Genomic DNA, 144179 nt, shown 5'->3' on the forward strand with positions numbered 1-144179 from the left:
CAAGTACACCAGTACAGTTACAATAGAGTGAACTATATAAAATATCCATATGTCAGACACAACAGTAAGAATAAATAAAATGTATCCTTCAAAAAACATCCGTAACCCCATACTGTTGAAAATCTCCCACAAGTGAAGATGTATAGATGCAAAAACCTACCCCTGGGAAATGACATACAGGCTGATAAATATTCACTATGGAGTGAAGTGAAGAAGAGCTGAGACGTTATTTACTAAGCCTTTTTATGTCATCTAATTTGATATTGAATTTCTATGTTGCTGCACCATTTCACCTATTACATGATTTTATGATTTTTGCATTATATTGCACAAGCTATTTAAGCATTATCACATACTTTCTAAATGTTAATCCACATTTAATATAAAGAAGCATTATATAAGTAATCACTAATGAAAAAAGAAGTGAAGAATTTATGAAATATATGATTGGTTAGTTTTTGGAAATCTAAAAAAGGATTAAAGACCTCACAGGTTTCTTCCACATATCCATGAGAAACAGCGGCACAGGAAAATGAATGGATTGTTACATAATCAAAATATCAAACAGTTCTGCTTCGCAAAGGTTTGATATCACATTTTTAAAAAAAACAAAAAGTTTTTCTATGATCCTAAACTTTACTGTGAAAATGCAAATAAAACTGTGGATAAATCTCAGATGTATGAATTGATTTCAGACCACTTGGCTCCTTTCATAAGCATGGGACTGTGAGGGAAATCCCAGCTTTGCACTTGTGTAAAGTTGTATTTCTCTAACTGCTGTTTTGGGGAATGCTGATTCTTCAGAATTGATTTTAAAATTAAAATCAAATCATTTATGATTGGATTCTGCCTACATCTGCACTGTGGTTGTGTATTGGACTTGGTCATCATAGTAAACGTTGTAGGGTGATTGGGGCAGTGCTATTTCTGTGTGAGGTAAAAATGTCCCTGCAGTAAAATAAGTTGTTGGGGTCTGTGTTTTCATCAGCTGCGTGCTGAGTCATCTTCCAGATGAAATTCTAGAGGTTGAAAAGCCTTAAAAGAAAATGTGTTACCTATCTGGTGTGTGTACGTCAGCCATGTACAAGCCATAACAAACTTTTCATAATTGTTGCCAGACCAGGAATTACGATGGCTGAATATGTAAAGAAATAAGTGTGTGTTTGTGTATGTGCGCGTGTGTGCACGCGTGTGTGGGTTACCTTTACTGTATCTATCACTATCAAACATACTCAATGTTTTTTCTAAAGATTTGCCTTTACACATTTGGCAGGGCTAAAACAACACAATTACCACTTGAGTAACATATTTCTAAATTGTTATATATCACCTAGCGCTTCAGCGAAATAATGTAAGCAAATACTGCTCCCTTGTGAAATACTTAAAGAACTGCAATCCAAATCAACCAAACAAGAAATGGTTTATTTTAATGTATTTGCTTTCAAAATTGTAACTCAGTTTTGCTCTTATTTTTTTACTTTTTCGTAGAGGCTATCAAAAAAATGTCCTGAGTTGCTGTCATTACTCAGAATGTAGGCCACCTGACTGCAGGGAAATCAACTCCTGACTTTATTCGGAAACCAATGGCCATGGCTTCTCAAGGGGGACAATAATTAAGCTCATGGTAAAATAAAATACTAATTTAATAAAAATTAGACTGTTCAGTTATTTGTTTTCTGGTAAAATCTTTCAGGTAAAAAAGCTTTTTTACAGCTATGGTTAGTGGAGAGCCAGCACCAGTTGTAACATGGGAGCGCAGTAATGGCAAACTTGATGACCCTGATAAATACATCACCAAATATGACAAAAGGGCTCAAGAGCACATTCTTGAGGTGGGGGAAGCATTTTAAAATCTTCTGAAAAAAAATATTGTAAATTATTTTCTGTGTTAACTATACAAAGCTTCTTTAAAATAATAATTGTTGATATTATTGATAAGAATCAAAGGTAAACTACAAAAACATATGAAATCAGCTAAGTATGTTTGACCGTAGTGGATTAATGCTCATACAACCTGATAAAAAACTAATGTTTAGACATGACTTTCTGACAATAATCACCTGGTAGATATGGAGTGTAAAGCTCGATCAAGCTGGTATATACAAATGTTTTGCCACTGAAGAGAATTGTCCTTATTTTATTAGCATGTGTTGTACCATATGTTTCTGTTTTCTGTTATAAGCACTTTAGAAGTTAGGAATAGTAGAATGTTTAATCAGTGGAATAAAGATAAGCAGTCAGTTGACCCTTCCTTGACATGAATGTTGTTTAGACAGTTGGAGCCAGGAGGAGACAGTCAGAAGGAAAGTGGTAGACCCCATCGTAAAACGTGACAGAATAGTTTACTGGTGTTGATAAGTTCCTCGGCAGGAATGACCTCTGACCTGGCTATCTGGGAAGATAATGGAGAAGAAGGACTGCACCAACACCAAATGAGGCGGGAAGAAGAAGATGAGGTCATCCAAGAAGAAGGACTGGATTGGACTGAATTAGCATCAATAATTTACATATATTGTTCTATAAAAGACTGGGCCAAGGGATAGTTAGGCGGTCAGACTTCATGCCCTGACAATTGACTCTGTTGTTTGTAGGGTTATGAACTGGCCCAGAGCTCTGTAATATTTGTATCTTGAAATAATTCTATTGTAAATACATTTTGAAATTGGCATTTGTTTACTTGAAGTCTTCATTTAAAGAACACGCGGATTGGCAGTGACACACAAGAGGTATTGCAATCCAACACCACCAATGAATATGGAAATGCTGTCTGCAATGTAACACTCACAGTTAAAAAAGGTAAATGGAACATAAAACAATAAAATAATATTTTTACCATGCACTGTTTATGATTGTTTTTAATGTATTTATTTTGCGCTATATTGCAGCTGATGTGCAGAAGGACCTTGGAGGTATGAAATAAAATCTCAAGTTCTTTTTTCACAATTAAATTTGCTCTACAACAGAACATGAAGCAATCTGAAATTTTGCCCTTTTAAAATCTTATTTTCTTGTCAGCAAACAGCAGGATTTTAGATCCATGCTGAAGAAAGCGTAAGCTCAAATCACAGATACATGTATTGGTTTACTTGAAGACAGAACCTTAAACTTGTCAATATATTTGTGTAGATTCTCAATCATCCAGGTCATTGTTATCCAAGGTAGTTTTCTCTGTCAACTGGACTGTGTTTCTGCTCTTTGAAGACGTTTCGCCTTCTTCAGAAGGCTTCTTCAGTTCTGAACTCGCTGGGGACCGAGCTTGAAACTATAGCCCCTGTGGACCATTGGCATGTTAATGATCTGAGTGGTCACCTGAGAGTCGTTGGCAGGGTCGTTGGTAGGGTTGTTCACCTAGTTTCGGTTGAGGTGTCTCCCCTTTTGTCTGCTGGCTCACTTGATGGTGAGTCACCAGGTCTCCTGGAATGGTGTGAACGTTTGGTTTGTTGTTGGAAGGAGTGGAGGGCTGCATTGTACGTGGGTGATAGGAAGTGCCTCAGCCCACCACCTCTGTTTAAGGATGGTTTTTCCAATTTGACATGGATAGCTTCCTTGACACCCCTCTGAAACCAGCGGTCTTCTCTGACCAGTATCCGTACTTGGCTGTCCTCGAAGGAGTGCCCACTCTCCTTTAGGTGTAAGTGGACTGCTGAGTCCTGACCTGAAGAGGTGGCACGTCTGTGTTGTGCCATTCTTCTGTGGATAAGGTTGTTTGCTTCCCCCAATGTACAGTTCCTTGCATTCCTCATGGCACTGTAAACATTACATTGTTTGTGTCTTGGTGTCTGGTCCTTCGGGTGTACCAGTCTCTGTCTGAGAGTGTTGCTTGGTTTAAACTAAACCAGTATGTCGTGTTTCTGGAGGATCCTCCTAAACTTCTCAGAGACCCTGGACAGATAGGGGATCGAAACGCTGTGGCGTTTGTTGCTCTCCTCTTCTTCTTTGCTGGGGTCTCGTTTTTTTGAAGTCTTGGTGAAGGCCCAGTCTGGGTACCCACATGTTTTGAGAGCTGTCTTAATGTGGTCCTGTTTGGGATGTGGTGGGTATTTCTTTGGCCCGATGTTGGAGGGTTTTGATCACTCCCAACTTGTGTTCCAGTGGGTGGTGAGAGTCAAACTGGGGGTACTGGTCGGTATGTGTAGGTTTTCTGTAGACTTCAATGGTGAGGTTTCTGTCCTCAATGATCTTGACTGCACAGTCCAGAAAGGCCAGACTGTTTCCTCTTACATATTCCCGGGTGAATTTTACATGCTCGTCTGTTTTGTTGAGGTGATTCGAGAACACTTTCAATTCTTGTGTTTGAATTTTGACCCAGGTGTCATCCACATATCTGAAACAGTGGCTTGGTGCAGTTCCTGTGAAGGATGTCAGGGCCTGGGATTCCATCTTCTACATGTATAGATGGGCAACTGTGGGGGATACTGGTGAGCCCATGGCACAGCCATGGTTCTGTCTGTAGAAGCCTTCTCTGTACTGGAAATAGGTGGTGTTCAAACACAGGTCCAGCATGGTGCAGATTTTGGGCTGGTGTTAAGGTTGTTCTTGCTGGAAGATTCTTGTCCAATAGAAGGTGCTTGTGGATGGTGTCTATACTTGTTACTGACTTTCGCTGGATGCTGAGATGTAAATGTTCTAACAACTGACTTTCGGGGTGAGGTGCAGAAAAATGGCTGCACTGGTGTTTGCTGAGACATTTTAAAATCATATAAAAATGCCTTTCAGTGCCTTCTGTGGATTTCGCTGTCAAGATTAAGGATTAAGTGGCTGTTGAAAATGAAGATGCGATCTTTCATTGCACCCTTTCAAAACCCCTCAACACAATTCCCTGGTCAAAAAAAGCTTGCCACTGGAATATGGGGACAAATATGAGCTCACTGTCTCAGAGAATGAACTTATTCGCACATTAAGAATTAAGGACTGTAACCATGCGGATGAAGGGCAATATTATGCCATTGGCCCATACAGTCAGTCGTGGACTTCCATTGGGTAATGTATTGCGTCACTTCCTGTCTTCTCAATAGTTGGTGCACTGTGCACGGTGTGTGTTGGATTCACTTTAATTAAAATTGAATACTCAGGAAATTCTAGTCACCCGATAACAACAGTGAGAAATAACCCATATTAAACAAATACAGGACTCCGCTGATTATTAGCAATAGCATGGCCTCACCGTCTGTTTCACCCGGTGTCTGCATCTGTTCAGAGTGTGAAATGTTTAGCTACTCCTCTGCCTCCTTTAGTGAAGGGAATAGGTGCAGAAAGTGTAGTTTATTAATGGCTCTGGAAGCGAGACTTCGTGAGCTTGAGACACGGTTCTGCAGATTGGAATTGTCTGGAGTTGCGTCAGGCAGCCAGGAGAAGGTAGCTGCTGCGGCGTCGCCTCGCGTAGCTACAGCTAGTGGTCCCCCGCAGTAGCCGGCTAGCCAGGGTGGCTGGGTGACGGTTCGCAGGAAGCGTAGCCCAAACCAAAGGCGCACAGTGCACCACCAACCGCTTCCCGTGGCTAACCGTTTTTCCCCACTTGGCGACACACCCGCTGAGAAACCGACTCTGGTAATTGGTGACTCTGTTTTGCGCTACGTGAAGCCGACTCCAGCAACCATAGTTAAGTGCATTTCGGGGGCCAGAGTGGGCAACATAGAAGCCAATCTAAAGCTCCGGGCGAGAAGTAAACGTAAATTTAGTAAAATTATTATTCACGTTGGAGCAAACAACACCCGGCTTCATCAGTCGGTCACCAAAATTAACATAGAGTCGGTGTGCAACTATGCAAAAATGATGTCGGACTCCCTGCGGGACACTAGTGCTGCAGAGAAGCCGATCTGACTCGGAGCCCTTCACCCTCACAAACTGTGGTCTTTGTGTGAGGTAGTCCAGAATCCATGTTGTGAGGTGGTGATCCACCCCAGCTACCTGCAGCTTGTCGCCCAGCAGCCTGGGCTGGAATGCACTGGAGAAATAAAAAAAACATGATCCTCACATTGCTTCCAGCCTTCTCCAGGTGAGTGAGGGAGGTGTGAAGGAGGTAGATGATGGTGTCGTCCACCCCGATGCTCGGCTTGTAGGCGAACTGCAACGGGTCCATGAAGGAGCTCGCCAGTGGGCGCAGGTGAGCGAGGATGAGTCTGTCCAGCGTCTTCATCAAATGAGATGTCAGAGCTACCAGCCTGTAGCTGTTGAGCTCCTTGAGGTGCGGTGTCTTTGGCACTGGGATGATGCAGGACGTCTTCCACAGCTGTGGCACTCTCCCTAGCTCCAGGCTCAGGTTGAACATGTGACTGAAGATCTCACACAGCTGGTCTGCGCAGGACTTCAGGATCTACTCCTCCTACCCATCTTAATTATCATATTCCTCATATTACCGGCCGAGGAGGGGGAGTGGCAGCAATCTATCATTCCAAGTAATTAATTAATCCTAGACCAAAACATGGCTCCAGTTCATTTGAAAGCCTGACTCTTGGCATCACTCATCTGAACCGTAAGACAGAAAAGCCACTTTTTGGTCCTTAGAACAGACAAAGTCATTATTATTAGAGATTTTAATATACATATAGAAGTTGTAAATGACAGCTTTAGAAATGGCTTCATTTCATGACTGGAGTCAGTAGGTTTCCTCCAGTAGATAAACCAACCACCTCATAGCTTCAACCACCCCCTAGATCTAGTCCTGACTTATGGTGTTGAGGTAGAACATGTGTCAGTGTTCCCTCAGAACCCACTCCTGTCAGATCATTCTTTGATTACTTTTACATTTATGATTAAGGATTATTCTATGTTCAGAGCACAGTCTTACGATAGCAGATGTCTTTCAGATAATGCTGTAGCTAAGTTTAAGGAAGTAATCCCTGTGCGGACCACCAGGACCACCGTGTGCATCTCCAGGGATAAATCATTTCCAAACCATCCCGGCTATCATGTAGCCTGGAAAGACAGTCTATTAGTTACTTTACTACCTTACTTTACTTATTATAATGTATTTCTGTATGTATTGTATGTATGTATGTATGTATGTATGTATGTATGTATGTATGTATGTATGTATGTACTGTATGTATGTATGTATTGTATTGTATTGTATTGTATGATCTATGCCTATTCTCTCCTCTACCTCTCCTCCCTCTCCTCTCCTCTCCTCTCCTCTCCTCTCCTCTCCTCTCCTCTCCTCTCCTCTCCTACCTATTTGATCCTTTACCTGTCCTCCCCCTTCTCCTCTCTCTTTACCCAGCCAGCCATCAGCAAGAGGGTCCCCCTACATGAGCCTGGTCCTGCTCAAGGTTTCTTCCTGTTAAAGTGGAGTTTTTCCTTGACACTGTTGCTTGTTTGGGGTCAGGCCCTGGGATTCTGTAAAGCGCCTAGAAAAAAGTTTGATTGTAAAAGACGCTATATAAATAAAGACTGATTGATTGATTGATTGATTGATTGATTGCCGGCATTACATCATGCTGTGCCTCTCTAACAGTGAAATGTATGGTTTTAGATAAGTTAATCTTTGTGAGTTAGAGTTAATCTATGCGATCTTGAATGACATCACTTGTGTTGAAGTTCAAAGTAAATACAAAACAAAAAAGAGTAAGCTAACTCCTCCCCCAGTGTTTCTATAGCTCATAAATCCATCCATCCATACATCCATCCTCTACCGCTTATCCGTGGTCGGATCGCGGGGGCAGCAGCCTAAGAAGACAAGCTCAGACTTCCCTCTCCCCCGCTACTTCTTCCAGCTCATCCGGGGATATCCCCAGGCATTCCCAGAACAGTTGAGAGACATAGTTTCTCCAACGTGTCCTGGGTCTTTCCAGGGGTCTCCTACCGGAGGGACATGCCCTGAACACCTCACCAGAGAGGCGTCCTGGGGGAATCCTAACTAGGTGCCCAAGCCACCGCATCTGGCTCCTCTCAACGCGGAGGAGCAGTGGCTCTACCCCAAGCTCCTCCTGGATGGCAGAGCTTCTCAACCTATCTATAAAGGAGAGCCCAGCCACCCTACGGAGGAAGCTCATTTCGGCCGCTTGTACCTGTGATCTTGTTCTTTCCATCATTACCCAAAGCTCATGACCATAGGTGAGGGTAGGAACGAAGATCGACCAGTAAATCGAGAACTTCGCCTTTTGGCTCAGCTCTCTCTTCACCACTACGGACTGGTGCAGAGTCTGCATTACTGCGGACGCCGCACCGATCCGCCTGTCGATCTCCTGCTCCATTCTTCCCTCACTCGTGAACAAGACCCCGAGGTACTTGAACTCCTCCACTTGGGGCAGGATCTTCTCCTTGACCCGGAGAAGGCACTCCACCTTTTTCCGGTTGAGAACCATGGCCTTGGATTTGGAGGTGCTGATTTTCATGCCAGCCGCTTCACATGCGGCTGCAAACCGATCCAGTGATCGTTGGAGGCTGATGACGCCAACAGGACCACATCATCTGCAAAGAGCAGAGAACCGATCCTGATTTCACCAAACCGGACCCTCTCAACACCATGACTGCACCTAGAAATTCTGTCCATAAAAGTTATGAACAGAATCAGTGAAAAAGGGCAGCCCTGGCGGAGACCAACCCTCACTGGAAATGAGTTCGACTTAATGCCAGCAATGCGGACCAAACTCTGACACCAATCGTACAGGGAGCAGACAGCCCGTATCAGCGGGCCCGACACCCCATACTCTCAGAGGACCCCCCCCGAGGTCGAATGCCAAACCAGTCCACAAAACACATGTGGACTGGTTGGGCAAACTCCCATGCACCCTCGAACACTGTTCCACGCCCAGGACAAAAACCACAATGCTCCTCCTGAATCCGAGGTTCGACAATCCGGCGGACCCTCCTCTTCAGTACCCCTGAATAGACCTTACCAGGGAGGCTGAGGAGTGTGATCCCATATAGTTGGAACACACCCTCCGGTCCCCCTTCTTAAAAAGAGGGACAACCATCCCGGTCTGCCAATTCAGCGTCACCGTCCCTGATGCCCAAGCGATGTTGCAGAGTCGAGTCAACCACGACAGCCCTACAACATCCAGAGCCTTAAGGAACTCTGGGCGGATCTCATCCACCCCTGGGGGCTTGCCACCGAGGAGTTTTTTGACTACCTCGGCAACTTCAGCCCCGGAGATATGAGAGCCTATCCCCAGGTCCCCAGGCCCTGCTTCCTGAATGGAAGGCGTGTTGGTGGGATTGAGGTCCTCGAAGTATTCCTTCCACCGATCCACAACATCTCGCGTTAAGGTCAGCAGCACACCATCACCACTATACGCAGCGTTGACAGTGCACTGCTTCCCCTTCCTCAGACGCCGGATGGTGGTCCAGAACCTTTTCGAGGCCGTCCGAAAGTCGTTCTCCATGGCCTCACCGATCTCTTCCCATGCCCAGGTCTTTGTCTCGGCAACAGCCGTAGCTGCACTCCACTTGACCTGCCGGTACCTATCTGCTGCCTACCTATCAGGAGTCCCACAGGCCAGTAGGGCCCGATACGACTCCCTCTTCAGCCTGGTGGCATCCCTCACCACTGGTGTCCACCAGCGGGTTTGGGTATTGTTGCCACGACAGGCACCAACCACCTTGCAGCCACAGCACCGGTCAGCCGCCTCAACAATGGAGGCACGGAACATGGTCCACTCGGACTCAATGTCCCCCGCCTCACCCGGGACATGGTCAAAGCTCTCCCGGATGTGTGAGTTGAAGCTCCTTCTGACGGAAGTCTCTGCCAGGCATTCCCAGCAGACCCTCACAATACGTTTGGGTCGGCCGGGTGTGTCCGGCATCCTTCCCCACCATCGGAGCCAACTCACCACCAGGTGGTGATCAGTTGACAGCTCCGCCCCTCTCTTCACCTGAGTGTCCAGAACATACGGCCGCAAATCCAACGGCACGACCACAAAGTCGATCATCGATCTGCCTAAGGCATCCTGGTGCCAAGTGCACATGTGGACACCTTTATGCCTGAACAAGGTGTTTGTTATGGACAATCTGAGACGAACACAGAAGTCCAATAACAAAACACCATTCGGGTTCAGATCAGGGGGGCCGTTCTTCCCAATCACACCTTTTCAGGTCACACTGTCGTTGCCAACGTAAACATTGAAATCACCCAGGAGGACGAGGGAGCCCCCAGAAGGAGCACTCTCCAGCACTCCCTCTAAGGACTCCAAAAAGGGTGGATACGCTGAACTGCTGTTTGGGCCATAGGCACAAACAACAGTCAGGATCCGTCCCCCCACCCGAAGGCGAAGGGAGGCTACCCTCTCAACCGGGGTAAACTCCAATATACAGCCAGTGAGCTTGGAAGCAACGGGAATTGCCACCCCTGCCCATCACCTCTCACCATCTGCAACTCCAGAGTGGTAGAGAGTCCAACCCCTCTCGAGAAGACTGGTTCCAGAGCCCTTGCTGGGCGTCGAGGTGAGGCCAACTATGTCTAGTCGGAACTTCTCAACCTCACGCACCAGCTCAGGCTCCTTTCTCACCAGAGAGGTGACATTCCATGTCCCTAGAGCCAGTTTATGCAGCCGGGGATCAGACCGCCAAGGTCCCTGCCTTCGGTCGCTACCCAACACACAATGCACCTGACCCCCTTGGCCCCTCCTGCAGGTGGTGAGCCTACGGGAAGGGGGTCCCATGTTGCCTCTTCGGGCTGTGCCCGGCCTGACTCCATGGGGAGAGGTCTGGCCACCAGGCGCTCGCCAACGTGCCCCACCCCCAGGCCTGGCTCCAGGAGGGGGCCCCGGTGACCCGCATTCGGGCAAGGGAAACTTGAGACCGATATTATTATTCATCATTAGGGGGTCCTCGGCTACGCTTTGTCTGATCCCTCACCTAAGACCTGTTTGGCATGGGTGGCCCTATCAGGGGCATAATGCCCCAGACAACAGAGCTCCTAGGATCATTGGGACATGCAAACCCCTCCACCACAATAAGGTGGTAGCCCAGGAGGGGTAGCTCATAAATGCACAACTAAATCAAAAGTAGATCTGTGTTGTCCTACCATGGCTAAGATGGTTGAGCTAACTCCAGCTGTTTAGTAAATTTATATTTCTTTTAAAATTATTTTATATCTGCACGCATACCAGCCCCACCCTACCACTGACAACCATCTTGTCAGTGGTAGGGTGGAACCTGGTTTGTTATGTTTTGGTGAACCACCTGCCCCTAGTGCTTTGTTTTGTTTTTTGATGTTTACAACTCCTGTGTTTACCCTTGCTGGGGTGTTTGAGGGGAGTTGGGAGTTTGCCCAACCAGTCCACATGTGCCCTTTGTGAGAAGAATTATTGTTGTTATTACTATTATCGTTTCAATGCTATAGTAAGTATAGTAAGTAGATTTAGAATGTTTAATCAAAAAGAATGTATGAGTGTTTGACTCAAGTATTGTAGCTGTTATGTTCCCAGCACTGGGAGGTATCATGTTCAAGGACACGAGGAAGTCGTAGAGATAGGAGGAGAAGGAATCATGAAGTTGTTTTGATACCAATGTTGTGTGAACCAAATAAAAGAGGAGAGCGAGCAGCAGACTGACGGAGTTGAGAGAGGAAGCTTGAACTGCTCGTCAGCTCTCCCTTGCAAGGCCTCCGGTTGTCTGTGTGGTTGATCTGAGTCTAGTGAACGAACAGCGCGGGTGACCAAACATCACCCTCACAAAAATTGGTCCTTCGAGCCGGATCCCAAGACCTGGAGAGGAGCGCCGTGGGACGACCGAACGCCGAAATCTGTGCACAGCCGGAGTCAAAAGGACGTCCGAAGTGAAAGACCTTTCATCACGAGTTGACGGAAGGCCGGTCTTCGTCCCTCCCAGGGCGACCATCTCCAGTGACGGGAAGAAGGCACTAAAACAACTCAGAGAGAAACCATAGCGACAACGGAGTGAGTATAAGACACAAAAAGCGCTACACAGAAAATACCGTGGTATTGCCTGCCTGGTCATCGGGAGAGAAGCAGAGGCAAGATACACCCGCCTCCTCGGAGGTAGAAGCCTGGTGTATACTCTCCTGATCGAGAACGATTGACTATAAGGCCACGGCAGGGGGGCTGAACTAGATATCCTGTAGGGATTGAGGGTTGTTCAGTCGGGAGATCAGGCGTCTCCATTCAAATACATAAAAACTGATGAAATAAAGTGCAAACATGGGCAACCAACATTCCACAAAAGGTGCTGAATTCAAAAACCCAGCATCATGTAAACACATGGAAGACAAATATCCAGGTTCATGCTCATATGTTCAGCTGTGGATGACTAAGTTCGATTGGGATGGTAACTTAGACAGGCCAGGCAATATTACAAAATTAAAAGAAGTTACTATATTAACGGTACTGAAACCCAGCAAGTCCTCATGTGCGTTAATGGCAAAAAATGGGGCACTGTTAGAGGAGATTGGGTCCCAGTGGATCCAGCCACTCAACGACCATGGCAGCCTGGCAGCCAAGAACTAAATGACAGACTTGACAGACTGTACGAGCGCATGCGAACTACTTTTACCAGACGAGCTGACTACAGCGCCATTACGGCCACGAGACAAAAGACTGACGAAAGTTTTGAAGACTATAGCATGAGAATGAAAGATGTGTTCCGAAAAAATAGTGGAATTCCGTATGCGGAAGAACCAGAAGGTCCCTACCAACAGCAGTTAAAGCAAGCTATACATGGGGGATCAAAATCAGAGATAAAAACCTGGGTAGAGAGACAATTAGTTGATTTCGGAACTTGTAACCTAAACCGCTATGAACAACATGCTATGCATGCTGAAAGACAATGCCAAAAAAGTAAGAACCAATCAACAGGCATGTTTTTCAATGCCAACCCTCTCCCAAGCCGAGGCCGCGGACGTGGGCGAGGCCGAGGCGGAAGGGGAGGAGGAGGCAACTCCCGTGAAAATGATCAGTGTCATTATTGTAAAAATTATGGACACTGGGAACGTGATTGCAAAAAGAAACAACGTGACCAGGGATACAATAGAGGACAGCAGCAAGGTTCTAATCCACCTCGACAATGACTAGAACCGGAAAAAGATGTCACAAAAATTAAAACAAATCAGGGCACAAAATTTGATCAATTTGAAAAAGATGACTTAGAAGATGTTTTAGACTTAGAAACCATCTTCCTGTTTGCTGAAGGCAAACCAGAAATACAACTGACCGTGTTAGGTAATTCTTTAACATTCTTAGTAGACACGGGTGCAGGTAAATCAGTAATTAGAGATCCAATAGCCCTGGCACCAACTTCTACACAGATTTTTGTGAGATCAGCAAATGGTCTCATAACCAAAGAAAGAATGTCAGTTCCTGTAGATGTTTGTGACCCTGTAAGTGGAATCACACTTAAAGCTCCTTTCGTGATCTCCACCACATGTCCCGTAAATCTGTTAGGAAGAGATCTTATCTCTCAGCTTCAGTTGATGATTCGTACCACAGCCGAAGGAATGTGGTCTGTAGATAGAATGGTAAATCTGTGGGTAAGAGAAGGAGAGATGTGCAGTAAATTTTGGTCACTTGACATTCCTGAAAAGCAGCCCCCTCCATTTCTGACCCAATCACTATGTTATATGGTAAAGCTCTGTCATACTTACAGCCTGAAGCCCAGCTCCACAATCAAGCTGACCTGCATGTAACCATGCACGTGGAGCGCATTGGTGAGATCTGTAAATCAGACTCACACGGCACATCAAGCTATGCAGAGAAGTTTGCTAAACTCAAAGATCCACAAATGATTGTAATTATGCACCTATATGTGTGTGGTCAAACGGCTGTCTGCTCGGCAGGAAGCCTTTCCACCGAAGCAGCAGCACTATTCAAAGTGTCAGGTTCTGTACCACATGTTTCTATTGCTAAACCGCTTAAGAAAAGATGGCAAGACTTGGGATGTGACGTAAAACACTGGAGCAGCCTGCCCTATAGGCCTAAGGGTGAGGTTGATTTTAATGATCAGTTCCAGGTGTGGCGCATTCCCCTTAAAACATGGTTGCTGACACATCCAGCAACGCACCTCACAGACCAGAGTTCATGAAAAGAAAACATCTTCCTCACGCAGGAGGAAGAGGAGAAGCTGAAAGAGCTTCCCCCTGAATTATGGTCGGAAGGACCTGCGGATGTAGGTCTTATAAAAGGAGCAGAACCTGTAAAAATTATTCCTAAATCAGATTATAGACCATTTCAGAGACAATATCCCCTTAAGACTGATGCACAGGAGGGGATTGTTCCGATATTTAACTCACTGCTTAAAGCAGGAGTCATCAGAGAGTGTCCTGAATCCCCTGTAAATACACCCCTATTTCCAGTAACGAAGTCACCACCATCTACTGGCTGGCGGATGGTGCAGGACCTGCAAGCTGTAAACGCTGCAGTGGTCCCTAGGTCTCCCTTAGTCGCAGATCCATACACCCTGCTGAATGACTTAAACCCTGAACATCAGTGGTACACGGTGATAGATGTATCCAATGCATTTTTCTCTGTACCAGTACATCCAGACAGCCAGTTTTGGTTTGCGTTTACGTTTCAAGGACGGAGGTACACCTGGACAAGGTTACCTCAGGGCTACTGTGAGAGTCCCACAATCTTTTCTCAGGTAATGATGTCATCGTTAGCTAAGTTTAAACCTCCGTGTGGAAGTCAGATCCTCGTCTACGTGGATGACATCCTCATGGCCTCAAAAACAGAGGCACATTGTTGGTCAGACACGCTAGCATTGCTACACTGGCTAGCAGCTCAAGGCCATAGATTAAGCAAAAGTAAACTGCAGCTGGTGAAGCAGAAAGTGATTTATCTGGGCCATGTTTTGACACATAATGGCAAAGCTATTCTCGAGTCGAGGAAAACAGCAGTGCTTGAAGCCCCAAAACCAAAAACAAAGAAGCAGATGATGTCATTCTTAGGACTTGTGAATTTTTGCAGATCATGGATCTTAGATTATGCGAAAATAACTGCCCCTTTACAAGCATTGATGTATGATAATCCCTTAGCAATGACTGATGTGTTAACTTGGACCCCTGAAGCTGAAGAAGCATTTATGTACATAAAGCAGGCCCTTGTAGGTGCTGGAGTGTTAAAGCTGCCAGACTATCAGAAGCCTTTTGAGCAGGTCGTAGATTGCAAAGGTAATTTTATGACTTCAGTTTTGTTGCAGAAGCACGGAGATAAGAGGCAGCCAGTGGCCTACTACTCCCACAAGCTAGATCCCGTAGTTTGTGCACTCCCACCATGCGTTAAAGCAGTGGTGGCAGCATCTGAGGCAGTAAAAGCCTCCGCAGGAGTGGTGCTATATCATGAGCTAACTTTGCTAGTTCCACATGCAGTGTCAATACTGCTGCTACAAAGTAAGATAGCATTCCTGTCGCCAGCACGTCATCTTTCCTGTATGGCAGTGTTGCTGTCTCAGCCGAATCTGACGATTCGTCGCTGCACGACCTTAAACCCAGCAACGCTGCTACCCACCGCAGAAGAGGGACACCAGCACAACTGCCTGGATGAGGTCTCCACCAAGGTCCTGCCGCGACCAGATCTCAGTGATGTTGCGTTGACTACAGGACAGACACTCTTTGTGGATGGATCGTCGAGAAAGGATGACTGTGGACGCACTAGAACTGCCTATGCAGTAGTTACAGCAACTGAGGTGGTGGAGGCGAAACCACTTCCCTCCTCCTATTCTGCTCAAGCTGCAGAACTCGTCGCACTCACACGTGCCTGTGAACTAAGCAAAGGACAAGATGTTACCATTTATACAGATAGTCAATATGCTTTTTCCACGCTGTTTGTGTTTGCTCAACAATGGAATTTAAGAGGGATGAAAACGTCGACCGGCAAACCGGTCATGCATGCAGAACTGTTAAAAAAGTTATTAGCTGCAGTACAGCAGCCACGCAAAATAGCTGTATGTAAATGCACTGCACACACTAACAACACAGACGCAGTCTCACAAGGCAATGCCTTTGCTGACAGAGCCGCAAAGGCTGCAGCAAATAACAACACACTTCTTGATAATGAGGAATCATTTACCTTAGAACCTGCAGATAATGATATTCTAAAAGAAATGCAACAAAGTGCTCCAGAAAAAGAAAAGGCCACGTGGAAGAAGCGAGGAGCCAAACTGGATGACAAAGGACTGTTAACCATAGGCAATAAACCAATCCTTCCCCGGAATATGCATAAATGGGCAGCATTAGTGAGCCATGGGCCATGCCATGTCTCAACAGGAGGGATGGTACAGATGGTTAATGAACATTATTACACTATAGGATTTCATACCTACTCAAAAAATTTTTGTTCACAATGTGCTATTTGTGTAAAACACAGCCCACAGGGAGCCCTTAAGGCCCCTGCAGGCACTACACCATTGCCAAATCATCCATTTCACACAGTTTTTCTAGATTTTATTCAGCTAACACCATGTGAAGGTAAACAATATTGTCTAGTAGTGTTAGATGGATTTACTAGGTGGGTAGAAATTTTCCCCACAGCAAAAGCAGATGCACTGACAGTAGCAAAAGTTTTATGTAGAGAGATCATTCCCAGGTTTGGCATCCCGAAGGTCATCTGGAGCGACAATGGAAGCCATTTTGTAAATGAGATAGTGAAAACTGTAGGAGTAACTTTGGACATTGATTTGAAGAATCACTGCGCATACCACCCTCAGAGTGCAGGGTTGGTTGAAAGAGTCAATGGTACTATTAAAAACAGACTAAAGAAATGTATGGACGAGACAGGAAAGAACTGGATGTTTTGTCTCGACCTGGTGAAATTATGGATGCACATAACACCACACAAGAAAACAGGCATCACACCCTTTGAAGCATTATATGGGCGGCCTTATTGCCTACCATACTTTGCAACAACAAATGAGCTAAAACATGTTGAAGAAACAATAGCAGATTATCTGAAAAAAGTGTTACTTAACCGATGTGTGAATACAGTAAATGTTCTGCCTAGTCCTGTGTCTTCCACAGATTCCACCCCCCAGGAACCCATTCGACCGGGCGACTACGTGTGGGTGAAGAAGTTTGTGCGGAAGAGGTGGAACACGCCTAGATGGGAAGGTCCTTATCAAGTACAGCTGACCACAAAGACTGCAGTTCGAGTGGACGGGAAACTGTCGTGGATACACCTTTCCCATTGTAAGAAACAGAAAATTCTTCCAGGTGAAGGCGAGGGAGCAGTGGCGGACTCTCCGTAAACGGCTGACGGCCTGTATAGGTCCAGCAACGGCTGAACCCCGTCGGAACCTGTGAAGAGGATCTAAAAGGAAATGAAGTTGTTCTTCCTAATTGTGGTGAGTGCTGTGACGGCAGGACTCGTGAGTTTTGGTCTTTGGAATTTCCGACAGGAGGGAGGTAATCAGGGACAGAAAGATGCTCTGAGACAGGATGAGAGCTACGCGCGCGCTAAATGCACCGTAGTTAGCCACTTAGAACATTCATGGTTAGAACAAGATCCAGAGTCCTCACACACTTACAGTTTGAATACATGGTGGCGCTATGCTAATTTCACAGCTCGGACACAGAATCATTCTCGTTGTTATGTTTGTTCTATGCTACCAGTTTCCGTGCATACACCGCGAATAACTGCTGAACCGATGACAGGGAGTGTAGGACAGTGCTTTGTCCACATAGGGCTAAGCCGTGACACGAACTTCACACTCAAGTTGTTGGACGGAACGTGGTTCACTCGCAGCAACTGCACCCAAGAGCCACTACGGACAATGACAGGGAAAGCCAACAGATTCAGATTCCCTGTGCTAGGTGCAATAAATCACACATACTGTTATGCACGGAGTGGTGGTAGAGACTTAGGGTCATTACACAAGGATGTCTGTAAAGTTGTTTATACGTCATGCGCACTGGGAGTCAATCGTGATGTGAGGTTTAACACTCCAACTGGTCGGCCTTATCGGAGAACGTGTCTACAGCAAAATAAAAGTTCCGAACAGTGTGAACAGGAGTGTATTGATGATCCCCGGCACTTATGTGGTGCATATACCTTAGATGAAGCAACACAGAGGTGTCCAGAAGGTTATAACTGTACATGTAACTATCCCGCTTTCGCGCCAGGAGACAAAGGCACGCAATTAGTGAATAAGGGATGGTGGTTATGTGGACACAATGCGTATGCAGACCTACCAGCAAACTGGTCAGGAGTGTGTGCTCCAGTACATCTCAAGGATCACACAGTCATAATTTATGCTGCTAATGCTAGATCTGCACCACAGTTGCGTTCCAGGAGAGATTTGAATGACGAGTTCAAACCACATGACTCAGTGTGGGGCACAGATGTACCACGAGAGTTTAAGCATTGGCCAACCGGAAATAAAGTGATCATGACACTCTTTCCGTGGCTAGGAATAGGAAAGAACATATTGAGATTGGAAACAGTTGATTACAGGTTGAAAGTATTTACTAATTTGACAAAAGTTGCTCTCACAGGAGTCAAGGAAGAAATGACAGCGCTAAGACTGATGACCATGCAGAATAGGATGGCCTTAGATCTCATAACGGCCCCCCAGGGAGGAGTTTGTGCAATGGTAGGAGATTACTGTTGTACGTTCATCCCAGAGAATGATGCGGACGGTCACCTGATAGATAGCGCATTGAAAAATTTAACTAAACTACAGAGAGCTATGATTGATGATGGTAGTCCCCCACCAGACTGGCTTACAGGGATGTTGTCAAGGTGGAGGGAACTGTTGTTCAAGATAGGAATGATGATAGGGATAGTGCTGCTAGTATTAGCCATACTAGCTTGCTGTGTAGTACCTCTTGTTCGGGGTTGCATTGGCCGGCTCGTGGGATCGGCTGTTACTAGTACTTTGCTGCAGGTGGAAGAACGATCTCTACTGGACAACGATGAAGAGGAATCAGAAGAAGAATGGACAAATGTGATGCAAGATGTAAATGAAATGTTTAAGATGTCTTAAGCTGTACACATGTTGAACTCTGAGTGTAAGAAATGTGTTTCTAGGAAAATGACGTAATGCATTTAAATTTCATGAAATGAAATGATGTAATACTGACAATGAGAATCTAGACGCATTTAACGATAAACAGGAGGGAAATGTGAGAAGAATTATTGTTGTTATTACTATTATCGTTTCAATGCTATAGTAAGTATAGTAAGTAGATTTAGAATGTTTAATCAAAAAGAATGTATGAGTGTTTGACTCAAGTATTGTAGCTGTTATGTTCCCAGCACTGGGAGGTATCATGTTCAAGGACACGAGGAAGTCGTAGAGATAGGAGGAGAAGGAATCATGAAGTTGTTTTGATACCAATGTTGTGTGAACCAAATAAAAGAGGAGAGCGAGCAGCAGACTGACGGAGTTGAGAGAGGAAGCTTGAACTGCTCGTCAGCTCTCCCTTGCAAGGCCTCCGGTTGTCTGTGTGGTTGATCTGAGTCTAGTGAACGAACAGCGCGGGTGACCAAACATCACCCTCACACCTTGATAAGGGCCGTTCAGTCCCTGTACCAAAGGAGCAGGAGCATGGTCCGGATAGCCGGTTGTAAGTCGGACTCGTTCCCAGTAAGGGTTGGACTCCGCCAGGGCTGCCCTTTGTCACCGGTTCTGTTCATAACTTTTATGGACAGAATTTCTATGTGCAGCTGGGGATTGGAGGGTGTCGAGGATCTCGTCTCTTACGTACTTCTTCTGGCGCCATTGAACAGGGACCTCCAACAAATGCTGGGATGGTTCGCAACAGAGTGTGAAGCGGCAGGGATGAGGATCAGCAACTCCAAGTCAGAGTCCATGGCCCGGAAAAAGGTAGAGTGCCTTCTCCGGGTTGGAGAGGAGGTCCTGCCCCAGGTGGAGGAGCTCAAGTATCTCAGGATCTTGTTCACGAGTGAGGGTAGGATGGAACGTGAGATCGACAGGCGGATCGGAGCAGCGTCAGCAGTGATGCGGGCGCTTAACCGATCTGTCGTGGTGAAGAAGGAGCTGAGCCAGAAGGCAAAGCTCTCGATTTACAGGTCAATCTACGTCCCAATCCTCACCTATGGCCATCAACGTTGGGTGATGACCGAAAGAACAAGAACTGCTGCTTCTCCACATCGAGAGGAGTCAGTTGGGGTGGCTCGGGCATTTGGCTAGGATGCCTTCCGGACGCCTCCCTTTAGAGGTGTTCCGGACATGTCCCACCGGGAGGCGGCCTTGTGGCCGGCCCAGGACTAGGTGGAGAAATTACATCTCTTGCCTGGCTTGGGAGCGGCTGGGGGTCCCCCCGGAAGAGCTGATGGAAGTGGCCAGGGAGAGTGCTGTCTGGGCATCCCTCCTGAAGCTGCTGCCCCTGCGACCCGGATCCAGATAAGCGGGAGAAAATGAAACAAAACTCCTGCTAGCTATCAATAGGGGAGGCTAACAGTTTGAGACAAAAATGAAATTGCCTGAAACCATGGAAGATTGCACAGTGTACCTTTATTGCTTTTTTTTGGTAACAGTTTATAGATTTCCAATTTAGTTTTTTTGTTTTTGGTCTTTAAATTTGTAGACCCACCAAAAATTGGCTCGGACACACTAGTTAAATTTTCTGAGCCAATGATAGCAGGTCAAAGCAGGTGAAAATGCCAAATGGAATTTGGTGTTCTCAGGCAGTGCACCCACGAATGGCACAAGGATGATGGAAAAACTTTTGCCTGCCCTCAGTGTAAAGATCAAAACATCAGACATTATGAACGGTCTTCATTTAGCTAAGTGCCACAGGAAAGACAGCGGATAAATCAAAATTAAGCTCAAAAATGAATATGGCACGACATAAATGAGAGAGGCACCCTCCCAAGTGGGAGAGATACAGTCTCTCCTAATCAGACTAGGTTTTCCCCAAAACTCGTCCAATTGTCTACATTGGACACCTGGTTTTCGGGGCACCACCGCCGAAACATTTTATGTTTTTTATGTTGTATGGCTTGCTTTTTTTTCTGCGTGACAGCCCTTGTATTGGCCAACGGGGAGGTCACGCTGACTTTTGAGGACAGAACAGCTGATGTCCTACCTTGGATTGGAGAAACTACCCCGACCTGGGGATCATTTCAGAAATTGCCTCACCTTCAAGGTGGCCCTGGACACTACCTTTGTGCTCCCCTAAACGTTCCAACCCTCAAATCATTAGCCTACATTACCCATACAAACTTGAAATGGACATATATGACATAGGAGAAGAGACTGATGGTACTAATGTTTTTGGACAATTTACAATCCATGTGAGTGACTCGCAACATGATGAATTAAGCGACAGGACAAGGAAGGTTTTGACGACTGATGTTGACAGTACTGAAGATACTGAAAGTATTGTGTTGCTAAAAGAGCCATGTTACCTCCACCCTCCCAACATCTGAGTGACAACTACAGCTGCTACACATGTGCTTGTGAATATATTTTGAACTCTTAGACCAGCCACACTATTGGCCCAACACAGGGCCAATAGTGTGGCTCCTCTCCTCTCTCCTCTCCTCTCCTCTCCTCTCCTCTCCTCTCCTCTCCTCCTCTCCTCTCCTCTCCTCTCCTCTCCTCTCTCGCTCTACCCAGCCGGCCATCAGCAGGAGGGTCCCCCTACATGAGCCTGATCCTGCTCAAGGTTTCTTCCTGTTAAAAGGGAGTTTTTCCTTGGCGCTGTTGCTTGTCTGGGTTTAGGCCCTGGGATTCTGAAAAGCGCCTAGAAACAATTTTGATTGTAAAAGACGCTATATAAATAAAGATTGATTTGATTTGATTTGATAACAAAAGGGACATACATCATAAAAGTTATCATTACATGTTAAAAATAATGTATTGTTTTATTAGTATCATATGAAGCTATCTCTGTGGTGTTCCCTGTAAACCTGAGGAACAAATCTGGAAGTTCATTTTACTGTACTGTATCTTCACTTACCCCTGTAAAAAGTATATTAGATAGAAAATCGTATTGCATTTCTATTGCAGTATATATAGTGTGTGTGTGTGTGTGTGTATACATACATACATACATACACACACACACACACACACACATACGTACATACATACATACATACATACATACATACATACATACATACATACATACATACATACATGGCCATTAAATGTGTTAATTGTTTATTCTTCTATCTGAACTATAGCCATATTGATGTCTGCGTATGGTTTTAATGGACAAAATTTCCAGTAGAAAATGCAATATATTTTATTACCATATTTAGACCTTGAAAAATGTGAGTCTGAGCTATTGGCTGATTAGCTTATTTAAGTGTGTAGTGCTGATGTTGTATAGTATATAGTATTGATATAGTATATAGTATTTTTATTAGCGAACCATTTGACAGGAACAAAGTTAAGTGATTGTAAATTGATTATAGTTCCAATTTCTCAAAGTACGTATCTATACCAAGTCCATGTCGCCACCTGTTGCCAACTGTAAAACCATCTTGGACCTGTATATTGCGATCCAAAATACACATTTCACTGGCAATGCACGGACTTTGATCACTTTTGACCAGCCTTTATAATTTCAAAGGAGGGACAAGGGATGGGAAGTGTATTACCGGTATACTATATGTGTGTACTGATAGAAGCTCCACTTTGAACCAAATACTGTGTGAGGCATTATACAGGCATAAGATTATTCACACTTAAACTAGATTGAGTGATTTTAACATAACACTCAATTAACAGTCTGTGGATTCTTCATTATTTTGGTCTTCTTTTTATTATCAAAAATGACATAACACAAATACACACACATGGTTCCTATCTAAAACATGCTATGTACATCATCTTTCAAATACATGCACAAAGCATAATGTCAATAATAAGATATATTTTGAATGGAGCAATTGGTGTGCTGCTGCTCTTTAGACTTTTGCATATTTATTTTTAGTCGGACACATGGTGTACAATAATTCAAATTAACTCTGAATGCATAAAATGTAAACATTATTTCAATCTCTCTCATCCTTTTTTATTCATACATATATTCTTTTATACATTCTCTTTTCCGGCCTTCATCTTTCGACAAATTCAGACACAGATGCAATATGCAGTATGTTCATATGATAATTTTAACATTTTAAGCTTACTAATTTATTAATGTACAAATAATGTTAGGATTTTACTGCATAATGTGGAAATACCAAAGGAATACTTTGAGTGAATACAGCAATTTTAATTACAGTATTCCTGGATGCATGCACTCTGCTTCGGTCAGTCAGTCAGTCAGTCTCTCTTTCTAATATATTTTTTGATTGGTTGAAGCTATTTAAAAGTAGCATGGTCAGAGCTGTCTAACACATCATTGTTACACTTTGTAGTATTCTTATTTTGTCCACAGACAAGTAAGGTTTACATCCAAGTGGTCAGCACAGCTGTAGATATGGCACATTCAAAGTGTCCCTGACTTTTATTTTATAATATTATTTACTGTGTATACAATTCCTATCAGGAAAGGCACCCTTGTACTGCTCTCCTGCATTAGCTCTGCTTGTAGAACATACATATGTTTAAATTAATTTACAGTCTTTACTGTCAACACAAAGCAAGCAACTCAACAGCAGTCACTTTGCTGTATTATTATACTTTTTTGCATTGCAATGGACTAAAAAAGACTTCAACAGACAGTATGCAGGAAGTAAACCAGTGATATACACCCTATTGCAATTTTAAGCACACTTATAAGCAAGACATGATCGTGAACATGGGATACGCTGACCAGTGAGGATGTAAATAAAGCATGCTCTTTAAATCTAATGCAAACTTGTAATCAACACAACCATTCAGCACCCTAATGATCAGTTTCTACATTTTTAAATGACATTAAGACCCAACGTCATTTACAAAATCATCACCAAACCATTAAGTGCAAATCCTCTCAATGATATAGGCTAAAATAAATTTATTTCACCGAAACATGAATTAGCAGATTTTCTAAAATATCTGCTTTTTGCTCAGTTAATTTCACAATCAGCAGACATGAGTTAAATCCTGAAATTCATGCAATGTGGAAGGTGATCGTTGGGCTGGATTTCTGAGTGAGTACATAAACTGGGGGGTGGGACATGTTATTTTTTTGCAGCCAAGGATGCCAGCTGTCCATCGATGTCCTCCTCTGGCTGCAATGGATGCCACTGGGCAATGGGGCGACGTGGGTTAGCCAGCATGTCAGACCAGTGCTTCAGACCTAGTCCTGTCGCCTTACTGCCTACAAAGATCTTCCCAATGGCGTCATTCTTACCGATCTTGTCATAATCAAACACTGTGACCACGACAATGATTTTCTGTAATGGCAAAAGCAGAACATGATTTATATTATTTGCTGTCACAATAAATATGGATGTAAACCATATATAGCGACAAAAGCAGTAAAAACTCAACTTCAATCAAATAGAGAACAATAAATACACAATCTGCTCTAATTTACCTGTTTTGAGTTGTAATTCTGTTTGTAGCTACAGCAAAATGAGGCGATTTAACATTATAGCTAATGGCTCAGAACCAACATGAAAGAGGAGGTTAATCTCAAAAACACATGACTGTGATGCAAAGAAGAGTGATACATTTTTATGCTTCAGCACGAAAAAATTTTTTTCTGTGAAGTATTTCACTTCATTGGGGTGTTATATGATGGTGGAAGGATCTGTAACAGAAAAATGGGATGATAAGCTTGAAGAGCATCAGATACCTCTGAAGCTGATGTGTCTGTCCCTTACCTGCATTTGTTCCAGTGGGATTTCAAAGCTAAATGACTCATTATAGTAAGGGTTTAGGGTGTTCTTCTTCACGGTGGTCTTCTTTTTCTTCAGCCGTTTACCTCCCTGCAGCAACTGGATCTTTACATATGGATCTGCAACATTTTTGTGCCAGAATGTTTTCGTTGTGAAATACATTCATAGAAACTGTATGGATTTTTGATTAAAAATCTTGTCAAAATAGCAAATATAATTTAAGGTTAAGTATATTTGAAGATTATATCCTGAATTTAGAGATTAAAATGTAAAATTCTCAGAAAAAGCACCATACCAGATAATCCACAGGCATCCATCTTCTTCAGGTTCTTAGCTTCCAGGATGCAAACGGTGAGTTTCCCAGCAGTGGGGACATAACGGAGTGAGATACATATGTCTCCAAGTTTCTCTGGCTGTCAAGACAGAGAGAAGAGACAAATTTGTGTTTTGGGTTGTGGTGATTAGCTGTAGTGAGCTAAATGCTCACAGTAAATAACATCATAAGGAAAACATGTAAAGTTAAATTTAACTTTACAAATGTAACATATCTTGTCAAATAAAAAGCAAAAAATAAATCAAAATTATGAAAATAAATGTCTAAAAGCTGTGAAACTTGGTAGACGTAAAAACAGAAATTGAAAAGGGAAGAGCACCTCCTCCTGATCTGCACTCTCCAGATCCCGCCACTCTTCTATTGGCCGACCCAGGTCTATGGTGTTCATGGGAATCTTCACCTCGCCAATGACATCATGTTTTGAGAATCGGTCATAGTCATAAACAGACATCACCAGAGTCTTCCCTCCAAGCTCCTCGTACGGCACCTGAACAACAGATATTATGCTTTTCCTTCTGAAGTTAAAGCACCTTCAAATTATTAAAATAAAAGCAAATAATTCAATGATCTGGGCAAATGTATTGTAAAGACAAGGAAACAAATGTCAGAATATAAAATTTAGAGGTCATTTATATAAGGTTTAGCAAGGATACGGAAGGAAAAAAAAGTACAATATTGGGTTTCCTTTTCTTAACTGCACCAAATTTTCAGACAACCTGAGGATACCATCAGGACCAAAGAAATATGAATTGTCTCTGTGGACTTTATTATGCAGGAAAGAATGAGCATCATGTACTTGTACAGAGCAGCAGAATGCACATACAGACACCAAGTTAGCAATTCAGCATATCATCTCATATACAAAGCTAACAAGCTAGTAAAACATGGAACACCGTTTAGTTGTTTCTCTTGTTGATGACCAACGTGTGAATTAAGCAGTTGCATAAAAGAATCTGATCCACATCTATAACAAATGATCCGACTTATCAGCACACATACACAGTAAGACTAACCTTGAACACAAATGTCTCGTTGAACACTGGGTTCAGTGTTTTCTTGTGGACTTTAGTATCATACTTCTTTTTCTTGTCAGGCAGGAGCAAGACTTTAACGTAAGGATCCGAGGTACCGCCAGAGTCCATTGAAATAAGGTCTGCAGCTTGAAGGATGCCAACCGTGAGCTGTGAATGCATGAGGGAGTGAAAAGATGCTTTTATTATGTTTTTAATTACTAAATTTAAAAAAAAAGTTTTTCTTTTTGTGTGTGTTTTTCATTGTTGTAGAGAGCTAGGAGTTTTCTTAAATCATGAATTAAGCTAAATATTCTTTTTTATTTTTATTAAGCTTCTTCATGCATTGAATCCATAATTGACAGTACAAAGTATACTTTGCTGTCAAGCACGTTCTGGTGTATTAAAAAAATAGCATTTATTGTAGTAATGTGTACAAAAAAATTATTAATTTAATTTATAATAACTCAAATTCCTGTCTCATCTATATTACAGATCTGTGAGCATCCAGATGTATTTCCAGTTTTCCAATATTCTGCAATTTAGTCCTTCAACACGTAACAAGTGTACAAGCTTGTTTGAAGGGGGTCACATAACAGCTTTTGGTTTCACTCCTATTGCTTTTCCTTTTTCCTTTATTTTTGGAAATTAAATTTTAAATTATGTAAACATGAACAGAAACTCCAGCAGGACACTGACAGTTTATGCGAGTCTTACATGTTTTAATATTGTATAGTATAGTATAGAATAGTAAGAAATGTACAAGTATGATCAAAATGCTCATTTTACACTGGGAAATGTAATATATTTCAGAAAACTGCCAATAACATCAGGTGTCAATGTTGTGAAAGCAACAAAAATGCATAATAGCACCAACCTTTGTATTCTCAAAGTCATAATCTATAGAATACTGCAGCTTCCCCAGTTTCTCCTTCTCTTTATCCTCTTCCTCTTTCTCCTCCTCAGTCAGTCCAGTTTCTCCCTCTTCATCATCATCATCCTGAAGTTTCTAAACATCACAAGACAAAACACAACGTTAAAGGTTAGGGCATTACAGTTCAGAATGTGTGGCTCCCTACAACACCAAGCATGCCACAGACACTGGAGTTCTAGGGCTTTCATGTTTTGATACCTACCTGCACAGTGTGAAATGCATGTTTAGACTTTTTGCACATTTTGACTTCTGAAGAGTTTCAGGTCATTGGGCAATTCCTTTGACATGCTTGATCAGTACACTGACAGCCAGTCATTGGAGGCCTTGCATGCTTGTTCCAAAAAGATGGCAAATAATGCAATTTCCAATATATTTATAGACTGTGTAAAGACAGATTTCTTTGTATATATTCTTTGTTTGTTCAACTTAACCTAATTTTTTTCTCTCAATATTTTTGATAAAACACAGAACTATGCTAACCCTTTAGCCTCGATGCAAAGATTTTATTTGATGCAAAAAAGCCTAGATTACCCCGTCTCCAAGATTATTGCATCAAATCTTGCACAGCAAAGGGCACAGCCAGGTATTTGAAAGTGAGTTCAATACTATTGTGATTATTGGAGCTATTATAAAGATTTTGTTTTGGCCTTGAAATTTAGCATCGATTCCTATCCAGTATCGCAACATCCCACCACTATGTTACAAGAAAACAGTCAGTGTTTGGCCTTTCATGCAAATTTATCTCTGAACAACCAACCATGCCCTTTGTCACATGCATTTATCACCTGTGGTAATTTAAAACTACCATATCAGTTCTTAGGCCAGCATGTTCCATAATGGTGATTATTACATTGTCCAGTGTATTCGTCGGAACAATGTATTTGACTCTCCTCTCTGGGGGTTTATGGAGCAGATCATAACTTTCCAATGTAACCTTCTCAAACTGTCATCAGAGAATTTTAAAAAATGCTTTTGTGGGAGCTAAAAATAAAAAAAGGCAAGGAAGGCTACAAGTTTCATTCCATGAACCCCCCCCTCTCTCTCTCTCTCTCTCTCTCTTGGGGGTTGGAGAGCATCGACACAAACTATTCACCTACCGTATAGCAGGAGTCCACCACAGTCAAGAAACATGGGGCAAAGACAAGATAGACACAAAGCAGGGAAAAGAAAAGGAGAACAGAGAGGAAGAGGTTCAACTCACAACACAACTGAACACTTTACAAAAAGAGAGGCGGTCAACACTACCAGAATGGTGAGTATGATGAAGAATGACACATTTTGTCTTAGTTAGAGGTAAATTGTCATAGAAGAAAGTAAATGACTGTCACTAAGGCTTGTAGTGATCTATAATGATAGTTGATCAGCTGTCAAATGGCTAGCCATCTGATTTCAAAATATGTCAAGATCTTTCAAAAATACAATTTTGATTCTCAAAATGTGTCATTTATCAACAAATGACCACAATGGAACACGTCACACATCTTAACAACCAACACAACAACATTAATAAATGTAGGGGAAGAGAGCTCTCCTTGTGTCCTCTATAGCTTGGGCTAAAAAAATCTGCTGGTGAAAGATCAAATTCGGTTAGCTTTAGGCAGTCAAATAAAAACTGCAATGTGTGTAATAAATACTTGAAATAATGAACAATTGTAGAAGTGGCAGAGTGTTTTGTTAGTGTACGTTTCAGCATGCAGGAATGAGGCGATATACCTCGCCACCCTGCATGTCTTTCATATTGAAGCCATCTTTGCCCTTTTTTCCTTTCTTGTTTTTCTTCTTCTTGCAGCAGCATTTTTTGATTATACAGAAGCAGCAGGTGACCATGAGCAGTGCAGCCACAACAGCAATGGCAATCAGAGCCCACGGTGGCACTGCCAGGACAGGGAAATAAGGGTGAATTAATGTTAATCAGATCACAGCAATGCGTCACATAAGCAGAAAGTCATTTACTGTTACTCACATGGGATTTTATCAATTTCATTTAAAAATTTGCTCTTGATTTCCTCAAACATGTCATTCTTGCTGATTTCTGTGTTATTTGGGCCTGGGATCTCTGCTGCAGTGGTGGGAATGACACCTGCAGTTGGTGCTGTTGTCACACTGGTGGCACTGATGGGCTCAGTGGCCACCGTGGCCTGTGAGTTTTTGAAAAAGTTGAACTTCATAGTCAAACAGTAGAAGCTGCGTCCCTGCAAGGAGGAGCAAGAATTAGATTGATTTTTTTTTTAAACTGTAGAAAATTAGGATACAAACAAGATATTTGTAGAATGTTGAACAAATGATTACAGGCATTGGTCATTTTAATGAAGTAAAAATAGCAATAAAATCCCCAAATCTAATTCAATTCAATTCAATTCAATCTTTATTTATATGGCACTTTTCATACACTAGGTAGCGCAAAGTGCCTCACAAAGGATAAAAACAGCAAAGAGAACAAGAGAATCAAGAAAAGGACACACACACACACATGCATACAACACACTTACACACACACCCACACACATAAACAAGCTGAGGCAAGTTGAGACATGGCTGGGCACCGAGACCTGAGGCGAAGGAGACGCCACCTTTGGAGGCCCACCAGGCCGAGGGAGGTCACAGTCCGTGACCACAGGTGGTACCGCCACAAAGACCACCCCGACCCGGACAGACCGGAGGCTCCACACCAAAGCACAGAGCCCCCTAACCACCCAGGCCAGAGTCGACAATGGGACAGCACCCCCAGCGGTAGACCGGAAACATCTCCCAGCCTGGCAGGCCCCCATGAGGAAACACCATGAGGAAACACTGGAGCTAAAAACTGAAGGACTAAAACAGTAAATGGGATAAAAGGTGTAAAGACTAAAAACTGAGAAACTAAGAACTGAGGGAGTAAAACAGTAAAAGTATCAAGTAAAATAGACATAAAGACATAAAAAAGCATGAGGACATAAAAGAAATTAAAAATAATCAGAAAATCAGTTAAAGGCCTGATTAAAAAGGTGTGTCTTGAGCCTCTTTTTAAAAATCTCAACAGTCTCTGCGGCCCTGAGGTTCTCCGGCAGGCTGTTCCACAGTCGGGGACCATAATAACTGAAGGCCGCTTCCCCGTGCGTTTTAGAGCTTACTTGTGGAATGGTTAAAAGGCCGGTGCCGGAGGACCTCAGAGTCCGCGAGGGTTGATAGAATAAAAGCATGTCTGATAAATAAGTCGGGCCAAGATCATTAAGACATTTAAAAACCAATAAAAGAACCTTAAAATCGATCCTGAAACGCACGGGCAGCCAATGAAGCAACGCCAGTACAGGAGTAATGTGATCTCTTTTGTCAATACCTGTCAGAACTCTGGCTGCAGCATTTTGGATCAACTGGAGGCTTCTTAAAGAGTTGTTTGGACACCCTGATAATAAAGAGTTACAGTAGTCCAGCCTGGAAGTAACAAATGCATGGACTAACTTTTCAGCATCATGCCGCGTCAGCAGTTTCCTGATCTTTGTGATGTTCCTCAAGTGAAAAAAGGCACTTCTAGAGACTAATTTAATGTGTGAGTTGAAGGAGAGATTTTGATCAAAAGTTACTCCTAGATTCCTCACAGAGAGACTAGATGTTAATGAGATACCATCTAGAGTGATCATGTGATCTAATCTATCCCTGAGAGGTTCAGGACCAAACACCATGACCTCAGTTTTTCCTGGGTTAAGGAGGAGGAAATTTGAAGACATCCAGGACTTTATGTCTTTAAGACAGGTCTGGAGCTTCACTAACTTCTCTGTCTCCTCGAGTTTCATGGATAAATAGAGCTGAGTGTCATCAGCATAACAATGAAAATGTATCCCATGCTGCCGAATAATGTTCCCTAAGGGAAGCATGTACAATGTGAAGAGGATTGGTCCAACTACAGAACCTTGAGGAACCCCATGGCTAACCCTACTGTATGAGGAGGGAACACCATGGACATGGGCAAACTGGTATCTATCAGATAAGTATGATCTAAACCAGTCTAGTGCTGTCCCTTTAATCCCAATCACATGTTCCAGTCTCTGTAACAGGATGCTGTGATCAACTGTATCAAAAGCAGCACTGAGGTCCAGCAGAACCAGCATAGAGACCAGTCCATGATCGGAAGCTATGAGAAGATCATTAGTGACTTTAAGAAGTGCTGTTTCTGTGCTGTGGTGAGCTCTAAAGCCTGACTGAAACATCTCAAACAGGCTGTTCCTCTGCAGGTGCTCCAGTAACTGAGTCACCACCACCTTCTCTAGAACTTTAGAGATAAAAGGAAGGTTGGATATTGGCCTATAATTTCCTAAGACATCAAGATCCAGTGATGGTTTTTAAAGCAACGGCTTAATCACTGCCACCTTGTAGGACCGGGGTACATAACCTGACACTAAAGAACCATTGATCTGGTCCAGGATAGAACTGCCTATCAATGGTAAAACATCCTTCAACAGGTGTGTTGGGATGGGATCTAAAAGACACATGGTGGTCTTGGATTTCTGAATTAGCGATGACGCCTCAGAAAAATATATAGGGCTGAAGGAGCTTAAGGGCTCATTGGAGACCCTGTATGTTCCCACAGTCGGCACATCTGGTGATGGTCCAGTTGTTGGGATGACCTGGTTAGCTTTCTCTCTGATAGCTAGAACTTTATCAGTGAAGAAGCTCATGAAATCTTCACCACTCAGGGAAGAAGGGATACGTGGATCTAAAACACTGTGGCTCTTAGTTAATTTGGCCACAGTGCTGAAAAGAAACCTGGGGTTGCTCTTATTTTCCTCAATCAAAGAAGAAAAATAAGCTGTTCTAGCCTTGCGAAGGGCCTTTTTGTAAACTAATAGACAGTCTTTCCAGGCTACATGGTAGCTGTCTATTTTACAAGAATGCCACTTCCTTTCCAGTCTTCGCACTTTCTGCTTGAGGGTCCTGATATGTGAATTATACCAGGGGGCACACCTCCTCTGATTTACTATTTTCTTTTTCAGGGGGGCAACAGAATCAAGCGTGATTCTCAGTGAGGTTGCTGCACCTTCAGCAATAGAGTCAACCTCAGCAGGGCTAAGATTATAATGACTGATCCCTGGGGAAACACACGGTGGTCCTGGGATCAGCACAGGGATCACTTCTGTTGAGAATTGTCTTTATCTTGTTGTTATGTGTTTCACCATATGTTCCTGTCTTCTCTTAGAAGTTAGGCAAGGTAGACTCATTAGCAAATGTAATAAAGAACAGAGACATTCCATTCACAGGATTGTTGTTTGTTCCACTGTAATCTCAGGACCAGTCAGGCAGGGGGTGTTAAACAATCATTGTAAACAGGACATCAGGCTGGGGTTGATGATCGTATTTGCATGAAGAACGGGAACTTTGATCTGGCCACCTGGGAAAATAATGGAAAGAAGGACTGTACCAACACCAAATGGGACTGGAAGAAGAGGACGAGGCCATACCAGTAGGGGATCTGGATTGGATTGCATGAACATTGTGAATTTGCATGTGTGTTACTATAAAAGACTGGGCCAAGGGATAGTTAGGTTGTCAGACTTCGTGCCCTGACAATTAACTCTGTTGTTGCTAGGGTTATGAACTGGCCCGGAGCTCTGTAATATTTGTATCTCGAATTGGTTCTATTGTTAAATACATTTTGAAATTGGTACCTTTCTTCTCGAAGTCTTCATTCAAAGAACACGCGAATTAGCAGCTACACTTGAAAGGTATTGCGATCCAACACTTCCTTAAACTTAGCTACAGCATTATCTGAAAGACATCTGCTATAGTAAGACTTTGTTCTGAGCATAGAAGAATCCTTAATCATAAATGTAAAAGTGATCAAAGAATGGTCTGACAGGACTGGGTTCTGAGGGAACACTGACACATGTTCTACCTCCACCATAAGTCAGGACTAGATCTAGGGTGTGGTTAAAGCTATGAGTTGGTTGGTTTATCTGCTGGAGGAAACCAACTGACTCAAGTAATGAAATGAAGCCATTTCTAAAGCTGTCATTTATAACGTCCATATGGATATTAAAGTCTCCAATGATAATGACTTTTTCCGTTCTAAGGACCAAGTCAGATAAGAAATCAGAGAACTCAGACAGGAACTCTGAATGTGGCCCAGCAGGGGGCCGATATACAACTACAAACAGAAGTGGCTTTTCTGTCCTCCAGTTCAGATGAGTGATGCCAAGAGTCAGGCTTTCAAATGAACTGAAGCTATGTTTTGGTCAGGGATTAATTAATAACTTGGAGTGATAGATTGCTGCCCCTCTCCCTCCTCGACCAGGAACACAAGGAATATGATAATTAAGATGGGTAGGAGGAGTAGATTCATTTAAGCTCACATACTCCTCCTCCTGAAGCCAGGTCTCAGTAAGACAAAATAAATCAATGTGATGATCCGCTATCAGGTCGTGCACTAACAGGATTTACACAAAAGAGATCTAATATTTAACAGTCCACACTTAATTGTGATATTAGTTTCTCCAACTTGTTCTTCAGTATTAATTTTAATAAGATTTTGGTGATTGACCGCTCCCCTGCTCTGTGCTTGGTGAACTTTTAACCGTGGAACAGAGACTACCTCTATAGTGTTAAATATGTTATTGTTTGTGGATGAGGGTTCTAAGGAAGCAGCAGAGAGGTGTGTAAGACTACAACTCTGCATCCTGGTCTGGACCCTGGATTGTCAGGTCACTTTGGGTCTAATAAAATTAGCCAGAGTACTAGAAGTGAGAGAAGCACCATCTCGTGTGGGATAGACACCGTCTCTCCTAATCAGACCAGGTTTTCCCCAAAAGGTGCTCCAATTGTCTATAAAGGCCACCTGGTTTTCGGGGCACCACCGTGACAGCCAGCGATGAAGCGATGACGCTGGCCAGATTGGGGAGGGGACCAGAGAATGCTACGGAGACTGACATCGTTTTTGCGTAGTTACACACCGACTCCAAGTTAATTTTAGTGACCTCCGACTGACGAAGCCGGGTGTCGTTGGCTCCGACGTGAATAATAACTTTACCAAATTTACGATTACGTCTCGCCAGCAGCCATAAATTTGCTTCTATGTCGCCCGCTCTGGCTCCCGGAATGCACCTAACTATGGTCGCTGGAGTCGGCTTCACGTTGCGCAAAACAGAGTCGCCAATTACCAGGGTCGGTTTCTCAGCGGGTGTGTCGCCGATTGATTGATGATTAATAAATGAAATATGAGTATCAGTAGTCTCTGAAGGTCCTCACATGTTAGGAAAGCTGTACCTTAAATGTACACATATCACATGCATTACAGTGATGAGTTCAAAGTCCCCTCCAAAAAACAGAATAAACTTATAACATGTGCAGACAGTGTAAACAAATGACGACAGCCCAGATTGTTTTTGTACAGACAAACTATTTCTTCTTGCATTGTGTCAGATTTTGTCCAAATCCATTATGACCATTATGACCTTGTAATCAGAAAATTAAAGAAAAAAAACAAAAACAACTCAAAGGCAAACTCTTTTTTTCAGAGAGAATAACAAATTAGGGTCTTCAGTACTACACTGTATGAAGGTGGAATTGTCAGAGTGAAATAGCTGCCTCCCCTTCTTTGCATTTTTTTGAACTAAACAATTTTGGTCAGGAGCAAGATAATTTCAACAATATGGCAAAATAAATATTATTGGGAGTTCTTTATTTTTACATGGGAAGATGGGTGGCTCTTAAAAAATCTTGCACATATGCCTTTGCTAAACGGAAACTAATGGAGACAAATCATGGAAAAAGTAACACACAAAATAAAGATGAAACAAAGAAACAGGATTACATATATATAAAAATCTCTTCCTCGCCCTCCTGGGCGATGCCTCCTTCCTTCAGACTCGGGTCCTTTACCAGAGGCCTGGGAGTCTGAGGGTTCTGCGCAGGATCTTAGCTGTTCCTAGGACTGCGCTCTTCTGGACAGAGATCTCTGATGTGGTTCCTGGCATCTGTTGGAGCCATCTACTCAGCTTGCGTGTTACTGCCCCTAGTGTCCCAATCAATACTGGGACCTCTGTTGCCTTCATGCCCCACATTCTCTCCATCTCCTCCTTCAGCCCTTGGTACTTCTCCAGCTTCTTGTGTTCCTTCTTCCTTCTTGTGTTCCTTCTTCCTGATGAGGATCTTGGCCTGCTTGTTCTCCAGCACTTTCGGGGGTGTCTCCCACCTGGACCCTAGGACCTCCACTCCATACAGTGCAGATGTTCCTGTACACTATGCCAGCCACCTGGTTATGCCGCTCCATGCCGCTCCGGATCTTCCGGGTGAGTATTGTGTCACTTCCGGTCTCAATCGTTCGTTGGTTGCATTGTGCACGGGGTGCTGTATTCACTTAATATTGAACACTTGGTGTGTTGTATTCACTTTACTTAAAATTTTGAACACTTGGGACATTCTAGTCACCTGATATCAACAGTGAGAAACAACCCATATTAAACAAATACAGGGCTTCGCTGATTACTAGCGTTAGCATGGCCTCACCGTCTGTTTCACCCGGTGTCTTTGTCTGTTCAGCGTGTGAAATGTTTAGTTACTCCCCTGCCTCCCTTAGTGAAGGGAATAGGTGCAGAAAGTGTAGTTTATTTATGGCTATGGAGGCTAGACTTAGCGAGCTTGAGACGCGGTTCCGCAGCTTGGAGTTAGCTGGAGTTCCGTCAAGTAGCCAGGATAAGCTAGCTGCTGTGGAGCCGCCTAGCATAGCTACAGCTAGCGGTCCCCCGGCAGCAGCCGGCTAGCCAGGGCGGCTGGGTGACAGTTCGTAGGAAGTGTAGCCCAAAACAAAGTCCCACGGTGCACCACCAACCACTTCCCGTTGCTAACCGCTTTTCCCCACTCGGCGACACACCCGCTGAGAAACCGACCCTGGTAATTGGCGACTCTGTTTTGCGCAACGTGAAGCCGACTCCAGCGGCCATAGTCAAGTGCATTCCGGGGGCCAGAGCGGGTGACATAGAAGCAAATTTATGGCTGCTGGCGAGACTTAATCGTAAATTTGGTAAAGTTATTATTCACGTCGGAGCCAACGACACCTGGCTTCGTCAGTCAGAGGTCACCAAAATTAACTTGGAGTCGGTGTGTAACTACGCAAAAACGATGTCGGACTCCGTAGCATTCTCTGGTCCCCTCCCCAATCTGGCCAGCGATGAGATGTTTAGCCGCATGTCATCGCTTCGTCGCTAGCTGTCACGGTGGTGCCCTGAAAACCAGGTAGCCTTTATAGACAATTGGAGCACTTTTTGGGGAAAACCTGGTCTGATTAGGAGAGACGGTGTCCATCCCACACGAGATGGTGCTTCTCTTATTTGTAGTAATTTGGCTAATTTTATTAGACCCAAAGTGACCTGACAATCCAGGATCCAGACCAGGATGCAGAGTTGTAGTCTTACACACCTCTCTGCTGCTTCCTTAGAACCCTCATCCACCAACAATAACATATTTAACACTATAGAGGTAGTCTCTGTTCCACGGTTAAAAATGTTGGAGAATATCACAATTAAGTGTGGACTGTTAAATATTAGATCTCTTTTGTGTAAATCCCTGTTAGTACATGACCTGATAGCGGATCATCACATTGATTTATTTTGTCTTACTGAGACCTGGCTTCAGGAGGAGGAGTATTTTAGCTTCAATGAATCTACTCCTCCTACCCATCTTAATTATCATATTCCTTGTGTTACTGGTCGAGGAGGGGGAGTGGCAGCAATCTATCACTCCAAGTTATTAATTAATCCCAGACCAAAACATGGCTTCAGTTCATTTGAAAGCCTGACTCTTGGCATCACTCATCTGAAGTGGAAGGCAGAAAAGCCACTTTTGTTTGTAGTTGTATATCGGCCCCCTGCTGGTCCACATTCAGAGTTCCTGTCTGAGTTCTCTGATTTCTTATCTGATTTGGTCCTTAGAACAGACAGTCATTATCATTGGAGACTTTAATATCCATATAGACATTATAAATGACAGCTTTAGAAATCGCTTCATTTCATTACTTGAGTCAGTTGGTTTCCTCCAGCAGATAAACCAACCAACTCATAGCTTCAACCACACCCTAGATCTAGTTCTGACTTATGGTGTTGAGGTAGAACATGTGTCAGTGTTCCCTCAGAACCCAGTCCTGTCAGACCATTCTTTGATCACTTTTACATTTATGATTAAGGATTCTTCTATGCTCAGAGCTCAGTCTTACTATAGCAGATGTCTTTCAAATAATGCTGTAGCTAAGTTTAAGCAAGTGATCCCTGTGCTGATCCCGGGACCGCCGTGTGTTTCCCCAGGGATCAATCATTATAATCTTAGCCCTGCAGAGGTTGACTCTATTGCTGAAGGTGCAGCAACCTCACTGAGAATCACGCTTGATTCTGTTGCCCCCCTGAAAAAGAAAATAGTAAATCAGAGGAGGTGTGCCCCCTGGTATAATTCACATATCAGGACCCTCATGCAGAAAGTGCGAAGACTGGAAAGGAAGTGGCATTCTTGTAAAATAGACAGCTATCATGTAGCCTGGAAAGAATGTCTATTAGTTTACAAAAAGGCCCTTCGCAAGGCTAGAACAGCTTATTTTTCTTCTTTAATTGAGTAAAATAAGAGCAACCCCAGGTTTCTTTTCAGCACTGTGGCCAAATTAACTAAGAGTCACAGTGTTTTAGATCCACGTATCCCTTCTTCCCTTAGTGGTGAAGACTTCATGAGCTTCTTCACTGATAAAGTTCTAGCTATCAGAGAGAAAGCCAACCAGGCCATCCCAAAAACTGGATCATCACCAGATGTGCTGACTGTGGGAACATACAGGGTCTCCAACGAGCCCTTAAACTCCTTCAGCCCTATATATTTTTCTGAAGCGTCATTGCTAATTCAGAAATCCAAGACCACCACGTGTCTTTTAGATCCCATCCCAACACACCTGTTGAAGGATGTTTTACCACTGATAGGCAGTTCTATCCTGGACCAGATCAATGGTTCTTTAGTGTCAGGTTATGTACCCCGGTCCTACAAGGTGGCAGTGATTAAGCCGTTGCTTAAAAAACCATCACTGGATCCTGATGTCTTAGGAAATTATAGGCCAATATCCAACCTTCCTTTTATCTCTAAAGTTCTAGAGAAGGTGGTGGTGACTCAGTTACTGGAGCACCTGCAGAGGAACAGCCTGTTTGAGATGTTTCAGTCAGGCTTTAGAGCTCACCACAGCACAGAAACAGCACTTCTTAAAGTCACTAATGATCTTCTCATAGCTTCCGATCATGGACTGGTCTCTATGCTGGTTCTGCTGGACCTCAGTGCTGCTTTTGATACAGTTGGTCACAGCATCCTGTTACAGAGACTGGAACATGTGATTGGGATTAAAGGGACAGCACTAGACTGGTTTAGATCATACTTATCTGATAGATACCAGTTTGCTCATGTCCATGGTGTTCCCTCCTCATACAGTAGGGTTAGCCATGGAGTTCCTCAAGGTTCTGTACTTGGACCAATCCTCTTCACCTTGTACATGCTTCCCTTAGGGAACATTATTCGGCAGCATGGGATACATTTTCATTGTTATGCTGATGACACTCAGCTCTATTTATCCATGAAACCAGAGGAGACAGAGAAGTTAGTGAAGCTCCAGACCTGTCTTAAAGACATAAAGTCCTGGATGTCTTCAAATTTCCTCCTCCTTAACCCAGGAAAAACTGAGGTCATGGTGTTTGGTCCTGAACCTCTTAGTAGATTAGATCATATGATCACTCGAGATGGTATCTCATTAACATCTAGTCTCTCTGTGAGGAATCTAGGAGTAACTTTTGATCAAAATCTCTCCTTCAACTCACACATTACATTAGTCTCTAGAAGTGCCTTTTTTCACTTGAGGAACATCACAAAGATCAGGAAGCTGCTGACGCGGCATGATGCTGAAAAGTTAGTCAATGCATTAGTTACTTCCTGGCTGGACTACTGTAATTCTTTATTATCAGGGTGTCCAAACAACTCTTTAAGAAGCCTCCAGTTGATCCAAAATGCTGCAGCCAGAGTTCTGACAGGTATTGACAAAAGAGATCACATTACTCCTGTACTGGTGTCTCTTCATTGGCTGCCCATTAAATTTAGAATAACTGTTAAAATCCTTCTTCTGACCTACAAGGTCCTCAGAGGCCTAGTTCCATCCTACCTGGAGGAGCTAGTGATACCTTATCAGCCCAATAGACCGCTCCGTTCTCAGAATGCTGGTCTACTTGTGGTTCCCAGAGTTTCTAGGAGTAGAATGGGGGGCCGAGCATTTAGCTACCAGGCCCCCCTGCTATGGAACCAGCTCCCTGTCCAGGTACGGGAGGTTGACTCCATCGCCACTTTTAAGATCAGACTTAAAACCTACCTCTTTGAAAAAGCTTATTGCTGCAGAATTAGTTCTGTAGTTCCAGTTACTATCATAGACAGACAAATTATCATACTTAGGGGGTCGTCTAATCATTAGGTCACATCTTAGCTATGCTGTTATAGGCCAAGGCTGCCGGGGTCCGGAAACATGATCACCTGACAGGCCTCTGTCACCCCACTGGGTCATGGTTTTCTCTCCTCTCCTCTTCTTTCCTCTCCTTTCCTCCTCCTAATCAAGCAGACTAGTTATGCTGATTCTTGTGTAGTTTTTCTGCTTCCCCTCCACCCCCTCTCTATTTATTTACAGGTATCGCCGCCTTCGGAGCTGCATAATGACCTCCGGCCCCGCTGAAGGGATTGTATATCGTATTTTTGTGTGTTTCTGTGCTCTGTGCCTCTCCTCTCCTCTCCTTCTCCTCTCCTCTACCTCCCCTTCACTCTACTTCTCCTCTCCTCTAGCCCTCTCCTCTCCTCTCCTCTCCTTCTCCTCTCCTCTACCTCCCCTTCACTCTACTTCTCCTCTCCTCTAGCCCTCTCCTCTCCTCTCCTCTCCTCTCCTACCTATTCTATCCTCTACCTATTCTATCCCCCCTTCTCCTCTCTCTTTACCCAGCCAGCCATCAGCAGGAGGGTCTCCCTACATGAGCCTGGTCCTGCTCAAGGTTTCTTCCTGTTAAAGGGGAGTTTTTCCCTGCCACTGTTGCTTGTCTGGGGTCAGGCCCTGGGATTCTGGAAAGCGCCTTGAAACAATTTTGATTGTATAAGACGCTATACAAATAAAGATTGATTTGATGTATGCCTTGCCTGCTAGCATCTTGCATCCTGCTGTGATGTGCAGCAGTCTCAGGGGCATCTCCACACAGTCTGCACCTGGGGTCTTGTCTGGCATGGTAGACCCTGCTCTGGTGCTCAGGGCCTGTTCTTGTGCAGCCATGAGTAGTATCTCTATGCTGTCCTTCAGTCCGGCCTTTGTCAGCCACTGGTATATTTTCTCAATATCAGCCACTTCCTCAATTTGTCGGTGGAACATTCCATGCATGGGCTTGTCCTTCCATGATAGCCCCTCAGGTTCCTCCTCCTTGTTGTACTTTTGTTGCCTGAGGCATTCACTCAGCAGTGGGTCAGTGGGGGCCATCTTCTTCATGTACTCTCGGAGGCTTGTTGTTTCCTCCTGGACAGTAGTTCGGACAGTTACTAGCCCTCGGCCCCCTTCCTTTCGCTTTGTGTACAGCCTCTGGACACTGGACTTAGGGTGAAACCCTCCGTGCATGGTGAGGAGCTTCCTTGTCTTGATGTCAGTGGCTTGTATCTCTTCCAGTCGCCAGGGTATTATGCCAACAGGGTATCTGATTACTGGCAGGGCATAGGTGTTTATGGCCTGGATCTTATGCTTACCATTCAGCTGACTTTTCAGGACCTGTCTTAACCTCTGTAGGTATTTGGCTGTGGCTGACCTCCTAGCTGCCTCCTCATGGTTACCATTAGCCTGCGGGATCCCTAGGCATTTGTAACTGTCCTGCACATCTGTGATGTTCCCTTCACGTAGTTCAACCCCATCAGTTGTGATCACCTTTCCTCTTCTAGATATCATCCACCCAAATTTGTCTAGACATCCCAATGTCCTTGCTGTAGATCCTAGTGAGGTGAATCAGAGAGTCGATGTCACACTCGTTCTTGGCATACAGCTTGATGTCATCCATGTAGAGGAGGTGGCTGATGGTTGTTCTACTTCGGAACTGGTACCCATAGCCACTCTTGCCACATCTGATGCTCACCCACACAATTGGCTTTGAGTTGGCCTCCAGAGTCGTGTTCCACAGCTTCATGGAGTTCTGGATGAACTCTCTTAGTGTCCTGTTGATGTTATACAGCTTTAGGCACTCCAGTATCCATGTGTCCGGCATTGAGTCATAGGCTTTCTTGTAAACAATCCAGGCAGTGCACAGGTTTGTGTGCCGTGTCCTACAGTCCTGGGCGATTGCCCTGTCGACCAGTAGCTGGTGTTTGGCACCTCTGGTGTTGTTCCCTATGCCTTCTGAGCTTCCATGTGGTGCTGAGGCAGGTTATGGGCCGGTAGTTGGACGGTATTGTGCCCTTCTGGGGGTCCTTCATTATGAGGACTGTCCGGCCTTGGGTTAGCCACTCTGGGTGGTCCCCTGATGTTAGCAGCTGTTTTATCTGTGCTGCCAGGCGTTCATGGAGTGCAGTCCGCTTCTTAAGCCAGTAGGCATGGATCTTGTCAGGCCCTGGTGCTGTCCAGCTCTTCATTTTGGACACTCTTGTTTGGATGTCTGCTAAGGTGATGACTACTGGGTCTTGTTCTGGGAGTTGGCTGTGCTCAGCTTGTAGGTCTTGCAGCCATTGGGCAGTAGTGTTGTGCGTTGCCTCTTTCTCCCAGATACTCTTCCAGTATTGTTCTGTCTCAGCCCTGGGGTGGGTCTGTTGTCATCTTGTTTGGTTTGGTGGTGGGTCAGTGATGTTCTGGGGAGGCATATCCCTGGAAGGACTCACAGACCTCTACAGGTTAGATAATGGCACCCTGACTGCTATTAGGTATCGGGATGAAATCCTTGGACCCATTGTCAGAACCTACACTGATGCAGTGGGACCTGGGTTCCTCCTGGTCCACGACAATGCCCGACCTCATGTCACTAGAGTATGCAGGCAGTTCCTGGAGGATAAAGGAATTGATATCATTGACTTGCCCCCACGTTCACCTGACCTAAACCCAATAGAACACCTCTGGGACATTATGTTTAGGTCCATCCGGTGTGCCCAGGTTGAGCCTCAGACTGTCCAGGGGCTCAGTGATGCCCTGGTCCAGATCTGGGAGGAGATCAATCAATCTTTATTTATATAGCGTCTTTTACAATAAAAATTGTTTCTAGGCGCTTTACAGAATCCCAGGGCCTGACCCCAAACAAGCAACAGTGGCAAGGAAAAACTCCCCTTTAACAGGAAGAAACCTTGAGCAGGACCGGGCTCATGTAGGAGGACCCTCCTGCTGATGGCCGACTGGGTAGAGAGAGAGGAGAAGGGGGAGGACAGGTAGAGGAGAGTAGGGGAGAGGAGAGGAGACGAGGGGAGATGAGAGCAGAGGTAGAGGAGAGAATTGGCACACATAGTCCACAGAGTAAATACAGAAATGTATAATATTTAGTAAAGCAGGCAGCCGGTATGGTCAAGTTGAGTGGGTCAGCGGGGCCCGAGGTCATCATGCAGTTCTAAAGGCAGCGATATCTGTAGATGAATACAGAAGGGGGGGAGAAGCAGAAAAACTACACAAGAAATAACATCACTAGTCTACTTGGTGAGGAGGAGAGGAGAGGAGAGGAGACAATGACCCAGTGGGCTGACAGAGGCCTGTCAGGTGATCATGTTTCTGGACCCCGACTGCCTCAGCCTATAGCAGCATAACTAAGATGTTAACCTAATAATTAGATGACCCCCTAAGTATGATAATTTGTCTGTCTATGATAGTAACTGGAACTACTACTACTACTACTCAAAGAGGTAGGTTTTAAGTCTGATCTTAAAAGTAGAGATGGAGTCAGCCATGTACCTGGACAGGGAGCTGGTTCCACAGCAGGGGGGCCTGGTAGCTAAATGCTCGGCCCCCCATTCTACATCTAGAGGCTCTGGGGACCATGAGTAAACCAGCATTCTGAGAGTGGAGCGATCTTTTGGGCTGGTAAGGTGTCACTAGCTCCTCCAGGTAGGATGGAGCTAGGCCTCTGAGGACCTTGTAGGTCAGAAGAAGGATTTTAACAGTTATTCTAAATTTAATGGGCAGCCAATGAAGAGACACCAGTACAGGAGTAATGTGATCTCTTTTGTCAATACCTGTCAGAACTCTGGCTGCAGCATTCTGGATCAGCTGAAGGCTTTTTAAAGAGGTGTTTGGACACCCTGATAATAAAGAATTACAATACTCTAGCCTGGAAGTAACAAATGCATGGACTAACTTTTCAGCATCATGCCGCGTTAGTAGCTTCCTGATCTTTGTGATGTTTCTCAGGTGAAAAAAGACACTTCTAGAGACTATTTTAATGTGTGAGTTGAAGGAGAGATTTTGATGCCCCGACATTGTGAGGCATGCATACAAGCACGTGGGGGCCACACAAACTACTGAGAATCATTTTGAGTTGCTACAATGACTTTTTTCACTTTCATTTTTGGGGTGTCTTTGATTTTCCTCCTCTATAGAGTGATCATTTTCATTTCTATCAAATTATGTGGTATCATTTTGTTACTAATACATCACCTATTTTTTATCAGGAAAGATACTCAAGATAATTTTCCCCCATTTAGATCTGAGGTGTTTTCGAAGTGTTTCTCTCATTTCTTTAGCAGTGTACTGTATATATATGTGTGTGTGTGTGTTGTGTGTGTGTGTGTTTGTAAGATTTTTTTTTGTCTCTGAAAGCCCAAGATATAAAGTAGTGGACTCAAACTCAATTCACCTGGGGGCTGCTGGAGGCAGAGTCTGGGTGAGATTGGGCAACAAGAAAAGCTCTGATAAAAACATTCCAATGTTCTCAAATATCTTTATTTTTATTTTATTAACAAAAAATAAGATGAAAAAATAAAGAAAGAAAATAAGAATGAATAAGAAAATAAATCACTTGATCAGTAAATAATAATAATACAGCAGATATAGAAGACTGAAGAAACCACACATAGTTGCTGAGTAGAGAAATCTAATTATTTTTCAGTTTCAAATGTCTGTATTAACAGTTCTTTAACCTTTCTGAACATGAATGGAACATTGAACATGAACTGTTCTGAACCTGGCTTCTCTTGCCTACTTCTTGCTGCTAGAGACCTGGCAGCGCTTTCTCTGGCATAGCCAAGCCACATTTGGCTTGAGGGAGGAAGCAGTTGAGACCCTCAGTAGGGCTTGAAGATGCTCATAAGTAAATCTGGACCTGTATTTGAACTTATTAAAGTTCAAGGTGGAGAAGAGCTTTTCGTACAAGTATGTGCTCCCAAAAAGGCAAATGGTTCGCTTGAACATTCGGGAAAGCTCAGGGAAGCTGGGGGTCAATTCTCTCAAAAATTGCCCAAGCTTGTCTCCTTTTCCAGTCACCTCCCTGAACTTTGATTTGAGTTCAGAGTTGCACTGCAGGTCAATCAGCTCCATTTAAGGCACAGGAGGGGCTTGCACATGAAAGGAGAAGGGGTCCACAAAAAACTGAAATGTGGCTCTGTGTGTCTTGAAGTCTGCAAATCTGTGGTCAAATTCCTCCTGTAGCTTCAAAATGACATCAACATACTTCTCACCACTGAATGGTGTGCCTGCATCCATGAGTGCCTTGCATGCTGGGAAATAGCAAAGGTTTGCCTGAGAGAGCTGGGCTTTCCATAACAAAAGTTTTGTGGAGAATGCTCTCACGTTGTCATAGGCAGTACTGACAAATTGCCCCTGACCTTGTAACTGCTTGTCCAGTACATTAAGCTCATGTGTGATATCTGCTCTCAACTCTAAAAATCTCTTCGTCCATTCGTCCAAAATCCTCGCTGTCACTGATGGCGCATCATCGGTTGTTATTCCATCAAACCTCTGTCATGGCAAAGTGGCATTCTCAATGGCATCACACAGCTGGTGAAATATCTCCTGAGCGGTGGTCTGGCCATGCAATGGAATTACTACGAGCAACTTCTCCATCACTTCAAAACTGTCACCAACACCACAGACATAAATTACTAGCTGGGCAGTGTCGGTGATGTCTGTGGTCTCATCAAGAGCGACTGAGTACACATTGAAACATTTTGCTTTCTCACACAGTTGATCATAAACGTCACTTGACAGTGCAGAAATGTGCACTGCCATGGTGTTGGCAGAAAGTCTGATGTTGCTAAACTGACCTTTCTTTTCTTTTTTTTACTTGCAGCCTGTATTATGCACTTTTTGACAAATTCACCTTCTGTGAATGGCTTTCCTGCTTTAGCAGTCATCTCACTAACCATGTAGCTAGCTTTGACTGCTGCATCATTCTCTTTGGTTGCTTTCTTAAAGGAATCTTGTTGCCTCAGAAGACATGTTTTAAGATTGGCAACCGCGTTGGCTCTCTCATCTCCTTGGTATTTTGCGTACTCAACATGTCTAGTTGTGTAATGACATTTCAAATTGTATTCCTTGTGTACTGCAACTTTCTCTGTGCAAATAAGACACGTCGGGGTGCCCCGACGACGGAAATATTGCATTTCCCACTTTTCCTGAAATTGTCTGTGCTCATCACTGACCTTTCTCTTCATTGCAGGCTTTGAAAAAGACATGTTTGGAGCTGTGTAATATATATAATTATATATTTATATATATCACAATCGATGTTTGGGGAATACAAAATAGTCACTACCGATATTTACCAATATTTTTTTTAATATAGAGAAAATTTAAATTTATTAATATAAATATTTCAATATACTACGCATGTGATATACATTTTTTATTTTTTTTAAAACTATTTTAAAGTACTTCACGTTTTGTTTATGAGAGTTTCCAACTCCGAGATGTATTCGGAGCTATGATGACTCGCCCATGCGCCGCTTTTTCATTGGCTGCAACAGAGTGATGGACATTAGTGGTGCCACCAGTCAGGTAGCCTCACCCACGCGAAAGCAGAGGTCCATCATAGTCCCTAACAACACACACACATGCATCAACACTAAAATGTGACAATTGCACAAGCTGCTGATTTGGAGAATTTGCTGTGAACTGACTTTAATACAAGACAAAGTTCCGTGTTTAGAAAACACGGCAGCTCTGCAAAGCGTCTCCTCTCCACCTTGGAATGCCCCCTCTCTTTAAGAACCAATCACAGCCCTCGCGGCATCCGAGGCACGGAGCCGGATTGACGCTCAATAAGAGATTCCATAGCTTCCATCGAGGTGGCCCGACCCCTCCCTGCATCAACGCCGTGGGTGCTCCGCAGCCACGCAAGGCACGAAACGGAGAGGTATAAACAAGGTTTTATCGGGCATCCGTGTCTCGGATACCGCAAGGGCTGTGACTGGTCCTCGAAGAGAGGAGGCGTAATGTCATGAGTTCGCGCAAGCTCAGCCAATGTCCCGCCCCCGAGAGCCATATACCACACCGTGATTGGTGGGTTCGTTCAGCTCCGCACAAAATGCTGTAAAGTGCCATTCATATCAAACTCGCGGGCCGCACTAACATTAAACTTTCATATCATCCCGCGGGCTGCAGTTGGCCTGTGGGCCGTGAGCTTTAGACCCCTGATACAAAGGATCTAACACAGTTTAAAAGGCAAATGATTTCCATTCACTGCTAAAATTACTGAGGACAAGTGAGGGTCAGATTTTATTTCTGCCTCTTATGAAATGCTAGGATCTGTTATACATTATGTGCTTTTCAACATTATGGCAAGACACAAGAGCGTTGGCAATTTCAAGAATGTTGTTGCTAAGCACTCTCCACTGTATCTACTGTATATACGCTATCTGGGATTACCCACGACCTGTTTGTATCTGAGGTGACAAGAAAATCAAATATCCATTTGGCTCACAGCCAGTGTCGTCATTGCAATGGTACAAAATGAATCTTGACAGCTTCCCTTTGTCACAACGTGTAATAACTAGGAATAAAGTTTCGGCTTCAACAGGACGCCCTCCCAAGGCAAGGCTTCCTGTATGTGCACATGAAAAATCAGCACCTTCTGACAAAACACCAAACTGTGGATAGTCATCAAACTCCCCTGTTTACTATTTACCTCTGTGACATAAGCAATCAGTGTTTGATTTCACCAGCCAGTGTCACCCAATCACCAACATGTTAGTTTTCAAGTGCAGGGCCATAGTATTATTTCATTTCATTATAGAGTAACAGAATGAATTTAAAAATGTCTAAGTGATGCTCTTAGCTCTGGTGGTGCATAATTTCACTCAGCCAACCAATTGCTAAAACATAACTCACCGGTCAGATGCAATATTCCCCGTTGTGAGCTGGCCCATCCAATATCAGTAACTGCCTCACTGTGCCTCAGAGCTGTGGCAACAGTCTGATCTCTCCTCTTAGCATAGACCGCAGTCTTCTTTCACTTCTCTTCACTGCAGCACTACACTCCTCCTTCTCCTCCTCCTCCCTCTCCTCCTCCAACACCACCCTCCCCAACTCACACCTCCCTCCCCTGTCAATGCACTTGTGCAAACAGCCTCTTTACCTCTCTCTCCTCTCCACCCCAAGAAACTCATTTACGATGCTGATCACACAGCCGATTGCAGTATGTCTCTCTTTTGTCTTGTAAAAAGGAAGCAGGTGTCCTGAAAAACTCTTAATATTCTGAGTTTGCTGTATTAGATGCAGTTAACACTGATCTCAAAACCGTACTATAACCGTACTTCAGAGCAAACAGCTAATTATGAGGATAAATGAGTTCACCTGCATGCTTTTCACTTGTCTTTGGGACTTGTCATTGATAACTGGGTTTACTGCAAAAACAGATTTTTTAGATGAGACAACAATGTTTGAATATGACGCTGCTTATGCAGGTCCGACTTGACAGTATCTGTTTGCATTCATTCAAGCAAATGTAGAAAACTATCATTCCAGTTGAGGAGAGCTTCAATGACAGCACATTGTTTTTGCTTCCAGTAGAGGGCAGGCATCTTGGACAGCAGTGCTGCATCAATATTGGCTTTCCCTGTATAAAAAAGTCAGTCCAGCATTAAATCCATTGACCCATTAAACACAAATACATATGTGACTGACTTAGTAAGTTGAGGACTCCCACTTTTAAACCTGTCCTCAATTTCTCAGTTAAATATATGGTTTTAATGCCTTTGATAGTGTAGAATTATGCGTCAAAAGAATTCGGATAGAGAGTAGGGTGTCTGGTTGGTTGAGGGGATTAAAATGGTCAACGGGTAAAGGTATTAAACCATTAAAATCTCAAATTAATTATTACTTAATAGAGTGTCCTTCAGCTTTGACAGTATTTAATATTTTCCCTGCAGTTATACAAAATACCATAAACAGTGATACTGCTTCATAGAGAGGTCTTTGAATACAATTAACAAAAATATGCTCTTTTTTTCTTGCTCACAACATGATATATTTGTCCAATTGACATTAAGTGGCCCAAAGAAGGTTTGTTTTTTTCTTCTTTTTCTTTACCACAATATCCCTTTCAGGGTCATGGGGAAGGTACTGGAGCTCATCCTAATGGGATAAATGGGAAGGCAAGGTACACTCCTGAATGAGGAGTCACAGGGCCCTAACACCGACACACACAGACGCACGTGTGTACTTTATCAAATTCAGATATAGGAAATGAAAAAATATACAGTGGGACCTCTACTTACGAACATCTCTACATGCGAAATTTTCAGGTTACAAAGCGTCTCAATGGGAAAATATTTCCTCTTGATATGAAAGAAATTTCAGGATACGAAGGTCAAAAATACGCTACCGCTGCTACTTGCAGCTTGCGGAGTTTAGCGAACACAAACTTGCTTGTAGCTGCTCTGTTATTGGCTATCGCCTAGCATTTTCCTGTCATCCCATTGGCTAGGAGGGACGTCAATATGTACAAGTTTGTGTGTATCCCAGCGTCGCCTTCGTTTCGCTTTTATTTATTGTGGGTGTTTGTATGTTTGTCCATTAGATGGCAGTGTTACCACACGTGTTAACTTTCGTTGCTAGTAATGACGGCTAATGTAAGATTAGCCTGTAATAAAGTTATTTTTTGTTCCTGGAGAAGCCTTGCAGTGAATTCCTACATTTATTGTGCGGTAATCTAATTGTAACATGTAATTGTTACATGTTTTGATGCATTTTTATGATTTATAAAAAAAATTATGTCCAAATTTTTGAGGGCTTGGAACGAATTAGGGCATTAACATGGAAAAGCATCTCTACTTATGTCATTTTCAGGTTACGAAACCACTTCTGGAATGAATTAAATTCATAAGTAGAGGTCCCACTGTACAAAGTTAGAGTAGGAACTTTGAATGTATGTGTGTAAAGAGCTTATGAAATGTAATAAATCTCTGTGAAATTAGTGATGTGTCATCATTTTAAGATGTGGAGACCAGATGCAATTATCTAATTTTCTTGATTGGATTAAATAAATCACTCCTGCTTCTTGACTCAGCTGATCTTGTGGTCATTGGAATTACCATACTGTCACAGTTCAGCTGCATTCCACCACAAAGTAATAAGGGTGTAGTTCAATCTAGTGCGTCTGTGCATTTTGAGATACTCCATCCCTTTCCATCGTCTCTCAGTTCCACTGAATTTTCTCACATGAGTGCATCTCTTCCACACTCTCTACGATCAGCTCCACTGTAAAAGACAAGGTAAGTTTGAGGACAGCACTACACTAGGACAGCAGCCCCAGCAAAAGTTAATACAGATAGTAAAAGAATACAATTTGAAGAAAACAATGCAGGAAATTGGATGATACATGAGCTTTGTGTGAGATGATTTGTCTCCTCTGAGACAGCAAAGAGGCTGTAGAAGAGTTTACACCATTTCAGGTCCAGCAGGGCGTGCTGCAATGCAGGGGTGTACCAGAGAAGCAGGAAGGTGGAAGGGAATTTGTCTGACTCAGCTGCCTCCACTCTCTCCTCGATTCTTCCTGTTCCTCACTTCTTCCTCTCATAACTCTAATCTTGTACTTCAATCATTATGTTCATTTCAATGACCCTTCCACCACAATTTTACAAAACATGTTACTTGCACATACTTTAAAGAAAGGGCCTAGTGTATAGTTGTTTACATCTACATCAGCAAGTCTTGGACAAGCATTGTGTTATCCAAAGAAGTGTCCTTTCAAAAACTATCTTAAACCATTCTTAAATTCTAATCTGTTTTAGGTATTCAGTATGGATTTATCTGCATTTTCATTTTTATAAAAAGAATGTCCAAAATGTCCATATCATTGCAAATTTTGAACACGATTGAGGGAACATTTCTGTGTACACAAGGAGAAAATCATACTGCACACAATCCTTACCTTCATCCAGCAAAATTCAATGTGTAAAACAACTAAGAGAGGAGTCAGTTTCAATTTCAACAACGCATGTAAATGCTGCTCCTGTAACAAACAGAGGCAAGTGGGCTACGGGTGACAGTTTTTACAAAACTCTCATAGCTGTAAGGAATTCTGACAGGAGTGATATGTTTTTAATGCAAAGAGAAACAACAGAAGTGTATAGACCTGTGCTTATGGAGGAGAAAAAGATCTTGTCAATGGAAAAGGGAGGAACTCAGCTTACATTTTCCTCAGTAGTACTAAAATAATTAATTTGGATTAATAATATTGTTTAGTTGCTCAGTATTTTAACCAATTAAGTGCTTTGGTGAATTTAAGCAATATTGTAAAACAGCAGCAGCATTTTAGGATATTTACAAGAAAATTTGATATAGAAATATATCACATATTAAACATACATTTTGATTTGTATACATAAATGATACATCTAATATTTTGATTACTGAATATTGCTAAATGTGAAATATAAATATAAAACTCCTGAGTGAAACTAATATTTTGCTATTATGCAACCGTACACTGCTGGTAACAGGAAATACCAAATTAAAAGCCCAGGAGCTGTGATTGTCTTTATAGAATCAAATAACGAATTAGCAATTTCAAACAAAAAGAGTTACATTTAGCCCTGTGTTGGGCTAGTATGCCTGCTTTAGCAAGAACCCCTCCCAATTACTCCTAGTGATTACCACTGTATGGTTGCCACCCGTTCATGGAAAACGGTAATGGTTTAGAAACAAAGGTAAGCGTCCCATATATGGCGTCACATACACTCCGTAAAGGATGCATTACTGAATGGTGCGATGCTTAACATTTACGGCAAATTTATTTTTAATCCTCCCCTGCTCTTCGGTCAACGAGCTGACAGGAGTATGACGATGCAGAATCTGGCTCATCTCATTGGCTGACGAAATGTGTTCGCAGATTAGACCAGGTTGCGAAATATGCGGACTCGTAACCACAAGATGCGTCCCTTTTTGAACTAATCGGGGAAAATACACTGGGCGATTTTTGCTATATTAAAACGGGTCAGTTCTGACTTTCGCTGCTCTGTATGTCATTGACAAATGACAACAACAAAACCCCGTGTCACTGTTGCTACGAGAATGCGGATGTCTTGACCAATAGAAAGCGCTGTAAGTGTTGCTATGATACGCCTGCGACTCTGTCATGGCAAAAAAAAAGATAGCAAAAAAGAAAAAGCGATCGCCAAAGTGTAGAAATTTCAATAAATTGGTTAAAATTGATAATTCGCTGAATCAATAACAAAAATAAAACAAACGAAATTAAATATACAATAGCGGACATGGGCTTCAATCTTAATTTGCTCAGACAGAAACGTTAAAAAAAAGCATTTCTACAAATTTCGTAGCGCAAAAAGGTTGTGAATGTGCATCCTTTACATTTTCTATGGAGGTCAAAGCTTTAACAAATACATTTCAAGCAAAGAAATGTGGCAAAGAAATGCTGTACTGATGGCCTCAGACAAAAACTACAGTGCAGCAGTAGCAGCAGTAGTAAAGACATGTCAGCCACTTTAACAGCAAAATGGTTAATGTTATAAAACATCTTCTCAAAAAGACAAAATGTCTTAGCACATTTTTTTTTCTTAAATGATGTAGTAGTATAAAAGCTGTACAGTTAAGTGCATACTATTAATCTACAATACATTTAAAACTTGGGTACAGTTACAGTAGGTTAAAGGTTGGGGTTTCTGTCACTGTTATCTGCTTTATAATGATATGAACATATGAAATATACCTATTTACATATGAAATATGCCACATTATGTCTGTGAATATTCTCAGTATTCAAGGTTTGAAGAGCATTACTAAAGAACCTTCTTGGATAGGAGATAAACGTCTTTGGAAAAAGTAACAGAAGTCCAGAATTCAAGAATTCTTTTAAACCAAGATGCCATGTTATGTAACTACACACACACACACACCACACACACACACACACGCACACACACACACACACACACTGTCAACCATCCCTACCGCTACCATCACTGAGACCAATCAGCTGATGTATGCAGCGGCAACGGTAATCCTACAGATGCTTGGCTATAAGATGAAGAGCATGAATAGCCATAAGGAGCAAATGGCCCCAAGAAGGAGAAGGCTAGAGGCAAAAATTAGGGCAACACAGAGAGAAATCAGCCTCTTAACAGAGCTGAGTAGAGGCGTGAATCCAAGGACAGAGCAGCCCAAGAAGTATAAGAAACTGTCCATACCTGAGGCACTGGAGACAGCTAAGCAAAGGCTGAAAGCCCTGGCTACCCGACTAAAGCGGTACACAAGAGAAGTAGAGGAAAAGAGAATAAACAGGGTGTTCTCCACCAACCTGGAAAAGGTCTACTCTCAATGGCAGGGCAACAAGATGACAACAGACCCCCCCCAGGGCTGAGACAGAACAATACTGGAAGAGTATCTGGGAGAAAGAGGCAGCGCTCAACACTACTGCCCAATGGCTGCAAGACCTACAAGCTGAGCACAGCCAACTCCCAGAAAAACACCCAGTAGTTATCACATTAGCAGACATCCAAACAAGAGTGTCCAAAATGAAGAGCTGGACAGCACCAGGGCCTGACAAGATCCACGCCTACTGGCTTAAGAATCTGACTGCACTCCATGAACGCCTGGCAGCACAGATAAAACAGCTGCTAACATCGGGGGGCCACCCAGAGTGGCCGGACAGTCCTCATAATGAAGGACCCCCAGAAGGGCACAATACCGTCAATACCAGAGGTGCCAAACATCAGCTACTGGTCGACAGGGCAATCGCCCAGGACTGTAGGACACGGCACACAAACCTGTGTACTGCCTGGATTGATTACAAGAAAGCCTATGACTCAATGCCGGACACATGGATACTGGAGTGCCTAAAGCTGTATAACATCAACAGGACACTAAGAGAGTTCATCCAGAACTCCATGAATCTGTGGAACACGACTCTGGAGGCCAACTCAAAGCCAATTGTGCAGGTGAGCATCAGATGTGGCAAGAGTGGCTATGGGTACCAGTTCCGAAGTGGAACAACCATCAGCCACCTCCTCTACATGGATGACATCAAGCTGTATGCCAAGAACGAGTGTGACATCGACTCTCTGATTCACCTCACTAGAATCTACAGCAAGGACATCGGGATGTCTAGACAAATTTGGGCGGATGATATCTAGAAGAGGAAAGGTGATCACAACTGATGGGGTTGAACTACGTGAAGGGAACATCACAGATGTGCAGGACAGTTATAAATACCTAGGGATCCCACAGGCTAATGGTAACCATGAGGAGGCAGCTAGGAGGTCAGCCACAGCCAAATACCTACAGAGGTTAAGACAGGTCCTGAAAAGTCAGCTGAATGGTAAGCATAAGATCCAGGCCATAAACACCTATGCCCTGCCAGTAATCAGATACCCTGTTGGCATAATACCCTGGCGACTGGAAGAGATACAAGCCACTGAAATCAAGACAAGGAAGCTCCTCACCATGCACGGAGGGTTTCACCCTAAGTCCAGTGTCCAGAGGCTGTACACAAAGCGAAAGGAAGGGGGCCGAGGACTAGTAAGTACTAGTAAGTGAACTACTGTCCAGGAGGAAACAACAAGCCTCCGAGAGTACATGAAGAAGATGGCCCCCACTGACCCACTGCTGAGTGAATGCCTCAGGCAACAAAAGTCCAACAAGGAGGAGGAACCTGAGGGGCTATCATGGAAGGACAAGCCCATGCATGGAATGTACCACCGACAAATTGAGGAAGTGGCTGATATTGAGAAAATATACCAGTGGCTGACAAAGGCCGGACTGAAGGACAGCATAGAGATACTACTCATGGCTGCACAAGAACAGGCCCTGAGCACCAGAGCAGGGTCTACCATACCAGACAAGACCCCAGGTGCAGACTGTGTGGAGATGCCCCTGAGACTGCTGTACATCACAGCAGGATGCAAGATGCTAGCAGGTAAGGCATACATGGAGCGGCATAACCAGGTGGCTGGCATAGTGTACAGGAATATCTGCACTGAGTATGGACTGGAGGTCTCAGGGTCCAGGTGGGAGACACCCCCGAAAGTGCTGGAGAACAAGCAGGCCAAGATCCTCATCAGGAAGAAGGAACACGAGAAGGAAGAAGGAACACAAGAAGCTGGAGACGTACCAAGGGCTGAAGGAGGAGATGGAGAGAATGTGGGGCATGAAGGCAACAGTGGTCCCAGTAGTGATTGGGACACTAGGGGCAGTAACACCCAAGCTGAGTAGATGGCTCCAACAGATACCAGGAACCACATCAGAGATCTCTGTCCAGAAGAGCGCAGTCCTAGGAACAGCAGATCCTGCACAGAACCCTCAGACTCCCAGGCCTCTGGTAGAGGACCCAAGTCTGAAAGAAAGAGGCACTGCCCAGGAGGGTGAGGAATTATATATACATATAATGTGTATATATAATACATATACATATGTGACGTCTATATATATGTATGTGTGTGTGTGTATGTGTATATATATGTATGTGTGTGTACGCACGCGCACGCACACACACCACACACACACACACACACACATACATACATACACACACACATATATACAGTATGCATATATATACTGTATATATCCCCACTGCAGCTGAACAGAACACATCACCCTATCTAAGATGCTTTTCAAATTTTGCTTAATACAACATGCTTCAGAGATTTAAATCACAGTGTGAACATTGAAAGAATATGTATGAGCCATGTCTAGTGCAAATGTGTTAGTAGTTGTGAAGAGAGTATCATGACACTGTCAAAGAAGAGGATTTAATGGTTTTACGGAACGTGCACTGCAGAAATGTGTTGTCCTTTAACTAACGCTAGCTCAGCAGATTTGACTTTGGACATATTCCTTCAGTGCCTTTTATTATGGAGCAGTAAGCTGACTCCTATCATCCATCCAAAGACTGTGTCATTGTTAAAACAATACATTAAAGGTATCTAAATAGTTGCTTATTTTAATTTTCTATCAAAGAACTGTACTCCACTGTACACTTCTCTGTATACTAAAATTAAACATCACATATGGTGCGATTATTTGTATTATTAACATTGTGATTTATGTTTGATGTGAAACACCATATTGCAGCCTTGCATACGCACAAATCTTCAATGAAGACTGTCCATGTTCAGGAATCTCAGATGGCTCTAATTAAAGTGAGAGATATCTGGCTAACAGCATCTGCTCTAATAACCATTGAGAAATACAAATTGAGCTTTTTTTTTTTACCTACCAACATTCAGCCAAGATGTGTGTAATTAGGATATGTAGAATTGTGGCACCCTAGCACAGCCTCAGTAACAGATAATGCTGCCCCGGACAGAGAGGAAGAGATGATGCTTACCTTGAAGGAAGATGTGCTTCTTGCAGTGTTGAGCGTTGTACAAAAGAGCAAGCTCGAATTCACTTGCAACCAGAAGGTAAATTAATTTTGGAAAAAAAGTCAGTAATTTCCACTTTAGCTCCTCATCAACTGTCAAAAGTCATTAATAAAATACAATTGCGCCTGGCTGATATTTTCCCAAGCAAGAGTTTTTCGAGTCAGATCATCAACATGGTTTTAACACGCTGAAATCCAGCATTGAAGCAGGTGCACTCACACTGCAATGCTCTCTCATTGGGTGAGGGGCAGCTCAATAAAAAAAAAGTCCTCAACATCAATTGGCTTGAGTGTGTGTATGTGTAGTTCTGTTGTGAAAATGGGCTCCTCCTCTTTTTGTTATTGTTGCTGTTAGTGCTAAGCTTTCAGAGGTGCCAAAGGAAGAGTGGCGGGAGAGGCAATAGAAGATAAAAAGAAAGGTAAAGACTACACATCAGGTTGCAGTAGCCCTCGCTGTGCTTGATCCTTGTGTGTATTTCTCCTGCAGAAATCTGCAAGAATGTGAGTGCAGTGAGGTGGGAGGAGCAATGAGTAAGAGGAGGAGGTGGAAGATTTATGCATGGGGTTATGGGTGTTTGTTTTTTACTGCAGTGTGGAATCAGGGAAGATTTCCAACAGATGGAGAAGCAAGAAATTGTAATAGGCAGACAGACTTATTTCTAGTATGCAAGTTGAGGTTCGGAGTGCTACAGCAGTTACTGCGATCACAACTGCCTCATTAAGGTGACAAAGACTAAAGTGACTTCTGCTGAAACAAAAGAGGAATTCAATCAAGAGTCATTTAGAATAAGCAGAAAGCAATACTTACTGTAAACATTCAGTTAAAGCTATTCTCTTTAGTTCAGTGGATTCTGGCTGGTTTAACCTTTTTTCCTGCTTTTAGCTCAGATCTTGAAATGTAATTGAATTAGCTTTCTTATCAACAAAATCAATAAGACAGCTGATTGTTCACGAGACAGCTGCAGCATACTGTCGCTTCAGGTTTCTTTCAGTCAAACCTATTTTTGTGTCTGCTCTGACAAATTAACATCTGCCAACAAAAAGATTCAATCCCAAACAGTTACACAATAATAGGAAAGATTACTAATTAAAAAAAAAAAAAATCCCCCCACAAATATGTTGGCTGGTCATAGTAAATAGCAAAGTCCATTTAATTTAGCAGTCTAAAATTCTGTAAATAAGAAGCAACAACAGGTCTGTGGTATAGCTTCCAGTTTCCCTACTACAGTTATTAAGAGAGCAGTGCCAAAACCTCCATGCAAGAAAAATACGTCCGTTTATTTAAGCTTGGCTTGTCCACTTCGAAGCAGCTATCTGGAACCTCCAAGGTGATTCAGAGATGCTCCACAGCTAGTGTCCTGTTTCTTCACCCTTGGTTCTTAAATTGGGAAGTGATGGAGGAAAATGAAAAGCTCAAACTATTTAAGACAATTTATACTTTTCTTGTTGATGGTGGATGAATGAGTAATCTTAAGAATCATTAAAGATAAGACTGTGGCAGATCTCTTCTGGTGTATTTAGCATGAAAATGAACATAACATAAACTAAAGATTTATTCATCTATTTTTTTACACTGGTGCTTTATTTACGGTTTAATAGTGTCAGTCCTTAAATTAGGCCAGATGTCAGTGTCCAGGGACACTGCAGAAATAGGTCTGAGACCTCATTAAGGCTACCAGCTCAAAGGTTCAAGCCGCAGACCAGCAGTATCTGAGCAGGCTCCTTAAAATAGCAGCGATAGCTCAGCCTGGTGTGATAGATTTACAAATATAGACTTACTACTAATATTGGAAATCTCCTTTTAGCCAGGTTTAGATGTCAGTGCATGGTTTTAACACTAGAGGACAGTACACCCAAAGAGTCAATCCATTTGGCGCATACGTCATTTAGCTGTGTTCAGGCATACAAAGGGAAGATTTAAACAGGTTTATAAAATCAATCTGCTCTTATTTCTTCTCTCAAGAAGAAACACCAAACATTTTTCCTGTTTAAGTGCTTGATCAGGGGCACTCAGGTCAATTTTTGCAGCCTCTGTGTGAACCCATGTGTTGGTGTACCCTGCATCTTTTCAGTCATCCGACTGTCACAATTCCAGTAACCCCTGAGAACAAATAGTTACATAATTCAGCAAAATACAATGGAACTCTTTGCATACAATGTTGTACCGGTATTGTGGGTTTTTACAAGCCAAACAGAATGGAGCTGCTCTCTTCATGCAGTCTGATATTTATTTATTGACATAAACACAGAGATGTATGTGATTTGCCTACAGTACATCTTTGGTGAACAACTACTGTAGTTGGCTTGAAAAGAGGCAGTTTGAAAAACAATTTAACAGAGACAGTATCAGGGAACAAGCTGATCACAGACATGGATGTGAACTTAATAAGCTCCAGTGAATAAACAATTAGTTCATCCAACACTGATTGCTCATCATAACACAGAGCAACTTTGCAAAAGGCCACACCCTTTGTGGTCAACAGCCATATATACATGTTCTTCCAGCACCTTCCTGTCAAGACAAAGGGGAAATACTGAATACAAAATCACTTTACCTTATAGGTAGAAGCTTCTATAGTACTAAGTGACTCACTCACTTCATGCTGCAAAGGCCACATTCCTCTGATCCTAATTTGGGATTCCAACAAAACAATAGGTGTTGAATGAAAATCATTGGTCTAAAGGAGGCTGTCAAGTCAAGGAAATTTGATTACGTCGAATAACTAAGACCATAAGGAACCGCCACAGATTTAATTCATAGTTTCTACAGCTTGAACCTTTTCAGTGGCAGAGGCCCCCATTTCCAAGTGTGCACTCCTCCATGTAAGTCACTCAGATAGCAGATTTCACCTCTGTACTTACCGGTAGATCAATATCTTCTTTAGTGATTTTATTCATGAATTTCATAAGCATTGAACTGGGCTAAAGCAGGAATGATTGAATAGCTATTTCAGCAGAATATTCGAATATGGCTCAAAGTTTCTGACCTGTGAGAATTTGAAGGATGACCTATTTCTTCTCTGCATCTGCAACAACTGGCTCTGTGAAACACAGTCAGTTTACAGGTTTTCATGCTGGAACATACAACTAACAAGGAAATACCTGTATACAGTTAAATTACACATACGTTTGACTTCCAGTTTGCAAGTAATGATTGCCTCTCCGTGATCATTTATGGCCTTGCAGGTATATACGCCACCATCAAAGGTACTGGGTTTACGGATCTCCAAAGAACAGATGCCCTGCACACAGATTTGCCTGAACTTGGGGTCGTCACCAATGATCATCTGGTTCTTCATCCACTGAACCTTCGGCTGAGGAAAAATATCTTTTTAATGGAGGTATGCAATGTACTTAGAGTATAATGAGAAATTATATATATATATATATATGTGTGTGTGTGTGTGTGTGTGTGTGTGTGTGTGTGTGTGTGTGTGTCAACCATCCCTACCACTACCATCACTGAGACCAATCAGCTGATGTATGCCCACGGCAACGGTAATCCTACAGATGCTTGGCTATAAGATGAAGAGCATGAATAGCCATAAGGAGCAAATGGCCCCATGGAGGAGAAGGCTAGAGGCAAAAATCATGGCAACACGGAGAGAAGTCAGCCTCCTAACAGAGCTGAGTAGAGGCGTGAATCTAAGGACAGAGTGGCCCAAGAAGTACAACAAACTGTCCATACCTGAGGCACTGGAAACTGCTAAGCAAAGGCTCACAGCCCTACTGCCTGATGGCTGCAAGACCTACAGACTGAACACAGCCAACTCCCAGAACAAGACCCAGTAGTCATCACCTTAGCAGACATCCAAACAGGAGTGTCCAAAATGAAGAGATGGACAGCACCAGGGCCCGATAAGATCCACGCCTACTGGCTTAAGAAACTGACTGCACTCCATGAATGCCTGGCAGCACAAATGAACCAGCTGCTAACATCAGGGGACCACCCAGAGTGGCTAACCCAAGGCCGGACAGTCCTCATAATGAAGGACCCCCAGAAGGGCACAATACCGTCCAACTACCGGCCCATAACCTGCCTCAGCACCACATGGAAGCTCCTATCAGGCATCATAGCGGCTAAGATCAGCAGGCATGGATCAATACATGAGCAGAGCACAGAAAGGCATAGGGAACAACACCAGAGGTGCCAAGCACCAGCTACTGGTCGACAGGGCAATCGCCCAGGACTGTAGGATGCGGCACACCAACCTGTGCACTGCCTGGATAGATTACAAGAAAGCCTATGACTCAATGCTGCACACATGGATACTGGAGTGCCTAAAGCTGTATAACATTAACAGGACACTAAGAGAGTTCATCCAGAACTCCATGAAGCTGTGGAACACGACTCTGGAGGCCAACTCAAAGCCAACTGCGCAGGTGAGCATCAGATGTGGCATATATCAAGGAGATGCTCTGTCCCCCCTGCTGTTCTGCATAGGCCTAAACATATATAAATAAAATCCTGCCTATATATTATCCTGCCTAGTTTTTGCCTTCTGGTCCTGATAGAAAGAATGTCAGGTCTTTTAATCCTCTAAGCTGCACAGCACTTCATGCTACATTCCTTGTATGAAAGGTGTTGTATAAATAAAGTTTAATAAGTTTCCTTGAGTCTTTCATTTAACTGGATACACTACCTGTAGAACCTGTAAAATACAATACCTGTAGAACTAATGCAATATATTAATATCAAAATGTGACTGTACTTTGGGGCTTCCCCTGACGGAGCAGAGAAGCTTGGTGCTGTAGCCAACAGTGGTGGATCTGTCGGTCATAGGAGTGGTGAACTTGGGTGCCTCGCTGAAGTCGTGTTCCTTGTATTCAGGTGGCCTGTATTCAATACCTAGATAGTAAAGGGGAAACACCTTAAGGGTATAAAATTTGTCATTACCATTACCCCTGGTATTACCGCATTTTTGCGACCATAAGGCGCACTTAAAAGTCTTAAATTTTCTCCAAAATGGACGGGGCGCCTTATAATTAGGTGTGCCTTATGTGTGCACTAAGTTCCAAAATCTGTAAATGCTTTTCAGCTTTTGCAAAAGCTATTTCGGATTCATTTCGTTCATTTCGGACACAGAAGATGATGTATGTGAGTACATTGCTAAATACATGCTAGCATGCATGTTTTAAGCTAGCGTACCAGTAGGTTTTACCATGCCTGCGTCCTATAATCATGTGTTAAATACAGAAATAGCACCCGTAACTGAGACTGCGCCTTTTAATACGGTGTGCCTTATGGTCGTGAAAATATGGTACATGAAATGATAGATAACTATACAGTGGCACTTCTCCGTAGAAGTCAGGGACTCAGTTGTTGAGAAGTAGAAGTCAGGGTTAGGATACAAAACTACACATCTCAACTCCACATTTTTCATTATGCCTGGAGCACTGTGAGATCGAGTATCATACTATATTGTATGAAAACAATATACCACAACAAACCTGCCAGGAGTGTGCTACCCACCACAATTCATGGGGGAGGAAAGTAGGACAATATTCACAGTGACGCACAGACACATGAAGAGACCTTGAAGTAGCTGCAAAGTTTTGGTCTTTGGCATGTTATGTACATATTGAAGAACTGACTATGTATCTGTTCCTATGGATTGCAAAATTGTGCGCACAGCTCATTTATTTTCTCACACCTAAGGGGGCTAAGTACTTGCTACTCCACAGTGAGGACTACAAAATTAGTCAAATTTGATGGAAAGATGGGTGGTGCCAAGAGGAGGAAAAATCAGTCACACCAGGTTCAGTCAGCCAGTGAATTTGAGACTGGGACGATGGTTCACATTCCTGCTGGACAATGTCTCTAAGCATACTGCTCGTGTCTTGATCTAAGATTTGGCAGAAAACTATTTGCACTTTTTAAGAAAGAAACCTACAAATTTAAATGTTTTAATGATGTAAAAGCGTATTCAACAAACGCTAGATTAGATGAGACATTATTTTCAGATTACCATACCTGTCTTCACAATCTTTGCTTCCTCCTTGGTAACAGTGGCTTCCTCACTCATTCCACACTTGTTTTCAGAAAACACTCTAAACTTGTAGGTGTTACCCATGATGAGGTCAGAGATGGTGGCATTCAGTCTATGGTAATGGTCCAACACAGTAAACCAGTCCTGAGACAGAAAAAGAGATAAGGTCCGGATTTTGGGCTATCTCCATCAGTTAAAGATTACTAGTATTATTTTTAATATAAACTCACTCCGGTCTTTTTGTCTGCCTTCTGAACTGTGTAACCTGTGATCTCTGTATTTCCATTGTCACTTGGAGGGGTCCACTCAAGTGCAACATTAAAACCCCAGGTATCCACAATCTTCACACTGGCAGGAGGCCCTGGTAGTTCTATAAAGAATATAGCCATTTAGCATTGCACCATAAGTTTTTGTTTGGAGACTGTAATGCTTCCCATTTTTGATTTGATCAAGAGTTTGCTCACCAACAATCTGAAGGATGAGCACTGCTTTGTCCTCAAAGTCCTCCACTTTCACACACATCTCATATGCCCCAGAGTCTTCTCTCTCTGATGAACGGATGAACAAGATGCTGTCTCTATCAGTGCTGCGGATGTTAACCCGCTTTTTGTCCAGTGCTTCCCCATTCTTTGTCCAGCTCACCACAGGTTTGGGTTTTCCCTGAGTTAAATGAAAACCAAAGATAAGCAGTGAAAACCAGGCTCTGGCACAGAAATGTGGTCACTTTTGACTTACCGTGAAGGGGATGGTCAGATTGATCTTATCACCAACATTTGCAACATATCTTTGTCTGAGGAATCGAGGTAGGCGGACTTTGGGACGGTCTATAGTAAACAACAAGAGGTTTTGCTCAGTTCTTTAGCTGGCTGGAACATTTTGACCTTTGTTGCCATAGAATAATTTTTATCAAATGTTTATTGAATTATGAGATTAAAACAAAGTTTGAGCAAAATATTAGTCCCGTTTCATTTCTTTGTTGTGCTGTGTTACTTAACAAGCTACAATGTATTGATATGGTAACCTGTTCTTATGAGTAACTTGTGCTATGAGTGGAATGAACATTTGTTTCTTGAAAAATCAAAAATAATAGCTATGTTACCTACTTTACATTAGTTAGGAGTTAGGGATGACACAACTCATGTTACGTGGTTCTAAAAAGGATTTATCAATGATAATACTATCATAACAATAATATTTATTGTATATGTAATTAATAATATATAACAATTAAAACAAACATATTCCTGCCTCTGTGACTGGCTCTATAGAACTTTGATGATATTACTTGTTTAGAAATAAATGGAAAAAGGTAAAATATTTGAAGTGGCATGTAATGCTCAGGTGTATTTCAAAGAAGCCCATTTGTGAAAGTAATATGGTGAGTGGTGTCACCGGCTGAGTTCAGCAGAGCAACCTTTTTCAGGATTATAAATAAAGCAGCCGTACTCCAGAATATCACCTCTCAACATACCACTCTCTTTGGTTACCCCATTCACACCACACTGCAGTGAAATGCTTTACAAATGTTTCAAGAATCATGGAAAATGAACTCACTAAAAAAGGTCTAGACAGCATTGAAGAAACTCTTCACAATTTGATTATAAAATTACTTTCAGATGCAACTCACTCATACACTTTAATAACCATATTTCTTCACTCCTACCCTTCACTAGCAGCTTGACATCTACTTCCTTTTTATTATAAACTAACTAATTTTGAAAAAAAACTGAGACTATTACACTGTGCAATGGAAAACTTTTCCACTGTCTATAATGAATATAGCCAGTAATACAGGAAGGCATGCTTGCACAAGCCACAAAATATCAATCATGAATTTCATTAATTTTTAGAGGGTGACATTGCTAATTTGGAGATGAATGAGGTTGTTTTCTTATTTACTCTTACCACACACAATTATTATTTTTAGACCTGTATTCACCTTATGGAATGCATTTTAAACACACACATATATAATATGACTGGTTATCAAAATTTTGAAAATAAATGGAGAATGGTGAATATCAGCATTTAATCACTCATTAAACACTATGCTGATGATGAGGCTTAATGAACATTCCCACCGCAAAGTCTTTGGCATGCTTCTAAATAAACACCAAGTCTCTGGAAGAGTCTCAAGAATCAGGTGTCACCAGAGACATTTGATCTATATCTAGCCCCATGTAAGCAGGCAATGCTGAAATTTACCATGCTCGTCCTTGATCCCCCACCTGCTTGCACTCAAATCATTTGTCACTGTTGAACTTGCCAAAGAAAATTCTGACCCTCCCTGGTATGGATCGCAATGCAACAGAAAAGTCTGTGTTAATACCAGTAACATCTCAGCTATTTTTCCAAAGCTTTGCAGAGAGTTTGTCGGAAGCAATTCATGAGATTTTCAAATGTGCCCCCACCACGCTATGGCATGGTGGGGGCACATTTGAACGTGTATATAGCAAAGCTGCAAGTCAGGATCAGATTGCACTGCCCCTCCCATTTAGGTCTCCATTACGCACATTGATGATTTGTGAGCGAGTCAACTGAATACTGGTGCTTCTTTTTAAACCCTGGGGATCTAATCCTCATTTCATATCAAACTACAGCAATGCCTCCGTTACTTTAAGGGCCAAATCATGTAAACTGTTGGATTATCAAGTGTGTAATTATCATGCTTATGCCTGAAGTGGATTCAGGTTTCGGGCTATTAAGGAAACCAAAGAGGACCATCAGTTTCAAAAAAGCTAAGAGTGTCATCCAATGAATCCAAACCATATTAAAAATTCAAACTGTTAACTGTGGAGTTAACAGCTGCATGGTAAAATAATGAACTTTTATATGTACCGGTAATTGTGTTTCACATTTTATGTGTTGTCTGATTTCACTTAATTCCATTTAACATTAGCCAGATTTACGGTATATTTGTGTAGACATGTTAAAGAATATCTCAATTTTTTTAATTAAATTGAGACAAATAATACAATTTTTAATACAATTTTTTGAGGGAAGCATTTAGGAAGCATTTACCCCATTGTTTCAGAAAGATTTCAGGTATTAGATCCATTTATTATACAGCTTTGGGCAAGTCATTGATGAGGTTTACAAGTCAAGTTTTTGTGACAGAAAAGGTCTTTAAAATAAATGGCCTTACTTCTAATTTGTTTAGATGTTAGTTGTAAAAATATTCATCTATATGCCTAATTGTTGCAAGTACTTCTTACCGGCAACCTCCTTCACCAGGACAGGCTCAGGAAGGGTCACAGGGGGGCTGCGACCCCCTGCGTTCATGGCCACCACGCGGATTTTCAGGCGGTCGCCAGTAGTCTGGTTCTTTATGACATAGCGACAAGATTTCTGCAGCTCCTCATTGACTGCTTTCCAGTCCTCAGCTGAGTGGGAAGATCATACACCGTTAAGATCATCAGAAATGTTTTATTCTTATATTGTATAATGAAATGAAATGGAGTGCTCATTGTTTAAAATGTAAGCATTAAGTTTCAATGTAAATTTGCCAGGGTTAGCACAATAGCAAAATCTCACTTGCTAAGGCAACCATAACAACAAATGTCAATTGCAGACTTAGAATTACACATTATAGACACATTACACTAAACCAGAAAGACCAATAGCTGAGTATGGAATCTAAGATCAGGAGAATTGTTCTGTTCTGTTATTGTTTATTGAATGTACAGTGCACACTGTTCAACTTGTTGGCATTATGCTTCAATGCAAATATGCCAGGGTTAGCAGAATAGCAAAATTTCAATTGCCGTACTGAGGCAGGCACCATAAGAACAAACGCCATTTGCAGAGTTAGAATTACACATTATTACACTAACACAAAGACCAATACAATAAACTTAAACAATCAAAAAGTAACCATAAACAGACATCAGAGTGTGATTCATGTATGGGTACAAGACTGATTTCTTTTCAACCAATGTTTAAGGGCTTTTATAAAGGTTGAGTAGTTATCACAATTGCTAACGTGAGCTGGCAGTGTATCCCATGGCTGTGTGCCTCTGACAGATAACACCATTTGGCTAAATTTAGTCCTGCCCTTGTATATGCCAGTCTCTTCTAGTTAATGCTGCAGTATTTTCATTTATTTATACTTTTTTTTTTACATGTAAAGTAAATTATTGGTGGCACGCTCATTCAAAAAGATGCAATAGCCGCCGAATTCTAAAATGTTCTGATACTGTAGCTGTGAAAGGGAAGATGTTTAAAATCACTTACAGTCTCAGTTTAACAGATCATGTGATCCCACAACTTTAGTCTATTGGCCTATGTCAAGTGTGACTTGGGCAAGCTGTTTTGGGGTTTTCTAAAAAACGTAAAAAAAAAAAGAAATGGAGGAGATTATTTTATGAAGGTGACAATAGAAAATTTTGACGTTTTAAAAAAAAAAAGTAAAATAAGTAAGAGATCTCATTCATGTGAATTAAATGGGGTAAATGGAAATATTCTTATATGAGACATGATACTGCTTTTATGAGGGCAAATGCTAAATCAAGCCTGCATTAAACTGCTGCTGATATTAGCTTCAGGCTGTAAGTCTAAAAGCAGAACCTTCAGCAGCAGCAGCAAAGCAGCTCCCAAAAGACCACTTTCCTTGTAGGGAGAAGTTAGGAAGCTTGTGGTATAACGCTGCCAGTGACACTTTTGGAACAGCTGCAAACTAATATGTCTGACCCATTTTAAAGCAGCAATTTAACAGGTGCCTTTAAAAAGATTATAAACATACAGCAGATGCATTCAAAGATACCCACATTGAAATAGCATGCTGCTAAAAAGCTTTTAAATAATTAAAATGTCACGTAGCATTACTGAGGAGACTGCTGTGGCATTGTGACAACCCCCCCCCCCCCCCCCCCCCCCCCCCCTTCTCCTTACAAACCAAAAGGTGAGAAGTTGCCATTACAGAAATCATTACTTACTTCCATCTTTGCAAATCTCAATGGTGTAACCATCCAGGCCAGATGAACCCACAACCTCTGGCTGGCTCCAAATGATAGTAACCGAAGTGTCATTCTTGTCTTCGACAAACAGGTCCAGGGGAGCACTTGTGGGCTCTGCAAGAAAAGCAGAAAAAACATTTACAGGGTGTAGAAAATGCAACAATCATTTAAATCAGAGATTGATAGGTCATGTGATCAGTTCTAAAGCAATTGCTACAGGAAAAGAAGAAGTTCTATGTCCACATTCACTGCAATTTTCCCTTTTGAATAGAGGATTACCTTTGGGAGGGGGAGGAGGAGGTGTGGGTGGTTTAGGCTCCTCTGGTGCTGCAGCTTCAGACGCTTCACCTGAACAGGCATGATTATCAGAACAATTAAATCACAGGACTAGTGAATCCCTTTATCTGGATCAATTTACTACATTTATTCTGATTTTATATAGTTTGTTATATTAGAGAGCAGGAGAGAGTAGCGAACATGCTTTGAAATAACATGTTGGTTTACCATTGACAGGGGCATTTGGGTCAGCAGTGACAACAGGGTCTTCTGCAGCTGGAGCAGTGGCAACTACTAGTCAATGTTAGATATTGAATATTAGTGGAGCAGAACAAGAAAGGCTCAGTGCGATAAACCTTAGTGATATTAGCTTGAGCAAACATCTACTTAATCTAAAATTCCAAGTTAAAACACACGCGCACGCGCACACACACGTATATACAAATATTCCCTGTATTTGGTATTAATCAAAAAAGTGGAGATATTGAAGGTTTGAATTGTGGCAAAATACACTGATTGTGATGAAAAACAGCATGCAAATACGCTGTGGTTTATACATCGCATTTCCTCCAAGTGAACTTAAATTTTGTTACATTTGTCGCACTAAGGTATAAATTTGAGTGGTGCCTTCGATATTAGGAACATTAAAAGATAACACACCAACTTTAGACTATGACTTATTTAAGAATCGGAGCTCGCTACTGATTCGGTCACCTTGCAGCGGTCTCTATATTCCGTCTTTTGCCACCGAGTACACACAGACACCCGTCCGTGAAGATGAACTGATGCTTACGCATAACACAAACATACTAGTCTGTTTTTGATGTAAAGGTTAAGAGTCCAATTCTCAATGCGAAAATAGGTCGTTTGCAGATACTATGAAACCGATACGTTTGGAGCGTTACCACCTGTGGGAGGTTTGACCTCTTCAGCTGTGGCAGCTGGGGCCTCTCCCTCGGCAGGTGCTACTTCGATCTCTGCGGGGGCTGGGGTGGCTTCTGCCGGGGCGGCCTCTGGGGCAGGTTCGGGTGCCACCACAGGGACGGACTCAGGTGCCGACTCGGGGGCAGGAGCGGGTTCTGGAGCCTTTTCCTTCTTTGCTGGCTCTTTCCTTGCAGCCTTCTTGATTGGAGCGGGCTTGGAAGGCATGATGAAGGTTGCAGCTTATTCCCAACTCAGTAAAGTCCGTGAAAAGTGGAACAAATGACAATATTGCTCTGGAGTTAAATAGGCTCGAGCCGAGTGACTCCTCCCAGTCAAAAAGTACTGTCAAATGAGCTTTGGCGCCTGTCTGGTCAAATCAGCCACTCTTTGGTTTTGAAGTGCGCAATTAGTTGCGGCTGTACGGTATCGGCGCTGAATCGTCTCCAGGGCTAAGCGAAGGACTTGTAAGAATAATATTGTTTAATTGATTTCTACTAAATCTAAAATTCCAAGTTAACAGTGTAGTTAACAGTGTATTATATAGATAGATAGATAGATAGATAGATAGATAGATAGATAGATAGATAGATAGATAGATAGATAGATAACTATATAGGCACTTGTTTGTTTTTTTAAATCTTGTTAGTCACTGGCTTGGATTACTTTTCTGAGTGTCTGGGTCCCAATCAGGGTTTATAACAGTATGGATTATGGACAGTGCAACTGTGAGTTAATGGTCACAATTTATTCATCTGTTTTTTGATAGTAGAGACATAAGTAGGACAAAGATTAGAGGTCTTTAGAATAATTAGATGCAAGAAAATTAAATACTTCAAAATTAGATTAACCCATAATGTCATTGTCATATTCTGCCATAGTCTAGTTAAAGTAGCACCAACTACAGTTATTTAAAAAGAGATTAGTTCTTCTGAAGAGTTGGGTTTTTGCAGATTTGTGACATTTTAATTGTTTTGAAACAGTCTAATTTCCAATTCAACTTCAGAAATTACAAAGATTGTTTTAAATTGTGTCTAATTTGTTCAGAATCCTGCATTTTTCTCATCTGTGCAAAAATGTAAGTTGTTGTTCACAGCAGGGATTGATAGGAAGACATTAATTACACATTTATTTGATTCCATTTTATTGATTCCAACAACCAGTAGTAAGTGGATGAAAGATTTCAGAAAGGCTCTTTTTTCCATATAGTGGACCAACGTTTGAAGAAAAATACCCTTGAGAATGGATTTTCCTTGATGATTGTTGCCACCTTCACCATGCTGGTCTATTTACAATCTTTACAACGATGCCCTGTACAAAATAAAGAAATTAGGTTTTACAAATGATTCATTAGAGAAAAAAAAGGTAAATATCAAATCTGAATATAAAAAAGGAACTGTTATTTAGAATATATTTAGTTCTCAAACATACATCTACGTATGTTGTTTTTCCTCACACATGACGAGTTTTCATGCATTTACAACACTTAACCTTTAACAGTTGCACATTAGTGACATTACATACTCCATAATTTTTTTAGATCTTAGTTGCAAAACAATGACTATTCAGCAACATGTATTGGCCTATTATATTTATTTCTTCTCCTTATCCACTTTATTTCAATGAGGTTTCTGAATATTTAAGTGCTAATTTTTACCTGTTTAAATTACTCTTGTATATATACTGTTTGCTGTCATTCTGAGAATTTACAAGTACAAGGTTGTGGCTTCTTACATTCTGTATCTTTAAACCCTATTCTCACACAACTGCATCTCTCTTGAAGGTTTATGTTCTGCTTGAAGCAAAGACAAACTCAAATGCAGGCCAGGTGAATGTTCCCTGATGAAGCTCAGATTTTAGCAGACTGCCAATACCAGTAGAAGTTGCTGCATAGTCTTGATACATTTAGGCAAACACAAATCACAGCTACTACAGGCACAACAACCAATGAATAAAATGAGAGGATCAAATTGATGGCTTTAATTTAACCTGCAGAAGTCAGCAAGGCATTGTGTAATCCTGTCAAAATAGAACTTATTTACAGTAGCAAAGATGATACTCAGTTCACATGACCTTTATGTTCTGTACTATAAATCAATGTATAGTTGGCTTTCTGCTTTAAAACACCATTAGTTAATTGATTTATGAAATTATTATGTGCAACCAATTATAGCTGTGGGTCATGCAATGTTCAAACATTCATATACAGGATTTATGTACACATGAAGTTTCAGTCAGAGCAAGTACCATAAAAAGTCTTTACATTTTTTACCTCTTATTGAGATGAACACAACATTGATGTGATGGACATTTATCATAGGGTTACTTTGACACAGCTGTGACATAAAAGTCTTTTCTAACCTACCCTGAAGGTCTGTGTGATGTGTTAATCCACACCCTAATGGTTCAGGACAAAAGAGAGCATTTCTAAGAGCACAGGCAACACTGAAAATGAAACTAAGGTGAAAGGCCTAGTTTGTCATTCATGACATATCATTTAAGGTGTTTTAGGTTTTCTATCACATTGTGGCAAGACGTTTGGTCAACCATTTAATAACTAATACTTCTAAACAGTTGTCTTAGCGGTGTTTTTAACTACATTCATGGGTTGACTTAAATCACTAATGTGGCCATTAGAATGGAGGATGAAAATAAATCTGAAACAAATAATGATTAAATAGCTGGTCTAACTGGCTTGTATATACAAATATACACTGTGAGAATGATGATGGGATAATGAGAATTTGGCTATGTGTACATAAGGTAAATCTTCAATCAGAGGATGGTTTCTATGTTATATGATCCCCGTATATATCAGTCCTGCTATTTAATGGCAATACTGCTTTTAATGCAGTTTGATGCAAAAGAGTATGACAGCAAGTTTGAATTTTAACCTTAAAAAGTCAAAATGCTCAAAAAGCCTTTCATAATTATAATGGACTTTATAGCACCTTTCATGCATAAAATATATCTATGTGCTGTACAGCTAAACAGCTGATAAGTGCAGGTACATTTTGAAGAAAGGACATCATATCAGAAACAATTTCAAACTAAAATAGTTTAAAAATTTAAATGAAAACTGCTAAATAATGTTTAAAATTGGTCTAAAATGTGGGATGTGTAAATACAATAAAAAAATGAAAGTGCAAAAATGTCAAACCTAGGAGCTTTTGGTGTGGTCCTGGACAGTCGCAGACAATTACCATAGCAAAGAGGTTGAATAATCACTGCTAGGAATAAACCACAGCCAAAAACAACCTGAATGATGTGTAGAAGCACCAATATTATCTGATGACAACTTTTTTTTTTTACTTTTAAGGCATTTGATCTGTATAACCTGCTTAGGAAGGTCATAGGATTGCATATGTGTACGTTTGTAGATACGTACCAAAGTATCTGCCGTGCTGTCATACTCTTTTATTTCCCTAAAACAAGACTCAAAATAGTTCTTTTGACAAGTACTCTATAAGCTCTGATGCACACACATAAGGAGATTGAGTACATGTGCTGTTAAAGAAATCACCTGAAGTCTGTAATTAATGAGATGATAAATTTCATAGTGACCTAGCACCAGCTGAAGAGTAGAGAAGGGAAAAAAGAATGTGAATGAAGTTCTATCCACTTGCTGAATACTAGTGAACATCTTCTGAAGATAGTTAAAGGTGCAGTATGCATTTCTAAAAACCATTGTTTTTTTCATATTTGTTAAGTAAAATGATCTGTGGAAAAATTAGCCCTCTCTGACCCCATTTTATGCGTCTAATTTGATTTGCAAGAAACAACCACACCTGAGCAAAAACACCAATCACAGATAGGTGTCACTGTTGAGGTGTCAATCATTTCTCGTGTACGGTACTCCACAGGCACAAACATAGCGGACAACTCTGACCTCGCATTGACTTGTTACCTTTGGCTTAAGGAGAACCATGGCAGAAGAGAATAAAACAAAATGTCCATCCCTGATTTGACAAGAATTGCTTTTACCGAAGCCAGTTGTTGCTAAATAAGGAGCTACTAATCAATTGTACATGCTGATAAATTTCTAACTATAATGCCACAAATTATGTTGCTAGTCATAGTCATTATGATATGTTTTCACCTACTCGTGTTCTGTCATAGAATGCCATCTGCCATGAACTCAACCCCGAGTTAAATACAAGAGGTAGTGCTTTTAATGGCAGGGCTGCTGTTCGACTTGCCGTGACATGCGTATATCATGCCTCGTAAAATGCCATGTCAATTACATCAAATTCGCCTAAATAATCAGTTTAATTCAGTAATTAAAGCTAGGCTACCTGTTTGCATTCATTATTATCCATTGAGAATTATGTGTTATAAGGATTTCATTTTGAGAAGAACTTATTCTCACTTACTTATTCTCTTTATAAAAGTTTTAAAGAGCCTGCATAACCAGTATTCTTCTCTTCCCTCCACAAATAATAATAAATCATAGAAGGCGAAACGTCTTCAAGAGAAGAAACCCAGTCCAGTTGACAGAGAAAACTACCTTGAATAAATCATAAGACAGTACCTCCACCTGCGATATTAAGGTGAATTGGGAGGATGTGAATTTCATGTCAAGGGAGCATTCTCCGGCACAACACTGGAGATTGACACTTGATGAAGTTAAAGACTTGTGCAGTTAAGTAGCGCGCAGGGTGAGTTGTAGTGAGAGTTTTTGGGGGGAGTGATTAGTGAAGTGACATTCAAATCTTTCTAGCAGTTTTAAAACAGCAGACTCCACCTTCAATCTATTAAGATGATGATGAGCTCATTTGTTTTTGAATGCAGTGGTTCAAAGTTTTGGGAGGCTAGGGTCTTCTTTCTCTGGTGACTCGATGTAATTTGCAGCTTCCTGAAGTTTCAAAAGCATGGCCATCTAAGAAAAGTAAGGCAAAAATCAGTAATAATCAACTTTTCAATTGAGCATTTACTCAAAATTATAAGAAAATGCTCAATCTCACTAGTGGATCAGATTCCATGGAACTCGGTGGAGTTTCCTTGTGCGTTTTTTCCTCTAGGGACTGTCCAGGGCTGCTGGAATCAATGCTTGGTGGAGGCAGGTGGAACAACTTGGCCTGGTCCTGCTGGGCAGATGGCCAAGGAAGTGTGCCCCTTACCCACTCCACTGGGTCCTCCCATCCTGCCTTCTGCCCATGAACCTGAAGTATCATAACACATCAATAATAAGTAGACTCCCCTGGTATTATGGTAAATATTTTTCGACTTTTTTTGACACCCGTATAATTTTGACCTTTCCAATAAGTATTTTATTTTTGGTTGTTGAATTTCATATGATTAAGATAACAGATTCATTATAAACACTCTATGGCTGTGGGTTTTAAACTGGGGGGTCTCCAGAGGTGCCGCAACAGGAGTGTTCAGGACTACTGAAAACAATCTTTCCACTATCAAGTTACATCCAGCAAATGGTGCTAACTTTACCACCAAACACTTAGGTTTGTGCCACAAATGTTGATAAAGGGTAATAATTTAAAGCACATAATTTAAAACTAGTGTAAGTTGGCAGATGTAAAAGTAGTAATGGGGCCGATCCAACCCAATATAGTTATAAATTCTCAGATGAGTTGTGTCTGTGTTTTAATGACTCCAAAAGTTATTGACAAAAGGGCCAAACTGTATGGATTTCCTGAATGGAAACATGTCTTCAGACACGGGCGAATGATCACTGTTCCGTAATTTGGGTCAAGGCAGCTAGTGGGCTAGCATTAAATGTCAAGCAATCTATAACATAAAACATGTCCTCTGTGTGTACACTCAAAACAACACGGGCACTTGTGGCTTTTCAACACTGATTGTAGAACAGATTCCTACAATTTGGTTCGAGCTCTTCCTGTCTTTAACTGCTAGTTAAGGTAGAATCATTTCTTTGTGAGTAAGTTGAAATACTAAGTATGAATCCTTTTTTCAAAATTCTTTTATCTTTGTTTTTTCTTTCTTTTGTTATTTCTTTCTGTCTTGATCTTTGGCTTTCTGTTTTTGGTCTTTATTTCGTTCTGCTTTTCTGTCTTTCACCACACATTTTTTGCCATTTGATAGTTTCTGACAAATGAAGATGCCCATTTTGTCTAGTTGATGTGTGCCTATTCTCAGTGTTATCGAAACATCCCTAGGCTAAGATCCTTCGCCAATACCAAGTGAAAAAGGTTAAACACAGACAGGAATGGCCCAAAAATTGACCAACTTCCTTTTGTTTTCAGAACAATGATTACAATGACTATGTCATTCAATGTCATTCTATTCATTCTTAGCAAAATAAAATTTCTAAGGAGAGCTTTCCTGCCATTTTGATCAAATGATCAAATATTTCTCCAGAACTGTGAGTAGATTTTTGTGTTTTCATGCCATGGCAAAATTTGATCATTAGGCAGGAAGCATAAATAACTACAGTTATAATGGGGTCCTGATTGTCCTCTGTGGTCTGTGGCTCAGACCGTAAACATAACAATAGGGTCCTCACTGGACCCAGCATTTAGCCTTTTGGTGCAGGCTGGTGTAGAAGAAAAAACCCTCATGTTGTGACAAATGATGAATTGAATGTTTTTTGACCTGTAATAAAGAATTTATTGTGTCATGATTTCTGTCTTTTGTGTTAAGACTCTGGCAAGAAAAGAACCAACAGGACAAACCAAAAACTTATCAGAGATTAACTGTTTACATGCTAATGGCATCACAACATTTTCTGACTGCCTTGTTATGAATCCCGCCTGGATCAAAGTGGTAACATAGTGTAAAGGGCCACAATGGTCCATCTCGAGTCGAACCGTATAGAGCCGATAGTGGAAAAGGATCAACTAAAACCATTCAGTTTGGCTCTTTCCAGATGCATTGATGGATTTTTATGGACAATTTTGGGGCAGTATGGATGAACAAATAAAAAACTAATATCATCTTGATAACATTTACTATATAAAATAACGGACAAAAGACATTCCAATCATCGGTTTACACGTCCTGTGGTTTTTTGTTTATATTATTTTACATAATTAATGTCTTTATGAAGGATGTTACAGATTAGCAATGATAATTAATCATACCATGTTGTAATACACACACATCTGTTTAGGATGTAAGTCTTTCAATAAAGAACAGAAAAAAATCAATCTGCGGAAGCTTTTTCTTTGGTGGCAAAATTACTCGCAACAGCACAAATATGATTACTTTAAGTCATTCATGTCCATCAAATTTGTCCTATTAGTTTATTTTAGAGTTGGTAATAGTGTTCTTGGACTAATAAATTTGTTCCGTCATTTTTAAAAGCTTATCCGATTTTGTTAATTTGTTTTTTAAATGTACATTTGATTTGTTTCTCAGTTACTCACCTTGATGCCATCCTTGGCCCCCTCCTGCAAGTAAGGAATGATAGAGTAGTTCCACAGGTCAATAAACCAAGATCGAAATTCATCCACTGTGATGGGACAGGACAAGAAAAAGCAAGGTCCTGATAGACAGAGGGGAGGAGATATAAAGGATATGTGTAAAATTACTTTGTCTCATTGAAAGTCTTCTCTCTTGACTGGTTTGGTTAATTGGTTTAACATTAGTGGGCCAGTTTCCGGGCCTGTGGGTTTTATACCGATGAGGAAGTCAGACGTGCTATGCTTCTCCAGGAAAGTGTGCAGATGATACCACAGTTTGGGCACCCAGTCCAACACCCTTATCAGGTCATCATTGGTCAAGCTGCTTTCATGCTCTGATTCCATCAACTTCCTGTGCAAATAGCGCACCAGGAAGCCATTGGCTGGTTCCACATTATTGGAGAAAGTCACCATCCTGATAATGAAAATATGTTGCTCTTAAACATTTAAAATAATATGGATTTAAAAAACAGACTGAAATCAAGATGGATAATATGATACAAGGTGTTATGATGGAAGTTGGCATGATCCAAGGAATGCATGTAAAAATATTACAGGAATAGAAAAGACAAACAATTCTGAAACAAACCGGAAGCTGAGATGGAGTCCGTGGTTTGCTGTCATCTTTATTGGCTGATTACTGGTTCCAATAATGTATGGACTGTGGACAAAAACAGCAAAGACAAACAGCAGTTTACTGAATTTGAAATAAACAAAAAAAAATCCAACATTTTCTCAGCCAGTGTACCATTTGTGATATTTGCAAGTAAGAGCCCCATTGACAAGCTCGCTGATGGATGCTGGGTCGTGAATGTCATCCAGAATAACAACGAGCGGACTCTCTGACATGCTGGATTCTCTATCAATCTGATTAGCCAGGTTAGATAGATAAAGCTGCAGATCCTGAGAACAAGAAAGAAAATTCTACAGAGTGACAATAACCAACAAAGAAGGGAATGAACAAATACTATAATTCACCAAGGACATCACTTTTGTATCACCTTGCAGGATTGGCGATGCATGTTAAAAGTGACTGCAATGCCAGTGGTCACCTCACGGGCACTACGGTCCACCAGATATTCAGCCAGTCGGGAAGCGAGGTAGCTCTTACCCGTCCCGCTCGGCCCAGAGAGGACAAGACGTCGGTGTTTAAGTAGCAGACTGATGTAGTGTTGCATCATAGGTTTCGGAATGAGTGTCTCAAACACCAGGCTATCAACACATTTTTCCTTTAAACCTGAATATATTAGAGAATAGTAAAGACATAAACAAATTGTTATATTGCTCAAAGTATCATCAAGAAATCTAAGGTAGCTTGTTTCCAACCACCCTCTGACAATCCTGTTGGATTCTCATGTATCACCCACAAGGACCCATGCGCCTTGCTATATAAAGCCAGCTGGACCTGGCTACTCTGGGATCATGTTACACAGAGTCCTGTCTGGACTACCACTGCTTTCCCAGCCTTCCTTGCATGTCACTCACTACATTCCAACATACCTAAGCAGGGAGGAGGTCAATAACCAGCCAATAATACTATCTCTCCATAATTACCTTTTACATGACAATTTATAAAATAGGCTTACTGCAGATTTCTGTTTTGTTTAAAAGCAAGAACGGTCAATGCAACACTCAGACATTTGGGCAGACCTTTCAGAGCTAGAGTGATGCCAGTGGAGTCCTGGGACATGCAGTGAGATGGCAAAGTCTCTGGTGCTTCTCCACCCAAAACTCTTTTAATGTGGCCCATACTGTAACTGAATATAGAGTCTGTGGACAGACCCAAACTGGAGGTTGGGTCAACCTTGGCTATGTACACCTGTAATGAAAACAAAATTTGGTAGTGGCAGTATAAAGAGCCATACCCCTTAAGTGACATCAGTAAGAATACATAATTAATTAAAAATTCAAATGCATATAGTATTTCTTTAAAAAATGCTTTAATTTCAAATTTATGCCACACTGAATAATGACTTTATTTGCATCATCAATATATTTGGTCACCTTGAAAGCCTGGCTGACAGCTGAATCCAGGATGACCCAGTCCATTCTGCTATTCAACCGGACAGTGCCAATAAACAATTCTTGCTGTTTAACCTCCTGGTGGCACACAGTGTGACAAATGTGTCATGCAAGAATTTAAATTGTGTTTAATTACTCTGAAGAGGACATTTGGCAAGCCACATACTTACATCTCTAAAGACGTGTAAATCTGCCAAAATAACAACAACTCTCACACGGCAATCATCCCCATGAGCACACAGACTGAGAGAATCCAGAGAGTGGCCATCTAATCAGAAGTAAAAACAAAAAAATGACAACAGCAGATAAGATGCAAAAAAAAGTTTTTAAAAAATAAAAATAAATAACTAGAATGAGAATAACTGGTACATGTGTGTTTGTGTCTGTGTCTACTGTATACAGAAGCCACTGTACTGTGGGCCATAACCTAAAACTAAAACAACAAAAGCATCATAGAATAATACTTCCTCACCGCATATGTGCCTCCAGCACTCTTTTTCCTGAACATTACACACGGGAGCACTTCTCAGAATGCTGGTCTACTTGTGGTGGTCCCCAGATTCTCTAGGAGTAGAATGGGGGGCCGAGCATTTAGCTACCAGGCCCCCCTGCTGTGGAACCAGCTCCCTGTCCAGGTATAGGAGGCTGACTCAAACTCTACTTTCAAAATTAGGCTTAAAACCTACCTCTTTGAAAAAGCTTATTATCATTAATTCTGTAGTCCCAGTTACTATATAGACAGACAAATTATCATATTTAGGGGATTGTCTAATCCTTAGGTTAACATCTTAGTTATGCTGCTATAGGCCGAGGCTGCAAGGGTCCAGAAACATGATCACCTGACAGGCCTCTGTCACCCCACTGGGTCATGGTCTCCTCTCCTCTCCTCTCCTCTCCTCTCTCTCCTCTCCTCTCCTCTCCTCTCCTCTCCTCTCCTCTCCTCTCCTCTCCTCTCCTACCTATTCTATCCTCTACCTGTCCTCCCCCCTCTCTCTACCCAACCGGCCATCAGCAGGAGAGTTTCCCTACATGAGCCTGGTCCTGCTCAAGATTTCTTCCTGTTAAAGGGGAGTTTTTCCTTGCCACTATTGCTTGTTTGGGGTTAGGCCCAGGGATTCTGTAAATCACCTAGAAACAATTTTGATTGTAAAAGACGCTATATAAATAAAAATTGATTGATTGATTGCACTTACCTGATGTGTTCAGAGACACGCAGGAAAACCCAGCACTTTAACGTCACATTTCATTAACTCTACAGCAAATAACAGTATTTAAAACAAACAGTGATGAATCTGTGCCTATTTCGTTCACTAATAACAAACATAACAAAACATGACCCAGTTCATTAAACACACTGTATATTTACAGTATCAGTAATTTAAACTTAATATTTAAGAGAGTGAGAACTGTACCTGACTCACTCAGCCCTCTGCTGTAGCTTTTAGGCATCTGTTCTGCCAATGACTGTTGAGGTGAAGAACTCCCCAGGGCAGTGAGACCTGAAGACTGGGAGACAGAGCTGGAGGGTCCAGTAGATGGACATGGGGAAAGACTGCCTACTTTCAGCTGGTCATTCTCAGCTTTCAGGTTCTCTATTGTCCTCTAGAGGTTAAAATATATATACGAATGAATTTTCATAATATGTATTTCTCATATTCAAAATAATCTGTATTTTGTAGTAAGAGTTTTTATTAAAAAAAATGGGTTTCCAATATCACAGACTTGTTTACTCCTTGCATCTTTGACATAATAAGCCTGACTCATAGTTTTTATCAGTAAAAGAAGATAACTTGACAAATTGATTAGAAGACTAGAGTGTCAGCAATACCTGCATGTTGTTCATGGCGTCCTGCAGCTGTTCCAAGCGATGGGCAGAGCCTAGAGCCTCTAGACGGATATCTGTCAATTTCAATTCCTTCTCCCAGAGCTCTGTACGCAGTTCTGACACAACCTTATCATCTGCTACTTTAACTTCACTCTGTCTGTAGGTAAGGAAATTTTAAAAAAAATCTATAACATCCATAAGATTAAATATCAACATATGGCGCACTACATAAGGCACAGAATATATGCTGTGTTTTTTTGTAAATTTAAGAGTGTATTTTGAAAAAAGAATTACCCTGATGATGATGCAGAGGTCGACCTTTTAATTGATTGAACTGGTTTTTCCCCAATATTGTAGACTTTAGGGGAAGAAGGTGCAGAGCATTCTGGTGTGGCAATTTCCTCTATGTCAGCATATGGACCAGTCGACTTTGAACCCTTTTTATTGAAGGCCTTGTTGAATGAACTGCGGAGCTGGGCAGGGAAAAAAAATCAGCTCATTAACAATATCCTTACTGTTCAGTTGCAACTTTTTAATACACAGTTGATCAGAAAAATAACTATAGCAGCAAAAAGTGGATAAGAAATATTTTCTTTAGCGAGACAAAGTAACATTTTTGCAAAGAATCACATGAATGAATATACTGACAGACAAAAATATAGTCCAAATGAGACCTCAAATATATTGCACTAAATTGGTTTGGTGGCAGTAGCTCAGTCTGTTAGGAATTGGGTTAAGAAGCAGAGGGTGCTCAGTTTGAGCCGCAGTGCAGGCAAAACATGGAATGCATTCTGGTAGTAGGGGAAGGTGCCAGAAGCACTGTTGAGCAAGGTAACAAATGCTCAAATAGGGCCCTGCAATTAACTAGTGACTCATCCAGCTGTGGACCCTGCTTTCACCCCTCGTGACCCCCGAAAGGGATAAAGCAGTTAAGAAGACAAGACAAGGTTGGAAATAATATGAGGCCTTTATTTACATACAATAGTGTCATTTGGACATGATTCACTAAATGTAATTCACTAAGATTTGGGCAATAGAAAATGACCTAAAAAGGGAGGTGCGTTTGAATCTCTACCATAAGAATATCACTCACCTCAAAGACCTAAAATAAAACAAAAAGCAGGGCAGCATGAGGGAGAGAACAGAACTGGACTTAAAGACAGGCTGGGATTAAGAATGGAGGAGGGCCATACATTTGGGAGAAAAACTAAAAATTAGTTCAGATTATATACTGCTGACATAGTTCACATTCTACCACTACTTAAAATCAAAAACTCAAATTTCTCATATGGTCAGCAGCATTAAATCAGTATGTCCTTACCCAGCTCTTCTTCTTTTTCCTTTTGGCCTCCAGTTCTTTGAGACTACTTATCTCAGTTTTGCTGTTGTTTGTAGGCAGCTTCGGGATGCTTTCAGAGGAGTTTTGCCAATTTATTGGCATTTCTGTTCATTAAAAGAAAAGAAAAGAAAGTCAATATAGTTACTGTTTACATTTTCACTTGCTGGGCACTAACATATCCAATCAATGTGTGGAACTGCAGCATATTCTATACCTTTAGGTGTTATGGCTGGATTACTGAATGCCCCTTGAATAATTTCTTGTGCCTCTGTATTTTTGACCTTCAAAATGTCAATGGTGCCCTTGAGTTCAGTCAGCTCCGAGTCCTCAAGAGGAGGAGAAAAAGGAATGTTATTGGTAGAAATTTGAACCAAGCTGGTTCTCTAGTGAGGGCCATAGACAACATACCGTATTTTCACGACTATAAGGCGCACCTAAAAGCCTAGAATTTTCTAAAAAATCTACGGTGCGCCTTTTAACCCGGAGCGCCTTTTGTATGGATTACGGTAATATTGGTTAATCGCGGCTACCGTAGTCAGTAGGCGTGGCCGAGGTAACAGCAGTAAATTCAGTCCCAAACCATTTCTGTCTGTAAAGACCCCAAAATGGCTCCTTGCAAGAGACGCGCTTACGACGCAGAGTTCAAACTGAAGGCTATCAGTCACGCAGTTGAACACGGAAATAGAGCAGCGGCAAGAGAATTTAACGTGAACGAATCAATGGTGCGGAAGTGGAGGAAACAAGACGACCTGCGCCAGGTAAAGAAGACTCAACGGAGCTTCCGAGGAAACAAAGCAAGAAGTGGATTAACAAAGGAACTCCAGCCGCTAGATATTTGTGTCAACAGGGCATTCAAAGCTAGACTGCGAACTGCGTGGGAGCGGTGGATGACGAACGGCGAACACACGTTCACCAAGACGGGGAGACGGCGCCGAGCGTCATATGTCACTATCTGCCAGTGGATCGTAAATGCCTGGGCATCGACCGTGGTCCGAGCTTTCAGGAAGGCAGGGATTGTCACTGAAATGCCAGACAGCACCAGCGACACCGACCCTGATGACGACTTTGACGAGACGGAGCCGGCCATGTTGGACGCCGTATTCGCACAACTGTTCAATTCGGACACCGAAGAAGAAGAATTCGAGGGATTCCTGGATGAGGAATGAACTGATAAAGTGAGCTTTACGTGTTTCTTTTGTGTGTTTACAACTTAACAAGGCTGGTCATACTGTGAATATGGACATTACCGTTTGAACAACGTTGTTATATTGCTATTGTTATATTGCTATTGCTATCGCTTTGCACTACTTCGAGAGTTTGAGTTACCGTATATTGTGTCTGCACTAACGTTTGATTTACCGCAACGGTACTACGTGATAAAAATGTTGCACTAAATCGAAGATTTATTAAACTCCACTATCCACTTGTGATAAAAATGTTGCACTGCCTGTTATAACTCGCTGTTATTAACGAACTGTGTTACGCGAAAACACTACGTCACTCGGGAAAAATAATAAAACAGCTGTTTATTCATTTTGGGAGTGAATGGAGTTGTGAGAACGCCGGTTTGTATTCTATTAATAAAGTTTGACTGACTTATCTGACTGTTTTATTGACATTCCTTTTAGCGCAGCTCGATCTAGTGAATGCGTCATGAAACCACAGGCACTACGCAGTTTCTATGCTATGCGCCTTATAACACGGTGCGCCCTGTGTATGAAAATATTTCTAAAATAGGCCGTTAATTGAAGGTGCGCCCTATAATACGGTGCGCCTTGTGGTTGTGAAAATACGGTATATTGATTTTCAACAAGGGTTAAATGATGTGCTGAAGCATTGATGGGAACATGAACATCCCACGACAAAAACCTTTGAAGTACAATCTCTATTAAATTATATGACCCTTATTTAATGTTATTGACCATATATTTGAAACATTAAAGATAACATCACAAACTGTATTCAATGCAGACAAAGTCTTGTGGTCTTGACCACTTAATCCCTTTTGGGGTCACAGGGAAGGTGCACATATTGCCGAAGGCAGGATATACCCCCGGAGGAGTCGCAAGTTCATTGCAGTGCCCTACAGGATCGTTTGTGGGCTCAGTAGCTTGCTCAAGGGTATATACTACCTCTCACTGAGCCTATTCCACCCTCACCCTCTATTAGCAACCAGAAGAGAGAGTCAGAGCTTTTCCTTTGATTACATTTTTAGTCAAGTGGCACCATGTGTACTGTTTACACTTTGTGTGCATCCTCCTCCACACATCCACCAGGCCATGAGAATAGACCAGCTACTTCAGACTGTGTTGAGATGCTGGATCAGGCTCTGCATGAAAATAAACCCAGGAAAATAAACTGCTCTGAACCACAAGAAACCCAGTCCAGTTGACATAGAAAACTACCTTGGATACAATGACCTGGATGATTGAGAATCTACACAGACATCTCTGAACCACAGCAATTCAATTATCTAGAAAGCTCTTTCTGTGCTGTTGATGGGAGCATAAATGTTGCTAAAAAATAAATAAATAAACAGATGTGGTTCTGGAAGCATGCCTTAGCCAGCAGACACTTACCCTTCATCATACCCTTGCCCCACCTCCAGGATGGAGAAGAGGAAGCCCACTCCACCACTGAGGGCAGTGTTGAAACTCAAAGTTATCTGCCCTTCCCACTCTTTCTCCCACTTCATGCCGTGGTGAACACTAGTGCCCTTTCCTTGCCTATCTACCTCCGTTTACATTTAACATTCCCACTCTAAATTAATCCATAGCAAGAGACAAGCTAAAAAAAAATCCTATAAAAACAGTAAAACAAAACAAAACAAACAAAATGACTGGGCTCATCATTATATCGTGAGCTGTTTCCTTATTTTGAACATTTATTTCCTTCAAAAAATCTCTTGGTCAGTGAGATCTGTTTCTCTGTGTTTTGTAACATGTCTTGCAAATGATAAAAAAGGAGCTTATCAGGAAAATGTTATTCCAGATCAAGGATCTTCATGCATTTGATCTGCTGCAGTAACAATTGGTACATTTTTTCAATTTAATTTCTTGACTGTTTGATATTTGTGTGTGTGACATCTCGCTACAGTCAGACATATACGATCCATCATTACTGGTGTCTACAGCACCAAATCCTACAATACATTTCTGCGATTACTTCTCTGCTTCGTAGAAGCAGGCCATTATTCAGACAGCGCAACACCACCTTCACCCAGCTCACCTGTCACCGCACCTAGTTCATCTGAATGACCCATTACTTCACCTGTTTCACCTGTAACCTCACCTGTTTTGCCTAATTCACCTGTTTCACCAATCACCTCACCTATCTCACCTGTCAACTAATCAGTCTCACCCATCACCCTGCCCACATTACCTGTCACCTCACCTGTTTTGCCCACTTCACCAGTATCACCCAAATCACCTTGCACAACACCTAACAACAATCTCCAAAATCTCTCTCTACACACCTCAGTCTTACTCTCACACTCATTCAGTTTTCTTACACCTGTGGCTCCATCTCCATTCTGTCTGATCCAGGCCCCCCCCATCCCCGCTGCACAGAACCACCAATGCCTTGCAGTCAGAATAAGATGTGGGACCAGAGGGGTGGCTGGCGAACAGATTGTTAGGATAAGCCCTGGCTAGATGTATATCCTCACCTCAGTTGAACAATTTTACAACAGAACATGTAGTATAGTCAAAATCGTGCACTTGCATGATGAAGCTGTAATTAAACTCATCAGACTTGTTCAGGATCATGTGGACCTGCCTGCTGTGACCCACAATGATAGGATCCTCTTAATGGGGGACACCACTTTTCCATGTTGGCACAGTTTTCTCATCAGAAACTCATCACTAATAAATGGAGGCACATTAGAGAGAGTGATCTTTGCTGCCGGCTACGTCAGCTGAGCCACCTGAACAAACAGCCCATTCAAAGAGATCCCCATTTCCACCAACATGTTCACTTGCTCCTCCTTCTCCAGAACAGTACCACCACCCTGATAATGCGAGCGGAAGACTTTATGGAGCTGAATACAATTATTTGCCCCATATCCAGAGCCACCTCCTCCACACTGAGTACTGAGCCCAATCCAGCTGCACTAAAGCTGCAGTTGGGTGCCATGATGGCCACACACACCTGGCCACCACACATGCACTCCCACACACCAAACCAAAAGGGAAAATCTTACACCAAAACTTACAATCAGACCCAACAAAATCAACTCAAAAATAACAAATAGAAATAAACATTTTTACATGAGCTCACGCTCTCCATCTTCCAATGAAACACCTCTCACAAAGGAAGGAGGAATAAGAGCAACAACAAAAACAATAATAATGGATAGTAGAAGGCCAGTCATAGGGGACTGGTCTGAGAAGTGGAAGGGTTCTTGGTTCAAGCCTCACCACCTTCAGAGTACTACCGAGGTACCCTTGAGCAAGGTACTGAACCCCCGAATGCTCACATAGTGCCCCGTAATGAGTTTGCGATTTATTCAGGGGTGTACCCTGCCTTCACCCATGCCGCTGGGATAGGCTCCAGCATCTCCCCGGGACCCCGAAAGGGGTATAGTGGTCTGGGAAAAGTTGTGCAGTTGTGCTTTGACACAGCAACTATGGATAAAGGATGAAAACAAAATTTTATAATAAAAAACATTTTTCGGCACTTAATTCCCATTAGTATGTAAAATATTAAATTGTACCTTTTGCTCTGAGGACACTGAAAGAGTCTGAAGGCGTTCAGTCATCAGGGACAGACTCTGCTCAAATGCTGCAACTAGATTAGCCTTTAGAGAGAGAACCAGAGTGATGTATGGAGGGGTGTCAGAGAGCAGACAAGTACTGTATGAGTTTCCACTGCATCACATCTGCCTACAGCCATAAACACTCCCAGCACATCAAGCAAATTACTTTCTTCATCTGCTAGGAGAGGATGCGTAGGGGATAAAGTAGAGGACAGCATTGGATGACATCAGAAATGAAAGAGGATTTTAGGGAAATGGCAGTGACAGGAGCAGGAGTATGCGGCAGCAAGACAAAATGTCTCAACTTCATGCATTTTTCACTTTACTCCCGTGTGATGACCCATAAGTCCTGTTTGAATATTTCTGGTGCGATCTTCCTCAGCCTTCCTGTTGCTACATTCCCTTCCTTAATTTTGTGCAGTTTTGTGTTTTTCATTTGTAATATTTAAAAATAAAAGAGTACCCAATACTCTTTGAATTAGCTGTAATGGAGTTAATCCACTGACAATACTGGCCGCTCAGCAGTATGCTCAGCCATTTCAGTATGTTTGTTTATATTTAAAGGTATAAATTTAAATGCACAATGGACCCATTATTAAAATAATGTTGTGGATCTTTGACACATATTGAGTGACACATAATACATAAGCTTCCTGATTGATAGGTGAACAGTTTTGTATTTTTAAGGAATTAATTTTAAAAACAAGATCCGCTGCAGCAAGACTAATAGAAATGTCAACAACCCGTAAATTTGATGTCCACCTTGAATCGTGCGGATCACAATAGTCCAACAAACCTGGCCTTGCTGTAAAACACAGCACCAAGCGGCAGATGAGGGACAGAGGAATGGAGCAGGAAGGGCAGTGAGTCCACAACATATCACCCAAGTACATGAAGAAAAGAAAAGGACAGCATCATAATGCAAAGGATTAATCTTCAAGGGTAAAAATTCTCACAAATAGAAATTTTATGCAGTCAAACAGTTAAGTTAAGGAGAGAAGTACAAAACCTGCAGTGGTTCGGTGGTATTATGGAAAGATGCCAGATTATGCATGTGGAAACATCCATGTAACACAGTTTTAACAAACACTAGAGAGATGCGACTGATAGTAAGCAAAGCTTTCATGTGGACACATTTACCTTTGATGTGGACAAGTTTTCCTCAACATCAACATTTCTAACTTTGTAAGTGTTAGTTACATTAACATATTAGATATACTGTGTCTGTTTCCTTGCAAACTGCGCAGAGATATGCGATATATCTGTATCTGCTTCACAAGAAAGAAAAATTATATTTACATTAGCAGACAGCTGCAAGGTCAAGTTGGCAACCTTTTCTTGGGAAGACTCCAGTTCTCGCCTCAACTTGTGGATTTGCTATGGTCAGATTATTAAAAAAAAAAAAAAAAGATAGTTGTTGCACTACAAATAACTGACTAATAATAAACACACGCTCTTTAATGACAGGAAATACTGCTGTATCATGCAATGAGAATTCATGTAATTACGGAAAATGTATCTTAAATGTGCCAAAAAATCCTTCTCTAATGAGGAGTGGAGAAAAGACACATCATGGAACCAAAAGTCTGATAGGTACCCATTATAAAAGGCTTTGTCAAAACCCATAACCCATGACTCATTGGCCTTACCTCTGCTTGTATCCTGTCCTCATTCTTAAGAGGGCATGGGGGAAACAAATAAACAATAAATGGGGAAAAGAAGACTTTTTGCTTTAGGTGAAGTAAATATATTATACAAAGCCATGTTAGGGATAAAGTGATGAATTAAGACAAATAAAAAACAGGTACAAATAGAAACCTACCCCACCAAGCCATGCTTTAATATTATACATGAATCACTTCATGTCTGCCTTTATTAACTGAATTTCTTAAATTTCTTTTTTGAACATGTGAAAATGTATTAGCAAAAAAATGAAGAATAGAAAACTTCCTATTCTGGGACAACCTAGCCATACAGCTAGCAAAGTGAAGGTCTCTCAACTTGACAATGATAAACATTAATGATCCAAGTTGATTAAGTCTCTTCCATACCAAACTCTTCCACTGCTCTAATTTTACTCTTCCTACTGCTCAGTGTTGAAGAGACCATTAGTATTTTTTTCAGAGTAAATCTAATATAAACCAAAGTAAAAAGGACATACATGACAATTTTAAGAGCTATTCAGTGTTGGCAGAAAATACATTATATGAGTTACTTGGCTGTCAGTTCGATCCTGTTGGAAGTATTGATCAGTAGACAAGGACAACCAATACAGCAGGTGATTTTTGTCTTTTGTGCATCATTCATTACTGTGTGCCATGGTACAGGGTAAAAACATCTGGGATTGATTTGCCTTTCCACAATCTAATATGCAGGAAGGATGGCAGCAACAACATGACTTAGAGTTACTATCAAATAAATTTCACACAGAAAAACAAAATGTGAATAAAGGTCTTACTGTGGAATAGTTGGATGAAGCATTAGATGCCAAAGAGAGCACAGATCCATGTACTGAAAGAAACACAAATACATATACCCTAGTGTTAAAAGTCCCTTGCTTGTATTTCAATTTTCACAAGAATAATAGTCAATTAAAAAGACTGGTGACAGTATTTCCTATTCAATAAAAAGGTAATTACTGACACAGAGCAAAAACTCAATTTGTTTTTTAGTTCACATTAGTGTCTTTAAGTACATAACTGCATATTTATCTAGCACTACACTTTACTTTCAACACTTAGTACTGATATGCCCAGTAGTTTTCTTGCTGCACAAGGGGACAGCTCTGTTTAAATCTCAGACCATCTTGTGTATCTCCCCTGCAGGGAGATAGGGCAACCAGGCTGACTTACCATCATCGCCTTGCTCACGAAAAGACCCACATCGCATCATGCTTTTTGGCCGGTCAACCAGGGTCATACTGCTGTCTAAATGTGAGGACCCGTATAGATTACAGGCAGACTCAGTAGGGGGTCCAATACTATTGGAGCGCGATATCCTTGGGGTGCTGCTAGAAATTGGGACAACTATAAAGTAGAAAGTGATATTGGGAAAAACAGGATAACCAATAAGCTGCAGAGGAACATGCTCTCTCTCACACACACACACAGTTCAGTCTACTCTGTAGGTATAGCATACTTCTGATGACTGAGTAAAAACCAACACTGGAGGTTTACAACAGTTAAAGATATAAACAGAGCCTGGCAGAAATCTGTGCACAAGCACTTTCACCATCACATGAGTGTATACATAATATATTCAACTGCAGTTTTTTTCCTTTGTTATATGGTCAAAAAGTACAATTTGCCTGCTAAAATGGCATGGCAGAAATATTCCCAGTCATACCTTGCATTGCACTTCACCAATCACTTTAGACAGTACTAGAGGATTTACTGATTGTGGATAAAATAGATTAACAATGCTGTCACCTACAATCAACATACAGATGGATAGATTACACAGATACCCAGCTGAGTTTCAAAGCTGAAACTCAGAGTGTCTTTAGAACTTAGCTGCCATATGAAACAAGCACTCACCAACATTTGTAAGAGGAGCCTTGTTGGAGGAGGGGTGGAGAGAATGTGTGGGAGAAGGCAGCTGTGGGGGGCTATCACTCTCTGTCATGCTCACTACGGTGTGGGAGTGGCGTCTGCCTGGTTTGCTTCCTTCAGTCTCTGAAAGACTTGAGCCATATTGTCTAAGAGAAGAGAGATGATTTTAAGAATAAAAGAAGCATCTATGAAGTTTTTAAACAAATATTTACTACTCTACAGGTGGTGCAACCCGGAGTATTTACATACTCTAGGCCTTTCTTTGGCAAGGTATTCCTGTCTGCCTGCAAGCTGTAAAAAAAGTGAAGTCATTTTCAATACTTATGTTTTCTCTAAAAAGAAATAGCCATGCTATTTATAGTGTATACATATCATTACTCTACAAAAGAGTTAAATAATACATAGTATCATTATATCACTATCACGCCAGCAAACCACTGACCTTATGCTACTTAACAGTTAGATGGAGGATAAGAAACTGCTACCAATCAATCATACATCCACTTTAATTTTGGAGTGGTGGCTTTAGATTGTTTAGTTTAACTGCTACTATTGTTCTCTAGTAAAAATAACACTTTTGAAGACTGAAGGATGGAACAAAAATGAAGGTATGATGTTGTGTGCACTAATTAGCCAATATGTCATGCTAGCATTAATTTTGGAATCACGGGGTCATAGAAATACCTATAAAGAAAATCAATATCCTTGCCATTGTACCGCACCTTTAATGAACCATGACTATGATGAAATCAGATTAGCTAAGATTTTGAAATGCAATGTCAGAGTTTCTGATCTGGTAATGGAACCAAAAATAGTATGATTATAAACCTAGTTTTACTCCAACTATATTATAAAACAAGTATATTGTACATATATACCCATGTATCTGTTTATAAGATGTCTTGCTTGTAGCTCCCCATGTTCCTGTTCCCCTCTCTTCACTGTCATGCATCTCAGCTTTGACAAATCTGGAGGGCAGGCTCATCTGCAGAGAAAGGGACTCCATACTGTAATGCATGCCAGAGATTTTGGGGTACATCAGAGGTGAGTTGTCAGTGGTGTAGGTGGTGGGGGAATCGATGTGAAGCACAGGTGCTTGGCTGGGGGTGAGGTGAGTGGAAGTGTGTGAACCAGCCAGGTCTTGCAGCTTTGAATATGGAGGAACTTTGGGTGGGAGGTCCTGGATGGTGATGCAGGAATCTAAACTGTTAGAGTTTACTTTGTCCAGGTGAACTAGGCTGGGAGTATGATCCAGAGACTTTTGAAGCAGTCTAGATATCAGAAATGAAAACAAATGATTAAAAACAAAACATTTAATAAAACAGCCATCACTTCAGGAGTAGATAATCTACAATTTTGTATGCAATTACAAGTTATCACTTGTCCTTTGAAGCATTGAATTATTAATGTCATAATCTGCTGTGGATTTTTTAATGTCACTGAAACATTCAATTAAAGAAACAATTCAATGACCTTGGTGTGATGGAGGGTGACACTTCAGGGTATTTGCTGCTGCTGGTCAGTCTTAGCCCATGCAGTTTAACCAGAGACTCTCCTACAGGCTGATTCTCCTCTCCCTTTAGAGAACCACAGTCCACATCAGCACCTACAGCCTTGGCTTTGGCTCGCTCTTTCTCCTTTTCTCTATCGGTCTGGTTCACTGGACCTGAGATTGTTCGAATCACTGTCTTACTGGTGCAGCTCCCAGACTCTTTAAACCTGGGCCCTCCTGAGGCAATGGCCATAGGTTTCAAACTTAACAGTCTGGAGTCAATAGTACCACTGGCTGGTCGGGGTGCTGTGCGACCAATCACACTGAGTGTGCTTGATTTGGCTGGTCGGGGCAGGCTGCGGTACTGGATACTGTTTCGAGCATTTGGCCCCAGGAAGTTCTGCTCACTACTGGCATCAAAACTGTTCTTCCGACCTGATTGCACCACTCCTCCCAAAGGCTTTACTGGGATGACAGAGGGCTTGGGAGATTTCCCCACAGTAGCTGAGTCACTAGAGGTGTTTGCACCCCCTGCTGTCAATAAACTAGCAAGAACAGTGGCTGTTGGTTGTTTCTTAAAGCCAAATGAGGCTCCAGCATTAGGTTTAACAAAACCTGATGGGGGCTTGTGATGGTCTGCATGATGATCCTTGCCAGCATCAGACTGAGATCGTTGCAGACCAGGCATCTTGACAACAGTCTTGGATTTATCCATTGGTCTCTCAATTTTAGATGCTATTGGAAAAAAATAAGGTTAAAAATGAAAATATGTTATTCATTCAGCCAATGTGTAACCTTTAAAGTATTTTTCCCATTTATTTTTGGTTTTCCTTTACAAAACTGTGGCCAGAGATCTATATTGCTTATTTTTAAAGTCAGTGAAATTTAAAGTGATAGACCAAGATATACTTAAAATAGAAAGCATTATTTAATAATGGAATGTTTTCCTGGGAATTAAAAAGTAATGTTACTGAAGACACTGGGCATCGTGTCTTTGCAGTAAGTAACAGGGTTTCATGTGCTGTGGTACGAATATGAATTTGCCATTGTACGAATCAAAATGTACCGTATTTTCACGACTATAAGGCACACCTAAAACAAAATCTCAGTGTTAGGGTTAGATGGTGCGCCTTATAATATGGTGCCCCTTGTGTGTGGACTGAGTTCCAAAATCTGCTGTGTGCCTTTGGTGGGTGCACTACGGTAAACGCTCCACCCATCAATTAGCGGCACACCTATGCGTAAGGACCCCCTTGCTTACTATGAACTGCAGGCCATCGAATATGCGGCTGAAAATGGCAATCGAACAGCTGCAAGATATTTTAATTTAAATGAGTCAATGATCAGTGGAGAAAACAGTGTTACTTCTGTTGTAATTTTTTTACTGTATGTTTTAGCATGCGCCTAATAATACGGTGTGCCTTATGTATGTTTTCAGCACAGATATAGCACCCATAACTGAGACTGTGCCTTTTAATACAGTGCGCCTTATGGTCGTGAAAATACGGTACTTCAAAAATGTGTGAAGCAAGTAAAACTCTGTATTCAACATGCACAAATTAACTTATAAATAGATAAATGCATTTTCATTGTGTTCTTAGAGTAAGTCAAGCATCCTGCTCCTAGCATCAGTGAAAGTAATCATATCCATACTGTTACACAAAAACTGAATAAACAGATGTGTCCACACTGCAGTGCCCAGAGGCTGAGAAAGAATAGAGATGCAATGAAAAACCCTTGATTCTTACCGGCAACCTTCAATGTACTCTGAGATGTGTGGGTATTAGGGCACGTCACACTCCTCAGCCTCCCTGGTAAGGTCTAGTCAGGGGTACTGGAGAGGAGGGTCCGCCGGATAGTCGAACCTCGGATTCAGGAGGAGCAATGTGGTTTTCGTCCTGGGCGTGGAACAGTGGACCAGCTCTACACCCTCAGCAGGGTCTTCGAGGGTGCATGGGAGTTTGCCCAACCAGTCCACATGTGTTTTGTGGACTTGGAGAAGGCATTCGACCGTGTCCCTCGGGGGGTCCTGTGGGGGTTCTCGAGAGTATGGGGTGTCGGGCCCGCTGATACGGGCTGTCCGCTCCCTGTACGATCGGTGCCAGAGTTTGGTCCGAATTGCTGGCAGTAAGTCGAACTCGTTTCCGGTGAGGGTTGGCCTCCGCCAGGGCTGCCCTTTGTCACCGATTCTGTTCATAATTTTTATGGACAGAATTTCTAGGTGCAGTCATGGTGTTGAGGGGATCCGGTTTGGTGACCTCAGGATCGCGTCTCTGCTTTTTGCGGATGATGTGGTCCTGTTGGCTTCATCGGCCCGTGACCTCCAACTATCACTGGATCGGTTCGCCGCCGCCTGTGAAGCGGCTGGGATGAGAATCAGCACCTCCAAATCCGAGGCCATGGTTCTCGACTGGAAAAAGGTGGAGTGCCTTCTCCGGGTAAAGGAGGAGATCCTGCCCCAAGTGGAGGAGTTTAAGTACCTCGGGGTCTTGTTCACGAGTGGGGGAAGAATGGAGCGGGAGATCGACAGGCGGATCGGTGCGGCGTCCACAGTAATGCGGACTCTGCACCGGTCCGTTGTGGTGAAGAGAGAGCTGAGCCGAAAGGCGAAGCTCTCGATTTACCGGTCGATCTTCGTTCCTACCCTCACCTATGGTCATGAGCTTTGGGTAATGACCGAAAGAACAAGATCACGGGTACAAGCGGCTGAAATGAGCTTCCTCCGTAGGGTGGCTGGGCTCTCCCTTAGAGATAGGGTGAGAAGCTCTGCCATCGGGAGGAGCTCGGAGTAGAGTCGCTGCTCCTCCGCGTTGAGAGGAGCCAGATGGGGTGGCTTGGGCATCTAGTCAGGATGCCCCCTGGACGCCTCCCTGGTGAGGTGTTCAGGGCATGTCCCTCCGGTAGGAGACCCCCGGGGAGGCCCAGGACACGTTGGAGAGACTATGTCTCTCGACTGGCCTGGGAACGCCTGGGGATCCCTCCGGATGAGCTGGAGGAGGTAGCTGGGGAGAGGGAAGTCTGGGCTTCTCTCCTTAGGCTGCTGCCCCCGCGACCCGACCCCGGATAAGCGGTAGAGAATGGATGGATGGATGGATATTTACAGTTACTGTTATGACATACTCTAGGCCTTCTTGGCAAGGTATTCCTGTCTGCTGCAAGCTGTAAAAAAAAGTGAAGTCATTTTCAATACTTATGTTTCTCTAAAAAGAAATAGCCATGCTATTTATAGTGTAACATATCATTACTCTACAAAAGAGTTAAATAATACATAGCATCGTTATATCACTATCACGCCAGCAAACTACTGACCTTATGCTACTTAACAGTTAGATGGAGGATAAGAAACTGCTACCAATCAATCATACATCCACTTTAATTTTGGAGTGGTGCTTTGGTGGCTTTAGATTGTTTAGTTTAACTGCTACTATTGTTCTCTAGTTATGTTGAATGTCGCAGCGGCACACCACGACAAATTCCTAGTTTGTGTAATACTGTGTATTACATGTACAATGGCAATAAACCTTCTTCTGATTCTGATTCTGATTCTAGTAAAAATAACACTTTTGAAGACTGAAGGATGGAACAAAAATGAAGGTATGATGTTGTGTGCACAAATTAACTTATAAATAGATAAATGCATTTTCATTGTGTTCTTAGAGTAAGTCAAGCATCCTGCTCCTAGCATCAGTGAAAGTAATCATATCCATACTGTTACACAAAAACTGAATAAACAGATGTGTCCACACTGCAGTGCCCAGAGGCTGAGAAAGAATAGAGATGCAATGAAAAACCCTTGATTCTTACCGGCAACCTTCAATGTACTCTGAGATGTGTGGGTAATAGGGCACGTCACCCCTACAGGAGGGTGGCGACCCTTTCTAAAACTTCCTGGCTGACTCAAGCTCAGAGGTTTTCTCAGATTTCCTTTTACCCCTGATTCTTTGTTAAGGCTCAAGGTCTTCTTTCTCCACTTGCTCTGGGCCTCTGTCTTGAGACTCCCCGTGTCATAGCTGCTGCTACTGAGTTTTTTGCTATCTTCACTGTACCAAGAAAGTCCACTTTCTACCAGGGAGTGCTTCTCTGCATCAGTGCGGAGCTGTATGAAGGTATTGGACACAGTGAGGAGAAATGTCATCAGTGGCATGTTATCTATGGAACCCTAACTCATATACATTTCAGGGTGCTTAAAATAAAAATGTGGACAAAAATAATGTATTTTTGAAAAATCTGTTTCTATGGATTTGACAGAGAACTTAATCAAGTATAAGAAAAAGTTGTTTTGTTTTTTTTTTTTTACATTGAACAACTGTAATGGCCAGAAGTCAGCTTAAATGTTACAGAAAATAAGACCTTGTCTTCAGGGGAGAATGAGAACAAAGTGGATCATGACCTTTCTCGAAAGACGGCTCAATTAATGGCACCATGTTGAATTGAACTGTGGCTTCTAGAAATATCCAAATAAATAAACATATTTGCCCTGTGAAGTTATAATGAAATATATCTAAAATAAGCCATTGAAGATGAACTAAGTAATTTCAGATGTTAATAAAAAGAATGAAATTGTTTGTTTCTTAATTATTATACTGATAACTCACCAAAAATTATCTTAAATTATGTATGTCATAAATTTAAACTGAGACAAACTTAAACTGATCATCTCACTGTAACAAGGGAAATTTATGTCTCAATTTTTTTTTATAAAAAATATAGTGGGAGTTCTCTCTGGCACTGAGTCATTTTATTTTGACTTTAATGACAAATATGAGTATGATGTGTATTACTGTAGTCTTGGACTCAGTTTTGACTCACAATAAGAAGTACACCAAATTCATGAAAATGTTTTAGGTAAAGGCCTGACTTACAACTTCAGAATGACTCTATCATTAGCTTTGTCATTACAAATTTGCAGCTCACCATTACAGAAGAGTTACGTCTGGATCCTAAGGGAGTGCTTGGGAGAGAATTGAGTGAGGATCTTGCGTTGAACTCCTCCGAGCTAAGGTTCTCAGAACATTCGCCGTCACCCTCACTGAGGCCACTGCTAATGGAGCTGCTATCATCCCAGCTGAAACAGATGAACACATTTACCATAAGCGTGCTGCAAACAGAACTGTGACAGAATGACACCATAACAACAACAAAACACCATATGAAATATTGTAGAAATCTGTTTGAAAAAAGGAAAATCTGGCAGTCATAATCTGTAAACTTTCCCTAGAGGTGACCACATACTAACTTAAGCAGGGTCATTTGGATATAGCAAGTACATGGATGCAGCTGATTTGATTAAAATCAAACAACACAACAATACATCACGTGCATGATAATCCAAATTGATGTTGCACCCAATGAACAAGGCTATTACTAAGAACTTGTACCACAGTACACTGCCAAAAACATTTGTAATATTTGCATAATCAAAACTTCTTACAAACTCTTCCCACAAAATTTCTGAAAAACTTAAAACACTCTAAACTTTAAATGTAGCTTTGAAAGGAAACTTTATATATGATTAAATATCATACTGAATAAAAAGCGCAGTTATTGGCAGATCAGAGGAGGATTTGGAGAATGACAGACTGTAAAACCTTTCCCGACCTTTTTCTTCTACCAATAATGAAGACCTGTGTCAGAAACTGCTCACTATGCATAATGAGCATTGAATTAATTCATATTTAAGTACATTACTGTGTAGCATTGTCACACTCTGCTCCAGCCCATGGACTCAGTACTTTTCCACTGCCCTGCTCACACCACACCCTCTGATCACCACACCCACTCTCAGTCACTGATCACACACCTGCTCTCACTCATCAATCAGCTCACTACCAGTATATATTCTCCTGCCTCACACTCACTTGCTGCCAGATTGTTCTCTGTAATGCAAGACTTTCCAGCGTTTACCTGCCTGTCTTCCCGGTATTGACCCTGCCTGTTCTGCCTGACCCCCGGTAAATTACCTCTGTCTTCTGTTTTGACCACGAGCTCAGCCGCTCTCCCTCTGGACTGTTTGCCTGATTCAGCCTGCCTCCCGGTTACTGAACTTTTGCCTGCCTCGACCAAGTCCGCTGCCCCGCCCTTGAACTGTTTTTGTGTGCCAGATTGCAGTTAATAAACCTATTAACTGATCATCAGTTCATTGCCTGTTTTGTACTGCACTTGGGTCCATACCATACCCGTCACAAGCATACGAGATCAACAAGAGATGCAGCCTTTTCCTTAAACAAAATGAATATTGTAAAAAAATAAATAATGCAAAGGCATCTTGTTGAAAATTGTATCTTAAGTGTTAAGTCCAACTCAGATTTGTATAATCACAATACCATTTGCCATTACCATTACCAAGACCATTACAATTGGCAATATAGGTGGTAAATTCAAAATGGCGCTGTCCCAGGCGGCAGCCAGTAGTAGCAGCTCCCTACACTTAATTGTTCTTTTTTAAATTTTCGTAGTGTTTTCTATACTTGTTTACATTATTTTCTATTTGGATTTAGTTTCTTTCTTTCCACTTACAACTGGAGTATTCAGACACCATGTTCTGGAGGCTTGAATACTTTTTTCTCTGTTTTGCGGTGCTTGGGTTATTCGCGGCCCCCATCAGCTGTGCCGAGAAGCGGACCGGTATTGTTTACACGCGAGACCAGCTGATGGCTCTAAGACCACCATCCTTCGTGGTCGGAGAGAAGTCCCAAATCCCAAAGGAGCTGAGGAGGAAACAACGAGGGAGTAAGGCTGGAGTTAAACAGAGGATGAAGAGGCAATGTTTTAAACCCTGCGTCCCGCAGTCATAACGGGGAATGTCAGGTCCCTGGCAAATAAGATGGACGACCTGGAGGCGCTCACACGGACACAGTGGGAGTACAGAGAGGCCAGTATCATGTGTTTCACGGAGACACGGCTCCATGGACTGATACCGGACTCTAATGTGACGATCGCTGGTTTCAGCACTGTTCGAATGGACCGAGACACCACCGCGGCCGATAAGAAGAAAGGAGGGGGACTTGCTGTGTTCATTAGCAACAGGTGGTGCAACCCGGAGCATATTCACGTCAAGGAGCGCGTGTGCAGTACCGATGTGGAACTTATTGCCATCGGACTCCGTCCCAACTATTTGCCACAGGAGTTTACTAATGTCATTGCCATCACTGTTTATATTCCTCCGACCGGTAAAGCGAACATGGCCTGTGATGTTATTCACTCTGTCATGGCTGACCTGCAGACTAAACATCCCGGAGCCTTTATCCTCATCACAGGTGACTTCAATCATGCCTCCCTTAAGTCCACTCTCCCTATATTCCATCAGTATGTCCAGTGCAGCACGAGAGACAGTAAGACTTTGGATTTACTGTATGCTAATGTCACCAATGCATACACCTCCACTTGACTCCCTCCACTAGGCAAGTCTGATCATAATCTCGTGCTGCTCTCCCCATCATACACAGCTGTGGTTCAGCAGCAATCAGTCACTGTGAGGACTGTTAGGAAATGGTCAGATGGTGCCATGGACTGTCTGCGGGATGCCCTGGAGACCACCAACTGGTCTGCTCTCTGTGAACCACATGGTGAGGACCTGGATGGACTGACAGACTGTGTTTCTGACTACATCAAGTTCTGCACTGAGAACTCCGTCCCCACCAAGAAGGTACGCTGTTAACCAAACAACAGACCATGGGTGACAAGTGATCTGAAGGTCCTTTTGAACAAGAAGAAGAGGGCCTTCACTGCTGGAGACCCGGCTGAGCTCAGGAGAGTACAGAAGGAACTGAAACGCAGTCTGAAGGAGAGCAAGGACGCCTATAGGAAGTAGCTGGAGGAGAGACTGGGGAGGAACCAGACATGGGATGTTTGGAGTGGGATGAGAACAATCACTGGCTTCCAGAAGAAAGGTTTTTCAACAGGTTTGATTCTAGCTCCCCCTCCCCCAGCTGTCCCAATATTCCTCTGGATAACAATGGGTCCCCTTCACACCTCCCAGAGCCCCTAACACCTCTGCCAACTTCTTCCCCCTCCCCCCTGCTGACACCCTACATAGATACCAACATGTCACCCATCCCCCCGACAGAACTATCCTTCACGTCTAGCCAGGTGAGGAGAGAGCTGGAGAGGCTCAACCAGAGAAAGGCTGCCGGACCGGACGGCATCAGCCCACGAGTGCTGAAGAACTGCTCCAGGCAGCTGTGTGGGATACTGCAGCACCTGTTCAACCAGAGCCTTCATCTTCAGAGGATCTCAGTGCTTTGGAAGACATCCTGCCTGGTCCCGGTGCCGAAGAAGACCCATCCTGTGGCACCGAGTGACTACAGGCCAATAGCACTGACCTCCCACATTATGAAGGTCATGGAGTGGCTGGTGCTGTCACACCTCAGACCTCTGGTGAGCCCCTTTCAGGACCCTCTGCAGTTTGCCTATCAGCCCAAGGTGGGGGTTGATGACGCAGTAATATACTTGCTACAGAGGGCTCACTCCTCCTTGGACAGACTAAACACCACAGTGCTGGTCATATTCTTTGACTTCTCTTCTGCCTTCAACTCCATCCAGCCAAGACTGCTGAGGGCTAAGTTGGAGAATATGCAGATGGATGCTCCACTTGTTTCTTGGATCAAGGACTACCTGACAGGTCGCCCACAGTTTGTGAGACTGCGGAGCTGTGTGTCTGACCCCCTGATGAGCAACACAGGGGCTCCCCAAGGAACTGTGCTCGCCCTCTTTCTGTTCACCACCTACACAGCTGACTTCCAGTACCACTCTGAGACATGTCACCTCCAGAAGTACTTGGATGGCACAGTCATAGTCGGGTGTGTGGAGAATGGACAAGAGGATGAATACAGGGACCTTGTGGAGAGTTTTGTTAGGTGGGGCAGTGAAAACCTTCTGCAGCTCAATGTGACCAAGATGAAGGAGATGGTGGTGGGTTTCAGTAAAAGCAAGTCCCCACCCTCCCCAGTCTGCATTAGTGGGAAAGATGTGGAAATAGTCTCATCTTACAGGTTCCTAGGTGTTCAGCTGGACAATAAACTGGAGTGGTCCACAAACACCGATGCTGTTTACAATAAGGCCATGAGCAGACTCTATTTCCTCAGGAGACTCAGGTCCTTCAGTGTTTGCAGCAGGATGCTCCACATGTTCTATCAGTCTGTCATGGCTAGCACCATCTTCTTTGCTGTGGGGAGCAGGCATTAAAGCAAAGGATGCCAACAGACTTAACAAACTCATGAAAAAGGCAGGGTCTGTTGTTGGCTGTAGACTTGCAAACTTAGACGAGGTGGTGAGGGACAGGATGGTGTGGAAACTGCGGACAATCATGGACAATCCCTCCCACCCCCTCCATAACACAGTGGACAAACTGAGAAGCAGCTTCAGCAGCAGACTCCTGCAGCCTCACTGCTCTAAGGAACGGTACAGGAAGTCATTCCTGCTGTCTGCCATCAAACTGCATAACTCATCCTAACCCAGCCAATAACAATAGTTGTGTAATGTTTATGTTGTAATTTTATTTCTATTTTATTCTATATTTATGTATATATGCTTATAATGCTTATAATATGTATATATTATATATATGCTTATAATATATGCTGTATATATGCTTATAACATTCTAATCTTATTTGTATTTATTTATTCTGTTTCTATACTTTGTATAGGTTGCTACTACAATTCAATTTCCCTTCGGGGATGAATAAAGTACATCTTAATCTTAATCAGATCTGTTTTGTTGTTCTGGAGGCTGCGGCAATTAGCAGAGGCATGTAAATACAGAACTGCCTAAATGGAACAATATTAGCCAAGTAAGTAAATAGCCAAATAATATAGCCAATACTCATTCTGAACTTAATTTTATCATATCGCTTTAGTAAAGAGTTGTTTAGTCAATTACTCACCCTGGCACTTCTGGTTTATGTGACATAGATGAAAAGCTCGGGGGAAGGTTTGAGATGAAGAAAAAAGGGGAAAAAACTGTTTTTGATCTGATAGTTTAAAACAGACCCCAACATAAGAGATTAACAAGAACAGTTTTGTTTTACACAAGCCAGGTGTGCATGGAAAGTTTGAGCCATACCAACTCTGTCAGCAGTGACAAAGGAACAATGACTAACTATGCAGGGATTTTTTTTTACCCCTGGAAGAGGTAGGCAGGCCTGAAGGATGATTATCATTTGCGCTGTCTGTTTTTAACTGAGGTCAAATCCAATTGGGGAGAATGTGAGTGTTCACCAAAGTAGAGTGCATTTAATACACAAGGTGGCAATTTACTTTGTTTTCTCTGGCACAATACCAGCACGTTTTGACAGAAATGGTGAGAACACAATCACTGCATATACAGTATGTAGATCATGTTGAAAAGCACCTTCATGAGGAAAGGACAAATGAGAGTGGAAAACATAAAATGAGATACAGATGATGCACAAAGAAAAAAGTTTGAAGGTTCGAGTACTCATTTGTTTTTCCTGTTTTTGCATCCCTAAATCTGAGAAAATATAGTGGTGGCACAACACATACCCCCATGTAATTCACATGCGTAGTCCAACCAAAAATGTAAAAGTAGATCGTTAAAATCCATTCCTTTATACACAACATCAACATTTCTCAAAATAAGTAATGTGAAATGGATGAAAAACATCAATTCAGAAATATCGAAATGAAGCCATAAATTGCACCGCGGCGTCTACAAAATCACAGTGAGAGAAATGTTGAATCCTTATGCATGAGGAGAAAATCTTTAGAGAATCGTTACTTTTTAAATTCTTGTACAACTCGCATTGAACCCCGAGGCGGAGACAATTAAAATCCTACTGCTCATTTATGTCCGGTCCGTCGTCCTTAGGACTTCTTCCTTTCGTTCAATTCACCTCTTCACTGAAGAAATCACCCCTTGTTTTCTTTGTCCCATTCACAAGCCAGTGGAGCCAGGACACAACTCCACTCTTTTAACACAAAAGGAGAAAGAGTGGCAGAGACACCCAGTGTATCCCTGGTCGTCGCCTGTAGTCTTAACGAATTTGGCATGAAAGATATTCTTTTATTGTAATTCATAAATAACAAAAGTAATTAAAAAAAACTTTAAGAAGACTCTTGTAAGAAGGGTTTATGTGGGCTATTGTCAGATTTGGCAAATGTTATCTTAACACTATGTTGTTGTTGATGATGTTGTTCTGGGAGACAATAACATTTGAGTTTTTCTGAGGTGGCTAACTGGGGCAATTCAAATCAATCGAAATAAATTATTACGCACAAAAAAAAAGAAAAAAAAGTAGTGTGCACAGTTTAAAGTACATGTAGGTCTAAACTAAACTTATTAAAAATGTTCAAATATCCCAGGGCAAGTTTTTCTTTCTTTCTGGCAATATAGCAGTTTCGTCAGGACTCTAATCTGCAGCGATCACATTTAGGCTATGTCCCTAGCGTATCTTTTGCAGGGTGGACTGCACTGATTTAGAAGAATCCACTTCAGTCTCACCATCACAGAATGAAACACAAACTATCTTACAAAGTTTACACCGAATAATTTCGGAAGCATCCGTTGTGATATGTTTCTCAAGTCAGGACTGCTCTCTCTTCTGTTTCTATTTTTGAACATTGTGTATAATCTGCTTTACATTTTTTTAATAAAATGACCTACGCTACATGCTAAAGTCATGCAGCATGTGTATACTGTTCTTAAGACAACAATATTCACTATTTTGAGGAATTAGCTGTGCCACAAACTTGGAGTGAAAATTGAGGTATTGTGTATAAAATATATGGACTTAATCATTAATATCACTCATATTAATTTTAAAGAAATTCCTAGTGATTCCACACGTTACTGGAAAAGGATGAAAAAAATACAAAAGTAAGCTTTTCAAAACTAGCATTTCATTAAATCATAATGGTGATTATAATGATGGATGTCCCTGAATATAAAACCATTTCCATATTAAACTCGATTAAAGATATGGCCTGACTCATTATAACCTCACTCATGCCAGAGCAACCACGCACTCAATGCCACAAATGAGAATCTTCAGTAAGGCATGAGAAGCCATGGAAACACCATTAGCAATGGTAAAAGATTTTAACATTGGGGAGGTGAATAGCTTGCAGAAGACACATAACATTCTAAAAAAAATCATTCCATACTGCTAATTATCAGTTTGAACTTTTGCCCCCAGGAAAATGTTACAATTCGATGAGAACATGCACCACAAGATTCATGAATATTTTTTTTTTTATCATAAAGCTATTAGTTTGCTCAACTCTGGCCTGAAACTAACTGTCTAATATCTGCAAGAAGTAATCAATAAAGTACTATCTCATACAGCTCTATATTTTATATTTTGCGCTACTTGTTTAAATTCCTTAACCCTTTTGGGCTCACAGGGAGAATACACATTGGGCCAGAAGCCAGAGCAGCCAACCCCGGGATGAGTTGCCAGTTCATTGCAGGGCCGTTCCCTTACATGTTTGGTGTGCCCTGGGACTTGAACGAAGTACCATCTGTTCCTCACCCTAGTTCTCAAGAGACTGAGCTATCACCGCCCCCTATGGATTGTAATGACTTTTATTATCCTATTTTTTATACTTTTTAGGAGTCTAGTACATGAGTGCACAGAATTTTGTCATATACGACAATAAATCCTCCTCCGTGAACCATCACCTTATCGTGGTGGAGGAGTTTGCGTAAACTAATGAGCCTGGGAACTATGCTGTCCGGGGCAGTTTGTCCCTGGTAGGGTCTACCAAGTCAGACTAGTCCTAGTTGAAGGGTCAGACAAAGAATGGTTCATAATGACCCAACATGGAACATCAAAGTGAGAAGCTGCGTAGCCGGCCCAGAGGGTTACCGGTGCACCACCTGGAGACAGGACTGGGGCTGGGGCTCGATCACGAGCGCCTGGTGGCCGGCCTATGGCTATGGCGAACCGGCTACGTGGACACTCCAATCCCCAGTGGACCCACTACCCGCAGGAGGAGCATGAAGGGTCCGTGCAGTGTGGATTGGGCGGCGGACCAAGGTGGGGGCCTTGGGGGCCATCCGATCCTCGGTTATGGAAATTGGCTTTCTGTACATGGAACGTCACCTCTCTGGCGGGAAAAGAGCTGGAGCTTGTGGGGGAGGTTGAGCACTACCGACTAGATATGGTCGGCCTCACCTCCACATATAGCATCGGCTCGGGAACCCAAGTCCTTGAGGGGGGTTGGACACTCTTCTATGCTGGAGTTGCTCAGGGTGATAGTTGGGGTGGGCTTTTTGCTTGCCCCTAGACTCTCTAGTTTGACGCTGGGGTTCTCGCGGTCGAGCGAAAGGGACCTGCGCCTTCGGGACGGGGAACGGGTTCTGAGGGTTGTTTGTGCTTATGCACTGAATAACAGTTCAGAGTACCTGCCCTTTTTGGAGGACAGTCGTTCTGCTGGGAGACTTCAACGCTCACGTGGGTAACGACAGCGTGACCTGGAAGGGCGTGATTGGGAGGAACGGTCTGCCCGATCAGAACCAGAGTGGTGTGCGGTTATTGGACTTCTGTGCTAGTCGCAGTTTGGCCATAACTAACACCATGTTCAAGCATAAGGTTGTTCATCTGTGCTCTTGGCACCATGACGGCCTGGGCCGTAGGTCAATGATTGACTTCGTAGTCATGTCAGCTGATCTGCGGCCATATGTTTTGGACACTCGGGTGAAGAGAGGAGCAGAGCTGTCAACTGATCACTACCTGGTGGTGAGTTGGATCAGGTGGGGGGGAAGCCACCGCGCAGACCTGGCAGGCCCAAATGCTTCGTGAAGGTCTGTTGGGAATGCTTGGTGGAGGAACCCGTCAGGCTGGTCTTCAATTCCCACCTCCGACATAGCTTCGATCGTGTGCTGAGGGCGGTAGGGGACATTGAGTCTGAATGGGCCATGTTCCGCTCCGCCATTGTCAAGGCAGCTCTCACGAGTTGTGGCTGCAAGGCCACTGGTGCTGGTCGTGGCGGTAATCCCCGTACCCGATGGTGTACCCGATGGTGAGGCGATCCGTCAGGCTGAAGAAAGAGTCCTACAGGTAATGACTGGTCTGTGGGTCTCCGGAAACAGCTGACCGGTACAGGTTGGTTAAGTGGGCTGCAGCAAAGATGGTCGGGGAGGCAAAAACTCGGGCGTGGGAGGAGTTCGGTGAGCCTATGGAGGAAGACTTTTGGTTGGCACCGAGAAGATTCTGGCAAACTGTCCGGCGCCTCAGGGGCGGCAGGCGGCAACTTGCTCACATCGTTCTAGGTATACGTGGGGAGCTGCTGACATCTCCTGGGGCAATTATCCGGCGGTGGAAGGAATACTTCCAGAAGCTCCTCAATCCTACCAACACGTATCCACAAGGAGGAACAGAGTCGGGAGACCAGGAGGTGGACCATCCAATTTCCGGAGCAGAAGTTGCCGAGATAGTGAAACAGCTGCCTGGCGGCGGAGCTCTGGGAGCGGATGACACCCGCCCAGGGTATCTTAAGGCTCTGGATGTTGTAGGGCTGTCCTGGTTGACACGCCTCTGCAACATTGCGTGGACATCGGGAGCAGTGCCCCAGGACTGGCAGACCGGGGTGGTGGTCCCTATTTTTAAGAGTGGGGACCAGAGGGTGTGTTCCAACTATAGGGGGATCACACTCCTCAGCCTCCCTGGGAAAGTCTATGCCAGGGTGCTGGAAAAGAGGATTACATCGATAACTGAACTTCTGATCGGGGAGGAACAATGCGGGTTTCGCCCTGGTCGTGGAACCACGGATGAGCTCTTTACCCTTGCTGGGGTGCTTGAGGGGAGTTGGGAGTTTGCCCAACCAGTCCACATGTGCTTTGTGGACTTGGAAAAGGCCTATGACCTGGTCCCCAGGAGCATCCTGTGGGGGGTGCTCTGAGAGTATGGGGTGGATGGTCCCTTGATAAGGGCCGTCCAGTCCCTGTACCAAAAGAGCAGGAGCTTGCTCCAGATAGCCAGTTGTAAGTCGGACTCGTTCCCAGCGAGGGTTGGACTCCGCCAGGGCTGCCCTTTGTCAGCGGTTCTGTCCATAACTTTTATGGACAGAATTTCTAGGCGTACCCGGGAAGTGGAGGGTCTTGAGTTCGGTGGGCAGAATATCTCGTCGCTGCTTTTTGCGGATGATGTAGTTCTTCTGGCACCATCGAGCAAGGATCTCCAACACATGCTGGGGTGGTTCGCAGTGGATCAGCACCTCAAAGTCAGAGTCCATGGTCCTCACTCGGAAAAAGGTAGAGTGCCTTCTCCGGGTCCGGGAGGAGGTCCTGCCTCGGGTCGAGGAGTTCAAGTATCTTAGGATCTTGTTCATGAGTGAGAGTAGGATGGAACGGAAGATGGACAGGTGGATCGGGGCAGCATCAGCAGTGATGCGGGTGCTTAACCGAACTGTCATGGTAAAGAAGGAGCTGAGCTGGAAGGCGAAGCTCTCGATTTACCAGTCAATTTTCGTTCCTGATCATGAGCTTTGGGTGACCGAAAGATCACGGGTACAAGCGGCCGAAATGAGCTTCCTCCACAGGGTGGCTGGGCTCTCCCTTAGAGATAGGGTGAGAAGCTCTGCCATCTGGGAGGAGCTCAGAGTAGAGCTGCTCCTCCTCCGCGTTGAGAGGAGCCAGATGAGGTGGCTTGGGCATCTAGTTAGGATGCCCCCTGGACGCCTCCCTGGTGAGGCGTTCAGGGCATGTCCCTCTGTTAGGAGGCCCCCGGGAAGACCTGGGACACATTGGAGAGACCAGGTCTCTTGACTGGTCTGGGAATGCCTGGGGATCCCTGCGGATGAGCTGGAAGAAGTAGCTGGGGATAGGGAAGTCTGGGCTTCTCTTCTTAGGCTGCTGCACCCGCGGCCCGACCCCGGATAAGCAGTAGAGGATGGATGGATGGATGGGTTTTTTCTGCCTCTACCGCTTGACACCAACAACTATAAGAAAAACCCACTCTCTCTGCATTCTGATCTGTTTGTTACTTATTCTAATAGAAAATAATAAAACAACAGATTCTTCTTTATTTGCCTCAAAAGCAGAATTGAATTGTGTGAACTCTTTATTTGCCAAAGTAAGAAGTTTTTTATGTCTCTTGTTTGCATCAGCCAAACCACATAGCTGCTAGAAAACTTCAGGAATTCATGTTTGCAATGTTCAGTAACATCTGCTCTACAAATATGAGCAAAAGGCTTGCGTCAAAAATATTATCAACATCTTCTGCATGTTTACCTAGGTGGGTTTATGTTAAAATAATGACTGAATTCATCTGGGTAAAGTTGTACCACTCCTTTACTGAGGCAAGTAACAATTTCCATGGTTCATCTCTTGTCTAGACATTTCCCCACTGCTCTTTCTCTCTCTGATTGCCTTTCTGCAGCTGTCTTTGTCTCCTCAATTGTAATCCTACCTGTAATCCTGGCCTAAGTGGCCTACCCTCTGGAAGCTCCATAAAAATAATAAATATAAAATGAACAAATCCTAACTGTAACCCAGAATAGCATTATTTAAAAGTGCAAGTGAATGACAAGGTTGTCTACAAAATCTTTCTGTCTTTACTCAGTTTACCAGTGTGCCTTTCTACCCCCCAGTTTGCTTTTTTTAAAATAAAATAAAAACATCAGTTAGTTTAAGAAACAAGTCAAAGTTCTTCAGTAGTGGTGTTGCCTGTTTACTCTTGTGGTGTGCTATATGTTATCATATTGACATTAAAGTGATCGTGTTTAGAAGAAATGTACAGCTCTAAAAATGATTGATAAAGCTGTAATATCCTTTATTATTTTTAGTTCAGAAAAACACTTAGATCAATATACAGTGCCTTGCGAAAGTATTCGGCCCCCTTGAACCTTGCAACCTTTCGCCACATTTCAGGCTTCAAACATAAAGATATAAAATTTAAATTTTTTGTCAAGAAACAACAACAAGTGGGACACAATCGTTAAGTGGAACGAAATTTATTGAATAATTTAAACTCACTCCAGAAGTTCAGTGAGGATCTCTGAATGATCCAATGTTGTCCTAAATGACTGATGATGATAAATAGAATCCACCTGCTCTGTGATAGTCTCAGGGTATCTGTTTAAAGCGCAGAGAGCATCATGAAGACCAAGGAACACACGAGGCAGGTCCGAGATACTTTTGTGGAGAAGTTTAAAGCCAGATTTGGATACAAAAAGATTTCCCAAGCTTTAAACATCTCAAGGAGCACTGTGCAAGCAATCATATTGAAATGGAAGGAGTATCAGACCACTGCAAATCTACCAAGACCCGGCCGTCCCTCCAAACTTTCATCTCGAACAAGGAGAAAACTGATCAGAGATGCAGCCAAGAGGCCCATGATCACTCCGGATGAACTGCAGAGATCTACAGCTGAGGTGGGAGTGTCTGTCCATAGGACAACAATCAGTCGTACACTGCACAAATCTGGCCTTTATGGAAGAGTGGCAAGAAGAAAGCCATTTCTCAAAGATATCCATAAAAAGTCTCGTTTAAAGTTTGCCACAAGCCACCTGGGAGACACACCAAACATGTGGAAGAAGGTGCTCTGGTCAGATGAAACAAAAATCGAGCTTTTTGGCCACAATGCAAAACGATATGTTTGGTGTAAAAGCAACACAGCTCATCACCCTGAACACACCATCCCCACTGTCAAACATGGTGGTGGCAGCATCATGGTTTGGGCCTGCTTTTCTTCAGCAGGGACAGGGAAGATGGTTAAAATTGATGGGAAGATGGATGGAGCCGAATACAGGACCATTCTGGAAGAAAACCTGTTGGCGTCTGCACAAGACCTGAGACTGGGACGGAGATTTATCTTCCAACAGGACAATGATCCAAAACATAAAGCCAAATCTACAATGGAATGGTTCACAAATAAACGTATCCAGGTGTTAGAATGGCCAAGTCAAAGTCCAGACCTGAATCCAATCGAGAATCTGTGGAAAGAGCTGAAGACTGCTGTTCAGAAATGCTCTCCATCCAACCTCACTGAGCTCGAGCTGTTTTGCAAGGAAGAATGGGCAAGAATTTCATTCTCTCGATGTGCAAAACTGATAGAAACATACCCCAAGCGACTTGCAGCTGTAATTGAAACAAAAAGTGGCGCTACAAAGTATTAACGCAAGGGGGCCGAATAATATTGCACGCCCCACTTTTCAGTTTTTTATTTGTTAAAAAAGTTTAAATTATTCAATAAATTTCATTCCACTTCACGATTGTGTCCCACTTGTTGTTGTTTCTTGACAAAAAATTTAAATGTTATATCTTTATGTTTGAAGCCTGAAATGTGGCGAAAGGTTGCAAGGTTCAAGGGGGCCGAATACTTTCGCAACGCACTGTATTTACTAAACATCGGGTGTCATTCCAACAGCAGTCCTCCTAAGGTTTCAGTGTAGTGTTATTTTGGCGTGCAACAAAAAGTAGCAACATTTGACACTTGGTGAAACCTTGGACACAGATGAATATACATATTAAAATCTTCCATTAATTCAGTCTGAAAATGACTGTTTTAACGTCTGTACACAACAGAACAAAATTACAGTTCAAGTAATTTGGGTCTGCTCAACTATCGTAAATTCAAAGTGATGTAAAAAAAAAAAAATATCTCAGCATCTCTAACTGTCCCTCAGTCTAATTTTGATCTTTATAGAGGTTGACTATTGTTAGACAATATGGACACGGCTGACTTCATCACAGAGCACGTCACATCACATTATTGTAATAAATAGGGACACTATGTATATCAGCAACGGCTCATTGGATTGGAAAACAAGTATTGTCTCCATAAAATTCAGACCAAATACTTGTTTTCACAGATGCTTTCAAAAATCTCACAAATGAAGGCGGCTCATTCCTCACCATCAGAGGGCCACAGCCAAATTTTGTCTGAAATGTGCTATTTTAGTAAAGCTATATTATTTTACAAGAAATAATCCATATACACATGTTAATAAACTAGTCATTTTTTGGTTAATTTGATTTGAATTTTTATGACTAATGCAGATTGAGTATCATTGAAGGAAGATCCAAATTAGGACGGGTATTATCAATGAATTTCAGAGCAATGGGTATAATAACATAATTCTTCATCATTGTCAAATATATCACTATGATTAAAATAAAAATGTGCTGTGTTTCCACCTAACAATGAGTACTGTACACTTTGTCATTATGATCTATATTGGGTTTTTTTTGCTTTTATTGGATTATGCAGTGCTTTTACTGATTTCACATGCAATTCACATGACAAATAGCTTTAGCAACAATTTTTAACTTTTCTTATGACAGTCAAAAATATATTTCTTTGTTTCAGAGCAATTTCCAATGAAGAACAGACCCTAGCTCAATGTAACAAAAATGAAAAAAAATAAAAATAAATAACCATGAGGCTAATCGATTAACATTTACATTCATACTGTACTTATAAAAATATCTGCCCTCATTTAAGTAGATCTGCTGGCAACATTTTATTTTCATTACAATGGAAACAGAGGGTTGTTGGAAACTTGGGCTTATATACAGTGTTTAAAAAAATGGAGCAATAAAATGCATTTGGTGCTCATGAGTGACACAGACATAAATTAGTGGAATTTTTTTGCTGCCACATTTAATGGAATTATATATCATTGGTTTCTTTTTTGTTCAGTCATCAACTTTCATCAGGTTCTGTGGAAAAATGCCAGAAATAGAAATGATAGTGAGACTTTTAATGGCAGACTGCCATCCTCCACAATGCCATTTAAGATACAGCCTAATATAATCGTTAGAATGCTCTCCTATCCTCAGACCAGGCCTGTCAATTTGTCTTTCTGTGTTTATTGCTTCCATTCCCTCTGTCTGCTTCCCTCTACCTCATATACAACCCAGTCGAAGTCGAAGATGCACGTTGCACATTCATCTCTGTTCAGAAGATATCACACTGGCGTACAAGGCAGCCAAGTGGGTCTGTGGAAGATGGTTGCCATGGCAGCAAATTCTGAGCTGGGCTGCTGCATGATCTGAGGTGCAATGCTTCTGACCAGCCCCCTTTTCTCTACTATGCATTGCTGCCTCATTGCTGCTGATTTAAGTGGAAATACAAAATGAAATTCAATCGCCTACACCCTAGCTTTATACATCAGTGCTTTCAAACCATCTGTTTCCTATTTAATCTACAACATCTCTTTGTGTGTGAGGATGAAAATCCAGCAACTTGATGTATTTACCAGACTTTTTTAATCAAAGTTTACAATTCAACAAAGCAAATGTCTATGCAGATTCTCAATCATCGAGGACATAGTTATCTAAGGTAGTCAACTGGAATGTATTTCGTCTCTTTGAAGGCATTTCGCCTTCTAGGCAGATAGACTTCTAGAAGGCTTCTTCAGTTCTGAACTCACTGGGGACAGAGCTTGAAAATATAGTCCTTGTGGACCATTAGCATGCTAATGATCTGGGTGGTCACCTGAGAGTCATTGGCAGGGTCGTTGATAGGGTCGTTCACCTAGTTTCAGTTGTCTCCCCTTTGTCTGCTGGCTCACATGGTGGTGAGTCTCCAGGTTCCTGAAATGGTGTGAATGTTTGGTTTGTTGTTGGAAGGAGTGGAGGACTGCATTGCATGTGGGTGATAGGAAGTGCCTCAGCCCACCACCACTATTCGAGAAAGGTTTTTCCAATTTGACATGGATGGATTCCTTGACACCCCTCTCAAACCAGCGGTCTTCTATGGCCAGTACCCGTACTTGGCTGTCCTCAAAGGAGTGACCGCTCTCCTTTAAGTGTAAGTGGACTGCTGAGTCCTGACCTGAAGAGGTGGCACGTCTGTGTTGTGCCATTTTTCTGTGGAGAGGTTGTTTGGTTTCACCAATGTACAGTTCCTTGCATTCCTCCTGGCACTGCACAACATAAATAACATTACATTGTTTATGTCTTGGTGTCTTGTCCTATGGGTGTACCAGCCTCTGTCTGAGAGTGCTGCTTGGTTTAAACTGAACTGGTCATGTTTCTGGAGGATCCTCCTGAATTTCTCAGAGACCCCGGGCAGACGCTGTGGCCTTTATTTCTCTCCTCTTCTTTCCTAGGGTCTCGTGGTGGGCGAAGGCACTTCCTATCACCCACATACAATGCAGTCCTCCACTCCTTCCAACAACAAACCAAACATTCACACCATTTCAGGAGACCTGGTGACTCACCACCATGTGAGCCAGCAGACAAAGGGGAGACACCTCAACTGAAACTAGGTGAATGACCCTGCCAATGACTCTCAGGTGACCACCCAGATCATTAGCATGCTAATGGTCCACAAGGGCTATATTCTCAAGCTCTGTCCCCAGCGAGTTCAGAACTAAAGAAGCCTTCTGAACAGAAGGCGAAATGTCTTCAAGGAGAAGAAATACAGTCCAGTTGACAAAGAAAACTACCTTGGACAACAAAGCAAACATAACATATAAAACATCCCTGTACCTTAGTGTATTATTTCTGCTGGCACTTGGGTTTTTTCCCCACTGTCAAGAAATATTGACACAAGGTTGACAGGCTACTCTAAATTTTCCCCTTGGTAAACTAGTTTCCATAACCTTGATCAGAAATAATGAGCAGGTAACAGCATACTTTGGCAATTGGGGGAATTTTTAGAAGTTTGAACTAAAATAAATACTTTTTGTCACACCTCTGCTGCATGGGAGTCACATCACATCAGCAATTTCAATGCTTCTGAGACACCAAGTGCACATGGCAAACTTAGTGGAGAATTGATACTCATGCTGTATTAAATGCAAATCAGTATTTTACAAATTGTTGTGTAGTTGAACATTGTAAATATTGCAAAATAACACATTGATGTGATTTAAAAGATCATAATAATAATATAAGTACTGTAATATTTATTATTAAAATACTATACAGTATGTTTTGTAAAGCAGTGTATCAATATATGAGTCTCTGCACTAAGGAGTGAAGAACACTGAAAATGGCAGTTCTTAGGACGACATCAATGAGTATATGGTATGGTATATCTACCATTTGGCAGAAACATTTACTTTTATATGCCATAATACACAGGTGTCATGGTTGTAGTGTGTCCCTGCTGCCTTGTTGTTGTTTTTGTTCCTTTTCCACTCACTTCTTATGTTTTCTTCACCTGGCAGAGTGAGAGCATGGCAGCGGAGGTGGCCCACTTAGACTGATATTGTAAATGAGGCATGCCTGGTTTCTTTTCAAATATTCGTTGCATTCAGTGCCGGATGGGATGGATGGATGGATGGATGGATGGATGGATGGATGGATGGATGGATGGATGGATAGATAGATAGATAGATAGATAGATAGATAGATAGATAGACAGACAGACAGACAGACAGACAGACAGACAGACAGACAGACAGAGATCCTTACCCATTTGCCAAATTGTCCTCATCATCACCATCATCAGGCAGACTCTTTCCTAGAAGGTCACTGTCACTCAGGTAACCAGACTTGAAGTCAGTGTCATCCATATCTAAACCTTCCATGAGCTCAGTATGAGATGTGCTGTTGAGGCGACTGGAGCAACGAGTTGGCATTGTGTGAGCCGTATACCGGGAACCAGCTTTATTTCCCTGGTAGCCTACCACAGAGGATGGAGCATCACCAGCCTGAAGTCGAGGGCTGGATTGGCCGTGGTGCCAGGACAGAGGTGATGAGCGGTTGGACAGGCTGGAAATGCTGCGAGCATTTGTCTCATCACTGTCATAGCCCATGTTACTAGTGTCCAGATGGCTGGAGAATGGGGGGGGGGGGGGGGGGGGGGGGGGGGGGGGTGTCTGTGAGAATTGTATTTATGTTCTCAAGGCATTCCTTCTGATTTATTAATAGAAGATTATCACCAAAAATGAATGAGATCATCAGAAAAAGTTTCCTTTAGCTGTTGGAAGTCCTTCAAAGCCCAAAACAATGGTATTAAAGCAGCATTGACCTAGATACAGTACAGATTCCAATACAAGAGTTGTGTTACATCCTTTTCAGGGAATAACATTACGAATGTGACATCCCAGTAGCTAAGGCCAGAAAAAGATTAAAAAAGAAAGAGATAGCCCAGTGTCTCTGTGTTGCAATAGCAGACAGTATTCCTGTCATTTTTGCCACTGGCCACATTCTTGACATGATCACCCAAAAAGTCAAAAACACAAATGCGTTTTCTTTGTTTACTCTCCAGAACATCAACATGTGATTGATTAGCTTTCTGATTCACTTCTCATAAGGAGTTCATGCCTAAAATAAATCCCCCAAATGGCTCAGAGCATCTCTATGGCTCTCATTACTTCACAAAATGTATAAAATGATCCATATAAATATCACAGTGGATCTGGCCAAAAGCACATATTCATCCTTTGTTGATGGATTATGTACACTGCTCAAAAAAATTAGAGGAACACTTTGAAAACACATCAGATCTAAACGGGGAGAAAAATTATCTTGAATATCTTTCCTGATAAAAACTAGGTGATGTATTAGTGACAAAATGATGCCACATAATTTGATAGAAATGAAAATGATCACCCTATAGAGGGGGAAATCAAAGACACCCCAAAAATGAAAGTGAAAAAATTATGCAGAAGATGGGTCCATTTTGCCAAAATGTCATTGTAGCAACTCAAAATGATTCTCAGTAATTTGTGCGCCCCCCACGTGCTTGTACGCATGCCTGACAACGCCGGGACATTTTCCTAATGAGACGACAAATGGTGTCCTGGGGGATCTCCTCCCAGATCTGGACCGGGGCATCACTGAGCTCCTGGACAGTCTGAGGATCAACCTGGCGTTAATGTGCCAGAGGTGTTCTATTGGGTTTAGGTCAGGTGAACGTGGGGGCCAGTCAATGGCATCAATTCCTTCATCCTCCAGGAACTGCCTGAATACTCTAGCCACATGAGGTTGGGCATTGTCGTGGACCAGGAGGAACCCAGGTCCTACTGCACCAGCGTAAGTTCTGACAATGGGGCCAAAGATTTCATGCCGATAATAGCAGTCAGAGTGCCATTATCTAACCTGTAGAGGTCTGTGCATCCTTCCAGGGATATGCCTCCCAAGACCATCACTGACGCACCACCAAACCGGTCATGCTGAATGATGTTGCAGGCAGCATAACATTCTCCACGGCATCTCCAGACCCTTTCACTTCTGTCGCATGTGCTCAGGTTGAACCTGCTCTCATCGGTGAAGAGCACAGGGCGCCAGTGGCGTAGTTGCCAATTCTGGTGGTCTATGGCAAATGCCAATTGATCTCTACGGTGCTGGGCAGTGAGTACAGGGCCCACTACAAGACGTCGGGCTCTCAGGCCACCCTCATGGTTTGGTCAGAAACATTCACACCAGTGGCCTGGCAGAGGTCATTTTGTAGGGCTCTGGCAGATCCTGGTCCTCCTTGCACAAAGGAGCAGATACCAATCCTGCTGAGGGTTTAAGGACCTTCTACAGACCTGTCCAGCTCTCCTGGAGTAACTACCTGTCTCCTGGAATCTCCTCCATGGTCTTGAGACTGTGCTGAGAGACACAGCAAACCTTCTGGCAACGGCACGTATTGATGTGCCATCCTGGAGGAGTTGGACTACTTGTGCAACCTCTGTACCATCCTGGTACCGCACCATGCTATCAACAGAGATGTTGATCCAAGCCAAATGAATAACTACAACAGTAGAAAGTCAGTCAGTAAAAAAAATCAGCCAAAAGAGATGAGGATGGAAAAAGTATCAGTGGCCTCAACCTGGAAAGCCATTCCTGTTTGGGGGGGGGGGGGGGGGGTGTCTCATTTTTGCTCCTCTGATGCACCTGTTGTTGATTTCATTAACAACAAAGCAGCAGAAACTGATTAACAACCCCCTCTGCTACTTAACTGACCAGATTAATATCCCAGAAGTTTGACTGATAGGTTGCTATACTCTGATTAAAAAGTGTTCCTCTATTTCTTTTGAGCAGTGTATTAATATGGGTCAAAACTGGCACTCTCATGACCATTCAAGCATTTGAACCTAGTTTATTGTTTATTTGTTAAAACCCTGAGATTCATACTGTTGTCATTATCTGACAATTCATCCTTTTTATCTTAATTCAAAGAACTTTTCAAGCAGAATGCTCTATCTGAATAACTAACTGCTTGAAAGGCAACTGGACAATTATTGCCCTCCCAGAGGACATTTTGTTCTTTCTGACTGAATATCAATATCCCACAAGATGCAACTACTTAAACCTTCTAAAGAAAATAACTGTGTGGCCTCCTCCATTGTCTTGTGGTGTGATCCTTATAGCTAATTAATGGCTGGAAATGTTGCCTTTAAGATCAGAAGAATGATTTCCTGGATGATGTCATTATCATGAAACAGAGAAGGACTTTTTAGGATGATGAAAGTTAGACATGAGCCAGGTGCCAGCTTTTTAATTGTGATGTCATTTTGTGTCTATGCAAAAACTATTTATGGTTTCCCAGATAATTGCGTGTTTTCATTCTGTCTTTAATTAAAATGTCACATTAAATGCCACAGAAGACGTCATTGTAAAAGAACAGAACATTATTATGTAGACCAGGTGAACGTACCTATGAGTAAGCTGTGAACCTCGCAGTCTAGACATAGTATCCTCCAAATTCTGCCGGAGATCAAGAACATTCTGAACTGTCCTTTTCCTCTGGGATTCGGGGTCTGTGAGTCAGCAAAATGCAGAAAATTCAGTTCATAAGACATTAAAACAGAAAAATCCAACAACAAGCTATATTGATGGGAATCACTACACATGCATGCACACAAGAAGTTTTTGTGCTGCTGTTCTGGTTTGGATAATATGTCTGTGACGGGTGTCCTCTGTACAAGCACACAACAGACATGCGTTCACTTCATTAGACAGACAAATTTAACTCCATGGACTTCTGCACTATGGTAACGTCCTCTCTTCCTAGCCTCTATTTATCATTGAGAGGGTGTAATCTCTAACATGGTTGCAAGATTCAAATGTTGCCTGTAAATTGGATGGCCTAACATGAGTAACCATTCAAACATTCACATTACACCAGGATAAATTGTTGAAAACCTTTGAGCTTCCTAGAACTTGTGTTTCATTTAGCTTTATCTCAAAGTCACTCATTGATTGCAATTGTGTAATAAATATAAATGACATTTTGGTAAAATGTAATACTCTGATTTGTGAAAATATATTTTGTCCACTTGTTTACCTTTTTCAGAATCATTCATTTTGTAAGATTTTCCCCTGTCCCCCTGCATATTTGCTAATCAAACATTTTGTATATAACTGGAATTAGCTTTTAAATTCTACTTGAGATATGGACTGCTTTTGCCCATTTTAAACCCATTTTTAATGTGTTCCTTCTTAGTTAATTTGGCAACTTTATTTATCATTATGTGAGGGGAGTACAAGAACAGCATCTAGAAGAAGAAAGGCTTTATTTTTTCAATATACACTTTGATTGTACAGTGAAATGTCAAAGCCAGATGGAGGGTACCGGTAGTCTAATTTCAGCACAGTAAACAACAACTCCGGTTTTCATTTTGGTGTACAACATCGAGACTGAATATGAGTGATTCAAGGAAATAATGAAGCCACATCAGACAACCCATTCACTATACTGTCATTCTGGTATACTGGCAGTTTGCTTTTCTCATTTCATGCAAAAAACCTCAAAGAATATATATTCTGTATGCATAGTGTGTATATATATGACTAGATGCTGTTCTGTATATACACTGGTTGACATTCCTATTGAAGACTTCATTGCAGAGAATGATGCCTCAGACAGAATAATGAAGCCAGTCTTTATCTGGAAAAGATTTAATGATGCAGCACGTGAATAGTTAAACAGTGTAGCAGAGGCTAAAGGTGAAAAGAGCAAAGCAATCGGACCCAAATGCAGCACGCTCAGAAAAGAGATCCAGGTGAACCGGCGGAGCGAACCAAGCAGCAGAAGGCTGGCCGGCCACAAGCAAACGGAACCCAATGGGGTTTTGCACGAAACTTGGGGTCAGAGGTCTTTACCAGGACAGAGGTGAGGTAGGATGGTCAATAACAGGCAAGATTTTGGAAATTAGCATCCAAATATTGTATTGCCAAAAAAACATTGCTTTTTAAAATACAAATGGAATATTTATCTGCAAATTTGATCTCCAAATAATTTGGACTCAGAATCCTGCATGGTGTCTAATCAGCTATGGCTTCTGATTTCCAGTATTTACGGAACAAATCAGTTCAACTTGGATTCCACTCTGCAGCAGTGCACTACAGTACTTGTGAACTTGCTCACATATAATTACATCAAAAGGAGGTTTGCTCATTGCTTTGCTGCCAGGATGAGTTATTTTATACAAAAAACCTTCTGTCTTCAGAACTTTAGATCTTCTGCAGTCTTCCTCTTCTTTCTTGTGAGCAGACAGCGTTCAAATCAAATTTCTTGAACAATTCTTAACCTGATTGATCCAAAATCATCCTCAAGAAGAATTGATGCACCAGGCTCTGCACATAAGTTATTGTATAATATGAAACAGTGCTGAGAATCTCTTCAGAGCTATAAGAAATTTGGGGGTTTAGTGTCAAATTCCAAACACACCTCCTGCTATGTCATGTTAATATTCTGCAGCAATTTTTAACTGTAATACTGATATATATCCATAATTCCTAAAGAGGCATGGAATTACTAGAGATTTTGTTAATTACAATTCAAAAACTTTCTGTGCTTTATTCATGTTAATGGTATATTTAAACCAAACAGCATGGATGGTCATGGAGATATAGCTTGTTACATCTGCAAATATATATAAAAAAACATCAACACATCCACATCAACACACTTGAATTTATCGCACTCTTATTATCGATAAACCTGACCTCAATCCTTAGATGGAAAGCCACTTCCCTGCACTGTTCTAATGCACCATTTATAGGTCATCTGTCAAAGTTCTACCGACGAATTGGACTGGGATTTGCTAAAATATACAGCATGTAGTCTTAAAATTAATTCAATATGGCATGCCACATTCTTCTTGTTTTATCAAGGAAGCATAACAGGTGCAGAAGGCAAATATATCAGCACATGTGGTTGTAAATATGAGCAGTCTAGTTGTACTAAGGCCAACTCCTTACAGTTTTATTTCATCCAATGACCTGATAACCCTGTGACAGGATGCAGGCACATTTCCCATAATCAACCACACCAAATGGCTGATGCTCTGGAGAAATATGAACAATAGGGCAACACCATAGCTATACCACAAGCTAGTTCTGTGTGTTAAACTATGAAACCACTTCAGTATTTCATGAAATAAAAAGCAAAGCATACTTTGCAAGTAGAGGAAATAATCTGAAATATTTTTTTTCCCTCTGGCAGGGAGCTGCATAAAAACAATTACAGTAAGCAGCAGCTGCTGCATTCTGGTGTCTGTATCAAATTGGTTGTGCTGCTATCTTGGGCAAGCACTGGCAAATCATACATGGGGAGGTGCACATGGTAGCTACAAGTAGAGTATGGCAGAGAATTATGATGCTGGCTCTGTCGTACTCACCTAACATCTGACTGAAGAGAAGCTGTTCCAGGTCACCTAGCACTGTCACCACTAGTTCTGGGTCAACTTTCAGAAAGGGTTTGTCTCCAAATCCTCCTGTGGCCTTTGGCCTTGTTCCCCCAAGCTCCAGCTCCCTCATTCTTAGCCTTGGCCTTGCTGGAGAGGATCTCATCATTAGATTTTCTGTCCTCAGGTGCCTTGCTCAAGGGCTTCACTTCAACACAAGGACCTCGAGGAATACGACTCTGTTTGCTCAGAGCAGAGTGAGCAGCCAGAGGGTTAAAGGGCTTGGATTTGCCCTGGCACAGTGAGTGTTCAGATTTAGACAGATTTCGAGAAAGAGGGGCACCACCTCCTGTACTGCTGCTACCAACTGCCATCTTTGGCTTGCCTGTCTTAGCCTGTTCTGTGCCAGGCGTGGTCATATCATCACACCACTTGGGCTCATAAAGGTGCAACTTCTCTCAGCATCAGTGAGGACAGCCAGGTTTGTCATAGACCTTTGCTTGCGGAGATTGCAGGGCACTGGTAACCTTCGTTCAGTGCTACCTGGACGATAAACCTTCAGTTCACCCCGTTGCGTGCTCTGGGGTACACCTGACTTGGTCCTCTTAGCTACTATCCCAGTTCTTTTGCCATCTGCTTGTCCATATGCCTTTGTGCTATCTGTTCTTTCCATATTTAAATCTCCTTTTGGTCTTTCTCTATTTCCCAGTGCACTCTCCGCTGTAGATCGTACAAAAAAGCATCACCGTGGGTTAATAAACAGACGTCATCCCCTCTTCTTTTCCTTTTCAAGAACAGCTAGAAAAAATGCTTCCTCTCAGTCAATCCCACAGTCTTCTTTTTCTTCCTTCTTTTGTCTTGACAGGCTGCTGCAGCTGTTGCAGTGCTGCCCAGGCACTCCCTTTCTCCCCTTCCTTCTCCTTTCCTCCGTTTTTCCACACTCCTCCCTTTAGCACACCCTCCTGCCGCTAAAGCATTCAGCAGCGGAATGACAACAGTCGCACAGGGACCAGTGCTCCCTTTTCTCCCATCCCCCCGCCTCCTCATCTTGTTCTATTTTTATTTAATAATGCTTTGCTGCATTACCACTGAACTTCAACACATTGTAATATGAGTTTGAAAACCACATTTCATTTCATTCTTTAAAAGTGTTTCCCAACCATCATCACTATTTCCTTTGTTCTTCCCCTCCCCCTCCCCTTCCCCTCTGTAAGCCCAGTCATCCTGTCTGATTCATCCAGCAGAACGTCATACAGTGGATCGAAATATGACTGCATATGCATTTTAATGTGTATTTAGAGAAAGTAATTATTATCAATGGACATTAAAACCAGAGCATTCAGATAATATTTTGATCCTGTCTAAGCTCAATATATGTTACAAATTCCAGATTTACAGATAAATTCTACTTTCTTGCTCTGATCAGGCATAGCCGTTGATACAATATGAATCTGAAGAAAGCACTAAATTACATAATAGAGTATTGAATAAACAGTTGCTAACTGGGTGCATTTTTTCCAACATCCAACATCATTTCCAACATTTTCTGCAGGCTGCATTGGTGACAAACCATGCCAGAATAAGCAAGGAAACACCCACAATCACAAGTACACTAAAATGTAGACACAGCTCAGTTAAATTTGACATTTTTTCCATTGTTAAAACACTTACTCTAAGACAGTAAACACTGCAGGCAGATATGAGGATTGCAGAGATTGAAAGCAGCGCAATACCACACAAACCACCCTCTCTCATTATATAACAAAACACCATCCTATTACACTCTTTATTTTATGTGTGTGAAATAAGTTTATCTCTCTAATGACAGAAAGCTGAAAATAAGTAATACAGCTTTTGGAAATCCAACAGTTTCAAAGGCCAACTGTGTAATTGTGTGTTTTCATTTGCATGATATGACTCACAGTTACAAAGTTGTTGCCTTCCATGGACAGCATAAGTAATAATTCTGGGGATTGTTCCTCTGCTATAATGCAGTGGCTTCCAGAACATCTGGAGGACACGGACAGGACTTCCACATGAGAGGAAAACCAGACACAACACAAATGTAAATGTGAACCCAGTCATGTGGTGCCACAGTACTCTTCTGGAGATTATACATATCTTTGAAGTCATTGAGTTTATTATCAACAAAACCTGTAAGGTAAACCAGTTTATTATGAAATTTTAGCAAACTTACCTTGTAAATGTAGGCAAAACTTGGACACAGGTTTTTTCTTCTGCATGTGGCAGTGAATGTTTGGCAGCAGTAAAGGATACATTTCTGTGCTGGTGAATAAAAATATTAAGATGAATACAATCTGGAAAAGAAGGCAAAGATCCTCTTATTAGTTAATTCAGTCTCTCAGTCTTGCCTCTTGTCCAGCCTATTGGGCCCATCAGACAAGCTGTCCACCAATCTGTCCCAAAATTTCAAATTTTCTGGTATTGGATGGATAGTCTCAGAGGATAAACGCTCATTTTTAAAGTGTTTTTGTATTTTCTTCTCTTTTTTCTCACAGCAAAAAGTGCATCACAATTGAGAAGTCATTTCAGATATGTCATCTTTTAATCAAGATCCCACTAAATATGGACTCCATATTCACAGTTCTGTAGTGATTCCCCCAACTTTCCCAACTTTATTTGAACTAAAAGGTTTATGACTATATTTATAATAAATTATAACATGTCCATCAGGATCAGCTGTACATTGCTTTAGAGCTACTTAATCAAGACTTGTGGCTTTGTGCCCAAAAACCAAATCAGTACAACATCAGTCCTTGCAATTGGACATGGCTTATAAATCTAACTCATACTCAAGCACAACAAGAAACAGCAAGAATGAGTTCCATCATTAGAACTGTATTATCCTTTTTCTTAAAAAAAAAAGTATAGGAGATTCTGACTCGCATTCAGAGGGCAGTATTAATACACCTGTTATTCAACAGCAGAATCTGTCAATTATCACAATCTGGTAGACCAAACTACCGTATTTTCACGACCATAAGGCGCACGGTATCAAAAGACGCAGTCTCAGTTATGGGTGCTATATCTGTATTTAAAACATACATAAGGCGCACCGTATTATTAGGCGCATGCTAAAACATATAGTTAAAAATGACAACGGAAGTAAAACAGTGAGTTTCGACACATTTACTGAACAAAATATTCATTCTTCCGCCACAAAACCATCAAAGTTTTCATCTTCTGTATCTGAATTAAACAGCTGCGCTATTTCAATGTCCGACATCCCGAATTCCTCTTCTTCATCATCTGAATCAGACTCACCGACTGGTTACGCTTCAGCGTTGATGCCGACTTTTGTGAAAGCTCTTACAATACATGAAGACGGTATCATAGCCCATCTACAATCCATCCGCATATGGTGGCATAACTCGCCTGCCGCTGCCTCATAGACATGGCTGGGCGCGGTTATCTTGTCGTGGCAGTCGGTGCAGAAGATGGCCACCCTCTCCTGGTAATCCGCGGGCAGCCGCTGCGCAACAGTTGTCCTTCTGCGTATGGAAAGACGCCGCCTCCTCATACAGCGAAAACACCGAGACAGACCTCCTTGGAAGTGCTCAATGTCCATTTCTTCACCAATCGCTTTGGCCTTTGGTGACAGTTGTTCGCTGTTCCACAACCAACTGTTCCACTCAGACTTCCAGCTCGGGCCACCTTGCTTTGTTCCTGCAGAAACTCAGCGTCGTCCTCCTCACTTTCGTTCACTTTCTTGTTTTCTCCACTTTCTGACCATGGACTCATTTACATTAAAATGTCTTGCAGCTGCTCGATTGCCATTTTCAGCCGCATATTCGATGGCCTGTAGTTTAAAGTAAGCCTCATACGCATATCGCTTGACATGTGCCATTTTAGGGGATCCTTACGCGTAGGTGAGCCGCTAATCGATGGGCGGAGCGTTTACTGTAGTGAACCTACCAAAGGCACACAGCAGATTTTGGAACTCAGTCCACACACAAGGTGCACCATATTATAAGGCGCGCCGTCAATTTTTGAGAAAATCTCAGTGTTTTAGGTGCGCCTTATAGTCATGAAAATACGGTAAGTGGGAAGAGATTTAAGAAGGCCCAGCTGACCTCCAGTCAGAGGTACATTCAGTGAGATCAAAGGAAGTATCTGTGTAACTTTTGATTTATAAAAAAGGGTTCTTTTTAGTGGAAAGTGCTACTTTTATTTAAAAATAAAGACTTTGTCATATTGTCTTTATTCCAAGATGTTTATCTCAAACTTTGCAACATCTAATTTTACACTATAAACATTCCACACAGCAAAATCGGTAATGTTGTTTTTTCGTTGTTAATATTTTTAGGTTAGTGGGTGTTGTTTTTGGTGTTTTTTAACACTTTTAGTAGTCAAAAAGCTCTGGGAGCATTGTCAATCATGCGAGTCCAATGTTAACACCTGTGATTGAGTTACATTCGCTCTTGCCGGAGTTGATCACAACTTCCGGTTTACATCTGCGCGCCATTTTCCACTCGCGTTGTTTGGAAGAGGGAGAAGACGGCAAAGAACCTGTTTTGAGATTATGGCTTAAACAAGGTAAGAACTAAATATATTTGCTTATACGGGGTGGCAATAGCTGTATGAAATCATATTAACATACTGAATTGTAATCGATGCTGGATGCTGACAAGCTGTTAATTATGTTACGTTTGCTAGCAACAAATGGTTGCTTAAAACAGAGTGGCAACTTACTTATCCGGCCAAATATAAACTGCTAAAATAAAGTAATTCTGTTCATACATACTAAAGTGACCAATGGTGGATTTGTTAAGTCCTCTGAATTTTGTGTTAAGTCCTTTACATTTTTGTGTTATTTATCATTATTATAAAGGTTAAATAGGCTATTTAAAGATTTAGTCATCTTTCATTTGTTTTGAAGTTGAGCATTTTAGTGTGAAAGGGGCGTGGTGACTTCCGGTTTACGGTTACTCTCAAGCTGTTAAATTTGCTTTGGAGCTATACAGGAGCACACTGCCCATTGATAAGCTAATGTTAAGTTAGTTAATGGTATAATAGTATAATTTGTACAGATGTAAGGATGATAACTGTTTGCTGTGATATTTACAGAATGTTTGTTCTAGTAAGCTAGTAAGTTTAGTAAGTTTGTTCTGCTAGAAGCTGATCGCTAATTAGCGTTTACGCTAATTCGCGCTAGCGCGATAAGCTAACTTAGTTAGCATCTCAGGCTACCTTTAGCCAGCTTTCTTCTGCATGTAAAATGTTAACTTTTTACTGGTAAATACTGTTTTGTGCTGTATAATTTAGTGATTTTGATCCAGTGTAATTCGTTTAGACTATATGTGCAGCTAAATGATTACTGTCTAGTGACAATTTTATTTAACTTTTCATTTTGGATTAATTTCAGGTTTATGACCTGTGGTCACAGTGATTAAAATAAAAAAGAACATCATAAATATCCACGAGTTATTACTTCCGTGTGCTTCCTGTGGGCCTTTTCGGAGGGCCAAGACTCAAAAGTCCGAACAGGATTAACTAACGTTTTTTTGTGAAATCACGGTGAGTGCTTTGTCAAATTTAAAATGGCACTAATTAAAGTGGTGGACGTCGCCACCGCCATGATATTCGTGATATTGTAGTCTTTCCGTTAAATCAGGCACGTACATCACCCTTTTATACTCATTCGCACAATTACATATTGTCTGTAGGTCAGAGTTCCGATTTTTTTAAAGAATCCTCCTCAAGTGATTATGACAGATTAGCAACAGTATCATTTGCAGGTGGCACATTACTTTTCTACACAAAAGTAAACGTCAGAGGTTACGCACAGTGTTGCCAATTTGGAGACTTTCTAAACTCTCTTGGCGAGGTTTTTTTTTTTTTACAAAAAGGAATCAGTTTGTAAACGTAATATCACTAGCAATATGCAGAAATTATGCAGCCGACATCTCACCGCCGACTCTCTTCTATACATTAACACTTCATTAAAGACTCTGGTGTGCTTGCTGTTCGTTGTTTGACTTTCCTCCAGGGACATTTGTGCCATTGTGCACATTCCCTTCTTACTCTACAAGGTGCAGTATAAAAACGTGGCAATGTTGCTCAAGGTGAAGTACCAGAATACCAAAAAGTACATCCGATTAATCTCAGGGTTCACCTTTTTGGATTTCATAGCTCAAGGTGAGTTGCCATTTCATTGTTTCCCTCACAACCAATACACAAGAATTTATGTATTTAGAATGGCTGTTTGATTTTTAAATTTGGATATCAATATTCAAAGTTGGTGCATAAATGAAAACATTATGTAGCTTCAGTGATGTTAAAGAGGGAAGTTTAATCAGTCATCCTTAAAGTGCAGTTTAATCATCATGTATTTTTATCACTTTAATTTCATAAATATATTCCTGCAGTCAAATCCAAGTTTGGTCTTCCTGATGCTACTGAACTTGAAGTTTTTGATGAAACCAACACAGTAGTTGAGGAAAACATTTTTTCTGAACTGATAGAGGCCAGTCCAGATCTATGTCTGACTGTACGTGACAGAATTCCAGACAGAGGTAGGTACATTTCTCTATAGTTCATAAATCGTTAAAATTTTAGATATTGGTTAAGTTACCATCATGAAATCGACTCGAGCGGGGCTCATGGAAAAGGCCCATAACTGTATTCTTTTCTCCATGTTATATTTGAAAAAGTGTGTAGTTTTTCAGTTTTGGGAATCTAAATCTGATTCTGACCACATGGAATCTATTAACTACCCAGCAATGACACTAGAAGAAGACGTCATTCTTGAGATACAGATCGATGGTGGTCCAGGTCCAAAAACACAAGAAGACATTGCAGAGGAAGGTAGGTCTCATCACAAAATCTGTTGTAATAAATGTTCAGGATTTTTCTGCTCCACAAATCAGTTGAGATGTCATGTCTCTGCCTTAAATACTTTAACAAAGTAGATTATCCTAAATTGTGTTTGAAAGATCTAATTGTGATTGTAACAACATCTTAAAAATGCGAAAGCAGGTGTGATTTTTAACCAGTGTCTGGACAACCGTCAAGCACTACATTTCACGCATGCTAAAGTTGCATTTTGTTTTTTTTAGACTTCTCTCCTTTAGATCATTCAACATCCTCTCTCACGGATACCAACACATCACTTTCTTCAAGTGACAATGACCACTCCAGTCGAACAGAACATGGGATTCCCATAGGCAGATGTACATTCAGCTCTGAGGTTATACACAGGCCTACCATGGAGGTTTCTGAGTCAGAGGCTGCAAAAGAGGTAAATGAGGGCAGCAGGTGTACTTCACATTGTTGACCATCACTGACATTTAGAGTGATCAGGTTTGGCTCATAGCTCTGTAATTAGTGATCTTAGACAGATAAGATCCAGTTTGTGTAAGAAACCATTCTGAACCATTCATGACTTTAACTTTTACTTTTAATGTTATGGTATGATGTTAAAATTATTTTATCCTGAAAGACTGACTTGTGCACTGTGAAATGTATTTTCTCTTCTATGAATAGATGGTAGAGAATGCCTTGTTTTGCAAACCTGGGGGTGAGGATATCATTGAAGAGTACAACGTCAGGTTCCCAAATTCGGGGAACTCTATTGCGGGGTTCTTCCTGCGTGGCTCCACCACGCTACAGCCGCAGCTGGCGTTGGGGACTGGCGCACCTGCAGACTATCGGTAATCAAGCCACCTATTCATGGACTGTACTCACGGTTTGCCAGCGTTGGCGTGTTTTGTCTGCTCCCGAAACCCCGACTACACTCTTCAGGATATTCCTTGTGACTTTTTCCTTCGTGGATTAGTTTGGAGCCCGTTTCCTGGATTATCGTTTGTATTTTTTCTTCAGGGACTACTTTTGACCCGCTCGGGATTTTTTGTTGTGAGTTTTCCTTTCTAGTTGGGATTAAGAATTTAGTCGTGGTCTACACGTCTTTTGATTTGAATACACTCCTGTGAACTTCAATAAAGCTTCTTGAAAGACGATCCGCCACTGTGTGCTGCCTGCTTTCGGGTCCTGGTAAAACCGCTCGTAACACACAAAGCAGAAAAGTCTCTCACTCACCGCACCAGAAGACAGTTTGTTAACATATTAGTGAGCCATGGGTGAGTGTTAAGCAAATTGCTAGATTATATTAAAAAAGATTAGAATATATTTTAAAAATACATTGCATTGAATTAACAAAGCAAGTGGGACATTTTTTTAATTGTATGTTTTAGTATGGCCTTGACCTATTTATATAAGCAGTGTAATACATAACATCTGTCTATTGAGTTTGAGTCAGTATAAACTGAATTGAAATGTTATTTCTAAAGGAGGATGCCGTCCCGTAAACACAAGGAGAAGTATGCCCTGGGAATATTAACTCTTTCCTTCACTAAGGGATCCTTTTTCTCCAAAGGGATATGTAAGTTTAATAAATAATTACTTCCAGAAAATATACCCCTTTTGCTGGCAGTGTTGAGATTTTAATTAAAGTTATTGATCACAATATTGTTGACATTTTTACATTCATGTATTTCTAATTGTGATTGACAGCACCTAAGTCTAACAAAACAGCTAAAAGTTGAGTATGCTCCAGAATTTAATTTTGCCATATAGATTAGGATGCAAAATGACATCTAATGAGTGAAATGCTTCATCTTGCGATCGTAATGAATTTGGTTGGTAGAAACTACATGAATCAAAAAATGGCACCCCTACTTTAAAGTGATTCTTTATTAATACTGTTAGATTTTTGTAAAATCAATAAGAATTGTGTAATGATTTTTAAATATCTTAACAGGAGCACTTCTATGATGCAGAGAAAGGCACTGGATATTTAGCATGGCGCCTTAAGACCATGTTCAGGAATACAGTTAAAATACCAGCTAAGACAGCTACAGTTACTCAAGCACAAGGACCAAAGTGCCAAAGATTGACAGCTACTTTGCCTGAGCAACTTGATGGAGATGCCTGCAGGGAACCCATATCATATCTTATTCACTCTCATGATGAAGCAAGTGTGTTTCAGAAGATGAAGATGACCTTTCATTATCGCCAAGACCTGGTGCATAATCCACAGAGAACCACAGATGTCTTTAAAACATTTCCACGGTTTTTAGATGTTAAAGGGCTGGTGAGTTGTCCATTTAGTTTGTTTAAAATTCTTTCTTTTGTTGCTTAAATTAATGTACATAACTGACCTTTTTAATTTTTGTGTACCGTAATTTCCGGACTATAAGCCGCTACTTTTTTCCTACACTTTAAACACTGCGGCTTATTTATGTAATTTTTCTATCGGCCGCTAGAGGCGATCGAGCGGAAAAGGTAAGAGAGACGGGTGGAATACTATATGTGTCGAGGAAGACGCAAGTTTAGCGTAACTTCGCGCTTTGCGTATGAATAAAATTAGCATAAACAGACCCTCATCATGGAAAATACAAGAAGAAATTTTACCGGTATGTTTTTTTAACCAGCCCTGTTAGTGTTACTGCCGTATCACAGGCACCTTTGAAAAGAAAAACAAAGGTAGTGTAGCCTGTTGGGGAGGGTCAGTGTGAGAATTTCCCAGCATGCTTTGTGGCAGTGTCTGTGGGTTCAGGTTGGTGTTAACCCTGTTTTTGTTCATTGTAAATGTTATCTTTTGCAACTTTCAATGTTAGTGTTCTATTTATTGAGTTCTGGTTGTTGATGTATTTACTGTTTTAATTACTGTTTGCACCTGCACACCATAAGCCAGGTTATGTGTGTGATTGAAGACCTCCCTTCGTTGACGAGTCGTTTTTTCAGTTTAAAGTTGAGCTTTAAGCTGGCAGAAGTCTGCGTCAGAGTTCTTCCGCAACCTGTGTTACAATGTGGCTTATAGACAGGTGCTGTTAGTATAGTACAAAATTGATTTACTTTCCAAAATTAAATTATGCGCTCTATAGGGTATTTATATGATCAACAGCTGAATCAAGACTCCCTTTTGTTGTTTTGAACTGAAACCGCTTCCAATATGCTTGAGAAGTGGGACACAACTCTCAGGCTCAAGGTTATCAATGAGGCCAAACAACTGACTCAGTCAATTGAACTGTGCTGACTTCTAAAAGCTGCTGAGAAACGAACAGAACAATGACACCAGTAAGCAAATTAACATGATTGATTTTTAATCCCATCAACAAATAATTGTTACTTTGTATATTCCAACTTCAGATTAATGACTGTTTTCACCTCTTTTTCCTCCTGATAGCCTGGGACAGTGACATGGCTTCTCTGCTGCTCCTTCTCCATCTCCTGCCACCCACAGCGGATGAAGATAAGCCCCGGTGATGCAGTGGACAAAATGTTGGTCTTTCACAAGGTATGCATTACTTTGGTTATCCAGTTCTTTTATTATCCAGTTTGACAGTGTTTTTTATGTATTCACTCATGTTTCTATGCTTTTTTGAGTCATTTAAAATTAAGGACTAAACTGAATGTCTTGACAATGGCTACAATTTTAACAAGTCCTCACCAGCGAGGGCTTCTTTGGGAGACACGCACACACTGTTTGTCATGGCTTGTTTAACACCTCAACTTTTGTGGTGTAGCTACAGACCCAAGTGAGCTGTTGAAAACTTGACAGTGTGAAGTATTCATTCTATCGTTTTGTTTTCAGTTATGCTGTAGCCTGGATGAGCACCTTTGAAGAAGAGATGGTAGACAACCGTACATCCTTGCAGTTGGGCGAACCAGGAACAAGATTGACAGTTACTACATTGTTGTGGACAAACAGCTCATCCCCTGCCAAGCCACTAGCTCGTTAGGTGCGTTTGATGAACTGTTTAAGTCATGTTTAAGAGGGCCTTCACTGCTGGGGACCCGGCTGAGCTCAGGAGTGTACAGAAGGAACTGAAACGCAGTCTGAAGGAGAGCAAGGACGCCTACAGGAAGAAGCTGGAGGAGAGACTGGAGAGGAACCAGATCAGGGATGTTTGGAGTGGAATGAGGACAATCACTGGCTTCCAGAAGAAAGGAATACGCTCAGCTGATGGGAACGTGGACCAAGCTAATGAGTTGAACCAGTTTTTCAACAGGTTTGATTCTAGCTCCCCCTCCCCCAGCTGTCCCAATATTCCTCTGGATAACAATGGGTCCCCTTCACACCTCCCAGAGCCCCTAACACCTCTGCCAACTTCTTCCCCCTCCCCCCTCCCCCCTGCTGACACCGTTTGGCTGAACACCGCTTTATTGTCAGACACAGACAACAGACAGGATTCACCAGGGAACGAGCAGAATAGAATAGTCGGGGACAGGCAAGGTCGAGATCGGGAAGAAGGCAGACAGGGTTTACCGGGGAGCAGGCAAGGTCTGAATCGGGCAGGCAGGCAAACAGGAATACGCTGGAAAGTCATCGGAACACGAATAATGATCTGGCAGGGAGCAGGTGTGCCTCCGGGGATTAAGAAAGGGGCTCATTAGTGTCCAGATGCACAACAGGTGTGCGGGGCGAAGTGACTCACGGGCATGATTGCCCACAGCTGTGACACAGTGTGCTTGGTCGCTCTCACCGAGTTGAGGTTTGGAAAAGGAATTAAAACATATTTACTGTTTTGAAGTGCAAAATTAAAATGGTTCCTAAAGACACAATGAAAAACTATAAAATTAAACTTTCATATCCCTTTAAACTGGAAATATAAGAAGGAATCAAAAATCACTAAACAATAACTTAAGGAAACTTAAAGTAGATACATTCATGTTATTAATTTATTTTTAGAAAACCACTTACTGATATAAAAACACAATGAGGGGAACAGTAACAGAAAATAGCTGCAGATGAAATCAGTGTCACATGTTATTACTACAATATTTTGCAAAGAAGTAGTACACAAGTATATAGACAATTCATTTTTTTGGCATTTCTTCTGTAATACTGGAAAATAAAAGTTGGAATACGTTTAGTTAGGGTTAGGGTTAGTAACACAACAATGTGGATAAAACTGTTTAAAATATATCATACATTAGTAATAAAGGGCAGTGGTAGCTCAGTGTGGGTCAGCTCAGCCTCAGAACTCTGTTCTCAGTCCGAGTCCCAGGACAGACAAAACATGGAAGGTGTTGTGGTAAATCAAATCAATCTTTATTTATATAGCGTCTTATACAATCAAAATTGTTTCAAGGTGCTTTCCAGAATCCCAGGGCCTAACCCCAGACAAGCAACAGTGGCAAGGAAAATCTCCCCTTTAACAGGAAGAAACCTTGAGCAGGACCAGGCTCATGTAGGGGGACCCTCCTGCTGATGGCCGGCTGGGTAAAGAGAGGAGAAAGGGAAGGACAGGGAGAGGAGAGACAGGCATGGAGCACAGAGCACAGAAACAACACAAAAATACACTATACAGCGGGTCAGCGGGGCCGGAGGTCGTCATGCAGCTCCAAAAGCGGCGATACCTGTAAATGAATAGAGAAGGGGGGCAGAAAAACTACACAAGAATCAGCATAACTAGTCTGCTTGATGAGGAGGAGAGGAGAGGAAACCATGACCCAGTGGGGTGACAGAGGCCTGTCAGGTGATCATGTTTTTGGACCCCGGCAGCCTTGGCCTATAACAGCATAGCTAAGATGTGACCTAATGATTAGACGACCCCCTACGTATGATAATTTGTCTGTCTATGACAGTAACTGGAACTACAGAATTAGTAACAATAAGCTTTTTCAAAGAGGTAGGTTTTAAGTCTGATCTTAAAAGTAGCGATGAAGTCAGCCTCCCGTACCTGGACAGGGAGCAGGTTCCATAGCAGGGGGGGCTGGTAGCTAAATGCTCGGCTCCTAGAAACTCTGGGAACCACAAGTAGACCAGCATTCTGAGAGCGGAGCGGTCTACTGGGCTGATAAGGTATCACTAGTTCCTCCAGGTAGGATGGAGCTAGGCCTCTGAGGACCTTGTAGGTCAGAAGAAGGATTTTAACAGTTATTCTAAATTTAATGGGCAGCCAATGAAGAGACACTAGTACAGGAGTTATGTGATCTATTTTGTCAATACCTGTCAGAACTCTGGCTGCAGCATTTTGGATCAACTGGAGGCTTCTTAAAGAGTTGTTTGGACACCCTGATAATAAAGAATTACAATAGGCCAGCCTAGAAGTAACAAAAGCATGAATTAACTTTTCAGCTTCATGCTGCGTCACTAGTTTCCTAATCTTTGTGATGTTCCTCAGGTGAAAAAAAGGCACTTCTAGAGACTAATTTAATGTGTGAGTTGAAGGAGAGATTTTGATCAAAAGTTACTCCTAGATTCCTCACAGAGAGACTAGATGTTAATGAGATACCATCTCGAGTGATCATATGATCTAATCTACTAAGAGTTCAGGACCAAACACCATGACCTCATTTTCCCTGGGTTAGGGAGGAGGAAATTTGAAGACATCAGGACTTTATGTCTTTAAGACAGGTCTGGAGCTTCACTAACTTCTCTGCCTTCTCTGGTTTCATGGATAAATAAAGCTGAGTGTCATCGGCATAACAATGAAAATTTATCCCATGCTGCCGAATAATGTTCCCTAAGGGAAGCATGTACAATGTGAAGAGGATTGGTCCAAGTACAGAACCTTGAGGAACTCCATGGCTAACCCTACTGTATGAGGAGGGAACACCATGGACATGGGCAAACTGGTATCTATCAGATAAGTATGATCTAAACCAGTCTAGTGCTGTCCCTTTAATCCCAATCACATGTTCCAGTCTCTGTCACAGGATGCTGTGATCAACTGTATCAAAAGCAGCACTGAGGTCCAGCAGAACCAGCATAGAGACCAGTCCATGATCGGAAGCTATGAGAAGATCATTAGTGACTTTAAGAAGTGCTGTTTCTGTGCTGTGGTGAGCTCTAAAGCCTGACTGAAACATCTCAAACAGGCTGTTCCTCTGCAGGTGCTCCAGTAACTGAGTCACCACCCCTTCTCTAGAACTTTAGAGATAAAAGGAAGGTTGGATATTGGCCTATAATTTGCTAAGACAGGATCCAGTGATGTTTTTTAAGCAACGGCTTAATCACTGCCACCTTGTAGGACCGGGGTACATAACCTGACACTAAAGAACCATTGATCTGGTCCAGGATAGAACTGCCTATCAATGGTAAAACATCCTTCAACAGGTGTGTTGGGATGGGATCTAAAAGACACGTGGTGGTCTTGGATTTCTGAATTAGCGATGACGCCTCAGAAAAATATATAGGGCTGAAGGAGCTTAAGGGCTCGTTGGAGACCCTGTATGTTCCCACAGTCGGCACATCTGGTGATGGTCCAGTTGTTGGGATGGCCTGGTTAGCTTTCTCTCTGATAGCTAGAACTTTATCAGTGAAGAAGCTCATGAAGTCTTCACCACTCAGGGAAGAAGGGATACGTGGATCTAAAACACTGTGACTCTTGGTTAATTTGGCCACAGTGCTGAAAAGAAACCTGGGGTTGTTCTTATTTTCCTCAATCAAAGAAGAAAAATAAGCTGTTCTAGCCTTGCGAAGGGCCTTTTTGTAAACTAATAGACAGTCTTTCCAGGCTACATGGTAGCTGTCTATTTTACAAGAATGCCACTTCCTTTCCAGTCTTCGCACTTTCTGCTTGAGGGTCCTGATATGTGAATTATACCAGGGGGCACACCTCCTCTGATTTACTATTTTCTTTTTCAGGGGGGCAACAGAATCAAGCGTGATTCTCAGTGAGGCTGATGCACCTTCAGCAATAGAGTCAACCTCTGCAGGGCTAAGATTATAATGACTGATCCCTGGGGAAACACACGGTGGTCCTGGGATTAGCACAGTGATTGCTTCCTTAAACTTAGCTACAGCATTATCTGAAAGACATCTGCTATAGTAAGACTTTGTTCTGAGCATAGAAGAATCCTTAATCATAAATGTAAAAGTGATCAAAGAATGGTCTGACAGGACTGGGTTCTGAGGGAACACTGACACATGTTCTACCTCAACACCATAAGTCAGAACTAGATCTAGGGTGTGGTTGAAGTTATGAGTTGGTTGGTTTATCTGCTGGAGGAAACCAACTGACTCAAGTAATGAAATGAAGCGATTTCTAAAGCTGTCATTTATAACGTCCATATGGATATTAAAGTCTCCAATGATAATGACTTTTTCCGTTCTAAGGACCAAGTCAGATAAGAAATCAGAGAACTCAGACAGGAACTCTGAATGTGGCCCAGCAGGGGGCCGATATACAACTACAAACAGAAGTGGCTTTTCTGTCCTCCAGTTCAGATGAGTGATGCCAAGAGTCAGGCTTTCAAATGAACTGAAGCTATGTTTTGGTCTGGGATTAATTAATAACTTGGAGTGATAGATTGCTGCCACTCCCCCTCCTCGACCAGTAACACGTGGAATATGATAATTAAGATGGGTAGGAGGAGTAGATTCATTTAAGCTCACATACTCCTCCTCCTGAAGCCAGGTCTCAGTAAGACAAAATAAATCAATGTGATGATCCGCTATCAGGTCGTGCACTAACAGGGATTTACACAAAAGAGATCTAATATTTAACAGTCCACACTTAATTGTGATATTAGTTTCTCCAACTTGTGCTTCAGTATTAATTTTAATAAGATTTTGGTGATTGACCGCTCCCCCACTCTGTGCTTGGTGAACTTTTAACCGTGGAACAGAGACTACCTCTATAGTGTTAAATATGTTATTGTTGGTGGGTGAGGGTTCTAAGGAAGCAGCAGAGAGGTGTGTAAGACTACAACTCTGCGTCCTGGTCTGGACCCTGGATTGTCAGGTCACTTTGGGTCTAATAAAATTAGCCAGATTACTAGAAATGAGAGAAGCACCATCTCGCGTGGGATGGACACCGTCTCTCCTAATCAGACCAGGTTTTCCCCAAAAGGTGCTCCAATTGTCTATAAAGGCCACCTGGTTATCGGGGCACCACCGTGACAGCCAGCGACGAAGCGATGACATGCGGCTAAACATCTCATCACTGGCCAGATTGGGGAGGGGACCAGAGAATGCTACGGAGTCCGACATCGTTTTTGCGTAGTTACACACCGACTTCAAGTTAATTTTAGTGACCTCCGACTGACGAAGCCGGGTGTCGTTGGCTCCGACGTGAATAATAACTTTACCAAATTTACGATTACGTCTCGCCAGCAGCCATAAATTTGCTTCTATGTCGCCCGCTCTGGCCCCCGGAATGCACCTAACTATGGTCGCTGGAGTCGGCTTCACATGGCGCAAAACAGAGTCGCCAATTACCAGGGTCGGTTTCTCAACGGGTGTGTCGCTGAGTGGGGAAAAGCGGTTAGCCACGGGAAGCGGTTGGTGGTGCACCGCGGGCCTTTGTTTTGGGCTACGCTTCCTACGAACCGTCACCCAGCCGCCCTGGCTAGCCGGCTGCTCGGCTGCTGCCGGGGGACCGCTAGCTGAAGCTACGCTAGGCGGCTCCGCAGCAGCTAGCTTACCCTGGCTACATGACGCAACTCCAGCTAACTCCAAACTGCGGAACCGCGTCTCAAGCTCGCTAAGTCTCGCCTCCATAGCCATAAATAAACTACACTTTCTGCACCTATTCCCTTCACTAAGGGAGGCAGAGGAGTAACTAAACATTTCGCACTCTGAACAGACAAAGACACCGGGTGAAACAGACGGTGAGGCCATGCTAACGCTAGTGATCGGCGAAGCCCTGTATTTGTTTAATATGGGTTGTTTCTCACTGTTGATATCGGGTGACTAGAGTGTCTCAAGTATTCAAAATTTTAAGTAAAGTGAATATAACACACCAAGTGTTAAATATTAAGTGAAATACGGCACCCCGTGCACAATGCAACCAACGAACGATAGGGGAGACAGGAAGTGACGCAATACTCACGCAACCAATCAGAGGTGAAAACTTTGCAGACTGATCCACCACCGTCAGTTGGTGGAGCAGACGCTGCAAGTGGTGGAAGTCACTCCACAATTTCCTTTGGCACAGCCCCCACAAGCTCAACAGTATGCACAATCACAGGGACCCCAAGCATCCATTACAAAAGTACAACATATGCCTGCAATTCACTTGCATTTTCATCAACCACTTTCCAATTGGTGCAGAGTGGTTAGAGGCTAAGAAAAGAAAGCAATGATGGCTGCCACAAGAAGTTGCCACAAGATGGAGAAAAAGCAGAAGCAGAGCGGAAGCAGACTGACCTACCAGATGTTGAGTGCGACAAATAAAGGATGTGCTCTTTTTGGGGGGTAAACTGGGGTGTACAACGTGCTCCTGCCTCGTTTACCACACAACTACTCTCCCCAAGAAATGCCTGGAGAATGCTTGCTTATTCATTCATACTATGGACTCTCATCTCACTGTTTCCTTGATGTTACAATGATCTGTTATAATGACAATCTACCTGAAAACCAGAGTTTTATTTCCTGCTAATGTGTTTTCTACTGTAGTCTTCTGATTGAAATTTTGGTTTTCCAATACTGCTATTAGATGCCAAGTATTATATCCAACTATATCATGCAACAAAGTTATATCTATACCTTCTGTTCTCAGTTAATATAGGAGACAGAACAATATTTACTCAAAGAGTTTTTTTTATACCAAGCGTGTGCAAGTAGGACCGGTGTTTGGTCAATTGTAGCTTTGTGTTCTTAAGAAATGTTGTTAATTTTTATAGTTGGCAAAATTTTTGTATATCTGAGCTGATTTCTAGCTTGGCAGATAGCTAACAGTTTCTTTGATAAAACAGCAGGTGAGTTTGAGAGGTTTCCTTCCAGAATTTAAATTGTCCTGTAAAAGTGCAATACAAAATTAGAAACACAGTATTACAATGAAACTGTTTGACTTTGACATAAAGAAATTCTAATTATCTGACGGCAAAATCGTAGCAGAAATTATCGCTACAATTATCACTCCTGATGGCGCTATTAGCTTAATGCTAATATAACATTGAAAATCAATCCCATAGACCTGCTAACAAGTTAACACCACTTCTGTTTTTTAGTTCGCCACTACCGGTAAACAGAATTTCACAAAACCACCACTGGTGGGTTATGAATAAAAAAGTAAGAAACACTTACAGACTTGTGCTTTTTTTTAGGGGTCCGAAGCAAAAAAAAAAAAGGTGGATGATGATGAGAAAACACTTGCATTGGGTCTTTCTTCGCTCTTTTCTTTGCTCACTACGGGAAAGCTACAGTATGCCACTACACCTCTATGACCCTTTGAGCAACAAAACTAGATCCGATGTGGGTCTTAAATACACTCTAGGGCAGCGCTTCTCAAATAGTGGGGCGCGCCGGTGCGATGCGCCGGGCGCCGGTGCGATGCGCCGGTGCGATGCAAAAAACAAAAACGCGGGGCGCGTGTGACCCCGGAGAACATGTTTGTTTTTGTTTTTTTGCCGTACTAGAATAAAGTGTAATTGCACATCCCGCGTGCCCACACCACAGAGCAAGAGATAAGAAGTGCAGTGAACAAACCACCAAGAGACAGCATGAAAAAATACTTAACAGTGATGAAAAGAAAGGCGGAGAGAGACGGAGATAATGAGACATACGAAAGTCTCCCGAAAGCTAAGACGAGGAAATATGACAAAGCATATATAGCGCTTGGCTTCACTGCGACTACGGTGGGAGACGAGGAAAGACCGGTGTGTTTACTGTGTCTAAAAATGTTGGCAGGACAGCATGAAGCCAAATAAATGAAGGCGTCACTTAAAGACATTACACCCCAGTCACGCTGATCAGCCGCTTGAGTTTTTTCGGCAAAAACGTGCCGAATATTGGCAACAATCATACCGCTTTGGTCTATATTTCTTTCTTTTTTTGTTTTCTTAATATTAATAAGGATACAATGTTATGCAGAGGTGTACTTATAACAATTTCATAGACAAATGATACTAATTATAGTCACGGCGGGGGGCGCAAAATGTTTTCTTCTTCCTAGGGGGGGCGTAACAGAAAATAATTGAGAAGCACTGCTCTAGGGGAACCACCTTTGACAACTTTTACTTCTACTTTGCGGACTCTGTGGTCTTGACTAAGAAACGTGTTCATGGCAAGTCCCATAGGCCATTTGTTGTGTTTAGCCTGCCTGTCCTTTATAAGTACAATGGGCCAGATTCACCAATATGTTCTTAAGAATCTTCTTAGATTCTTTCTTAAGTTGTGTTTAAGAAGTTTCTTAAGAAAACCCTACGTCGGATTCACCAACGCGTTCGTAAGCCCCAGAATTGTTCGCAGCTGTGTTCTTAGATTGATGAATGCCATCTGTTCGTAAGTTGAAAGCGCGTGCCAGGTGAGTGTAATTAACATACGATTAGCATAAGTCACCGCCCACTAATGCCCATAAAAGGAACTGCAGCAGGACCGTGTCGACAGAGCAAAAAGCAGCAAAATGCCCAAAGCGAAATGCCCAAAGCTTGCCTCTCCACGCCTGATTTCTGACGCCGTGTTGAACAATCAAGAAAGGATGGCTAACACGCTTGATAAAATTGCCTCAACCCTGATGACTATAGCCAACACGCTTAAAGAAATCAACGAGAATGTAAAAAAATAAGAATGTAAAAAAAAATAAACGTGTAAAACCTGTGCTCGGATTGTGACAATAATGCATTTTATTCACAAACGGGCAATTAATCGCGCTCGAACGTGAACCGCGTGCCTGCAGTCTGGCCCCATCATTGCGTCAGGACGCACATCCTCACGGGGTTGTGGCTCTGTGTCCACATCCAGCGCCCCTTTAACATGCCGATGGTGCGTTCAATGGTGGAGCGACTGCGCGCATGCATCTGATTGAATAAAACTGGGTTGGTCAGTGGTGTCAACAACCAGGGAGCCAGGGCATATCCTCGATCCCCTAATAAAATAAATCAAGATAAAATCAAATAAAAAGACAGTCTTGGCATGGTTTCCAATTTGGTTGATTAATGTTAAGTCATTGGCACATTTACGTAATTTTAAAATTCTCCGTAAATCACCAAAAATAGGAAATAAACAAATAAATAAATAAATATGACAGAATTATCATTGTAATATTGAATTTTATTGAACTGCACAAGAGAAGAAAACACAACCATGCCAACATGTCGGCACTGAAATGTGCGCAAGAGGACTCCTGAGTGTTCGTAGGATTTGTTCTTACCTACGCATAAATCCAGGATAAGAAGAAATTGGTGAATGCCACAATCTTCAAAAAATGTTCGTAAGTGGGACTTAAGAACAAATTTGTTCGTAAGAACGTTTCGTGAATCTGGCCCAATGTCCCCAATTTAAAGATTGGGATGGGGTGCTTGCATTTCCTTCTTGACTGGAGTGTCGCCAGGTACTCTTGGCAGAATGAATCAGCAAGGCTCTGGACTTGCTTCCTTTGACTACTGTAGATCTCTTTGAGGTCAAGACCTACTGAAAGAGCAGAAACATTTTTAGCCTTTGTGTTAGCATAGCAGGAGTGATCGCAATGGGCATGTCTGGATCTGATGATACACAAACGGTTGGTCGTGCATTTATTATCGCAGTAACCTCTGCTATCAACATGACGAGCACAGAGAAACTAAGGGTATGCACTATGAGCAAAATGCTAACTCAGATGTGCTGACAATCCCTATCATTCTTTTCCACTCTCTGCCCGTTTGGGAAGAAAGACTGTCTTCGTTTCTCTTCTTCCATAAGATGGATGGTTCCCTGCGGCCATGCAAAGATTGTTGGGGTCTCAACAAGATCATGGTCAAAAATAAGTACCCTCTTCCTCTCTTGGAGGCTGCATTCAGTCCTTTGCACAAGGCCCGATTCTTTACCAAGCTTGACCTGCAAATGTTGTGTGGACTTACCACAAAAAGGTCACCTACCTCCAGAGTGCCAAACAGCTTAATTCCTGGCAAGTGCGTTGGGCCTTTTTTCTGAGTTGTTTTTAGTTTACACTGATCTACTGGCCTGAATCCTGGAACTTAAAACTAGATGCTTTGTCCTGCCAGTTCTCGGCCTGATCCCTCTGGTTCAGAGCCGGTTCCCATCTTGTCTCCCTCCTGCATTGCGGCTGCAGCCACCTGGTTGGTGGACAAGAAAGTGCATGAGGCAGAGTGGTCTCATCCCAGTTCTGCAGGTAACCCACTCAATCCACTGTTCGTTCCTGAGTCTGTTCAGTCAGAGGTGCTGCAATGTGGCCATTCTTCCCAGCTCAGCTGCCACCCAGGCCACATCAGCACCCTTGGTTTCCTCCAGCACCAATTCTAGTGTCCTTCGATGTCCCAAGACATTAAATCCTTTGTTTCTGCCTGCAAATTACATTCGCGAGGGATCTCCTCAACCCATCGCTGCTTTGTTGGTGCAGCATTACCACAAACGAGTAGCACATCAGGGTCGGCACATCAATAAATGGGCCACCATGTCTGCCCGACTGTGGATTCTGAGAGGAAAAAGACTTATAACAAGCACCATACAAGTGCATAACTTGCAGGAGGTTGAGAGGAGTGGTGGAAAAAAAAAAAAAATGTCTGATTTACCTGTTGATTATCTCACCCAATCCCCTCAATTCACACAAATTGGGCTGGATGTATTTGGACCATGGAATGTCTGCACTCAGTGAACCAGAGCAGGCCTCTCAGAAAGCATGCGCTGGGTCATGACGATAACCCATTTGGCCACAAGAGCTGTCCATATGCAGAACTTCAGTCCTACCTCCAAGACCAAGGTTGCGTTTGGGACTTCAATGTTCCACATTTGTCCCACATGGGTAGAGTGTGGGAAAGAATGCTAGGGATTTTTCAGTTATAATGAATGCATGACTGATCATTCCCGTATCATCAGATCGAGACATGCCCAAGTTGCCCACTCCTGCTATGCTTTAAATGAAAAAAGCTAACTGTGTTACTGCTCTTTCAGTAGGTCTTGACCTCAAAGAGCTCTACAGTAGCCAGTGGAGGCATGTCAAGAGCATTGCAGATTCATTCTGGAGACGATGGTGCCAAGAGTACATAGAAACATTCCAGCTAAGAATAAAATGGCAAGCAGACCATCCCAGTCTTCAAATCGGGGCATCATGTTTATAAAATGGAAAGCTGGGCTAAATGCAACGGATGGCCTATGGGACTTGTCATGGACACGTTTCTTAGTCAAGACCACAGAGTCTGCAAAGTAGAAGTAAAAGTTGTCAAAGGTGGTTCCCCTGGCCTAGAGTGTATTTAAGACCCACATCAGATCTAGTTTTGTTACTTCTGTTGGAGGACTCACCCGTGGACCTGTAAAGTGCCGAAGTTGATTCCCGTGCTCCCTGCAATCTTGGAGGACTGCTTCTGTTCCCGAGATCTCTGCAGTCCAGGGGGGCTGCTTCCATTGGAGGACTCACCCGTGGACCTGTGAAATGCCAACGTCGACTCCCGTGCTCCCTGCAATCTTGGGGGACTGCTTCTGTTCCCGAGTTCTCTGCAGTCCTGGAGGACTGCTTCTGTTCCCGAGCCTCTTGTAGTCCTGGAGGACTGCCTCTGTCTTCCTTGTGTTGTCTGTCCCTGTAAATAAAACTCTTTTGGACCCTCTTACCACCGTGTCCTGGCCTGCACTCGGGTTCTGTTAAAACCACCCGTAACCTAACAGAACACTCTGACCAGTGTGAACCCAGCGGTTTAGGACAAGATGCAGCAGACCCAACCCCTCACCCCTCTTTTTTTTCCCCCGGAGCCAGCGGGAACTCCGCCGCCTGCTTCTCCCCCTTGGGTTTCTTCTGGTTTGTCACAACCCTTCCCACATCCCTGTCACCAACCTCCTTCGTGGTTTCTGTCGTGCCCACCCAGATGGGTCTTGTAGCACCTGTACGCAATTTACATCCTGCCACCTACTTAAGCAGGGTGCGCCTGCCTATCAGTGCCAGAGTGTTGGTTTGATTTATTTTCCTTTGTCGAGTGTTGGTTAGCTTCGTGGAAGTGTTGCGTTGTGGAGTATTGTGGCTTTGCTTGGTCCTTCTTCCCTGCACGTTTGAGGTTTTCACGCTGATTGTTGGAGACGTGCAGAACCTCTTCCCGAGTTCTTTCTCTGCAGTCCAGGGGGAATGCTTCTGTTGGAGGACTCACCCGTGGACTTGTAAAGTGCCAACGTCGACTCCCGTGCTCCCTGCAATCTTGGAGGACTGCTTCTGTTCCCGAGTTCTCTACAGTCCTGAAGGACTGCTTCCGTTCACAAGTTCTCTGCAGTCCTGCTTCTGTTCCCAAGTTCTCTGCAGTCCTGCTTCTGTTCCTGAGGTCTCTGCAGTCCTGCTTTTGATCCCGAGTTCTCTGCAGTCCTGCTTCTGTTCCCGAGTTTCCTGCAGTCCTGCTTCTGTTCCCAAGCTTCCTGCAGTCCAGGAGGACTGCCTCTGGTTCTTTTGAAACCCCGAAACCTAACAAAACCACCGTCAAAGTTAAGTCGAGTTCTATGTAGTATGCTCCGTAAGTCTGGCCTCGATTGGCTGGTAGCCAATATAGATATACAATTGCGCGTATGGAGAGATGCCGCCTCCTCATAAAGCAAAAACACCAAGACGCACCTCCTTGGAAGTGCTCAACGTCCATTTCTTCAACAACCACTTTGGCCTTTTGCCGAATGGTGACAGCAGAGACGCCCCTTCCAGTTGTTCGCTGTTCCACAACCAACTGTTCCACTCGGTCTTCCAGCTCGGGCCACCTTGCTTTGTTCCCGTGGGAACTCAGCTTCGTCTTCCTCACTTTCGTTCACTTTCTTGTTTTCTCCACTTTCTGACCATGGACTCATTTACATTAAAATGTCTTGCTGCTGATCGATTGCCATTTTCAGCTGCATATTTGATGGCCTGCAGTAAGCCTCATACGCGTGTCGCTTGACGGGTGCCATTTTAGGGGGTCCTTACGCATAGGTGTGCCGCTAATCGATGGGCGGGGTGTTTACCATAGTGCACCCACCAAAGGTACAAAGCAGATTTTGGAACTCAGTCCACACACAAGGCATACCATATTATAAGGCACACCGTCGATTTGTGAGAAAATCTCAGTGTTTTAGGTGCGCCGACGTAATAGTTGTGGCTAAATGATGCGTGCACTCACACTTACCCATGCAGACACCTCCTCCTTGTTGGATCGCAATGGTCTCACGTGTGTCACTGCCAATCCGCGTGTTCTCTGAATGAAGACTACAAGAAGAAAAATGCCAATGTCAAAATGTATTTAGCAAATCGAATCAATTCAAGACACAAATATTACAGTGCTCTGGGGCCAGTTCATAACCCTTCAATAACAGTCAATTGTCAGGGCATGAAGTCTGACAACCTAACTATCCACATTTTGTGCAATCACATTTTGACTTTATTGACGTTTGCTCGTGGATAAAAAGTCCGTTTGGGCATTAATGTGCTTTTTTATTCAAAACAGAAGTGATTGCAGCATGATCATATGAAAACTAACGCTGCAATCACATTTAGACTATATTGACGTCTGTTTTGGACGTTTGCTCGTGGATAAAATGTCACTTTGGGTCAGGATACACTTTTTTCTCAAAACAAAAGGTAAATGCAACGAGATCATATGTAAAAAAATGCTGCAATTACATTTAGACTTTATTGACGTTTGTTCGTGGAGAAAACATCACTTTTGGTCAGAAGATAAATTTTTCTCAAAACAGAGGTGAATGCAACATGATCATCTGAAAACTTATGCTGCAGTCACATTATGACTTTTTTGACGTTTGCTCGTGTGGGAGAAAACATCACTTTTGGTCAAGAGACACATTTTTCTCAAACCAGAGGTGAATGCAACATGATCATCTGAAAACTTATGCTGCGGTCACATTAAGACTTTTTTGACGTCTTTCTCGTGGGGAAACCATCACTTTTGGTCAGGAGACACATTTTTCTCAAAACAGAGGTGAATACAACATGATCATCTGGAAACTCATGCTGCGGTCACATTATGACGTTTTTGACGTCCTCGTGGAGAAACCATCACTTTTGGTCAGGAGACACATTTTTCTCAAAACAGAGGTGAATACAACATGATCATCTGAAAACTCATGCTGCGGTCACATTATGACGTTTTTGACGTCTTTTCGTGGGGGGAAACCATCACTTTTGGTCAGGAGACACATTTTTCTCAAACCAGAGGTGAATGCAACATGATCATCTGAAAACTCATGCTGCGGTCACATTATGACGTTTTTGACGTCTTCTCGTGGGGAAACCATTACTTTGGGTCAGGAGACACATTTTTCTCAAACCAGAGGTGAATGCAACATGATCATCTGAAAACTCATGCTGCGGTCACATTAAGACTTTTTTGACGTCTTCTCGTGGGGAAACCATCACTTTTGGTCAGGACACACTGTTTTCTCAAAACAGAGGTGAATACAACATGATCATCTGAAAACTCATGCTGCGGTCACATTATGACGTTTATGATGTCTTCTCGTGGGGAAACCATCACTTTTGGTCAGGAGATACATTGATTTCAAAACAGAGGTGAATGCAACATGATCATCTGAAAACTCATTCTGCGCTCACATTATGACGTTTCTGACGTTTTCTCGTGGGGAAACCATCACTTTTGGTCAGGAGATACATTTATTTCAAAACAGAGGTAAATGCAACATGATCAC

The 144179-nt window shown here is 42.3% G+C and overlaps 3 protein-coding genes, 2 long non-coding RNA genes and 1 pseudogene across 12 annotated transcripts; 1 reads left to right on the top strand and 5 right to left on the bottom strand.

Annotated features, from left to right (window-relative positions):
• Positions 1–11230: 11230 nt before the first annotated feature.
• Positions 11231–14597, bottom strand: LOC130524459 (uncharacterized). Its single transcript, XR_008950150.1, has 2 exons — positions 13538–14597; positions 11231–13417 (listed from the first exon to the last, which is right to left on the bottom strand). It is a non-coding gene; the product is annotated as an uncharacterized LOC130524459 (long non-coding RNA).
• Positions 14598–22601: 8004 nt separating this feature from the next.
• LOC130523722 (synaptotagmin-2-like) lies at positions 22602–56161 on the bottom strand. 5 transcript variants are annotated; one of them, XR_008949983.1, is made up of 10 exons: positions 47192–47394; positions 28880–29108; positions 28630–28790; positions 26860–26991; positions 25986–26153; positions 25292–25459; positions 24934–25051; positions 24624–24757; positions 24443–24550; positions 24054–24191 (listed from the first exon to the last, which is right to left on the bottom strand). XR_008949983.1 is itself a non-coding variant. In XM_057029219.1 (9 exons), the coding sequence occupies exons 2-9, from the start codon at positions 29082–29084 to the stop codon at positions 23976–23978; spliced, it is 1302 nt and encodes a 433-aa protein (XP_056885199.1). In that variant the 5' UTR covers positions 29085–29108; positions 55650–56161; the 3' UTR covers positions 22602–23975. The 5 variants fall into 5 exon arrangements, 3 of the variants coding, with proteins under 3 accessions (XP_056885199.1, XP_056885200.1, XP_056885198.1); XR_008949984.1 differs by having other exon boundaries at positions 24056–24191; positions 24335–24550; XM_057029219.1 differs by lacking the exons at positions 24443–24550; positions 47192–47394 and adding an exon at positions 55650–56161 and having other exon boundaries at positions 22602–24191.
• A 1738-nt stretch (positions 56162–57899) lies between these two features.
• On the bottom strand, positions 57900–68118 carry mybphb (myosin binding protein Hb). Of its 4 annotated transcripts, none has more exons than XM_057029215.1 (14): positions 67815–68118; positions 67135–67197; positions 66910–66978; positions 66610–66744; positions 64891–65058; positions 62411–62499; positions 62140–62335; positions 61906–62045; positions 61660–61819; positions 60398–60534; positions 58813–58999; positions 58673–58726; positions 58283–58313; positions 57900–58197 (listed from the first exon to the last, which is right to left on the bottom strand). In XM_057029215.1, exons 1-12 carry the CDS (start codon positions 68053–68055, stop codon positions 58695–58697), a joined length of 1617 nt encoding a protein of 538 aa, XP_056885195.1. In that variant the 5' UTR covers positions 68056–68118; the 3' UTR covers positions 57900–58197; positions 58283–58313; positions 58673–58694. The 4 variants fall into 4 exon arrangements, with proteins under 4 accessions (XP_056885195.1, XP_056885192.1, XP_056885194.1 ...); XM_057029212.1 differs by having other exon boundaries at positions 67135–67200; XM_057029214.1 differs by having other exon boundaries at positions 58279–58313; positions 67135–67200.
• An 829-nt stretch (positions 68119–68947) lies between these two features.
• Positions 68948–119656, bottom strand: LOC130523716 (neuron navigator 1-like). The gene is given in 32 exon segments (XM_057029184.1): positions 68948–72706; positions 72792–72989; positions 75171–75289; positions 75425–75621; positions 75796–75867; positions 75955–76109; positions 76208–76443; positions 76857–77025; positions 77211–77306; positions 77399–77496; positions 78641–78830; positions 79057–79210; positions 79348–79526; positions 80375–80496; positions 80607–80718; positions 85107–85190; positions 85945–85953; positions 86448–86525; positions 86798–86821; positions 87607–87659; positions 88001–88075; positions 88685–88845; positions 88949–88990; positions 89578–89970; positions 90173–90926; positions 93996–94287; positions 95106–95256; positions 112521–112883; positions 115696–115798; positions 118664–118784; positions 118786–119126; positions 119129–119656. Coding segments are annotated over 32 exon segments (5439 nt in total). The 5' UTR covers positions 119343–119656; the 3' UTR covers positions 68948–72622.
• Positions 119657–138185: 18529 nt separating this feature from the next.
• LOC130523741 (uncharacterized) lies at positions 138186–138917 on the bottom strand. The gene is made up of 2 exons (XR_008949992.1): positions 138736–138917; positions 138186–138450 (listed from the first exon to the last, which is right to left on the bottom strand). It is a non-coding gene; the product is annotated as an uncharacterized LOC130523741 (long non-coding RNA).
• A 1236-nt stretch (positions 138918–140153) lies between these two features.
• The window catches only part of LOC130523981 (NACHT, LRR and PYD domains-containing protein 12-like), a 17137-nt pseudogene continuing 13111 nt past the window's right edge, over positions 140154–144179 (top strand).

This window comes from Takifugu flavidus, chromosome 4 (assembly GCF_003711565.1).
Source record: "Takifugu flavidus isolate HTHZ2018 chromosome 4, ASM371156v2, whole genome shotgun sequence".
Classification (NCBI taxonomy): Eukaryota; Metazoa; Chordata; class Actinopteri; order Tetraodontiformes; family Tetraodontidae; genus Takifugu; species Takifugu flavidus.

Coding starts and splice junctions, on each gene's coding strand:
- LOC130523722 (XM_057029219.1), bottom strand. CDS start 29,084: ATGAAGTTCAACTTTTTCAAAAACTCACAGGCCACGGTGGCCACTGAG. Junction 28,791..28,879: donor TGAAATTGATAAAATCCCAT/GTGAGTAACAGT, acceptor CTGTCCTGGCAG/TGCCACCGTGGGCTCTGATT. Junction 24,192..24,623: donor TCCCACTGGAACAAATGCAG/GTAAGGGACAGA, acceptor TTGCCATTACAG/AAAATCATTGTCGTGGTCAC.
- mybphb (XM_057029212.1), bottom strand. CDS start 68,055: ATGCCTTCCAAGCCCGCTCCAATCAAGAAGGCTGCAAGGAAAGAGCCA. Junction 67,201..67,814: donor AGAGGTCAAACCTCCCACAG/GTGGTAACGCTC, acceptor AACATTGACTAG/TAGTTGCCACTGCTCCAGCT. Junction 60,535..61,659: donor AGCAAAGATTGTGAAGACAG/GTATGGTAATCT, acceptor TTTACTATCTAG/GTATTGAATACAGGCCACCT.